Source organism: Mesoplodon mirus (assembly GCF_964341445.2).
Source record: "Mesoplodon mirus genome assembly, chromosome: 7".
In the NCBI taxonomy this organism is placed as follows: Eukaryota; Metazoa; Chordata; class Mammalia; order Artiodactyla; family Ziphiidae; genus Mesoplodon; species Mesoplodon mirus.
This window is the reverse complement of record NC_138983.1, coordinates 100,120,631-100,242,081: the sequence shown is the minus strand read 5'-3', so window position 1 is coordinate 100,242,081 and position 121,451 is coordinate 100,120,631. Positions and strand designations below refer to the sequence as shown.

General features: G+C 45.6%; 1 protein-coding gene across 1 annotated transcript; it reads right to left on the bottom strand.

Moving 5' to 3' along the window:
- Positions 1–13,890: 13,890 nt before the first annotated feature.
- Positions 13,891–111,815, bottom strand: LOC309808907 (forkhead-associated domain-containing protein 1-like; the record flags this gene model as incomplete). The annotated part of the gene is made up of 18 exons (XM_082629477.1): positions 13,891–14,007; positions 22,123–22,288; positions 22,829–23,049; positions 23,474–23,569; positions 26,487–26,603; positions 37,830–38,030; positions 38,883–39,035; positions 40,068–40,151; positions 42,889–42,996; positions 46,728–46,832; positions 47,847–47,936; positions 50,188–50,318; positions 53,982–54,105; positions 66,231–66,467; positions 69,566–69,675; positions 78,511–78,781; positions 94,644–94,850; positions 111,723–111,815. The coding sequence occupies 18 exons, from the start codon at positions 111,813–111,815 to the stop codon at positions 13,891–13,893; spliced, it is 2,631 nt and encodes an 876-aa protein (XP_082485603.1).
- Positions 111,816–121,451: the final 9,636 nt, after the last annotated feature.

The window sequence follows — 121,451 nt, the reverse complement described above, 5'->3', positions numbered from 1 at the left end:
AGAGATTATCATGGCTGTAGATGAAAATTGGTAAATCATCATGGTATTTAAAGTCTCTAGATTTACAGATGAAATCACTTTATAAGTAGGCATAGGCAGAGAATACATGATGTTGAAGGACTGAGCCAGGAGACACTCCATCCTCTAGAGGATTCGGCAAAGGATATAAGAAGTGAGCAGGGAGATAAGACGAACTGTCTCATGAGCCAAGTGGTAGGTGTTAGAAGGAAGAGGGAGTTATTATTAATCCTACTGGTAGATTAAGATGAGAACTGATCACTTAATCTAGGACTTGGCAACATATAATAGATATCACTAATAACCTTAAGAAGAGTAGTTTCTGTGTAGTGGAGAGGACAAAAATAGGTAAGTGGGAGATAAGGAAATGAAACGTTAAGTAGAGCTGTGTTGTTTGAGTCGTTTTGCTCTAAAGAGGAGCAGAGCAATGGGGCAATGGTTAGAATTGGACATGGGAAGAGAGGAAGACTTTTTCCCTTTAAGAGGAGAGGTATTAGACCTTTGCATGCTAATGAAAGCATCTGGTAGAGAGCAAATAATGGAAGATACAGGGAAGAGGAGACACAGTAGAAGAGAAATCCCTGATTCGGCCAGAAGGGAGGTATCCAGTGCAGAGTAGAGGGTTCGGCCTTAGAACAGAGGACAAACATTTCTTCTGCCAAAGGAAGAAGGAAGGCAGCACACGTGGTTTCAGATAGATCCAGGTAGGATGGTAGACTTGGTGTTTGGAGTTCACGGATATTCTATTTTGATCCCTCCTGTATTCTCAGTGAATTAGGAAGCAGCTGAGAATTTAGAGGAAGACATGTTATAGACGTAAAGAAAGAGGAGTTATGAAATTGTTCTCTAGGACAGAAGAAAAGAGAATTGATTCAGCAATCAGTTTTCTAGTAAGTACTAAGAGTTCACATGGGGTAAAATGATTATGAATTTAAATGAGGCAACTTAGAAAGGTTGCTCATTTTTTTCTCCAGCCATGTTTAGTTGTTTGGCCCAGACGCTGAATTGGCATAAGTTCAATTTCACTAGGGCTGGCATTTTGCACTGCCAATATGACTAAGAGTGAGGGCCAAGGGACTTCACAGTGTCTCTGCAAAAGAGTGATTCTAATGACAGACCATGGGCTCTAATCAGGGTAAGCAGAGAACTGAGGAATTACGCCTTGAGCGCTACACTTGATTTTAACTGCAGGTTGGAACACAAAACTGAAAATCTTGACTGATAATGGTATGGTAAGGGCAAACACAGCTAGAACCTCCACATTTCACTCTGTTACACAGGAATTCTCCATGTTTCTTTCAGCTGAATTCCTGTCTCTCATTTCTTGATCCTTAATTCAGTGACATTATCTGAGGGGAGGTATGCATTTTTGATAAAGTCTTTCAGAAATGCATTTTACAAGACTACTTTTAATTTTAAAGTTGTTAGACTAGAAATAAGTTTAACAGAACTTGCAATGTTTTCAAGTGCTTTTCTTTTCTCTAAAGAGACATTTGTTTGACTATTACACCGAGCACCATCCTTCAGGTGTTCTTCCTCTGGCATTGAAAATAGGAGTAAAATGTAACAATTAAACAAACATCTTATCTTCAAACAGATATGGATCACTGTTTTCTTTCTAATATGGGCCAAATCTTGCTATTGATACCATGTCCATTTTTTCCCCAGTGTAACTAGTTTTCCCTTCATTGTGTGTATGAGACATGTTTGCCCCCTCATGGATGAATCTGGAACTGTCACCGTGAACTTTTTCTTGTTTTTATAGGGAAAAATAGACTGAAAGTATAGATATTGTGGTCAATGGGAATTATTTTTGAAGGAAATGTTGAGGCTGACCAAAAGAGGTTGAAATCACTAGATGTTTAACCTTCAATTAGTTTCAGAACTTGGGATTATGTTAAGAACCACACTTTAAGTGAATCTGGAAGAAGATGATAGACAAAAAAGTTTAAATTTTGACATCCTTTAAAAATATGAGAACACAGAATTGTGAAGAAAGCTAGTCTCACTCTTATTTAAATATTAAAATGCTTAATGTTTGTAACTTAACTCAGAAGGATGAGATGGCTTTTCTTCAATTAGTTTAAGATTATATAAATATAAATGAAGGAAAACCTGCCATTGATTAATCTTCACTTGCTACATATAGAATTATACAAGTTATGAGAAAGTCCATTCTTAGGACTGTGGGAACAACAATGAATCTGACTTTCCCTTAAGTGTTTTCCCTAACATTCTAGAAAAAGTAACTTCAATGTGCTGATTTAGACATTTATGACTTATTTGCTTGTCACTGTTTTCGTTTCTAGGAATAAGACCCAGTTTCTTTCCTCAAAAGAGTTGCAAGTTGATATAGAGCCAAAAATTGCAATAAAGTGTAATCAATTCCACTGCAGAAGTTTGTACTTGATATAAATTAATAGAAGTGCAAGCAATGTATTTGAAGTTCATTCTAGAGGAGGAGTTCAGAATAGCTTCATAGAGGAGAAGACCTGAGCTATCTTGGGAGATGTTTAGACAGATGAGGAGTGGAGCCGGAGTTGGGAAGGCAAAGGCAGTGTAGCCTTAGAATGCAAATGTTCACAGACATGATCTTGTGGCTTATTCACCATTCTTACCGACCTAAGAAGGGCACCTGCTGGTAGCTTCATCATCATCATCATCACCATCATGTTAATAAAGAATGGATATTTTTGTCAGGTAGTCAAACAAGCTCTTTACATGTAGCACCTAGATGTTTTCTACGATCCACCTTATAAGTTCAATCATTGTAATTATTCTCATTTTTCACATACAAAAATGAAGACTTAGAGAGATTAAGTAATTTGTTCAAATCTTGGTGTGTGCCCTTTCAACTCCATGCTCTGTACCTCTGTGCTTAACAGGCTAGGATGATTTGCCCATATTAAGGGCTCAGATATTGGTTGATAAGTATAATAATCTCATAAAAGGTAAAGTGAAGTAATCTGCTTTGATGTTTATGATGCAGTTTGGTGAATGCACTTAAGTGCCAATAGATGAATAATAAAAGTTAGAAACACACAAAACATAGAGAATAAAAATTCATATATGTATGTCTGTTGGGAACAAAAAATCCTCTTGAATGTCTAACTTCTTAGTAAATATCAGGATATCACATACACATCATTAGGCAGCATCAATGGAGTATCCTCTGTACCCTGCAAGAGGGCACTGTTACAGATGCACAGAAAGAAAATTCATATTTCCTGCACATTATAAATAAGGACATACTATGATCACTCTTTAAGAATGAAGTAATTTGAATTTTTAACTTTTCCTTATCAATTGGTGTATATGAATCATGTTAGGTGAAGAATTATTGGTTGACTGGACATTTTATGTTTTAATTCTTTTCAGAAAACAGTAAACAAATCCCTTTAGGATCAAAATATCACATTCAGCAAATGAGCTATTATACTGAAGAAAGTGATGAATTCAGTAAAGTGTCTGCAATCTAAAATATTGTTATAGAAGAAGTAATTGAAGGAACTGGGATTGGATGACATGAAGCAAGACCAGGAGAGAAGTAGGTGGTCGCTCTAAACTATTTTAGGAGTTGTCCTATGAAAAAGGGTTTAGACTGTCCCACACTGGAGATTTTAGACCAAGTAGACAGGTTTAGGTTGATAAAAGGATGAACATTTTGACAAGTAGAACCTTTCAACTCTAAAATGGACCGACTGCATTTTAAACTCAAGAACTCCCTGTTACTGAAGTGCTTTAACAGAGGTTGAAGTTAAGCAGTTGGAAAAGGAAGAGCCTTTACAGTGAGAAAATTCTATGATTCTATGGTTTTCAACTCATAAATTTGTGTAGTTCATCCATTTTATTCATTGTATACACTTAAGTATATTGTTCCTTGAAATGGCCATTCAAAGTTGTTTCCTGTGCCACACACTATGAATGCTAGGGTTGGTCCTGTGTAAATCTTACCCCCATTGAATTAGTATTAACCCTAAACAAGCAGCTTTCTTCCATAAGGAAACAAGAAAAGAGGTTCAGAAATGTCCAAACTAAGTTTCTATAAAACGGTGTTATCAAATCTTATTTATCAAAAAACTTCAAACAGGGGCTTCCCTGGTGGCGCAGTGGTTGAAAGTCCACCTGCCGATGCAGGGGACACGGGTTCGTGCCCTGGTCCGGGAAGATCCCACATGCCGCGTAGCGGCTAGGCCCGTGAGCCATGGCCGCTGAGCCTGCACGTCCGGAGCTTGTGCTCCACAACGGAAGAGGCCACAACAGTGAGAGGCCCGCGTACCGCAAAAAAAAAAAAAAAAAAAAAAAGGTAAGATGCAGACCTGTATGCTTCAGGATTTTCTCACCAAAACCCCACACAATTTCTTTACTATTCCAGCCAAGTATGGCCTAGCCCTACCCTCATCCCTGTTTTTCTTGGTTTAGTAATAAAGAAAGAGATGGAAATAAAGAAGAGATATTAGGTAGAAAGATATAAAATAGTGGGGAAAATAATATAAGTGAAGTCATGTACCACCACCATTTACTAGAAGTGAACTTTCAGCACCAACATTAATATTTTTTCCTGTTATATCTGTAAATGATAATAACTAATATGTGCATAACAATTTTCAATTTAATCAAATCTTATTTTTATAACTAACTACTTCGCAACAAGTAACACGCTAAGGCAACATCAATAGATGAAAAAAGGTAGTCCCTGGCCCCAAGGAATGTTGCCCAGGAGAACACAGATATATGTAAAAAATACAATCACAATACAGTGTAGCGAGTGCAACAACCAGGAATGCAGAAGTGCAAGGGTAGCAAAAAGGAGCGTGTGATCACAACACTCAAAAGAAGACTGCACAAAAGACATAATATGTAAACTGAGGTTTGAAAAATGAAGTGGGTTGCCCAGGTACCCCATAGGGAGAAAGGAATTCTTGGAGGAGGGAAAAGCATAAATGAAGACAGTGAATTGTTCATATAATCCAGAAGTGAAGTAGGCAATGGCGGGAGAAATGATTGGACACAGGCGTCATGAATACTTGCAGGTCTGCATTTTAGCAAGTCCATTCTAAAGGAAACTTTGAGGACCAACTCGGGGGTGGGGGGCCGCGGTGGGGACAGAGCTAGTCATTCCTGAAAGAAACACTGGAACCAGTTTCTACCAACCCACCAATAGAACGACTTCAAAGGCAACATGGTATCACAGAAAGGGTTTGTTTTTTTGTTTGTTTGTTTTTAGTTCATTAGGCCTCACTTAAAATTCTGATTCCACAATGCGTTTGCTTTGGGATCTTGAACAACACTCATAACCTCTGCAAGTCTCAGTGTAGTAAGTTTATGTGATTACCTTCATCTGTAATATCTCTGCGATGCAATTTTAATGGAAACTCAAGTTCAGGTCAAAGACAAGTTTCTCTGTAACTTCTCCTCCGAATTGATTCAAAAGCCGTCTCTCCCGTCCTCATTTGGCTTCTCTTATGGAATCTCATAAAAACTTCTATGACCTCTTTCGGGGTTTTTTTGTTGTTGTTGTCTGTTTGTTTGTTTTTTAATTTAAGTATAGTTGATTTACAATGTTGTGTTACTTTCAGGTGTACAGCACAGTGATTCCTTTTTCACATTCTTTTCCCTTATAAGTTATCACAAAATATTGAGTAGAGTTCCCTGTGCCATAGAGGAGATCCTTGTTTTATCTATTCTACGCCTTCTTTGAATGACCGTAGCACTTGTTGTCTGTATCAGTTTTATGTCTCTGGTTGCTTTGTGACTGAAAATGAAAAAGTTCTATTTGTTCATGTCCTGGCCCTTCCTTAAAAATCTGTTCATTTATGTATTTCATATTTATTGACTACATCTTAGACACCGTGTTAACTGCTGGTTCTAGATGTTAGTAAAATATAGACCTTCCTGCTCAAAAGGTCACAGTATTTGTGGGAAAACAAAAAAATGAACAACCTATGTCTCAAAGAGCTTTGTACTTCCCAAAGAGAACACACCTAGTAGGTACAATAAATACACGTATCATACATAAATGTATAAATAGTTAATGGGATTGAAAACTAGAGATAACTGCTTTTCGATTCTGAGGAAATGATGATTATATTTCACCAGGAGCTCAACACCACTCTGAGAATGAGGGCTTAACCCCCGTCCTGACTCACTGCATCGCTTTTCTGTATAAAAACACACAAGTCTGTACGTACGCTCTAGAAAAAGGCTTATCTGGCATGAATTTCAGATAGCAAGAAGAAAACTTCAAGAGGTTCAGAGAAGCATCCGGAAGCTCACGTGATTATCTGGCACTAATACAACTTGCTTGACAGGAAAATAGAGCTGTAAATCTCACAAAATTAGATGATCTTTGAAGAATTTCAAAACCTCCTGCTATTAATTGGAAATCCTAGAAGAACCGCTTCTTTTAAAGCATACTGATAATATGCTTTACAGCTTAATATTCAGAAGCCTATGTTTTGGCTAAGTGAGCTTCAGGAAAGAAGGAAACTTGAGGTTCAGTTCCATCTACTCTGGAACTTCTGGTCAAGACATCTACTTCTGTGCTCAGCCATCTTATCACCTGTAAAATGGAGGCAACTCTAAGAACACATAGTTACACAGATGCTGCACAGTTTCACGTGTCATTGTCCTCATTTGTTTCAGAAAAACCAGTAACATCTAAGCTACGACTGCAAAGAGTGCAGTGTTCCTTGGGGTCATCTAGTGCAGCTCCGTCAAAGGAAAGAAAAGGAAAGGGGCCTAGAATAACTATAATTTTCCCAAGAGGACACTATTATTTTATGGTAAATCTGAGTCAAGAACCCTGATCTCTTTGATGACATTCCATCGTTCTTTCATTGGGTTGTGAACAATCCAGAGAAAGAAAGAGAAATAAAACTCATATGTGCTGTGTCACTGGTACAGGACGTGACAAGATTGGAATTGGAGAACTGTATATTAACAGGTATTTGGGAAATTCTTCAAACTAATTAAGATATATACCAGGTCCATAAAAAACAGTATGTTTTCTCAAGATGATTCTGTAGAATGAACAGAACTGGTAACTGAAGGTGTCTGTGTGCTGCAGTTCCAAACAGGATGGGTGAATGCTTGTTTTCTGGCACCTTGAAGACTCCACCTCAACATACACATTAAAATAAAATTAACATTTCAACTGGGTCATATTTAATTCTGCATGTTCTTGTAAGTCAGCAAAATATTTCATATATCATTTAAGTTGTCACTCAGTTTTTTTTTTTGTGGTACGTGGGCCTCTCAGTGTTGTGGCCTCTCCCGCTGTGGAGCGCAGGCTCCGGACATGCAGGCTTAGCGGCCATGGCTCACTGGCCTAGCCGCTCCGTGGCATGTGGGATCTTCCCGGACCGGGGCACGAACCCGTGTCCCCTGCATCGGCAGGCAGACTCTCAACCACTGCGCCACCAGGGAAGCCCCTAGCCATTCATCTCTTGATGACACTTAGGTTGCTTCCATATCTGGGTAATTGTAAATAATGACGCTCTGAACATTGGGGTGCATGTATCTTTTCAAATACATGTTTTTGAAAACACGTGTTTTTGTTTTTTTCGGATTTATACCCAGGAGTTGAGTTTCGAGGTCATATGGTAGTTCTATTTTTAGTTTTCTGAGAACCCTCCATACTGTTTTCCACAGTGGCTGTGCCAGTTTACATTCCTACCAACACTGTACCAGGGTTCCATTTTCTCTAAAAATTGTAAATTTTCTTCCTAGGTGTAATTGAGATGGTAGTTCAATAATAACATAAGATCAGGTGATGTCTAAAGAAATTTTAGAAAACCTGGATAAAGTAAGAAAACATCTGTTCGCTGGCATCTGAATGTTAGAGAGACACCAAGACATGTGGGCCAAGTTCTGGAGAGAAGGGAAACACAGACGCAAGCTTGACATTTGGTGCAGCTTTTCTCCTTGGGGCATTTGCAGATTCAAATCTTACAGCCTAGGAGCTGAAAAGCCAAGGAGTTCAAAAGACTCTAACCACAGAAGCTGCTGGCATCCCTTGACTTGTAGGTGCAGCACTCTAGTCCTGCCTCTGTGGTCACTGCCTCCGCCTCTTCTTTGTATATAATCTCCTCCTGTCTCTCACTTATAAGTACACTTACAGATGGCACTTAGGGCAAGGATAGTCTCAACTCAAAATCCTTATATCCGCAAAACTTTACCTTGTAAGGTAACATTCTCAGGTCCCAGGGATTAGAGCCTGAGATCTTTGGGGCCACCAGTCAGCCCACTGTAAGCCCTAAACGTCTTCTCTCCTGAGGAAGGTCTAGGCTGGGCAGTAACCCCGACAGACATCTACCACAGGCCAGATTGAGAGCCCTTTTAGAAGGTCATTTCTCAGCTCATTTGGAACCTTGCTATTGCCCTTTTTTTTTTTTCTTTTCTTTTCGGTACGTGGGTCTCTCACTGTTGCGGCCTCTACCGCTGCGGAGCACAGGCTCTGGACGCACAGGCTCAGCAGCCATGGCTCACGGGCCCAGCCGCTCGGTGGCATGTGGGATCCTCCCGGACTGGAGCACGAACCCGTGTCCCCTGCACTGGCAGGCGGACTCTCAACCACTGCGCCACCAAGGAAGCCCTGCCCTTTCTTTTTTCCTCCTGTTTGTCCTCAACAGGGGGAAGCATTAAGAGTAAATGAGGGGCTTCCCTGGTGGTGCAGTGGTTAAGAATCCGCCTGCCAATGCAGGGGACACAGGCTCGAGCCCTGGTCCAGGAAGATCCCACATGCCGCGGAGCAACTAAGCCCGTGCGCCACAACTACTGAGCCTGCGTTCTTGAGCCTGCGAGCCACAACTACTGAAGCCTCCATGCCTAGAGCCTGTGCTCCGCAACAAGAGAAGGCCATGGAATGAGAAGCCCGCGCAACGCAACAAACAGTAGCCCCTGCTCGACACAACTAGAGAAAGCCCGGGCGCAGCAACGAAGACCCAATGCAGCCATAAATTTAAAAAATAATAATAATAATAATAAAATAAATGCATTAGCAGATTTTGGGTTTCCTCTCATCGTTACTGTATTGCTTTCATTCCTAAGACGCTAAAAAATTGGAAACCACTCCACTTACCAGGAACACACTTTGCAACACGGATCCAGGGGAAGCTGTTTTCTTCCGTAGACACTTCATGACCCCGGTTTCCACAACAGCAGGCACTGCTGGCTCTGCCAAGTTGCTGGAGAAGGGCACCTTATCTGCAAAGTCACGAATCCAAATGGGCCCCCATTGGCAAGGGTGGAAGGAAGTTGTTTGGCTTAGCTTCTTGGGGGATCAGAAGATTGGGAGTTCTGGTGGGGGGACTGCAGGTACCTTGCTGTCCCTTGGTACAACGTCAGGGGAAAGAAAGGTCGCTGGTAGCTTCTCAGAGCTACCAGTTGGGGCTGTGCAGAGCGTCTTAGTAAATGCCATTTTGGTTGCAAATAACAGAAACTCAAACCGGCTGAAGCAAAAAAGGGGACATCTACGGGGAAGAAAAGATGGCTCCTGCCTGTCCAGACTCCTCAGCTTTGCTTGCCCGTTGATTCTCTAACCTTCCGCATTTCCTTTCAGTAAACTCCTTTTCTGTTTAAGTTAGCCACAGGAGATTTCTGTTGGTTGCAACCAGAGAATCTTGAGTGATACAAAAAGTCCTAGAGGAACCCAAGGGCAGGCATTAGAATGGGCCTTTCCAAGGAAAGAAACCAAGAACCAGAAAGTCATCAGGAATCAGGGCAACTTTCTGCATCAGTTGGAATGCCTTCAGCTTTTTTTTTTTTTTTTCCTTCATGGAGCTCATAATCCATTCATTTATTCAATAAGCAATTATTGAGTGTCTATCCTGTGCCAGGCACCCTGCTAGGTCTTAGAGTTCCATACAGGTGTAAAATATGCCAAGACCCCTGCCCTCAAGTAGCTCACATTCTAGTGAAGATAAGACATGTGAGCACATAGAGTATATTCACAACACAGAATAAGAAGAGCTATGCCATGGACACATATACACCAGCAAACCTAAAATAGATAGCTAGTGGGAAGCAGCCGCACAGCACAGGGAGATCAGCTCGGCGCCCCGCGACCACCTAGAGGTTTGGGACAGGGAGGGCGGGAGGGAGGGAGACGCAAGAGGGAAGAGACATGGGAACACATGCACATGCATAACTGATTCACCCTGCCACAAAGCAGAAACCGACACACCATTGTAAAGCAACTACACTCCAACAAAGATGCAAAAAAAAAAAAAAAAAAACAAGAGCTATGCCAGAGGGATGAAGCATGACTGTCTTCATAGACCTAGAAAGCACAGATGCAATTATCCTGGTAGAGAGGGCCTGGGCAGAGAATCGCAGGTAGGTGAACCTGTGTGCACAGAGAACATGGTGTGTATGAGAAGCTGCAAGTTTGCAACATCCGTGGAGCAAAAGAGTTCTTGCAAAAGTAGTGGGAGACATGGCTGAAGAAATTGGTTGAGGATGAAGCATAAAAAACCCACTGAAGTGTGATCTTTTTTTCCTGAGGAGGCATGGGGGAGCCATGGAAGACTTTTAAGCTGTTTGAGGACATGGTCAATTCTCTGGGTTTCAGAAAAGTCCCTCTGGAGTCTGGAATGTGGTGAAAGCTGGGCTGGACCTTTCACCAGCGGGCATGCTCAGTCGCTCAGGAAAGGTTTTTGCTCTGCCTTGGGAAATTTTTCACGCCGCTCTGGCAGCGGAGCTCGCCCCGCCCACGGCTTCTCCTCACTGGATTGGTTGAACTCAGGGAGGCTACCAGGAGGCCCAGTTGACCTCCCAACTCCACACCCCGGCCCCCGCCCGTTAACGCTCTGGGCGCGCGCTGCCTCCAGCTTTAAATAACAGAAACCTGGATGTGGGTAGATGGTAAAAATTTGGAGCCCCTCCCAAATGAACTCTAGCCATGTGGCTTGCTTTGTCTGATGAGATGTTGGCAAACACATGGCAGGTGGAGACTTGAAAAGTGTGCTTTGGGGCTTTCTCTCTCTTGCTCTTGGAAACCTGTACCCACCACACGTGGCCTGGTCTGGCCTGCTGGGTGATGAGGGACCACACCAGGCAGAATCAGACATCCCAGCTGAGGCCTTTCTAGACCAGGGTTTCTCATTCTCGGTACTATTGACATATTGGATCAAATAAGTCTTGGTTGTGGGCAGCTGTTCTGTGCACTGCAGGATGTTTAGCAGCATCCCTGGCCTCTACCCCGAGATGATAGTATCACCCCCACCCCAGTTTAACAACCAAAGTGTGTCCAGACATTGCCAAATGCCTTCTGGGAGGCAAAATGCCCCCAGTTGAGAACCACTGTCCTAACCCAGCTTGCCTGGCAATGACCAGGCAGGCATGTACGAAACCACCCTAAACTAGCCCCAGCCAAACCCACCAGACCAGTACAAGTGGCCAGCTTGACGCCTGGAATCATGAGAACTAATAGTCGCCATTTTAAGTCACTAACTTTTGAGTGATTTGCTCCACAGCACAAACAGGTACATCTGACTACAGTGGCTGAAACTGATAGGATTGATTTATTTCTACAACAGGATGTACAGAGGTAGGCAGTTCAGGTACAGTGCAGAGCACAGTGATGCCACTAGGCTCCCACCCAGGCTTTTCATGTCTTTCCACTCCACTGTCCTTTGAGGTGGGCTTTGGTCTCTGGCTTGTTACCTGGTGATCCCCAACATGGCTGCTCCAGCTCCAAGTCCGAGCTCCAGGAGAGGAAAAGGAGACAAGGCAAAGGGACAAAGAGAAAAACTTTCTCCTAGCAAAGCCTTGCCTTTAATTCCAGAAGGGAAGCCCTGCCCAGGGCCTTCACCTGCATGTCACTGGCCAGAACTGAACAACACAGCCAGGTCTAGCTGCAAGGGAGGCTGGGAAATGAGGGCATTTCGCGTGCTGCTTATACAGTAGAGGGAGGCAATGACTAAGGGGCTTGTAGTGTCTGCTGCACTGTCTCACTGGGGGTCGTCTTGGTTTCTTCTTCTTTTTTTTTTTTTTTGCCACACGGTGTGGCTTATGGGATCCTAGCTCCCTGACCAGGGATTGAGTCCGGGCTCTTGGCAGTGAAAGCGCAGGGTGGACGGCCAGGGAATTCCCTGGGTCTTGGTTTCTTGTCTCTACCTGTTGCTTATCTATCCTGGCCATCTCTTTCTAAGACTGGCTTTGTTTCTCCAAACACAGTGGGAGAAATGGCCACCCCAGCTGGGAACTGCATCAAGACTTTCAGCTCCGGGCCATTAATGACCTGTGTGGTAACTCCATGTCCCACTTCCAAATATCAAGGGCACAGGTGCTGATTGGCCCAGCTTGGGTTAGAAGAGAAACCTGATTGGTCTGGCTTGGGTAGACTATCTACTGATCAGCCAGTCAGGTGTGGCCAAGAGAGCAGCAGTAGGTAGGGTAAACCTGGTTGGGGAATGTGCATTCTCAGAGAAAGGGGTGTGTGGCTGAGGAGACACCTAAAGAACCATCTAGTTCAAGGAGTGAAGAAAGGACATTGCCATTGTGGGTTGCAATGTTGATATGATAAAGATTAACACGTCCTTTGAAAGACCTCAAATACAGTGGAGCCACATAGGCATTACATTTAACTTATGCAAATTCAAATATTTGTATTCAACCAAAGTATTTTTTTCCCACACAATTTGGCTTCCAAACATGAGCCAGCTACTTAACTACTGCCTGACCAAGTGATCTTTTCTGGTGCTGGAGATTGCTGTTTTGGATTTTGGGGATATGGTACAGTATAAGTAATATGTTCTTTATGGAAAACTGCTGGGATTTTCAAGATTATTTTTAAGGTCAGGTGATGCTCCCCCTTCTCACTGTGTAAGAAGTACCTTTAGTGGAAGATCATGCCAATCATTTTTCCCATTTCCTTCTAGTTTTAATCAGTATAAAGAATGCATTTGGTTTTAAAATATCAAAATACTTTTATTGTGCCTTTTTAAAAATAAAAAATAAATGATATTCATGGCTTCTGGCTCTTCCTCCTGTTTTGTTTGGTGGTCTCTGGCCATACAAGAAAGGCAGGGAGAGAACAGATGGCTGGAGAGAAGGCAAAAATGAGGGTCTCTTCAAACACCATGGGAAAGGGGTGTGTCCACCTGGGCAGTGTGTGTTCTTTGATGACTAGGTACTTGGTCTGTCCTGATGGCCTGGGACTTGACCTACTGGGCTGTCTTGGTGCGGCAGAATGGGCAGCATGAGATGGAGTTAGAAACCTGGGTTCCAGACCCAATTCTTGAATTTACTAGCTGTGTGACTTTAGACGGGCCATTTAACTTCTCTGGGCCTCAGCTTCCTCCTTTGTAAAATGGGGAACATAATGCTATTTACCTCCCAGGGCTTGAGAGAGGATTAGACGAGAAGTGTTTTGAACACCGCAGAGCGCCATATAAACATGACTCACTGTTATGGAAGCGATAAAACTGGTTGCTGTTCACATTTATTATAATCAATTCAGATATAAATGCACTATACCATGGCCCCAACAGCCCTGAGGTTACCATTCTGTCCTGTGGCCCCAGTACACGCCCTGGGTTTTCTCCACTGCGGGCTTCTCAGAGCTCCTTGGAGGTATGACATTTGGGTTTGTCACTACCCAAACACATAATTGCATCTACCAGGCCTAGGAGTCTGAATTTCAAACTTATTCTTCATATGCCTGTGTATGTTTACATTCATAATATCTGTGAAAAGAACCCCTCTCCTCACACACTCCAAAATACAGTATTGTGCAAAATACCAGTCTAGGAAGCAACACACTAGGGTAGCAACCTTTAATGTCCTAAAAAAGCATCTTAGTAGTTGGACGCAGAAGAGTTACACTGACTCACGGAGGATCACGCGAGGCCCAGCGGGACGACGTTTCTAGTTCCTTCCACCAGGTTTAGAAAACAGAAGGCTCTGGCTGGATTTGCTGGACATTTCTCTCTTCAGCATCTCCCTTCCTTGGTCCATCTTTGGGGTGCCTTTTCTGGCTCCAACCTACAACAAGCAAGAGCAACAAATGCCCAAACTCTATAATTGTAGGGAGATCCCCAAATATTTCTCAAATGGCATTTTTTTTTTTTACTGAAAATAAAATCTTTGTTGTAAAAAATATTTATATATACACATAGACGTGAGCAAAACGAAGGTAAAATGATCCACCATTATCACACTACCCACAGGTAACCTTATTCACATTTTGGTGTACACTCTTCCAGATACACAGATAACGTTTTCTTCTGACATTTGCATCTTTTTTTGAACCAGCAGTTTCTGATTATAGGCAATTTCATTGGGATGGACTTTCTCTCGAAAAGCTGTTACTGAACTGAATGCCTTATGTCTCTGATGTCTTAGGAGGGTAAAATGCAGCATACTCTAGGGGGTCTGTCTAACCCTTTTCTGAGCACTACTCCTGGATCCAGGCAGCCATGTGTGTGACTCTGTCCCTGGTCATAGCTGATCGGGCACTTAGCACGGGCTGGGCTTTTAAGATGGTCACTCCCAGGATTTGGGTTATGGGTTCTAAGATGCTACTTGCTTCCTGGGCTGGTCCTTTGAACTGGGGGACCATGAGGTCATTCCTTCCTGTCACATGACTGGAGAGAGCAGAGATCAGGGGAGCCACACAGAGACACAGAGAGGAGATACGGCCTATGTGTGCGTGTGCGCATGCTTGTGTGTGTGTAAAAGAGATGATGCCTGAGATCTGATGGCTTACCAGTTCTATTTCGAGGCCAGTCTCTCTTTCAGCTCCCAGTTTTTATGAGGCACTCACCCCTATATCCTTAAAAAAGCCCCCTCCACCCCCCTTTTTTTTTGCGGTACACGGGCCTCTCAGTGTTGTGGCCTCTCCCGTTGCGGAGCACAGGCTCCGGACGCGCAGGCTCAGCGGCCATGGCTCACAGGCCCAGCCGCTCCGCGGCATGTGGGATCTTCCCGGACCGGGGCATGAACCCGTGTCCCCTGCATCGGCAGGCGGACTCTCAAACACTGCGCCACCAGGGAAGCCCAAGGCCCACTCTTGGGGATGGAGTCGCCCAAGGTACACTTGGCAAGGAACCTGGAGGAAACCTTTCTGTACTGAGGAGATCCTAGACACCAAACTTCTAAGCTCAGGCTGGAGGGCAGGGAGAATGGGAAGCTGGCTCTTTGCTCTTAGCCGAAGCACCATCTGCCCCGCTTCTGTTAAAGCCAGAGGCAGAGCGAAGTTCCAGGGCGTCTCACATCTCAGAGAAGCACAATGTTCCCACAACATCCGGGGCCCATCCCAATATCTCCTCTGCCATTTCACATCCGCAGGTGGTCCTCAGACAAAACCTAGATGTAGGGCAGTTTCTGCCTCCTCCCAGCTCAGTCATATATGTGAGTGAATAAGTAACAAACTTCCAGTCGTTTCCACTTTGCAGGGTGGCAAACGTCTCAGATCAAGTGGGGCCCTCAGGATGCTCTCTATCCTCTTAACATCCTGCTCTGGGGAGTAACCACCTTCTGGTCTTAGCACAAGGATGCTGGTTGAGAAGCTTCTATTTTTCAAATATATCCCTCACCTAGAATATCTTCGTTTCTTCCCATGATAATTTGGTTGCCTCAGCATGACTGTGGCCTTTTATCAAACTTGAATGTCTCCTCTCTCATATTCAACCAAAATGTGTTTGGCTTTCTAGCTTCCTGAGAGCTCGCCTCTACTGTCTGCAAAGTGGGAACGTGGACTGGCTTAATTCCAGTTCCAGGGCTGATTTGTCAATGGCAATGTTTCAACATGTTCAAGATTTCATAGTCTTAATTCTCAACTTTGAAGAGAATTCTAGAGGATGCTTCCTTGAAATTTAAGAGAAATACCACTGGAAATGTATCAGGTTTATTACCTGGAGGTTTCTAACCTAAAGGAGGAAAAGCTAGCACTCACCTGGGTGTCAGATCTGCACTGATTCCCAGCTCTCCTACTGAGCTGTGTGGCTCTGGACAAAGAAAGTCTCTGAGCCTCAGACACCTCATCTGTAAATTGGGTATAATAACAACACCCACCCCATAGGGTTGTTGTGAAGCTTAAAAGAGATACTGCACGTCGAGTGTTTGGCTCTGTGCCCGGCACATGCCAAATGCTCAATACATAATAGATGTGGGATAACTGTCCACTGGGCTTCCTGCTGACGTTCTAGGGTTTTCTCTCTTCTCTCTTCTGGCTCACCTGGAAATGTGAGTTCTGCATCTTTGAGTTCTTCATCAGCTCTCCAAACATTCGTCTCTTTAACACAGAAAGAATATTGACAAAATTTAGCGTATGTTCTTCTTTGCCTTTTGCATCAGAGAAAAATGGATTTTTCTCAACTTTCAGATGCTACCCATTTGGATGGAATGTTGAGCCTTCCTAGGTGAGGAGGTGAGGATAGAGGTCTGCAGAAGGGGGTGTGGCTTTGGGGCAACGCTACACTGTCCTGCTGCACCTTTTAGGGAATCTCTGTTCCAGATTCCAGCAGAGAAGGAGGTGGCCAACCAAGAAGGCTATGAAGGATACTGTATTCTTCTTGGAGGACAGATCTGCTTTAGCTGGAAGCAGAGCCTCCTAGATCAGTGGAAGAGGCTGTAGATGTCCAGTGGCTTTCCACCCAGTGGAAATGTTGAAAGCCCCAGTGGCTAACCTCCCTGGCAGGGACTACAGGGGCCTGTTGGGAAGCCAGCATCACTGAAAACCTGGAGCTTGCCGCTCCCCTGGGGTTTGATTACTATTGCTGACCCTGATCTGCTCAAGACCCTGCACCTCAGGGGCAGCTCATCAAAGAAAGAGCATCCCCTAGGCACTGGAGACACAAAAGTGAGAGGGAACTGGGGTCTCCCTTGCAGACTGACACTCCGCAGGTGAATGTGCAGTGGTGTCAGGAAGGAGACGTTCTCCTAGAGCCCTGAGCATCCACTGGGGTCGCCAACCTGATTCCTACAGCGGCCAGGAAAGGAAAAGAAGTGGGTGAAGTGAGCTGGGGTGGTGGTGGACAGCAGCAAACACACGAGCCCAGGGCCTTTCTAAGGGGCCTGGAAGATGGAGGCTTGTGATGGTGGCTTGTGGGTCTGTGGGCCTAGGGTCGCCAGATCTTCCAAGTTTCCCAGAGAAGCTGGAAATCCAGAGTATTCCAGGAAACTGCCCTATTTTGAAATGTAACTTAAAAAAAAATCCCATGAGCCAAATGGAATATATCTGTGGGCTGCCATCTTGCGACACCTGCTTCAGAACCTCCCTGCTTGGTGTCTAGTTGGTGCTCAGTAAATGTTGGAGGGGTTGCCAGATAAAATACAGGATGCCCAGTTAAATCTGAATTTCAGAATGAAGCCAACAAATTTGTGAGTGTGAATATGCCCCGTGTAATAGTTAGGACATTTATACTGAATAGCTTTTGTTGTTTATCTGAAATTAAAATTTAACTGGGCATCGTGTTTTTGGTTTGTTTGTTTTCCCCTAAATCTGGCAACCCTACCGGGTAGTCACAAAACTCAGGGAGGAAATAAGGCTGTCTTTTGGGACAGGGCATAGGTGCTTACAAGACTCTTCCATTCTCCCAGAAGGATGCTAACTCTACCCTCAGAGGACTGTCTGTGAAGGCTGATGGGCCCGTATTGAACTGACAGTTGCCCTCCAGGCATTTTCCGTGGAGAAGGCCTCGAGCCTGCAGCCACTCAGTATTTATCACAAACTCAGTTGAGACAATCACTATCCAAATTCCCAGATATTATAAAGCAGGGGTTAGTTTTAAACCAACAGCCTTCTTCTCTCCCACCCCATCCCCCGCCTTTTTTTTGGCAGAACCGTATATCCAAGCAAAATCCCATGAGGAACTTGGGGTATAAGATAATGGAGAGCTTCTCTGGCGGGAGAAAGGTGTGTGTGCTTTGAGAGTCACACCTTTCCATGGCACCCAAAGGCTCCAGGGAACCCCAGTTTGAACATTGCTGCAAAATTCCTTCCTGGATTAAGTTCCGTCAGTGGGCAACTGGGCACTGAAGGGCAGAGCCTGGCCCCTGTGCACCTGCTTTTCCTGAACTTTACTGAACACACTGGGATGTGATGAAGGGGGTGCGGGAGGGTCTTTTTCTTTAGCCTTCTTCTATCCGTATGCTGCATAGGCCTGGCCACATGGTTCTACTTCATCATTGTGGGCGGAAGAGCACCACCCCAAGCCCCTCCCATCCCACGCTCCTCCTACACAACATCTACCAATTGTGGGGCTTCCCTGGTGGCGCAGAGGTTGAGAGTCCGCCTGCCGACGCAGGGCACACGGGTTCGTGTCCCGGTCAAGGAGGATCCCACATGCCGCGGAGCGGCTGGGCCCGTGAGCCATGGCCGCGGAGCCTGCGCGTCTGGAGCCTGTGCTCCACAACGGGAGAGGCCACAACAGTGAGAGGCCTGCGTACCGCAAAAACAAACAAACAAACAAACAAAACACACAAGTGGCACGGAGGAAGCCAGAATCTTGAGAATACCTGGGCCCAAGGAAATCTTGGAAGATAGTGAGTTAAAGAGAATAGTGAGGGTAATGACGATGGTAGGAGAGGGTGAATGCTTTGTGGTCCTATGTGCTAAGGCTTTTGTATACAAGCTCCCATTGGGAAGGCTACGAGCTAGGTGCCATTTTTATTCTCATCTTAAAGAAGAGGGATCTGAGCTAATTAAGCAGAGGGAAGGTTAGGGGGTTTTCCTGGCTGAGACCACAAGGCAAAGTGGTGGTCACGCCCCCTAGCCAGGACTTGATTGGCTGGAGATTTGATTGGCAGGAGAGCTGAGCGGCTTCTCCTGCGAGAAGCAGCCGGTGCCCTTCAGCCTTTCTTACACTTCAAGCCCTAAGAAAGGGCTTGCGTGCTTCCCAAGTGGCAACTTCTGTGCATTTAAAAATTTCCTCTTGAAAATCCCAGCCTTAGCCCTTTCACAAAAGGTATCTGGGTCCTTTCTTGGCCGTGGCCTAGTCGTATTCACCAAAGAGAAGAGCGCGTCCCATAAGAGCTGGCAGCTTTGGGAGGACCGGGGAAGGCGTCAGCTGGCAGGAAGCTCCCTGAAAGAAATAGAGGAATCCCCACCCATCCATGAGCTGCCTATTCTTCCCCCTTAGAAACGGGGCTTGTGATGTTCCAGGCACTGCAGGCATTTTGCCATTTAACCCTCCTGCTGCCCCACGGAGTAGGCCCCTTGCTAACAGTTTTGGTTGCTTTTGTTGAGGAACCTGGGATACAGAGGTCAAGCCACTTACTCAGGGTCATTCGGGGCAGCGGTGGGGCTTGACCCCTATTTGTTTGACTCCAAATCTGGCCTCTGAACTCTGAGAGACACTGCCGGCTTCTCGAGTGATGTGGGAAGTGGATTCGAGTGAGCACGGCCTGGGCCGCGGTTCCCGTCCCTCTGCCACATGGACAGAGCCACAGACCCAGTTCGCTGTGAAGGCCCAGCATCTTATACCAAGTCTCATTTTCACAGCCAGAGATATTAGTGTGGAAATAGGACTTTTGATATTTGAAAGGTCTGCTTGGTGAAGAGATGGTCAAAAATTAAAACTACAAACTCCATTTTTTTTGGGGGGTGGGCAATTCTGAGGCTAAAGATGTGTAATTTCATCTCAGTGCTTCAACACTGCCACCTCTGTGAACGGGTGAAGAGTTTCAAAGTTTCATACAGGAGGCTAAAAAACTAAGGCTCCTTGTGAAAATACTACGTGTAAAACTTAGAAAAGAGGAATTCTACTTTCTGTTAATTTCTGCTTAAAGACAACGAAGATATACTCCCTGGAAGGAACGGATGCCAAGACAGATATATACAAGTGCCCTTTAGGATCCAGCAAAACTTTAAAATGTATTATTGTTTTCTTCCTGACAAACAGGCTGGCCTGTCCCTTGCACTGTGTATGAATGAGGCAGCCCATGAATAATGCATGTGAAGCCTGATTATGTAAATCCTCAGGTTTTCAGTACATGACAATGGCTTTTTTTGGGCCCTTCTCTGTCCCATTCTGTGGTCTGGTGTCTCTGCTTTGGGGCCTAGTCTGCCAAGCCCTGGGGGCGGGGGCGGGGTGGGGAGGGGTGAGCTCTCCAGAGGGCACATCAAAGGGAAAGTCACAACTCTGTCACTGGCCCAGCTCTCCCTGGCATTGCTTGGTGTGAAAGGAAACTGTCCTCTGCCTGAGGCAGCTCGATGACACATGCAGACTAAGGCCTGTGATGTTTAATTCACAGCAGTGAGCACTGGAAACACCGCATCCAGGCTCCCTCAGAGCAGGACAGCCACTTTTCATTTCTGGGGCTCTAAGCCAGAGAGCCTGCTGTCTGGAAACCTATTGCCTAGAAGGTTCTCAGAATGGAGGGCAGGCTTCTGCAAGGAACTATCTGACCATCACCTCCTGGTTGAGGAGAAGGGCACCCTTCTATGACCTTGGCCTCCTTAGAGCTCATGCAGGCAACAAACACGCACATGCAAATACACACACATGCAAACACACAGCACGTACTCACATGTACACAGATACACGCAAGCATGCGTGTACAAATACACAGCCCCAAGTCAGAAAGACTGGAGTACTATTCTGGCTACTCAGAATAGCAAACCCAAATCTTTATTCTCAGAGAGCTTATTCCTCGGTGTATCCCTGGCACCTGGCAGAACAATGAAAATCACAAGCGCCGCCTTTAAAAACACTCGGGCTGTTCACTCAACTGATTGTGGTCATCATTTCAGGAGGCAGGGAAGTCAGATCATGATGCTGGACACCCTTAAGCTCAGTACAGTGCTGTGTGTCAATTATGTCTCAATAAAACTGGTAGAAAAAAGAGTTATCTGGATAGAAAAAACAAGATAAAATACACGAATTATCAAAAGTTAAAAAAATACAGACGAGCTAGACTATGAGTCTCAGAAAGCACTGTTCACAACAGCCAGGACATGGAAGCAGCCTAAATGTCGATGGAGGAGTGGATAAAGAAGATGTGGTACAAATATACAGTGGAATACTACTCAGCCATAAAAAAGAATGAAGTAATGCCATTTGCAGCAACATGGATGGACCTAGAGACTATCATACTATGTGAAGTAAGTCAGACAAAGACAAATATCATATTATATCACTTATATGTGGAATCTAAAAAAAATGATACAAATGAGCTTAGTTACAAAACAGAAAGAGACTCACAGACTTTGAAAACAAACTTATGGTTACCAAAGTGGAAATGTGGTGGGGAGGGATAAATTAAGAGTTTGGGATTAACATATACACACTATTATATATAAAATATATAATCAACAAGGACCTACTGTATAGCACAGGGAACTCTACTCAATATTCTGTAATAACTTATATGGGAAAAGAATCTGAAAAAGAATAGATATATGTGTATGTATAACTGAATCACTTTGCTATATACCTGAAACTAACACAACTCTGTAAATCAACTATACTCCAATATAAAATAAAAATTAAATTAAAAAAAAAAGAAAGTTAAAAAAAATAGAGGCAAGCTAGACTGAGTCTCAGAGAGGTTAAGCTAACACATATATATGGAATCTAAAAAAAAAAAAAAAAAGAAGGTTCTGATGAACCTAGGGGCAGCCCGGAATAAAGACACAGATGTAGAGAATGGACTTGAGGAAATGGGGAGGGGGAAGGGTAAGCTGTGATGAAGTGAGAGAGTGGCATGGACATATATACACTACCAAATGTAAAATAGAAAGCTAGTGGGAAGCAGCTGCATAGCACAGGGAGATCAGCTCATTGCTTTGCGACCACCTAGAGGGGTGGGATAAGGAGGGTGGGAGGGAGACGCAAGAGGGAGGGATCTGAGGATATACATATGCATATAGCTGATTCACTTTGTTACACAGCAGAAATGAACACAACACTGTAAAGCAATTATACTCCAATAAAGATGTTAAAAAAAAAAAAAGCTGCCTGAAGTCACACAGTAAATGGCAGAACAAGAGTCTAAACCTAAGTCTGCCTAATGCTAAAGCTATTCTGCCACCTTCCTTTGCAATGAGCGAATGCATTCTGTGCTGCCTGGATCCCACTGGGACCTCAGTTGGCTGTTTCTAAAGGGAGCTGAGGGGCAGCCTCAGAGGCTCTGCTCCGAGCAGGGACCTCTCACCTTCTGCTGCCTGATAGCCCTGGTGACCCTCTTCTCCTGGTGCAGCCGCTCTTCCATGTGTGCCAGGGCCTCCTTCAGCAGCGCCTTTTCTTTGGCCTCTTTGGAGATGTCGTCCTTCAGCTTTGCCACCTGTGACTGGTACATCTGAACCGACACTTTGCTCTGCCTGAGCACACAGGAGAGACAAAGTCTCTTTTCTCCTCAGCTTTCTCACTCACCACCAATGCTCCCGACCTGGGAGATCCTCAGAACACTTCCATATATGCCTGGCTTCGCGGTTTCCTTACAAGTGGGGGGAAGGCTGAAGATGTGGGGACTAGAGGGCAGAATAAATAGCCCATTGGCTGTGGACGTGCAGCATGAAGGGGGCACAGGTTATGCTACCAGCCCCTCCCAATTTCCCAGAGAGGGTGGGGGAACGGATACCACTGAAAATAGGATGGAATTACGAAAAGCACACACATGGTGAAACATCAGACACATTTATAAAAAAAGGTGCACCTTATTCCTTAACAGTAGGGTACTTTAACTGCTGCTTTCTTGCCCAGAGACTTGGGTCCATCAGGCCCTGAGTCACCATCCCGCCTGCCCCCCTCCACACCCAGGCCTCTGTCCTCTTGTCCTGGTCCCTACGGGTCTGCAGCTGCACCGAGGTTTAGCCTGGAGAATGGAGGCCTGGGCCTTTTGCCGGAGACATGAGCCATATTTGAGCTGTTCAATGTCTTTCTCGTATCGTCTCAAAAGCTCCTCTTTTCTCTGCAGCTGGTTCTTGAGTAGGGTGATCTTATCAAACACCAGGTACAGGTCTCTTTGTCGAAGCTGGTAGACTCTCTCCCTCTCTTTTGGGGAGAGGTGTTTCATGGACACGTGACCTGACATACCTTTGATGTTCATCAAAGTCCCGAGGGTTTTGCTCATGTCCATGTACTACGAGAAAGCGTTTCACAGGTAAGAGGCCTGGCCCAAGACCGCTGGTGGCCACTTTGAGGAGGCAAACGTTTAATTCTGTTTCATTCATTTTCTGCAGTTGCAGAGAAGAAACACATGCTTTGCAAATGAGTGCATTTGGGGTTTTTAGTACGACTTTCATTTTCCCCCGCATCCATTTACACTATGCCTTTTTGAGAATTGGGGGGAAGTGGGGAGGGGGAATGACAACAGACATAAACATTCATTCTTACTACCCAGTCTTGCAAGGAATTGGGCTCTGCAATTTCCAGCCCATGCTGGGATAGGAGATGGGTCTCGTGGAGCTACTGTAACAACTAAACATGTATGTGGAGTTGATGTTTAAACTACCTGCAGGGCACGCAGGTTTGGACAGGAGGGGACTGATGCTGGGTATACCTACCAGCTTTTCACTAAGATCTAAAGCGTCAGCCACATCCATTTTCCTTAACTTCTCAGAGACCATGATGGACCCTGGGCTGGAAAGGCCATTTTGAGGCTGAAATTAAAAAAAAGAAGAAAAACTCTCTTGGCATTCCATTATGATTTTCTACATCCAGAAGAATAACCCAAAGAATAATGGAAGAACTGGAAAGATACTAAAGAATAATTTGAGAGAGTTAATTTTTTTAACATCTTTATTGGAGTATAATTGCTTTACAATGGTGTGTTAGTTTCTGCTGTATCAAAAAGTGAATCAGCTATATGTATCCATATATCCCCATATCCCCTGCCTCTTGCGTCTCCCTCCCACCCTCCCTATCCCACCCCTCTAGGTAGACACACAGCACTGACCTGCTCTCCCTGTGCGATGCAGCTGCTTCCCACGAGCTATCTATTTTACCTTTGGTAGCGTGTGTGTGTATATATGTCCATGCCAAGAAAGTTGGTTTTAAATCCAGTCTGACTCTGTGAACTGCTTTCTATATGACTGTGTTCCTACCACTTCAGAGCACGACTGCCTTTGAAATGATGCATCACTTATGCCATTCTTTGGCCACCGTCTCGTCTGTCTTCCCTTTAGGCCAGTGGTTCTCAACCGGGGGTGACTCTGTCCACCCTACCCCCTCCAGGACATTTAGCAATGCCTGGACACATTTGTGGTTGTCATAATTGCTGCTGGCGTCTAGTGGGTAGAGGACAAGGATGCTGCTAAACACCCCACGATGCATAGGGCAGTCTCCCAAACAAAGAGTTACCTGGCTCAAAAAATCAGTACCGCTGATGTTGAGAGGACAAGCTCCAGAAAAATGGGGACCATGCGGCTTTTGCTCACTATCTCCCTCCTTGTGCCCAGCATGGCACCTGGCACCGAGTGGTGCATAGTGGGCATGTTTGTGGAATGAACGAATGAAGGTTAAGTGGAAAATAGCCTCCCTCCTTTTTATTAAAGGAATCTCATTTCTGTGCAGCAGAAACCATACCCTCACAAAATTTGGCCCAACCTTCTCCTAGTTCTGGAACCTGGTGGGTGAGCATCACTTCAGACCCTTTCCAGAGACAATGCAGATAGTGTTTGCAGCTGCATCTCCCTAAGACCCCAACCAGCCAGCTGGCTGCTGGAAGCCCAAATGACTGCATGGAATGGCCACCAGTCTGAGTAGGTTACCTGATCTGAACGACTACAAATAACCATAATAAGCCTCCTTAAAAAATAAATTGGCTTTTAATGCTTGCCATGAGCATCTCTTAGCCCTAGCATTTGTTGGCACTACCCTGAAAACCTCTGAGATTAAAAACAAAACAACTAAAAAACTATAATGGCCCCCAAAATGACTGTGATAGATAAGAGTGGACATATTTGTCTATGTATCTATGGAGATGAGAATAAAAGAGGGTATCTGAAGATGACAATAAACCGGGCAGATCTGCTGCAAAAAGAACCTGAGATGCTGCTCAGTGTCTTCAGCTACCCTGAGCTGCATCCTCTGTACCTCTCCAGACGCCCCCTCTTTTCCTGAGGGGAGGGTCACGAAGGAAGAGCCTGGGCTACAGGATCCAAGCACACAGTCCCCACCCGGTCTCTGCAGGCTAGCAGACACACCACCAGGGACACACCCCTGGTGTGTCTTCAATCATTATTCTGTGACCTTGGGTGAGGTACTTGACCTCCTGAAGCCTTAATTTTTCTTATCTGTTAAATGGGGACAATAATAGTAACTATGACACAAGGCTGCTACGATCGTTCAATGACATAAGGCATGGAGCCGGCTGAGCTCAACGCCTGGCACACAGTAAGCAGTTCATAGATGTCAGCTATTCTTCCTCCTGCTCTTTCATTTAATTACTGCCAACCTTGGAGGATTGAGAGTTAGGAGGTTTCCTGCTCTGTGGTGTCAGTGGTGGGATGAGGGCTTGTTGCCAAGGAGAAGGTCTTGGAAGCAGGACCATCAGGACATGAGATCCAGCTGAGCTCCCCACCTGGAGACGGTCCCTCTACTCCCAACCTCAGAGAAGGAAGGTTCGATTTTATCAGGAAGACCAACACGTTTCTGAAGACTCACATCTCTAGACGTGTGAGCAAATGTCTAGAAAAATTGTAGGAGAAAATGCTGGTACAGAGAGGATGGCTTTATTATGTTTTCCAAAAGCTGGTTTAGACCAGCTGCCACAGCAAGCCACGCTGACCTGAGCTGTCCATTGTCATGTGTCAGTCAAACACCCGATCAAACATCCATTTAGGATACAGGGCACCTTCAACCTAACAATCAAATTACTTCTGAAAATCCTGGAAAACACAAACTATGCTCCCTAAGAAAGGAAGGTTTTCTTGGATAATACTCTTTAAATACTGTTTGACAATAATAACTATCATCTATTAAAGTGCTCTCTATGAGCTAGGCACTGGGATAAGCACTTTACATAATGATCTCCTTTAATTTTTCCATCATCATTTTACAGCTGGGAAATTGAAGTCCCAGAAAGGTTAGGAGGCTGCCCAAGGTCACAGAGCTTGCAGAGCTGGGATTAGGACACAGGTCTCTGATTCTAGAACTTGTGTCTTCTTAATCATCATGGCTCCCTTCTGCTGCCCTTTATGTGTTCATGTTTTTCAGTTTATAGCAAAAAGCAAATGTTAGGCAAGCTCATGACATACTGTTGTACATTAGCTTGTTGGATATTTTCTGCAGAATATAACATGTGATGTGAAAAGGAGGGCCCAGAGATTGACCTGGCCAGCATCAGTGCAATGCTATATCATGCTGTACATGATGGCAAGCCGCCTTTCTATTCAAACATTGGATCGCTGGTACGGCCAGGCACTGATCAGTCCATACAGTTGCCAGCCCATCAGGGAGGACCTGGCCTCGAATCAATGATGTATACAGTGGTGCCAGGGCACACGGCTAGTGTCTGTCCTCATGCCCACCCTCCCCACGTGTCAGTCAATGCAGAGACAAAGTTTCTTTGGTTACCGTTCCGATCTCTACTCTTGAAAAAGTTGGCAAGTCAGGTTTTGCATCCAATATTTTCTGAACATTTTTTTCCATCCCGAGGGTCTTTAAGTCTAGAAATGATCCATCCATGTGGTCCTTGTGATCTATAAAAGAAATAACTTACACTCAAAAGAAAGGCTCAGGAAGAAGTTACTGCATGTAAAAGTCACAGCTGCTATTTACTGGACACTTACCACAGGCCAGTACTAATTAGCTCACAATCCTCCCTTGGCAGGTGAGGCATTGAGGCCCAGAGAGGTGAAATGACTTGTCCAAGGCCACACAGCTCATATGAGGCTGCAGCCTCCCAGGGCGGGGGCACTGAGGGGGAACCTTCGGCCACAGGTGTGAGGATGGACTTGAACCCAGGCTTCTGTGTCCTAGCCCAGGGCTCCACCCAGCAGCAAGCTTGGCTTCTTGAAAGCCCTATTCCCTCTAAACAGGGTATTTATCCTGGGAAGTTCCCCAAGGTTGGTCCTTGCACAGCATCCGTCTATGAAAAAGTCCCAGGGGAGGCGCCATCATTCACCTGGTGTGATCACTGCTTGGCTGAGGCCCCACTGGGCGTGGGCACGCATGGGTATGCAGAGTTGGAGGGGATGGCGTGTCAGAATGGAAGAGGTGGTTGGGTGAATGATGCCTCCCCCCCAAAGATGTCTGGGTCCTAATCCTTAGAGCCTATGAACATTACCTGACAGGGCAGAAGGACCTTTGCAGATGTGATGAAGGTAAGGATCTTGAGATGCGGGCTTATCCTGGATTAGCTGGGGGGACCCAATATAGGTGCATGGGTTCTTACAAGAAGCAGACACAGGGAGTCTGACTACAGACAGACAGAGACGGTGATGTGACAGAAGCAGAGAGTTGAAGGTGCTCCTCTGCCGTGAGCCAAGGAAAGCGGGGAATTTTTATTTCCTCGCCTTTTCCAGTCTAGAGACTAGAAAAGGCAAGGAAACGGATTCTTTCCTAGAGCCTCCAGAAGGAACCAGCCCCTTGCCTTTACCTTAGCGAAACTGATTTTGGACCTTTGGCCTCCAGAACTGTAAAAGAATAAATATGAGTTGTGTTAAGCCCCTAAGTTTGTGGTAATTTGTTAGAACAGCCATAGGAAACTAATATGGGGGGTGAAGGCAGGAGGTAGGATGAGAGGTGGGGAAATGCAGTGCATGTTCTGGAAGAGCTTAATTGGGTTAGAGCAGATGATGGGGGAGGGGAGGAGTAGAGGGAAGAGTCGGGATGGAAAGATGAGCTCAGTTTGTGGCCAGCCTAGAACAGTAGCCTAAAGAGTATAAACTTGATTTAAACATCACTGAAATGTCACGAGTGTGACCTGTGTGCCCGGCCCTCTGCCAAGCAATCAACGCATCACCCCACTGTATTGTCCCGCCATCGCCTCCTTTTACACATGAGGCGGTCGGGCTCTGAGACCTGTGGCTGCTGGACGCCACACAGCTGGCAAATGGCTGAGCCAGGGCTTGGGATCACAGTGGTGTGACTCCAGGGTCTGAGTCACTGCTATTTCAGCTTCTGATGGAGCAGTGAGTTGGCTTAATGAAGGGTGATTTTTTTTTTCAGAAAAATAACCGGGATGTATCAGAGACGAAGGAGCCAGCAGCATTTATCAGCTGCAGCATCTCGACGTGTTGGGCTGGACAGTCCTCGTCGTGGGAGCCGTCCTGGGCACCGTAGGACGTTTAGCAGCATCCCTGGCCTCCACCTACTGGCTGCCAGGAGCATCACCCACCCAAGCTGTAATTATCAAAGATGAGAGGGTTTCAAGAAAGCAAACCGAGAGGGTTGGGTAGGCCAGAGAGAACATGGCGGGGGGAGGAAGCTGGGGCTTCAGTGCGGGGGGGCCACGTCAGTTGCCAAAGAGGCAAAGACAATGTGGGAAGTTGGTGGTGAGCACACAGGGTGTAATGCACTTCAAGGTCTTAGTGGGACAGGAGTACAAGCAGTAGAAAACGAGCTAAAGAAGCAGTGGTCCCAGTGAAGATGCACCAGCTTGAAGTGCATGTTTGATGACGAAGGAGAAAGATAGAGCGGGAGGCTGTAGACGCTGAAGAAGGAGGTCGTGATTCAGGAGCTTGTGCACAAGGTGGTCTGAGAGGGAGAGAGAAGGGGAGACTCAGGGAGGGAAGAGCTGCATTTGGAAAGAGAACGTAGTGAGGGAAGATGGAGGGAAAGGAGGAAAGGTGGGTGCGGAGAGAGACAGGAGGGGAGCTGAATAGGCTCGTGCCTGGGCCCTTGACCTCTGACAATGCCACTTGCTGAGAATTTCCAGCTTGGAAGAGTGAGAATAATAATATTATAATAATAGCTATTCAGTATTAACCACTTGCCATGTTCCAGGCACCATGCCAGAAGTTTACCACGTGATATTTTCTGATCATTACAAACAGCCTAGCAAGGAAATGTGTTTGCATTTATAGGTGAGACACAGACGCCCAGCAAGGTTAAGCTATGGAGCTGGTAAGCAGTAGGATCAGAATTCAGACCTAGGTCTGTCATTCTCTTTTCAGAGAGACTAGAGGCTGGAGACTGAAGCGCTGGGCTGGCTTATGTGAAGGGTGCGTGAGGAGAGGGGCACTGGGTGGATCCCGAGATGGCAGAGATGGGTGATGCAGACTTGGGCTGTTGGAAAGAGGGATTTTCTTCTCTGGGAGAAGCAGCAATTCTTGATTATAGTTCTGGTTACAAAATTTACACATGCCTGTTACACAAATCCAAACAGGGCAGAAACCCATAAAGTGGAAAGTGTCCCCCCGCTGTATCCTCAGGGGCCGGCACACAGTAGGGCTGCAATAAATAGCTGTTGAACGACTGAGGGAAAGTCAAGGCTCACGCAGTCTTATCATGCTGGGATAATACTCTCAACACTTTTATGTCTTTTCCTCCAGATTTCTCCTGTGGTTGGATATTGGCATTTGAAAAAAAAAAAAAGAAAAAAAAGGGGAGAACACTGTGCATATTGTATTACAACTTTCTTTTTTTTCACATAAAAATACTGCGTATCTTGGATATCTGAGAAAGAGCGATTTTCTATGTATGCAGGGAATCCTTTTATTTGCAACAAAGTCTTGCAGAAATAGACACAATCAACTGAGCTTGCAAAGATCAATGTAAAAAGTCCTTTCTTTCCCTTATCAAAAGAAGCTGAGAAACCAGGCAGGAGGAGAGGGGAGCTGACTTTTAAGGTCCTCCTTAGATGTTTCCTGTCTTCCAGTGGGACCACACAGTAATCCTTCACCAATTAGATTTTTTTTTTTTAGGTCACAGCTTTTTTATTTTTTAATTGAGATATAGTCAATGTAAAATATTGTATGTTTCAGGTGTACAACATAGTGATTCACAATTTTTAAAGGTTATATTCCATTTATAGTTATTATAAAATATTGGCTATGGGCTTCCCTGGTGGCACAGTGGTTGAGAGTCTGCCTGCTAATGCAGGGGACACGGGTTCGGGCCCTGGTCTGGGAGGATCCCAAATGCCGCGGAGCGACTAGGCCTGTGAGCCACAACTACTGAGCCTGCGCGTCTGGAGCCTGTGTTCCGCAATGAGAGAGGCCGCGATAGTGAGTGGCCCCCGCTTGCCACAACTAGAGAAAGCCCTCGCACAGAAACGAAGACCCAAGACAGCCAAAAAAATAAATAAATGAACAAATGTGGGGTTTAAAAAAAAAAGAAAAAAAATTAGGAAAAAGTGAAATTAAAAAAAATATATTGGCTATATTCCCTGTGCTGTAAAATATATCATTGTAGCTTATTTATTTTATACATAGTAGTTTGTACCTCTTTTTTTTAAAATTGGAGTATAGCTGCTTTACGATGTTGTGTTAGTTTCAACTGTACAGCAACGTGAATCAGCTCTATGTATTCATATAGCCCCTCTTTTTTGAATTTCCTTCCCATTCTGGTCACAAAAGGATGGAACGCTTCATGAATTTCCGTGTCATCCTTGCACAGGGGCCATGTTAATCTTCTCTGTATTGTTCCGATTTTAGTATATGTGCTGCTGAAGTGAGCATGGTAGTTTGTTCCTCTTATTTCCCTACCTCTAACTTGTCCCTCCCCCTTTCCCGCTCCCCACTGGTAACCACTAGTTTGTTTTCTATATCTGTGAGTCTATTTCTTTTTTTCTTATATTCACTAGTTTTATTTTTTAGATTCCACATAAAAGTCATATCATACAGTATTTGTCTTTCTCTGTCTGACTTATTTCACTAAGCATAGTACCCTCCAAGTCCATCCATGTTGCTGCAAATGGCAAAATTGCATTCTTTTTTATGGCTGTGTAGTATTCCACTGCATATATAGATATAGATATAGATATAGATATAGATATAGATATAGATATATCACATCTATTTTTGGGGGGTGGCCACACCATGCAGCTTGTGGGATCTTAGTTCCCCAACCAGGGACTGAACCTGGGCCGTAGCAGTGAAAGCGTCAACTCCTATCCACTGGACCGCCAGGGAATTCCCTACTGCATCTTCTTTATCCACTCATCTGTTGATGGGCACTTAGGTTGCTTTCATGTCTTGGCTATCGTAAATAATGCTGCTATGAACATTGGGGTGCATGTATCTTTTTGAATTAGTGTTTTCCATTTTAGGGGAATAAATACCCAGGAGTGGAATTGCTGGATCATGTGGTAGTTCTATTTTTAGTGTTTTGAGAAACCTTCAAACTGTTTTCCGTAGCGGCCACACCAATTTACATTTCCACCAACAGTGTACAAGGGTTCCCTTTTCTCCATATCCTCACAAATAACAGTTGTTATTTGCGTTCTTTTTGGTGACGGCCATTGTGACAGGTGTTAGGTGATATCTTAACCAATCAGATCTTTAGTAGTGACCCCAATCTCCTGGGCTGCTCATGACATGATCCAACAATAGTTACTCAACCTGGATTTCCCTGAGGGATTTATTTCAGGATTTTACAGACCTAGCTCGTTACGTGCGTTTTATCCCTTAGGACAATATTTTAAAAGGCAGGTAGTATGGTGGTTCAGAGCAGGGGCTTTGAGGTCAGAGGGACCTGGATGGAGTCCCAGCTTTACCACTCGGCAGCTAGGAAATGCAGCCCATTGTCAAGAGCCGAGGAAGAAGGCCTGGGAAGAGAACTGAGTGCTCACGGCTAAGAAAATCTGACTAGCTGTCAAATAGAGATGCGGCAGGGGTCACAGGTAAAGGCACCTCGGCGTGAGTAAATCAAGCTGCCCTACCTGTGTGCATACCCATCTGCTTGCCATCCACATTTAGTTCACATTCAATCAACAAGTATTCAAGGCTGATGCGGATGGCAGCTACCGTTTCCTAAGGCTTATGTGTGACCCTATGATTTGGGTACCACGTCGTTTAATCCTCACAACTACCTGGTGAGATCTTAACCCCATTTTATAACCAAGTAAACAGAGGCACACAGAAGTGGAGACCTGCTCACACAATGAATAAGCGCACACTTGAGAGTCACACCTTAGCAGCTGGTCTCCAAAGCCTGAACTCAGACTTATTCGCTCTAATGCAAATGGGGCTTTGCTGGGGCGAGGCCCGCGGCGCGCATCAGACACCCTTCACTCCAGGGAATGAAACTCTCAGGTTTGTCTCTGTTCAAGTTAACGACAGAACCTGTCCTCTAGGAACTGGGCATGTACCTGGTACCCCTCTGGATCTTCGGAGGGCGTGTGGGGTCACAGAAAAAGCACAAGTGCCAGGATCACAACGACCTCAGTTTGAGTCCTGACCCTACCATGTACCAGCTGTGTGACTTTGAGCAAGTTTCTTAATGTTATTGATACTCAGTTTCCTTACTTGCAAAATAAAGACGACAATAGTACCTGGCTCATTGGGCTGTTGGAAGACGAAAGTACACAGTACATGTAAAACAACTAACACAGTGACAAGTACCGAGGAGGAGTTAAACAAACCATGGTTCCTACCCTCCTCTTAGGAACTGTGAACACACAAGGCTCTTAGGACTGCTTGCGTATGGTGATGAGTGACTCGGGGATCCCGTGCTGGCCTCAGTAATGGGAAGTACCTTGAATCACTTATCATGGTGGACTAACACATAAAGAGTTTTTGAGCCAGCTTCTTTTTTTTTTTTTTTTTTTAGTGGTACGTGGGCCTCTCACTGTTGTGGCCTCTCCCATTGCGGAGCACAGGCTCCGGACGCGCAGGCTCAGCGGCCATGGCTCACGGGCAGAGCCGCTCCGCGGCATGTGGGATCTTCCCGGACCGGGGCACGAACCCGTGTCCCCTGCATCGGCAGGCGGACTCTCAACCACTGTGCCACCAGGGAAGCCCCTGATGGCTTAATTTCGCAACCCATGTTTCTTTACGGGAATGTAAGACTAGATTTAGAGACAGAGGCTTCAGTGACTCCTGAAGCCTGGGGAGGGGACAGTGCACACATTGCTTGGCCCCGCTATTACTAGGATAGAGATCATGGTCTTTCCTTGTTTTAGTTCTGATTTTGAAGAACAGCTAGAACCGTGGGCCACATCTCTCTTGGTTTCACGCACACTCAGACTCTGCCATGATTACAACGACAGTAATACAGGGGTTGGGGAGGGGCTGGGTTGCCGGGAGCAATGCAGCGCCCCTGTTCTCTATGCTCTCGGTGAGGGGCAGGCACTTACAGAAAAGTTCATCTGGATTTTGCCTCTCTTTTTTTTCTTAAACCCCACATTTGTTTATTTATTTATTTTTTTGGCTGTCTTGGGTCTTCGTTTCTGTGAGAGGGCTTTCTCTAGTTGCGACAAGCAGGGGCCACTCTTCATCCCGGTGCGCGGGCCTCTCACTATCGCGGCCTCTCGTTGCGGAGCACAGGCTGCAGACGCGCTGGCTCAGTAGTTGTGGCTCACGGGCCTAGCTGCTCCGCGGCATGTGGGATCCTCCCAGACCAGGGCTCGAACCCGTGTCCCCTGCATTAGCAGGCAGACTCCCAACCACTGTGCCACCAGGGAAGCCTTGCCTTTCTTTTTAAACACGTTTAAAAGAAATTCACACCACCTTCTGGATTACCTTAGACATATCCTGGCTGGGGTTGCTTAATCACCAGAGTTGAAAATCACTCCTCTATTGTCATTCATTATTGTAAGAATGTCAAATTTGCGCAGCCTCTCTGGAGAGCGCTTTGGCAAGTAGTATCAAGGATAAATGTTGGAGTTTCCCAGGTGTGGCCCTGGGCTCTCCCTTCTCATTCAATACTTTCTTCCTAGTGATACCATTCACACGTATGGCTTTAATCACCATCCATCCATCCACCCGTCCATCCATCCCATCTGACTAAGCACCCGCTATGTGGCACATGTTCTTCTGGGTTCCGGGGCCACATCACTGATACGGTTGGATATCCAGGGTGACAGCTGCGTCCTTGGCACCTCACTTTGGATGTCTACAGGCACCTCACACTCATCTTCCCTCTCAAACCTGGTCCTCCTGTGGCATTCTTTACTCTGGATTTTAGTGAAGGAACCACATCTGTACTTTTAACACAAGCCAGAAACCTGGAGACCTGTAGCCCCCTTTCTCTCCATCACTTCCCTTCTAGCCATATCTAACTCCATCACTGAGGCCTGTTGATTCATCTCTTAAATGCCCCTGGAATCTTCTCTCTTGCTCCGTCCCCTCCATTGCCACAGTGAGGGCCACCATCGTGTCTTGTGACAGCCTCCTAACTGCTCTCCCGGGGTTCTGTGCTGGCCACCTTCCTGTACATTTTCCACTCGTGGCCAAGATGACTGTCTCCAAATGCAAGCCTGTTCCATCAGTTCCTTACTTAAAACCTTTCGTGGGCTTCTCTCTGCTCTCAGGTTAAAGCAGAGCTTCTTACCAGTGCTCTGCAAGCCCCCGGCCACACCATGATACAGCCCCTGTGGACCTCCTTCACCAGTCCCTGCCCTCCGCCTCCATTTCTTTTAGTCCCGTGAGTTTTCCATGCTTCCTGCGATCCCACCACGCTGCTCCCTGCACCCAGAATGCCCTCCCCTCCCCTCTTTGGCAAATAACTCCTATGCACCCTGCAGGTGCCCTGCCGTCCCTGACCAGGTCAGAGCCCTGCACTTCTCCTTCAAAGCAACTGTCATGATTAAAGTTTTACATGTGAGTGATTTTTCAGTTAATGCCCCACCCCTATTCCTCCCTGAGACCCTAAGATCTACAAGCGCAGGGAGAGTGCCTGTTAGTTCCCCAATATTTTATTATGAAAGATTTCAAATGTACAGTGAAGAGGGAGGAATTTTACAGCCAACATCCATATACCCCATAACCTGAATTCTACCTGTTTCTGACCCCATTATATTTCCAACCTGCACTGTGCCTGGTATCTAGGAGGCCTGCGATAAATCTTTGTTGAATGAAAGTGGTTCATATCCTTCCACATCTAGGATGATAAAGATAAGATGAACAGGTATGTGTGAATAATATTTATGTCAGCCTCATCTATTAAGTGTGAAAAACTGGAAGCAACTTAAATGCCCATTATAGAGGACTGGCTAAATAAATTACGGTACACCCTTCAGAATGGGGTTCCTTGCCATCAGTGACAGCGATGATGTAGATCTGTGTGTATTGACATGGAAGGGTGCTCCAGATGTACTGTTAGGAATGAAACTAAAGGAAATTGGGTATAATATGACATTATTCTTTTGTAAAGTTAAAAAATCAATACACGTGGATAGGTAGTGCCTATTTTATGCCAGGTACTATTTTAAGTACTTTACATGTATCAATGCATTTTAATCCTCACAAAAATCCTAAGGGGTGAGTATTCCCTATTATCCCCATTTTACAGGTAAAGAAACAGGCACAGAGAGGGGAAGTAACTTGCCTAGAATCACACAGCTCTTTCCATGGGAAAATGCCCTGGAAGTTCCACACAAAATATGATCGTAGTGACGATACCAAACGCTAGCGAGGATGTGAAGCAACAGGAACTCTCATTCATTGTTGGCGGGAACGCAAAACAGCCACTTTGGAAAAGAGTTTTGTGGTTTTCTTAAAAACTAAACGTACTCTACGGACTTCCCTGGTGGCCTAGTGGTTAAGAATCCGCCTGCCAATGCAAGGGACACAGGTTCAAGCCCTGGTCTGGGAAGATCCCACATGCCACGGAGCAACTAAGCCTGTGTGCCACAACTACTGAGCCTGTGCTCTAGAGCCCGTGAGCCACAACTACTGAGCCCGCGTGCCACAACTACTGAAGCCTGCGCACCTAGAGCCCATGCAACGCAACAAGAGAAGCCACTGCAATGAGAAGCCCGTGCACCACAAGGAAGAGTAGCCCCCGCTTGCGGCAACTAGAGAAAGCCCGTGCGCAGCAATGAAGACCCAATGCAGCCAAAAATAAATAAAATAAAATAAATTAATTAAAAAAAAAACTTAAATGTACTCTAACCACACGATTCAGCAACCGCGCCCTTGGTATTTACTCAAAGAAGTTGAAAACATGTCCACACAAAACCCTGCATGTGGACGTTTATGGCAGCTTTATTCATAACTGCCAAAACTTGGAAGCCACCAGGATGTCCTTCAGTAGGTGAATGGATAATGGAATATTATTGGGCACTTAAAAAGAAAAAAAGAGCTATCAAGCCATGAAAAGACTTGGAGGAAACGAAAATGCATATTACTAAATAAAAAAAACTAATCTGAAAAGTTGTATGATTCCAACTACATGATATCCTGGAAAAGGCAAAAACTATGGCGACGGTAAAAAGATCTGTGGTTGCCAGGGGCTGCGGGGGGGCTGGGAGGGAGCACAGAGGATTTTCAGGGCAGTGAAACTATTCTTTTTTTTGGGGGGGATAGGTTCTTTTATTTGGAATAAAAATGTCCAGTTTTGAAAAGAAAAGACGTTATCTTAAAAACTTAAGTCCTCAAACCACAGGTTTCCCCATGACGAGTTGAATTCCTGAACACTGCAGAGGGATTACTGGAGATGTTGATTACTTAAGGCACTAATAGGAAGGCACTGAAGAACAGCAGGGCCAGGCTTCAATCAGACAAACATGCGCTGCCATGGAGGAATTGCATAGGCTGGCTCTGAAGTTGGCTTCTCCTTTGCTTCTTTTTATTTTGTTAAACTTGTAGCTTTACTTTCCTCAGTTTCTAGAATATCAGTTTCTAGATATTTGGGTTTATGGGTTATCATCATTTTGCTTTATTACCACGTCCCTGATCTGTAACTTCACCCACCCCACTTCCCCTCTATGGACTCCACAGGTGGCTTTTAATGAATTCTGCGTACTTTCTGTTACTGTGTAGTTACAGAGTGACCTGAGAAGTGAAACTCATAAATCGAGTTGACCTAATACCAGGGCTTTGTGCACAGAATCCACCAATCTGCTCAAAGATGGCCTGATCTGAACCACATCCCCCGCCGTGCTCCCTGGCTTCTGCTTAGGGCAGTAGATTTGGGATCAAAAGCACCTTCAGGACTGGACCATCTTCCCGGTGGAGCACTGTGATTTACAGGGCCTCTGGGTCCTCCCCGGGGTGGGCCTCATTATTGGTGGACCTGCTGGTCTCAGGACTTAATGAAGCTCAGGTTGTTGATGTCTCATCGCAGAAAGAATTCAGTGAGAGACAAAGTGGTAGGTAAGACGTGGACTTATTTAGAGAGAAACACACTCCACAGACAGAGCGTGGGCCATCTCAGAAGGCGAGAAAGGCCAGGGCAGGGAAACGATTCTGTATGATATTATAATGGTGGATACATGTCATCACACATTTGTCCAAGTCCAAACCCATAGGATGTACAACACCAAGAGTGACCCCTACACAGCACTGTAAATCAACTACACTCCAATAAAATTAAAATGAAAAAGAGTGAACCCTAATATAAACCATGGACTTTGGGTGATTAGGACGTGTCAATGTAGGTTCATCAGTCCTGACAACTGTACCTCTCTGGTGCTGATGCTGATAAATGGGGGAGGCTGTGTATGAGTGGGGACAGGGGGTACCTGGGAAATCTCTGTATCATCCTCTCAATTTTGCCATGAACATAAAACTGCTCTAAAAAACGTCTCTACTCTATATATGTATATATATGGTTACTTCTGAGAGAGAAGATTTAGCATAATTTCGATTTTTCCTTTTGCCACTGTCACGTCTCATTTTTCTCCAGTAATCACGTCTCACTTGTGTACTTTTTTCCAGGAACACTGCTTCTCAAGTGGTGAAGCAAAGTGAAGTCTGGAGAAGGGAACACTTGGCCACATACCTAAGAAGCCTCCCTCAATAGATGTCCCATCGTGATCAGATTCAACGCAATATTTCAGTCATGTAACTATGTGAGAAAAGAGTTTCAATCACCTTTGTCGGAGCTGGAGAACTGGATCCCCACCTCGTGGAGGAGATGCTCCGTTTCCTCCAGCCAGGACAGTGACAGGCGCAAGATGTCCAGTGCCACCTTCTGGAGCCCTGAGACAGGTGGGCTCACCTGCAGGTGCTGTAGGTGGTCGACCTCCTTCTTCAGCTCATTGCTAGAGCAAGACATTGTCATGCACGCCTGGAAAGAGATGAGGTCGTGAGGAGCCCGGGCACCATCGCCAGAAATACCACCTGACGGTTGTGACCCACACAGAGCAGTGTTCTTGACGGGCCCGTGAAGCAGGCAGAGCCGTATGTTGGCCGCCCTGTGACGGCCCAGTTTTACTTCCCTTTTTCGGGGGGCGGAAGGAAGGAGGCAGCTTTTATTTCACGTGCACTCTAACTGGGACTCTGGATGGACAAATAGACCCTTTGTTTAGGTATAGGCAATTCCAAAGCCAAATTGCCAAGGACGATTTGGCTGAAAGGAGAAGCAAATTTGGTTACAGAATTCCTGCTGAGATCAACACACAAGCTGGTCATAAAGTGCGGTTTCCTGATTTGAAAGAGTGCTGACAAGCCAACATTTGCCCAGACTCCCCAAATAGTAGCTGCATATTTCCAGAGAAAGCAGAAGCAGCTGCCTGATGTGATAAGCTGGATCCCTGCGTGGGGGCCATGAAGTGGGGGCTCTGCCAGACCCTCTGGTCCAATAAGGGTAAGAGCAGCCTTCCACTGCTGGGACAGAAAAGAAAACTGCAAATAAAGAGCAGAAGGTTTCTTTGGTTTCTCTGGAAATAACACGGGGCTGTTTTTTTTCCCCCGGGGTCTGGGGCCTCCCAAAGGCAGCACTTGGAGTGTGTCGGGCAGCTTCTCCTTGGCCACACCAAGTTCACCTGGGAGGCATTTCTGGAGGTCCTTTGTTTTCTGATCTCAAACAGATTTCTCCAACAAGAGAAAAGGTGGACTAAAAGCAGAGCTGGACAATTTCCTGAACAAGGAGCACAAAAATGAGACACAGGGGACATTTGAGGAATGGAGAAGGGGGCACCTGGCAACTGTCTAAGGATGTCTTCAGCTTCTTGATGTTCTGGGTGATTTCCTCCTCTTTGCAGCTGCTGAGCTGGGTCTCCTTCTGCAGGGTCCGCTTTTGCTGCCAAACGTTGCTATTGTCCTCTGTGACCCTGCTGCTCTTTTCTGGTAACTGGTGAGAAAAAGAAAAAAAAAAGATTTAAAATGCAGGGTGGGGCTTCCCTGGTGGCGCGGTGGTTGGGAGTCTGCCTGCCGATGCAGGGGATGCGGGTTCAAGCCCTGGTCTGGGAAGATCCCACATGCCGCGGAGCAACTGGGCCTGTGAGCCACAACTACTGAGCCTGCGCGTCTGGAGCCTGTGCTCCGCAACAAGAGAGGCCGCGATAGTGAGAGGCCCGCGCACAGCGATGAAGGGTGGCCCCTGCTCGCCGCAACTGGAGAAAGCCCTCGCACAGAAACGAAGACCCAACCCAGCAAAAATTAATTAATTAATTAATTAAAATGCAGGGTGGCTCTGGGGGGAGGGGACCTGGAGGGCTTCAGCTTAAGCTCGGAGGAGGGAGGTCCTGGCGTGTTTTCGGGTTGGCTCTGGAGCGTGGATATTGGCTCTGTCACCGGGGCATGTTTCCCAGGATCAGAGATGGTGTTTTAAGAGCCAAAGGCCTGTCATGTGGCCACGAGTGTGTTCTAGATTCTTCTGCATTCTGGGAGGGATTCATCACGCTGAGCCTGATGCTGTGGGCTCCTAAAAAGGAGGTCGTCCGAGAGAAGCCCGTGGTATGATCTTGTGACCCGCGCGCTGACACCCAGGATTGGAGAGGATAAACGGAAGGATAATAAGGCATCGTTACAGCCAGAGGCCCACCCTCACTGCCATCTGCCACTTCAGGAGGAACGAGCGAGCGAGGACGCACCGTCCATGCTGAGGCCGCCCCTTTCCTCGCGGGGCTAACGGAGGTTCACCGTGCGGGTCTGCCGACCAGACACAGCCCTGGGTGGTTTAATTTGATTTTCACAGAAACACTGCAAGGGAGTTTAACTGGCTTTTACTTGAAAAGCCAGGAAATCCCAGAAAATCAAAACAAATCTTTATGGTGTAGCAACAGTGTGAAAATTATGTGCCACCAACAAAAAACAGGAACATATGCTCCCAGTGTCTGGAGCCCCGGGTCCCTGAAGGAGAAAGTGGGGAAGAGAGACGAGCCTGCTGATTGGAGACGGGTTTGTCCTGGAACGGTTTCACGCGTCCGCAGGTGGCCTTGAGGGCCTGACCTCTGAAGAGCTCCAGCTGCAGCACAAAGAAAGGGACGGGGATGAGGTGAGGGGCGCAGCTGCAGCGGCACGGCTGGGGGAGGCGCCTCCGTCGCTGGGTCTGGGAGAAATCGGTGAGAAGGCTCTGCACGCCTTCAGTGGTCATTATGGGTAATTAACACCTTCACCTCCCACCGGAAGGGGCAGTGCCCACACAAGAGAGGGGGACAGCAGGTTTTAATGACTTTTCAGGTGTGCCCGCCTAACCTAGCCGACGCACACGGTCGGCACACACACGTCTCGGGCTCTCGGAAGAGCCACTTGCTGCCAATTATCCAGTGGGAAGTCCAGGGCCGGGAGCGCTCTTCCGTAATTGCTACGTTGGCACCAGGCTGTGAGATAAACATTGAGGCTGTCAGCCCGGGTAACTCGTGTCATCAGCAAGGGCGCCTGGGGAGAGAAGGAGGAGCTGCCTGCTGCCGTTTTGTGCCTTAGACCTTGTGTCCTGAAGACGACGTCTCCTGTACTCCTCTCCAGGTCCCCGGAGCCTGGTGCAGCGCCTGGCACACAGCAGGCACTCAATAAACGTTCATCGAATGCTTAGAACAGAAACACCTGTCAAGTCAGATGTTCAAAGTCCTCTCCTTCAGTTCAGCCAGTTTTTACTGAGTGCCTCCCTGATGCTGGTGTCTTCATATTACGGATGATGAAACAACGCAGTTAAATTAAGTCAGGGCTTCTAGAATGACGAGTTCAAGATGCCCCAGGCTCATGAGACTTGAACGGCAAAGAAGCCCAAGTTTCTCTGGAAATTTCCCAACGTGATGGCCCTTGGCCTGGGTTTTTGGCTCACTGGCAAAATGTGGTCATGAAAGGCTCTAAAACAGAGCCCTGAAGGACCACAAGGGCCACAGAATCAATGAGAACGTGAACAGGTCCTAAGACACAGGAGTCTGCTGCACACCAGGGAGCTCTGGGAAGCCAAGTAGAGGAATTGTGACTCTCCTAAGGACACCTCTGCAGTCATCCTGCCAGAAGCCAGCTGGGTGATTGGAGGGAGTCTGGGTCGTCTGCTGGTTTCATGGCCAAGGGAGGGTCCTAGGTCGCCCGAGGAAGAGGTTATGCAGAGGGCCCTGTGGGCAATGGCCCGTGTTATCACCAGAGGCGCCCTACAGGACTGCTTGGTGGGGGGTGGGGGTGGGGAGGGACAGGTCCTGCTGGATGGTGGGCTGAGTCCTGTGGTCACTGGCCTGGGGAAGGGCAGGACCTCAGGCCGGGAGCGGGCTGTGGAGACAAGGGGGTGAAGCAGGAAGGCCCAGGCAGCGCAGAGAAGCCTTGTTCGTCCTTTCTCTCTCGAGTCTAGACCTGGAGGAATCTCAGTGTCTCTGAGGGTCTTCCTGGATGACCCCTGGCCAGAGCCATGACCAGGCGCTCGGCAAGTGGCGCAGATCATGCCCTCAAGGCGGGTGTTCGCCGTGGGTGCAGAGTGCCAGCAAGGTGAGGGGTAGCCCAGGTGCACGGAGGGAAGCCCAGGCTGGCGGGCTCTCTGCCTTGCTAAGGGGTCGGCACCCTGCAGGAGAAAGGACACCGGGGGTGATGGTGTGGAAGTTGGTTGAAGAGGCTTTCAAACCTGCCTGAGGGTCAGCATCATCATTTAACTTGTGGGTGCCTCTGAAGTTCAGCGCGTGGGACAAATTCCGGTCACACTGATGGTTCAGGCTTGGATGCTACCAAACTCAAGGGCTTTGGGAGCTGGGCTGGGTGGGACGGAGGGCTCCTTTAAGGATCGTGGTTCTTAACCTTTTTTGGTGGTTTACAAATCCTTCTGAGCATCCAGTGAGTGACGAGGTGGACTCACTCTCCCAGAAAAAGAAAAGCACAAACACATACACGCAAAACGTTCTTGGTCCCCCTGGAGCCGTGGCTGCCAGGAGAGGATGCCTTGTGGAGGGGCCCAAGATGGGCTGCCCTCGGTGGGCTGTGTTCTGGAGGGCCAGTGCCCCGTCTTGGGTTCTCGTTTGCTCTCCCTTAGCCTTTGGTGAAGGCTCGTTTGCATGTTCTGGCCCTCATGTCTGTGCCACGTGTCAGAGGAAGGGCCACTGGGCCATCTTGGGTCAGAGCCCTGGGAAATGGCCCTCTCCCCACCCTGCCCACCTCCACCTGGCATAAGCTGTGGTATTCTGGGTTTTACTTTATTAAGAAAAGTGGCAGGACTTCCCTGGCGCTCCAGTGGTTAAGACTCCATGCAGCCACTGCAGGGGGCACGGGTTCCATCCCTGGTCGGGGAACTAAAATCCTGCAAGCCACGCGGTTCGGCCAAACAAAACAAACAAACAAACAAACAGAAATGTGGCAATTCCCTGGGGACACTGACTGTAGCATCTCTTTGGGGGCCCAGAGGAAGAAAGATCGCTCTAAATGTCAGGACAAAAAATGTGAAGAAGAAAGTGCTAGAAACACCACCGAGGTCAAGAGCTCAAACCCTTCCCAAGAGGGAACCGCACAGCTGGTTCACTGGGGTGGGCCTTGAGCTGGGACTGGCTGCTTGGTCAGGGTCTCAGGCAACAGCAAACACTGGAGTGGGCAGCTTCCCAGAAGGAAAAGCCTCTTTAGTGAAATCCACGGGGACGCGGAAGCCGCACAAAGCCCTGCCCCTGAGATAAGCGGGTGAACTAAGGCAAGCCGTCTTCCTCCTCATTCATCCCTGCTGGCCGCTTGGGTGCGGGATTCCGTGGAGAGCACGGGCCCGTGAAGGGGCTCTGCAGCACACCTACCTGACCTACTGCCCTTTCCAAATTGGCTTTAATGAGGTTTTCTCTGTTCCTCATTTCTTTCAGCTGAAGCAATTTCCTTCTGGAATCCTCCCGAAGCTTCTCTTCCACCTGAAAGGATGATGAAAGCGTGGGCTTGCTGCTAATGTGATCATCATGCCCTCTGGGGAAACTCTTCTGGGGGGGCTAATGGCAGTGGGGGAGTCCCTGAGGGGTAGGGACAGCTGCAGCCCAGCAGCAGGGGTCACAGGCATGCACAGGGTGGAGGCAAACTCACAGGGAGTTGCCCCCTACGGGAAAGGGCCGAGCTCTGCACCCGGGGCTCAACTATGTTCTACCGCACACTCCCATCCCAGCTCGGTCCCTAACCAGCCGTACGACACTCGGAAAGTTACTTCACTGCTCCGTGACTCAGTGTCCTCATCTGTCAAATGGGGATGATGATACTAGTATCACTGCATAGAGTTATTGTGGGGATTCGATGTTTGGAATAGTGCTTAAGGGCTCTGTGAGAGTGTTAAGTACTGTTGTAACCTATGAAAGGTGGACGGGAATGTCCGCCGTACAGTCTCGTTCTAATAACTCGTGATGGGTACTTGGAAATGTTATGATTGGGTTTATTATCATAACTGTTTGTCGTTACCACTTTGAGCACACTCACTGGTGGTAACCTCTCTGGAGGCTTGCCAAAGCAATGTCTATTAAGAACTGCAGCCTGCAAAGGAAGGCGTTTAAAGTGGAGAAGCTTGCCTACTTTTCCCCCCTTGCTTGGGTAACAGTCAACGCACGGTAAGCTTGGGAGTGCTCCACGCTACCCTTGGCTGGCCAGTGTAGGCCTCGCAGCTGCTCAATTCTTGGATGCGCCTGCTGAGCCCTGGGCCCTGGCACTAACAGGAAATGAGGCAAACACTCGTAAATAAATGGAAAGTTTTTGTGCTGAAACAAATTCACAGGCTGTGTTTTTAGGGATCTGAAGAGGGGGATCACAGGGATGTAATAAAAGACCCAGAAAAGCCCTTAAGAGCTTTCTTCTGAGTAGTGTGGCCCAGTGGAAGAGCCTCTACCCAGCTCCGTTACCTTGGAAAAGTCATCTAAGCTCTCTGGGCCTTAGTTTTCTCCCAGGTCTAAACATGCTCTGACTTCTATTTCAGCAGCCTGTTTCATATGCTGCAAAAGCCAAGTCCAGCCTTGGACTCTGCCCCTGTTTGTGTTCTGCATGAACAGCCCCCGTTCCTGTCCCCAAGCCTCAGAGTCACCTTCAGCAGCCACCCTGCTCCCTCTCTCACACTCGGGGGTCTCACGCCTGTCCTCCAACCCCTCTCAAATGCAAGCTGGACTGTGACAACTGGCCTCCTCGCCTCAAGTTTAGTTTCTTCCAGTGCAATCTTAACGGTACTGTGAGAGTTACCCTGCTATAAGGCAGCTCTGTCCACCAGAACTTTCTGCAACGGTACAGGTACTCTGAGCGAGGCTGTGTTGTCTAATACGGCAGCCACCAGCCACATCTGGGGATCGAGCACTCGAAATGGGGCTGGTGTGGCGGAGGAACTGAATTAAAATTTTATTTAATTTTCATTAATTTCAGTGTAAACAGTAGCATGTGGCTGTTTGCTATGCCAGGGTAACTGAAGTCAGACAAACCTGGAGTCAGACAAAACCGACTGTGCCATTGGGCTAGTTACTTTACTAGTAACTAGTAGCCTTGACTTTCTCATCTGTAAAATGGAGAGGATGATTTCTAGATCACAGCGCTGTTGTAAAGATTAAGAGGTGAAAAGTTCAGGGTAATGCCTAGTACATGAGAAATTGTAACTCTCATTTTTACCCTAATTACTGTCCACGAATGTCATTGCATCAGTCACTTGTTCAGGAAGCTTAGTAGCTCCCCACTGCCTGTGTGGTACAGAGCCCAAGCGCCTGAACTAAGGCAAAACACCAAGCCAGAGATTCAAGAAGCCCCTACGAACTCTGTACGAGGTAAATAAAACTGGATCCACACCTAGATAAACCATAATAAAACTGCTGGAAATCAAGGGAAAAGACAATCTTAAAAGCAACCGGAGAAAAAGACAGATTATGCAAAGGTACAACAGTTAGGCTTACAGATGACTTCTAAATAGAAATAATAGGAGCCACAAGACAATAGTGACATATCTAATGCTGTATCTAATGTGCTGAAAGAAAAGAGTTGCCATTGTAGAATTCAATACGCAGTCAAATGTGTTTTAAGAATGAAGGTTAAATATACATCTCCAGACAGACACACAGGCACATTTGAGAATTTGTCATCAGCAGAGCCACAATGAGGGAAAACATTAAAGGGTATTCTTCAGACACAAGAAAAATGAACCCAGGTGGGTGATCAGAGATGCAGAAAAGACAAGCAACAGTAAGGGTAATGTGTGGATATGATACTGACTATAGAAAAACACTAATAATGTCTTGTGGGGTTTTAACTATCAAGAGGAGTTTAGAAAATGACAGTAATGGCTTATAAATCTGGAGGGGGTAAGTGAAGTTAAGGTGTTTGAAACTCATTGCACTGTCAAGGAGAAGGGCATAATTATCAACTACTATTGCCTCTTGGTAAGTTAAGAATGCAGGGCTTCCCTGGTGGCGCAGCGGTTGAGAGTCTGCCTGCCGATGCAGGGGACATGGGTTCGTGTCCTGGTCCAGGAGGATCCCACATGCCGCAGAGCGGCTGGGCCTGTGAGCCATGGCCACTGAGCCTGTGCGTCCAGAGCCTGTGCTCCACAACGGAAGAGGCCATAACAGTGAGAGGCCCGCGTACCGAAAAAAAAAAAAAAGAATGCACTTTATAGTCTTCAGGATGACTACTAAGAGAATAGTAGAAGAGTGAAAAAATTAATGTGTGATTTTGGTGAGTCAAGGATGAATGCTATTGTCTTACTATGACTAAAAGAATAGTAAAAAAGTGAAATATTTCCAAGCTAATAGAGGGGGAAAGTGGAATAAGAGAAAACCATCCACTCAGAAGGAGGCAAGAAAGGAGAGAAAAAGGAACATACCACAGATGGTACATCTGGTATTGAGCAAGAAGGTAGACTTAAACCCCAGTACACGAGTAATTACATAATATAAATGGACTAAAAGTCAAAGATGGTCAAACTGTATTTTGTAAAAATGATACGCTATTTGAAGGCATATGTCTAAAACTTAAGACAAAAATTGACAGAGAACGTATGAAAAAGATAAGGTATGAAAACTCTAACCAACAGAAAGCCAGTGATGAAGCTAAATGACAAAGGAGACGTTAAGGGAGAAACACTAGTAGAGATGAAAAGGGACATTTCATGATGATCTAAAGTTTTGCTCTACAGGAAGTATTAGGATCCTAAATTTATATGCACCTAGTAACACAGCCTCAAAATATATAAAGCAAACATCGTTCATATTAAAATAAGAAACACACAAATTACAAACATGTTGAGATTTTTAAAAACATTCTCAATGATGGAACAAAAAAACAAAAAAAATCAATATGAGAATTTAAGTTGGAACAACATCATTGGCAAACTTGATTTAATGGATCAATTCTTTCTTAGATAATTTCACAATTAAGATTTGAAGGCAGTCTAGGGTAGTGGTTACACACAGGAGCTTTGGAGTCAGGCAGACCTGGATTCAAGTTCTGCCACAACTACTTTATGCAAGTGAACTTGGATAACTTCCTTCACCTCTGTGAGCCTCAGTTTTCCCGACTGTAAAGTGGGGATAATACCAGTATAGACCGCATGGGGTCATTGTGAGGATGAACAGAGATGATGCAGGTGGAGTGCTGGCCCCAGAGTGGTTCCCAGGCCGACCTGTCCCTGCCATACCTTGCTCTTTTCCCACAGCGTCATAGAGATCAGGCTCTGCTCGGTACTGCTCCTTTTCAGCTCCACCCTGAGCTTCCTCATTTCTTTTTCCATGTCATGGATTTGCTGAAAGAGTTCCAACAACAGGGAAGTCAACTTCACAACTCATTTCATCCGGTTCATTAAGGCAGAAACCTAGTCTGGGATTCGCTTCATTCCTTCCCTTGGGGGACAATTCCACATCTTTGAGGCAAAGTAGACTTTCTTTCAACGGATGCAATGAAAGGGCTGGGTGAGGGAAAATTTGAGTTTCTTTTGAAGATCAGCATGGATCCTGGATTAAACAGTACAAGATACCTATCCACTCATTAGAATCTCTTTCCTTGGGGTATATTTTTGAGTTCAATCTAAATAAGGGCTGTTTGGAAGACACAATGGGCACAGTTTGGAAGAAAAGAACAATGACATTTTTCTTTTTTCTCATTTGAGGCAGAGAAGTGTGCTCCTGACAGAGAGAAGAACACACGTCTCCTCCCCCTGTCCCAGGCACCGGGCTTCCCAACGGATGGAAAACGTATGCCTGGTGATGTGCACGAGGGTTCGGGCCGGTACAGGGGGTGAACATTTACATTGAGTGGCCATCTTTTCATTGTATTCATTTTTATGTTCACCTTCCATACAAGGCCAGTGATACATTTGCTTTTTATTTTGTTTTTATGAATTGTTGTAAAATTGAATGTATTTAAGTAAAAATACTTCAAGAAGAGTTGTGTTAATAACAGTGCTCAGGGCTGTGATAAAACTTGTGACAGTGGATCATGAAAGTCTGGGCATCACAAGTCCAGGGGTAGGGACCACGGTGAATTTCTAGCAGCATACGGTGGCCACCTCCCGTCCCTTTCCCCAGGGGAAACCTGATGAGGGGCCTTGAGCCAACTGCCCAGAAAATCTGGGGAGAGTGTGTTTTCCATGGTCTTTTCACCCATCTCTTTGAGGCTAGCAAATCAAAGCATTAACAGACAAACACCCAGAAAGCCCCAGAGCTTGTGCTAGCTAATGGGCCAAGGAACCCCTCCAAAACCCTCAAGGCCCCAATCTAGGCTTTCAGTGGACACCTAGGGGTCAGGAGGTTCAACGCACGGTTTTGCAGAGTTTTAACTCTTTCTCTTGGGCTTCCCACTTCTCCTTCTGGGCATCTTCCTTCTGTAACTCTTCTTTCAGCACTGAGCACTGTGGAGAAAAAGGACAAGGCCACGGGGGCTTGGCTGGGGGTCCCAAGTACCTGTGTTCACGCCCAGGAGTGTTTCCTGCTGTATAACCCAATCACACCTCTGAATTCTGAGAGGCGAGACCATTTGTGTGATGGGAGCACGGGATCCTGCAGTCGTTCCCAGTTCACCCCTCTCATGAGTTCTGAGGAATAGAGCGTCTAAATTCCTCTTCAAAAGCCAGCAAACTTCACTGCAGGGGAAATCCAGCTTTGTAGAGTCTGGGGACTTAGGGTGCAGGAATTGGGATGTTTTCACGCTGTGAACGGTGAGGGTGGAGGGGGCCGAGGCAGTGAGCTGGGGTCCATCTTAGGGCTCTTGTGCACGTTGCATCTCAAAGACACAACTGCCCCGACTGGTGTGGAGGGGTAAACGGAGCTGTCTTGCCCGAGGGCGGCTTGGCAACAGGCATTAAGGGCGTAAGCATGGATGTGCCTTCTTTTGACCCAGCAATTCCCACTTTAGGAATGTACCTTAAGGACAATGACTGGAGAAATAAGTAAATCTGTAGTTTCAAGGATGCTCTTCACAGAATTGTCAGTAACAGTGGAAGAAAAAAAAAAAAAGAGGAAACAACCCAAGTGTTGTTTATAACAGCAGACCACTTTATAACACTGGATACATCCAGGAGAAAGTATGTAGCTTTTAAGACGAATGATAAGAGCGTTGATTTATTAGCACGGGAAAATAGTAAGCATTTAAAAATTTAAAAAATGTGCATAGTATAAATTCACTATAAAATGATTGATTGATTGATTTCTAGGCAATATATAGAAACAAGACTGGAAGAACATACATGAAAATATTAACACTGATTTCTCAAGGTAGCATTTCCTCTCCTCTCTTTTTATTTTTTCTTCTCAATGTCATCTACTTATTTTTCTACAATTAACACACATGATATATGTCATTAAAAAAAAGGCATCTCAAATGTTCACAAGAGCAGTATCCTTGGTGGTGACGAGCCCTTGTGCTATTGGCCAGCACAGTCTAGAGGAGAAGGGACCTCATTCCAAGGTCAACGAGGAAGGGGAAATGGGGACATAAATCATCCAAATGCACTTCAGGAGGTAGAAGAGCCAAGCAGGTGCTGTCTTTGCAGATTCCTTCTACTTAGCACCAGCTCTGCATCCCCTTCCCGTCCCCAACACACACACACACACACACACACACACACACACACCCCACATTAAACAGCTATAGCACATGCCTGGGAAGACACCCTGCTTGGGAGAAACGAATGCAGAGGGCTTGGCCAGGCAGCCGACCTCGGGCAGAGGCAGAAGAGCACAACGAAAACCAGCCTCCCACTTCTCAGAAGACGACTTTGTCATCCCCATTTCACACATGGGGAAATGGAGGCCAAATAAGTTACAATAAAAGAAAGCTCTGGGATGGGACCCTGGTCTGTCTGATCCCAAAGCTCATGCAGTGCCTTTCACCAGCTCCAAACTGGGTATGGTACTACGTACCAGGTATTACTTACTGTGCCTTTTCCTTGGAACCTCAAGATCTGTTCTCACCCCAGCCCCATGCAGACCTAGCTATCGGGTAGCCTCTGGGAATCTCTGAGTTGCCACCTGAGATGAAAGCTTTGAGGTTTTACCTTGACTCACAGAAACAGGCACATCATGCAAATACTGAGAAATCTTATCCTATAGGGGCAGGATTCTAAAGTTAGCATTGAAGGCAAGATTTGCAAATAGTCAGTTACATGTAAAAAGCTCTTTGCTTGCCTACCACGTTCATCTTCCATAGAGACATTCTACACACTAGAGTCTAAGGAAGAAATGAGCGTCTGCGTGTTTGCATCTGGATCTTCAGACGTTCTGCTGTGAAGACAGTTATGAGAACCAGCGGTGCTGGGACCACGATGCAGCCGTGTGGTCATCCGTGCTCACAGAGAGATCGTATTCTGTTTAATATTAAACTTTGCAATGGCAGTATATGCTCATAGGTGGGTTTGTTGCTGGGATTAAACAAACTAATTTATAATAGGGGTTAGAAAATGTTTGCTGGATGTGAAAATCTATTATGCTTCTTCTGAGCCACATACACGCTGTCCTTTGAAAGGCTTCAGAGAAGTTGGCCACCTGCCCAGCAGCTACCCTCCCTGTGTCCTTGGGCACTGGCCTCATCTCACCACCGTGTGTCATGTAACTCCACTGTGTCTGCTTTTTGCAGCTACAATTTGCTGATGACCCGACACTCACTCTGGAGCTGAGGGCTTCAAGCTGGTGATCCTTTTCTTTGTTCTCACTTTTCAGTTGATTCACCTCTTGTTGTAATTGTTGAACTTGACCATCCTTTACTAACGCGTCTCTTTGCAAAGATGACACCATCTCTGTAAAAGAACCAAACCAAACCAAAACAAAAGACTCATGGAGGTCAAAGAGGCAGGAAGGATTATTGGCAACACCATGGCTGTCAGCCAATGTTCGGAAAAGACCTTCCAAGCCCAGGCCACCACCGCTGCCCGCCTACAATTGGGGAGGCTTTTTCCAAGGGTCCCAGAGCAGGAATGGGAATGAGAGCGAAGTCCATGGAACAGGGTTTGAGGCTTCAGTGAGAATGAGGGGCAGTCAGCACCAGCGAGAGGAGAAGCCTTTGGGGGCCTCTTGTGGGCACAGGCCAGGCAAAGCCGGGAGGAGAGGCCACACCATGGGCCTGGGGAACAAAGGCCCAGCACAGGGAAGGTCCAGGAATTCTTCTCCAGAGGCCAGGAGACGGGCGTGTGGCAGAGGGCACTGCTGGACACTATTGATGGGGTGGGTGGTTGGTTTCTCAGTCCTCTGAGTTTGGACCCCTCTCTACCACTTATTAGCTTCGTGGTCTTGGACAAGCTATTTCACCTCCCACTGTCTGTCCCACACAGAGTTATTGTAAGGATCAAATGAGACGGTATGCCCCAAGAACACAAAGTGGCTAAATTATGTTTGTTACATGGCGCCTATGATTTTTCTCAGCAGCCAGCTTCCAAAATGGCCCCAATGATCCCTACCACCTAGAATTCATGCCCTGTGTAGCCCCTCCCACCCTGAATAGGGCTGCCATGGGTCACCAATATGATACTGTGGAAATGACGGACTGTTTCCTCTCAGGCTGGGTCATAAAAGACACTGTGGCCTCCTCTTTGCTCTCTCTCCAATCACTCACTCTGGGGGAAGCCAACTGCTGTGTCGTGACGACACTCAAGCAGCCCTAGAGAGAAGCATGTGTGCTGAGGGACTAAGGCCTCCAGCCAATAGCCACATGAGCAGCCATTCTGAAGGGGGATCCTCCGGCTCCCCCCGAGGCTTTAGATGACATGACTGATGCCCCAGCCGACATCTTGCCTGCAACTCATGAGAACTAAGTCACCCCCCGCTCAAATTCCTGAACTACAGAAACTGGAGGAGATAATAAATATTGGTTGGGGTTTTATCCATTACATTTTGGGGTAACTTGTTATGCAGCAATAGATAACTCCTCCATTACTGTAGTATCATTTTTTAAACATCTTTATTGGAGTATAATTGCTTTACAATGGTGTTTTAGTTTCTGCTTTATAACCAAGTGAATCAGTTATGCATATACATATCTCCCCATATCTCTTCCCTCTTGCATTGTAGTATCATTTTGAATAAAAGTGGGAAGAAGGGTGCATAAATGCAGTGGTATTGGGTTATCTCCTACGGTTCTTTTCTTGAAAGAACATCAGGCCCAGTTTTAGTGGTAGGTATCAATCAAGAATGTCTATGAAATAAAGCACAAAATGCTCCAGAATTTCATTTTAAAAATGAGCTTTGCCTCCAGGACAGAGTTCAGTTACTTGGAAATCCCTCTGGGGCTTGCCACACTTTGAGTGGGTCCAGCCCATCTCAAGCGTTATCCCAACCCAGGCCTGTCCGACTCCCTGATCGGAGAAGGTGGGATCTGAGACAGGCTTGATGCTTGGATGAGGTTTCACTGGCCGACATACGGGAGGAAGGTGAGGACCAGCGAGTTCATCCTTCCATTCCTGGTGCCCAGAACAGCACCTAGCCTGGGGGAGGTGCTCAGAAAATATCTGAGGACATCCCAAGTGAGGGAGGAGCATAAGCAGAGACCTGGGGGCAGCAGGGGGTGGTTGTGGGTGTGATTAAGTTGAAGAGTGAGGCAGAAGAAAAGCACAGATTCATACAGAGATGGGGATTCACGTGCGACTCAATGCTATGCCTGGCTTCTACAGCTGTGGGCATGTTTCCTGCTACGCACTGGCTGCTTTCAGAGTGATGTGCCCCTGCGAGGCTCACTGCCTCCTCCCTGTCACCTGCTTCTCTCTCTCCCCTCGTCTGTGAGTGGCCCCAACCTCTTCAGGTCTCTAGACATGTCAGTTTCTGCTTAAAAACCTCCACTGGATTCCCAACACCCTTGGAATAAAAACCCAGACCCCCCCGACCCTGCCCAGCCCCACAATCCCCTGTTCACTCCACGCAGGCTCGCTTGCCCTTGGCTTGTCCTTGCCCACCTGAAACAGGTCCTCTCTAAAAGAAGGACATAGCGGTGGAGGATACAACATGAACTGGTTAGAATCGGCTAGGTCCAAGGGGGCGTAAGATTCGACTTCCAGGGGAACTGGAGCCCCATTACAGGCTCATTGTAACACATGAGCGAAATGACACAGCCATCAGCACCAGGACTGTTCCGAGGCTGACCATAAAGGTCAAAAAGTGGGTGGTGGGGCTTCCCTGGTGGCGCGGTGGTTGAGAGTCCGCCTGCCGATGCAGGGGACACGGGTTCGTGCCCCGGTCCGGGAATATCCCACATGCCGCGTAGCAGCTGGGCCCGTGAGCCATGGCTGCTGAGCCTGCATGTCCGGAGCCTGTGCTCCGCAATGGGAGAGGCCACAACTGTGAGAGGCCCGCGTACAGGAAAAAAAAAAAAAAAGTGGGTGTTGGCCCAATTCCTGGAAATCCCCGCCCCTTCCCCAAAATATTAGAGTTGTCCCAATCCTCCCACTCATTAGCCTATAAAATTACCCAGCCCATAAAAACTAACTGCCCCATATTTGGGGGTCTCTAGCCTTCTGAAATGGCCCACACTCTGTCTGTGGAGTGTGTTTCTCTCTAAAGCAATCCACTTCTTACTTTGTCTCTCACTGAATTCTTTCTGCATGAGACATAAAGAACCTGAGCTTTATTAAGTCCCGAGACCAGATGCGTGATCTCGATTAAAAGATAGTGGGTTCTGAGTGGGTTCGAGTCCCAGCCCACGGGTTCAAGTCCCACCTGAGTTCCATGGTTGCACACCCACTAAGCTGGTCCCCCTTGGCCTCCCCCCTTGAAGCGCTGGCCACCACGACACACAGTTTATTTTCTCCACAGCACCACTGCTCTCTGAAGTGGGCTTGTTTATTCATCCCTTTACTTTTATTGTCTGTCACCCCCTCCCAAATCTGTGAGTACAGGAATCTGACTGTCTTTTTTGGCTCTCCCTCCCCGGAGCCTGGAACGGGGCCTGACACCTAGTAGGAGCTCAAGAAACATGTGGAAGCAATGAAGGAATCCAGGGAATCAAAGCTCAGCCACAGCTGTGTGTTGGCTGCCCCTCTCCCAACCCAAGCCCTTTATCAGGGAACCACCTCTGATCAAATTAGAAAATGGTTTCCCTTGGGCCCAGGTGCACTCGGCTGAAATGGGTGAGACCATGGGTGCCTTAAAGGAGTGACCCCAGTTTGTCCACGCTCTAGTTTGCACTCAGGCTGCTTTGTGGAACCACCCAAGCCACAAGGCGACCTGTGTTCTCCCTGGTGGGGCCAGTGCTCAGGAGACCTTGTAGCCAAGAGATACCATTCTCTCAAATATTTACCAGGCCCTGCCCTCGGAACTGGGTGGCAAGAAACCTACACTGAGGGAGAACTCTAATGCACCGACACGGGTGATCCCTGAGGCTGCACCCAGGTCACGGGCACAGGTGCGCTGGTTGACTGGTGATGTCTGCAGGGGGAGGGCAGAAGCTCTGGGGCCTGAATGCAGAAGGGCCTCACCTGACGTGATGGCGGTCTCCCTCCTTAAGTTCTCGGCCTCGTGCTTCAGGGAGGTGATTTCTAAGTTTCTCTCAGACAGGGTCTGGCACAGCACCTGGTTGTAGCCTTGCTGTAGGGCACTGATCTGTGGAAGGAGGCAACACACAGTCAGAGGGGGCCAGCCAGGCCTGCAGGACACGCCGGTACTTCTCCAACGTTGGGCAAAGAGTCGGGTTGATCTTGGATCGGGGTGTTGGGGAAACCAAGGTTTTCCGTTGTCACTAGTGGAAGGGGCAGGAGGGGGCCTGTTCCTTCAGTGACCACCATGTCATCGGTCCTCGAGACACGGACCTTATCTTTGTGGCCACCCAGGGGCTCGGGTGCTGCTGTCTTCCTATGACCTGTGGGTTTTCAGCCATAAATAGACCAGCTGTTGGTTCCAGATCATCCAGCACTGACTGGATGCACAGCAAAGTTCAAAAGCCAGGAGCAGGTTATGAAATGAATTCCCTCTAATGAGAATAGAGGGTAGTTTATACCTCACAGAACACTCCAGAGTTTACAAAGCCCGTTCACACATGCTACACTGATACTCGTCACAGCGTTGCTGAAGGCTGACGTTCCCATTAATGTGCCCATTTTGCAAGGGAGCCAGGTTGAGACTCAGAGAGGCGAGGCCCCCTGCTCGGGATCACGTGGCTGGTCAGACGTGGAGTCTGATTCAAACCCAGTCTTTAGTTGCCTGGTTCCTCCTTCCCAGGTGGCTCTAGGAATGAGCGTGAGAAGTTGGAGGCTGTAAAGCATGGCATGGACTCGGGAGCCGGACTGTGGCCTTCAAGTCCTGTCTCTGCCAGTTAACGGGCTTTGGGAACACAAGCAGGACACCATGTACTGTTTCCTTTTGTTCAGTCTGCACGCGGGGTGATGGTAGTCCCAGCCTGATAGGATTGTGAGAAGTATTTTAATAAGTTAACATGTGTACCAGTGCTCAGATCATGCCTGGCACATGGCACAGGGGGATGAGCTGTGACGGTCCTCTCCTCTACCTACTACGGGGTGTTTTTTTTTTTTTCTTTTTTTTTTTCTTTTTTTTTTTTTTTGCGGCACGCGGGCCTCTCACTGTTGTGGCCTCTCCCTTTGTGGAGCACAGGCTCCGGACGCGCAGGCTCAGGGGCCATGGCTCACGGGCCCAGCCGCTCCATGGCATGTGGGATCTTCCCAGACCGGGGCACGAACCCATGTCCCCTGCATCGGCAGGCGGACTCTCAACCACTGCGCCACCAGGTAAGCCCTCACGGGGTGTTTTAGCTTCAGCTTCCCTCGTGCGTCTCTGGGGAAGATAGTTGGTAATCTTTATGTGTGCATTTGTAAGCCTTGCCAGGCTCACTTAAACGCCAGTGTGGTTGTTATTAAGAGGAAATACAAAGGCTTCCTTGGTGGTGCAGTGGTTGAGAGTCTGCCTGCCGATGCAGGGGACACGTGTTCATGTCCCGGTCTGGGAAGATCCCACATGCCGCGGAGCGGCTGGGCCCGTAGCCATGGCCCCTGAGCCTGCGCGTCCGGAGCCTGTGCTCTGCACTGGGAGAGACCACAACAGTGAGAGGCATGCGTACCACAAAAAGAAAAAAAAAAAAAAAAAAGAGGAAATACAGGAATCGTGGGTGGGAGCACCACAGGCCGGCTCTATCTATGGCTGCTGTGAGCACCCTCTAAATCCATGGATCAGAGCCCCCTCAAGGGCCGGTCCCTCTCCAGGGGTCTAGGTCTACACGTGGGGTGCGGAAGGCTCTCCATCAAATGCAACGTTGGTAAGGGCCCGAAAGTAGCTGCCAGGCCTCGGCCTCCACAGAGCAGGTACCCGAGAGGCCGGGAAAGAGAGCTGGGCCCAGAACCCCCTCCCTCTCGGTCTGATGTGGCCAGACTGCTTGTTCTGAGTGGCCAGGACTTTCCCACCTCAAGGTGCACTGTGGGCCTTTGCCCTGTGATTTTTCAGATGTCAGGCCTCAGTACTCCCACAGGGACCCGTTTACTGGGGCATAAATGCCACGCAATCCGTAGACAGGACAAGAGCTAGCTTGTTTTGCTTTTCTTTTTTTTTTTTTTTGCTGTACGCGGGCCTCTCACTGTTGTGGCCTCTCCCGTTGTGGGGCACAGGCTCCGGACGCACAGGCTCAGCGGCCATGGCCCACGGGCCCAGCCGCTCTGCGGCATGTGGGATCTTCCCGAACCGGGGCACGAACCTGCGTCCCCTGCATCGGCAAGCGGACTCTCAACCACTGCACCACAAGGGAAGCCCCACTAGCTTATTCTGATAGATCAAAATGGAAGTGACAAGGAGAAGGGTGCAATTTCTTTTCTTTTTTTAAAAATAAATTTATTTATTTTTGGTTGCGTTGGGTCTTTGTTGCGGTGCACAGGCTTATTGCAGCGCCTTCTCTTGTTGCAGAGCCTGGGCTCTAAGCACACGGGCTTCAGTAGTTGTGGCACGAGGGACTCAGTAGTTGTGGCGCACGGGCTTAGATGCTCCGCGACATGTGGGATCTTCCCGGACCAGGGCTCGAGCCCGTGTCCCCTGCACTGGCAGGCGGATTCCTAACCACTGTCCCACCAGGGAAGTCCTGGGTGCAATTTCTTTGTTCTCCTAAGGTAAGGTTGCCAGATTTAGGGGAGGAAAAAAGGATGTTCACTTAAAATAGGATTTCAGATAATGAATAATATTTTAGTGCAAATGTGTCCCATGCAATATTTGGGACACACACTAAAACGAAATTCTAAAATTCAAATTTAACTGGGTGTCCTTACTTTATCTAGCAACCCCACCCGAAGAGAGTTCCTAAACTTCAGTCATTCATATACCACTTTCACTATTTTTCCCATGTCTCTTGGCTATCCCCACTATAATTTCTTAGCATTTTTCGTAGAAGCAGCTCCCTTTTTAAACTTAAAAACGTGCATTAAATTAAAATTAACTGTTATAAGAGTAAATAGAGATTCAGTATCTTAAATAAAAATAATCCCTCCAAAAGAAGAAATACAGGAATTTCCCTGTTTACCATCAGACCAGGTTGCGGGCATCACACTAAAAAAAAAAAAAAAAAAAAGATTGGGGGGAGGTGTTGGGCATGCCCAGGTAATGGAGTTCGGGCGTGCTGATATGGCCACCAGATGGCGCTCACAGCCTTTGGTCTTGGTTTGTGTCCTTGGAAATCTTGTCATTATTACTCTGGTAGAATTAACAGATACGTCAAGGTCTCACAAGTTTTCTGACTCGTTTCATGCACCATCATGGTTCAGAGTCTAGGACATTTGGGGCACTTACACTTACTTTTTCCCTGGGGCACCTGAGACATTATTGGGGGGGGTCTATGCTAGAAGTTGCGGGGACACAGGTCACTCTGACCCCCACTCTCCCCAAGGCTATACTTTTGCATGTTTGTGCTTTGGAAACTTTGAGTGAAAAAATTCTTTCACATCTTACTTTTCTCTGTTGGGGGGAACTACAACTTTTCCATAAAAGGTCCTTGGAACACTGAAAGTGTTTGTAAGCTCTTCTCAGCTTAATGCTTTTATTTGCATGATACCAGAGATAGAACACACAGAGACAAACTTCCAGAAGGGAAAACATACGTTCCCCTCTAAGACTCCAGTGGTTTTGACAGATTGAAAATATTTCAATCTGAGTGTCAGAGTTTTAGGATTTCGGATTGCTGGAAAACTCCAAAGAGTCTTCAAACCTCTTTGATACTTTTACTATCAAAGTAAATATCCATATTGTTTGTAATGGCATAAATTCCAAGATGTTTAATGTCTGTTAAGCTGTGTAATAAAATGGGCACTGAATCATAAGAAAGTTAAGAGTGCTAGGAGGAGTGATTGTTTCAGGATGATAATTTGGCTTCTAATTAGCACAGGCGTATAAGAGCACATGGAGGTAAGAATTTTCTAGTGATATTGTAGCGGATCGAAGATCTCTGAGAGCAAATCATTATGCACACACCTTCGGGGACCAGGGAAAACACATAAAGTAATCAGAACCATAAATCAACCTGCCATGTGGCTTACACTTCTGGTGGAATGCTCTGCAGGCAGTAGAATACTTAAGAAACTAAAATGTCAGTGGATGAAACTCGATTTGAGTTCAAACCAATGGAGCCTCTGGTTCATATATGCCTTGCTATAAAATATTCTTCTTCAGTTATAAGTGAAGCTCCAGGGGTAGGGGCGGCAACAGCATGATGCATCAGTGTAATTATTTCTAGATAATTTCTTTGTAAAAAAACATTTTTTCCCCCAGATATCGGCAGCCACTTTAAATAATACTCAAATTGGGACCGGCTGATATTCAAAGATATGTGGAAATTATATAATATTCTATGTCAAATATATTTCAATTATTTAAAAAAAGGTATGTGGGGAATTCCCTGGCAGTCCAGTGGTTAGGACTCTGTGCTTCCACTGCTGGAGGCCTGGGTTTGATCCCTGGTCAGGGAACTAAGATCCTGCAAGGTGCGTGATACGGCCAAAAAAAAAAAAAAAGGTATGTGGGAATAATTCAGCCTCGTCCATGTACCTGAAAAAGACATGTCATTTTCTCAGGAAACCTCTGAAATGGGAGAATAACTGAAAGGAATATTTCAGCAAAATTGGGTTCAGTTCAAGAAAAAGATGCTCATTAATGTGTCAGCTACATGTCAAGGTAGCTGTTTGCACTAATAATTCCTACAGAACCTGTTACTTTCATTGTTTTTTGAAAACCAGGTTTGAAGGAGAGTCATTAGTTCATTTAAATATTAGAGCATGTATTTGTTGACTTGTTTATTCTGTCTCCCTCACTAGAGCATAACAGGGGGAAGGATCATGTCTGTCTTGTTCTCTGCTGAATTCTCAGAGCCTGGAAGAGGGCATGGCACAGGATAGGCCCCCCAAAATATTTCTTTGGATTAATGGACGGATGGATGGATGGATGAATAAAGAACAAACAAACAGCCACAGTCCTAACAGAGTTCTAGAAGGTTACTGGGCCCAACCTTTGCCTTCATGGAGCTTACAGTTTCCTGCTAGAATCTCCTAGGTTCACCATACACAATCTGTGTCCTTTCTAGAGCACCATTTCTAGGACTGAAACTGTGTACCTAGAATCGGTTACAGAAGGGAAAGACAGTAAACAGAGCACAAGAGAACAAAGGCCCCCAAGCACTGACTACGGTTTTTTTTTTTCTCTCTCTCTTTTTTTTAAATGTTTATTTATTTATTTATACTTTTCTTATTAGTCACCCATTTTATACACATCAGTGTATACATGTAAATCCCAATCTCTGAATTCATCATACCACCATCCCCACCCCCTGCCGTTTTCCCCCCTTGGTGTCCATACGTTTGTTCTCTACACGTGTGTCTCCATTTCTGCTCTGCAAACTGGTTCATCTTTACCATTTTTCTAGGTTCCAAATATATGTGTTAATATATGATATTTGTTCTTCTCTTTCTGACTTCACTCTGTATGGCAGTCTCTAGATGCATCCATGTCTCTACAAATAACCCAATTTTGTTCCTTTTTATGGCTGAGTAATATTCCATTGTACATATGTACCATTTCCTCTTTAACCATTCGTCTGTTGATGGGCATTTAGGTTGCTTCCATGATCTGGCTATTGTAAATAGTACTGCAATGAACATTGGGGTGCATGTGGCTTTTTGAATTATGGTTTTCTCTGGGTATATGCCCAGTAGTGGGATTGCTGGGTCCTATGGTAATTCTATTTTTCGTTTTTTAAGGAACCTCCATACTGTTCTCCATAGTGGCTGTATCAATTTACATTCCCACCAACAGTGCAAGACGGTCCCCTTTTCTCCACACCGTCTCCAGCATTTGTTGTTTGTAGATTTTCTGATGATGCCCATTCTAACTGGTGTGAGGTGATACCTCATTGTAGTTTTGATTTGCATTTCTCTAATAATTAATGATGTTGAGCAGCTTTTCATGTGCTTCTTGGCCAGCGGTATATCTTCTTTGGAGAAATGTCTATTTAGGTTTTCTGCCCATTTTTGGATTGGGTTGTTTGTTTTTTTAATATTGAGCTGCATGAGCTGTTTATATATTTTGGAAATTAATCATTTGTCAGTTGCTTCCTTTGCAAATATTTTCTCCCATTCTGAGGGTTGTCTTTTCATCTTGTTTATGGTTTCCTTTGCTGTGCAAAAGCTTTGAAGTTTCATTAGGTCCCATTTGTTTATTTTGGTATTTATTTCCATTACTCTAGGAAGTGGATCAAAAAATATCTTGCTGTGATTTATGTCGAAGAGTGTTCTTCCTATGTTTTCCTCTAAGAATTTTATAGTGTCTGGTCTTACATTTAGGTCTCTAATCCATTTTGAGTTTATTTTTGTGTATGGCATTAGGGAGTGTTCTAATTTCATTCTTTTACATGTAGCTGTCCAGTTTTCCCATCACCACTTATTGAAGAGACTGTCTTTTCTCCACTGTATATCCTTGCCTCCTTTGTCATAGATTAGTTGACCATAGGTGCGTGGGTTTATCTCTGGGCTTTCTATCCAGTTCCATTGACCTATATTTCTGTTTTTGTGCCAGTACCATATTGTCTTGATTACTGTGGCTTTGTAGTATAGGCTGAATTTAGGGAGTCTGATTCCTCCATCTCCGTTTTTTCCCCTCAAGACTGATTTGGCTATTCAGGGTCTTTTGTGTCTCCACACAAATTTTAAGCTTTTTTGTTCCAGTTCTCTAAAAAATGCCATTGGTAATTTGATAGGGATTGCATTGAATCTGTAGATTGCTTTGGGTAGTATAGCCATTTTCACAATATTGATTCTTCCAATCCAAGAACGTGGTATATCTCTCCATCTGTTGCTATCATCTTTAATTTCTTTCATCAGTGTCTTACAGTTTTCTGCATACAGGTCTTTGCCTCCCTAGGTAGGTTTATTCCTAGCTATTGTATTTTTTGGTTGCAGTGGTACATGGGAGTGTTTCCTTAATTTCTCTTTCAGATTTTTCATCATTAGTGTATAGGAATGCAAGAGATTTCTGTGCATTCATTTTGTGTCCTGCAACTTGACCAAGTTCATTGATTAGCTCTAGCAGATTTCTGGTGCCATCTTTAGGATTCTCTCTGTAGAGTATCCTGTCATCTGCAAACAGTGACAGTTTTACTTCTTCTTTTTCAATTTGGATTCCTTTTATTGCTTTTTCTTCACTGATTGCTGTGGCTAGGACTTCCAAAACTATGTTGAAGAATAGTAGTGAGAGTGGACATCCTTGTCTTGTTCCTGATCTTAGAGGAAATGCTTTCAGTTTTTCACCATTGAGAATGATGTTTGCTGTGGCTTTGTCATATATGGCCTTTAGAATGTTGAAGTAGGCCCTCTATGCCCACTTTCTGGAGAGTTTTTATCATAAATCAGTGTTGAATTTTGTCAAAAGTGTTTTCTGCATCCATTGAGATGATCATATGGTTTTTCTTTTTCAATTTGTTAATATCGTGTATCACATTGATTGATTTGCATATATTGAAGAATCCTTGCCTCTCTGGGGTAAATCCCACTTGATGATGGTGTATGATCCTTTTAATGTGTTGTTGGATTCTGTTTGCTAGTATTTTGTTGAAGATTTTTGCATCTATATTCATCAGTCATATGGGTCTGTAATTTTCTTTTTTTGTAGTATCTTTGTCTGGTTTTGGTATCAGGGTGATGGTGGCCTCAGAGAATGAGTTTGGGAGTGTTCCTTCCTCTGCAATTTTTTGGAAGAGTTTGAGAAGGATGGGTGTTAGCTCGTCTCTAAATGTTTGATAGGATTCACCTGTGAAGCCTTCTGGTCCTGGACTTCTGTTTGTTGGAAGATTTTTAATCACAGTTTCAATTCCATTACTTGTGATTGGTCTGTTCATATTTTCTATTTCTTCCTGGTTCAGACTTGAAAGGTTATAACTTTCTAAGAATTTGTTCATGTCTTCCAGGTTGTCCATTTTATTGGCATAGAGTTGCTTGTAGTTGTCTCTTAGGATGCTTTGTATTTCTGCGGTGTCTGTTGTAACTTCTTTTTCCTTTCTAATTTTATTGATTTGAGTCCTCTCCCTCTTTTTCTTGATGAGTCTGGCTAATGGTTTATCAATTTTGTTTAACTTCTCAAAGAACCACCTTTTAGTTTTATTGATCTTTGCTATTGTTTTCTTTGTTTCTATTTCATTTATTTCTGCTCTGATCTTTATGATTTCTTTCCTTCTGCTCACTTTGGGTTTTGTTTGTTCTTCTTTCTCTAGTTCCTTTAGGTGTAACGTTAGATTGTTTATTTGAGATTTTTCTTGTTTCTTGAGGTGGGCTTCTATAGCTATAAACTTCCCTCTAAAACTATGGGATGCTTTTGCTGCATCCCATAGGTTTTGGATCGTCGTGTTTTCATTGTCATTTGTCTCAAGGTATTTTTTGATTTCCTCTTTGATTTCTTCAGTGATCTCTTGGTTATTTAGTAACGTACTGTTTAGCCTCCGTGTGTTTGTGTTTTTTACAGGTTTTTCCCTGTAATTCATTTCTAATCTCATAGCGTTGTGGTCAGAAAAGATGCTTGATATGATTTTAATTTTCTTAAATTTCCTGAGGCTTGATTTTTGACCCAAGACGTGATCTATCCTGGAAAATGTTCCATGCGCACTTGAGAAGAAAGTGCAATCCGCTGTTTTTGGACGGAATGTCCTACAAATATCAATTAAATCTATCTGGTCTATTGTGTCATTTAAAGCTTGTGTTTCCTTATTAATTTTCTCTTTGGATGATCTGTCCATTGGTGTAAGTGAGGTGTTCAAGTCCCCCACTATTATTGTGTTACTGTTGATTTCCTCTTTTAGAGCTGTTAGCAGTTGCCTTATGTATTGAGGTGCTCCTATGCTGGGTGCATATATATTTATAATTGTTATATCTTCTTCTTGGATTGATCCCTTGATCATTACGTAGTGTCCTTCCTTGTCTCTTGTAACATTCTTTATTTTAAAGTCTAATTTATCTGATATGAGTATTGCTACTCCAGCTTTCCTTTGATTTCCATTTGCATGGAATATCTTTTTCCATCCCCTCACTTTCAGTCTGTATGTGTCCCTAGGTCTGAAGTGGGTCTCCTGTAGACAGCATATAGATGGTTCTTGTTTTTGTATCCTTTCAGCAACCCTGTGTCTTTTGGTTGGAGCATTTAATCCATTCGCGTTTAAGGTAATTATCGATATGTATGTTCCTATGACCATTTTCTTAATTGTTTTGGGTTTGTTTTTGTAGGTCCTTTTCTTCTCTTGTGTTTCCCACTTACAGAAGTTCCTTTAACATTTGTTGTAGAGCTGGTTTGGTGGTGCTCAATTCTCTTATCTTTTGCTTGTCTGTCAAGCTTTTGATTTCTCCATCGAATCTGAATGAGATCCTTGCTGGGTAGAGTAATCTTGGTTGTAGGTTCTTCCCTTTCATCACTTTAAGTATATCATGCCACTCCCTTCTGGCTTGTAGACTTTCTGCTGAGAAATCAGCTGGTAACCTTCTGGGAGTTCCCTTGTATGTTATTTGTCATTTTTCCCTTGCTGCTGTCAATAATTTTTCTTTAATTTTTGCCAAGTTGATTACTATGTGTCTCGGTGTGTTTCTCCTTGGGTTTCTCCTGTATGGGACTCTCTGTGCTTCCTGGACTTGGGTGGCTATTTCCTTTCCGATGTTAGGGAAGTTTTTGACTATAATCTCTTCAATATCTTCTCGGGTCCTGTCTCTCTCTCTTCTCCTTCTGGGACCCGTATAATGTGAACGTTGTTGTGTTTAATGTTGTCCCCGAGGTCTCTTAAGCTGTCTTCATTTCTTTTCATTCTTTTATCTTTATTCTGTTCCGCAGCAGTGAATTCCACCATTCTGTATTCCAGGTCACTTATCCGTTCTTTTGCCCCAGTTATTCTATTGATTCCTTCTAGTGTATTTTTTTTTCAGTTATTGTACTCTTCATCTCTGTTTGTTTGTTCTTGAATTCTTCTAGATCTTTGTTAAACGTTTCTTGCATCTTCTGGATCTTTGCCTCCATTCTTTTTCTGAGGTCCAGGATCATCTTCACTATCATTATTCTGAATTCTTTTTCTGGAAGATTGCCTCTCTCCATTTCATTTAGTTGTTTTTCTGGGGTTTTATCTTGTTCCTTCATCTGTTACATAGCCCTCTGCCTTTTCATCTTCGCTGTCTTTCTGTGGATATGGTTTTTGTTCCACAGGCTGCAGGATTGTAGTTCTTCTTGCTGCTGCTGTCTGCCCTCTGGTGGATGAGGCTATCTAAGAGGCTTGTGGAAGTTTCCTGATGGGAGGGACTGGTGCTGGGTAGAGCTGGCTCTTGCAATGGTGGGCAGAGCTCAGTAAAACTTTAATCTGCTTGTCTGCTGATGGGTGGGTTGGTTTCCCTCCCTGTTAGTTGTTTGGCCTGAGGTGACCCAACACTGGAGCCTACCCGGGCTCTTTGGTGGGGTTAATGGCATACTCTGGGAGGGCTCATGCCAAGGAATACTTCCCAGAACTTCTGCTGCCAGTGTCCTTGTCCCTTGGTGAGCCACAGCTGCCCCCCGCCTCTGCAGGAGACCCTCCAACACTAGCAGGTAGGTCTGGTTCAGTCTCCTATGGGGGTCACTGCTCCTTCCCCTGGGTCCCAATGCACACACTACTTTGTGTGTGCCCTCCAAGAGTGGAATCTCTCTTTCCCCCAGTCCTGCCAAAGTCCTGCAATCAAATCCCACTAGCCTTCAAAGTCTGAGTCTCTAGGAATTCCTCCTCCCATTGCCAGACCCCCAGGTTGGGAAGCCCGATGTTGAGCTCAGAACCTTCACTCCAGTGGGTGGACTTCTGTGGTATAAGTGTTCTGCAGTTTGTGAGTCACCCACCCAGCAGTGATGGGATTTGATTTCATTGGGATTGCGCCCCTCCTACTGTCTCTTTGCGCCTTCTCCTTTGTCTTTGCATGTGGGGTATCTTTTTGGTGAGCTCCAGTGTCTTCCTGTCGATGATTGTTCAGCAGTTAGTTGTGATTCCAGTGTTCTCGAAAGAGGGAGTGAGAACATGTCCTTCTACTCCACCATGTTGAACCAAATCTGACTACGGTTTTAAGCAGAATTATGCACTGAGGCCAAAATTCATCAATGACCAATTGCTTTTTTATCAACTTTGTTGAGATATAATTTATGAACAAGATCAGTGGCCAATTTTAAAGTAGTTCTTTAAAACTTAAATTTTTTTTTTTTTGGATTTAGTTTCAGGAGGAAGGAAGTTGACTGGTAAATCCAAACATTCTGGGTGGAGAATTTTTGGTGAAATTCCCTATAAATGAACCAGCAGCTGCCTTCAGGGTTTGATAAAGGCCTCAGTGTTTGGAACACTGTGGGGTTCCTTCTCCCCATCTCCAGCTCTTTCTGGCTGGGTCCGGGTGGGTGTGAGAAGTGGTCACTGAAGCGACAGGAGTTGGGTGGAAATGCAAAGTGGGTGTGAAAGCATGAGGTGTACAAGGTGGCAGAGCTGAGCCCAAATCACATCACTGCCTCTCACTTGCTGTGCAAGCTGTAACAAGCTCCTGGGCATCTCTGAGCGTGCCTCAGTCTCCTCATCTGTAGAATGGCATCTGCCAGAAGACTGAGGTTTAAATAGCTAATGAGGGGACTTCCCTCATGGTGCAGTGGTTAAGAATCTGCCTGCCAATGCAGGGGACACGAGTTCGAGCCCTGGTCCAGGAAGATCCCACATGCTGTGGAGAAACTATGCCCGTGGGCCACAACTACTGAGCCTGCACTCTAGAGTCCGTGAGCCACAGCTACTGAAGCCCTCATGCTGCAACTACTGAAGCCCACGTGCCTAGAGCCCATGCTCTGCAGCAAGAGAAGCCACTGAAATGAGAAGCCCACGTACCGCAGTGAAGAGTAGCCCCTACTCACTGCAACTAGAGAAAGCCCGTGCACAGCAACGAAGACCCAATGCAGCCATAAATAAATACATTAAATAAGTAAATAAATAAATAAATAAGCTAATGCACCCAAAGCACCTGCACCGGGGCCTGAACATGGTAGGCACTTAATCAAATCTAATATTGTTCTTACAAGGCTAGAAACTTGCCAACCCTCCACTCCCTGGATCTGCACTCTTCACCATGCTGTGCTGACTGCCCATTTCTAACTACCCGGGTGGCTCCCCCCAGGCTCTACCTGAGAGCTGTCACCCTGTGTTGTGACCCCAAGGCCCCGACCCACTTGTCTCTGAGCCCTACCTGGTTTTTCAAGCTCTGGATCTCTCTCTGTTGGGCATCATCCTCTTCATGCAGAACCTGAAACTTGGGCGGGATCACCCTCTCCTTCTGCCTGGAGGTGGCTGTTTCCAACAGCTTCTGCCTCAGGTTGGCCACTTGGTTCTGCAGGCTTGCTATCACGGTGTCTTTGTATTTAGATTCAAGTTCAAAATCGGAGAGACGGCTGACTTCTTTTCCCAGCAGCAGAATTATTTCATCCTGGGTGGAGGACAGATGGGAAATTTACTAGGTGTGGGTCTGGATGTAAGGCTGAGCCCATTTAAAGAAAGACAGGAAAAATATGGTATCATTCTTTGGGAAGGTGAGGGCAGGCAGGGAGGGAAAAAGCAGACTTTCAAGGCTATCTCTGTCACTTGGAAAATCTCATAGAGACAAGAATTGGGTTAAAATGATGTACTTGTATATAGACTCCTGTAATGGATGTCTGTACCTCACAGGTACGGAAACTTTCCTTTCCCCGAGAATTAGACTTTCATATTAAGAACAACCATCCCACTTGGGAACATTTGTTGCTAGGAAGTTTACTTAGAATGATTTCATTTATAATATACAGCCTAGCACACTGGGGACCTAGGAAAGGTACTTAGGAAAACAACATTCTGTTTGACCACTTTCTGCCTATAATGAGGGTTATTTGTTTTAGCTTAAAACATTGTGAACTATTTGTTTTCCCTTTCCTCTCTTCTAATATTTCCTGCCTCTTTTGGCTATTCATGTATGAATTTTTTCCAGGTAACTCAATCTGGAAAGTAAATGAGACAGGAATACTGATTTATTTGCATGGGCTCATGTAAACTTTCGGCTGGAAAAACAAAATTGCTGGTAGACTTTACCCACAGGTATAATTCACCCTGTCCTCCATCTCTCCAGTGAAAAAGCTCTGCAGCCAAAGAATTGGTTAGGTTTTCCAAAAAAGGAAAAAAAAATTCCCCCAAACTTCTCACCAGACGTTATCAATAAAATGTCAGAAAAACTGAAGAAGAAGAAGAAGAAGAAAAAATTCCCCAGAGGCCTTTTCCAAAGCAGTCACAGGAGGAGGTAAACGGGCAATTTCTGGGCCAGCTCATTCCCAGGAGAGCCGTCCAGTCAGCCTCACGACCTGCTAGCTCCGTGACCTGGGGAAGGACAGGGTCTCGCTCATGAGAAAGCCTGTCTGACATTGCCAGCTGCTGCCAGGGGCCTTCCTTTGGGTCCTTGTGAAAGTTGGTGGCAAAACTTCAAGAGAGAGCATCAGACATATTCCCTACTCCTGGGCAGTTTCCCCTGTTTCACCCTGTTATGATCAGCCAGGTGCTTATTCATTTTTCATGCAACAAACATTCATAGGGCAGCAACTAAGTGCCAGGCCCCGTGACAGTGCTGGAATATAAGAAGTTTGCAGAGGGCAGTGGACAGCTGTGGGTTCTGCTTTCCTGCTGAGGGTCCCTTTTCCCTTCTGGAGGGAGCGTTCCTCCTTCCATGGGGTCTGGGTAGGATTGTCAGTCATGTGCCCTGCTCCTTCCTGTCCCACCTCCCCATGTGCATGTGGCCCAAGCTGGTCAATCAGAGATTTCACACATCGATTACAGAGGGAGAGGATCTTGCCTTCTTTTGGATCATAAACTTTAAATATGTAGGCTTGTTTGCCTGAGTTTGTCTTTTCTGACACACAAAGCCAGCCTTATGTAGAAAGCCAGACTCTGAGGGAAACAGAGGGGAGAGGTTGGTAGTGGGGAGGTGTTCTGATGACATTATTCAAGCTCCTGGATCTAGCCATACCTGAAGCTAGTGGCCCTTTAAATTTTCCAATAAGTTGAGCTAATCGATGCTCCCCCTCAAGCTAATTTGTTTATTGTCACTTGAAGGAGTCCTGGCAAGTCAGGGTATAAACGACTTATAAAGAGAAAGAATTCTTTCTATTATAAATAGAAAAAATGATAAATGGCTTATAAACATTTTCTATAAATAGAAAAAATTATAGTGGTTGCACTATATTTCCGAGTTAAAATTGAGGCAGGTTGAAAAATGGCAACAAATACTTTGCAGTTTTGCCATCCAGTCTATTTCCCCACCCTCTAGTCTGGGCTGGCCCCGTGACTTGCTTTAACCAATGGAATGGAGTGGAAGTGATGCTGCATGATCTCCAGGCAAGTTCTTACAGGCTGTGCAGCTTCTGCTCTGGCCCTCTGGGAACCCCGAGACCACCGTGCTGTGATGAAAAACCACATGCACAAAGGGGCGCACCCGTCCAGGCATCCTGGCTGAGGCCCTAGATGTGGGAAGGAGGCCAATGGAGACCGACCACCAAACTGGCCAAGCCAGCGGCTGACTGAGGCCGCATGAGTGAGGCCAGGGGACGCGAGCAAAGGAACCTTCCAGGTCAACCCATAGATTCTGGGGAATAATGAATTGCTGTTTGAAGCCGCTAAGTTTTGGGATGGCTTGTTACACAGTGATAAATACAGAATCTGAGTGTGGCTTCTCGCCTTTCTGCAACATTTTTCAGAGTCTGGTCCCAGGATGCCTGGTTGGAACCCCCTGCCTCCTGAAGGTTTGGATTTCCATGTCTGACAAGAACCCCAGGTAGGTCTGCTCCTCACAGACTCTGAGAATTGATGCAGGAGCAGGCCCTGGCCCTGAAGGAAAGCGAGATATTATAGACTGCTTCTTTTAGAGTAACTTTCGAGTCGTGTCTAAGTGGGGAGAAATTGACCTGGGCCCTTCCCAGGATGGCTTGAATCCACCTGTTCTGCTCGCATCCCTGCTTTAAACCTCTCTGGTTCTTTAACGAGTCTCTTGGCCCAGGCCTCCCTGACTTCAGGGCTCAATTCCTCCTGCTAGGAACGTGTTTTTGCGTCACTGTTCCATCACTGAAGGTTGACCAAGTGATTACTGTGTGGGAGTTAGAAGTACCCGCTGAGAAGCTAACCAGACCTCGCTTTGAATCCTAACACTGCTCCTTGCATTGGGCAGCCGTGAACACATCACTGAACCTCTCTGAGCTTCAGTTTCCTCATCTGCAAAGTGAGGCTGATAAAATCTAGTTTGAAGATGGTGAAGATTAACGAGCTAATAAATGTCAAGTGCACAGGACATGGCCCAGCACACAGTAGGTGCTCAGTACCTTGTAGTTGTAGATGTTATTTGGGATAAAATGAGCAGTGGCCAAACCTGGCTGAATGTCTTGGGAGGAAGAGGTGGTTTCTTGGAAGTAGGAAAAAGGGACAGTCCTTGAGACACAGAGAACAAGAGGCAGTGGCAATCTCTCCATGGTCCCTCTTGCTGCTGTAGCTCTGTGCTTCCCCGAGACCCCTCACCTTATCGTACTGGGCCAGGTCCTGGTCCACAAAAATTTCTCTGTAGGGCTCTGCCCCAGGAATTTCCTCGGCCACTGATTGTTCCGACAGTTCCGCCGCGTTGGTCCACACTAACACACAAGATCAACAGAGAATGCAGAGGAGACTGTGAGTTTCCCCAAAGTCTTAAAAAATATTTTCAGATTAACCTTCACATTCATGAGACTTATGCACTGAAAGCATTACAGGAGGACAGGAAAGGGTAAGAGCTGCCTCATTTCTCTTCCCCAGCATTAACTGCACTGATGCACTGTGGTGTGTCTCTTTCCAGACTTTTTTCTATGCTGCATAAGAGCTGATGACCTTGGGCAAGTCATTTGCTCTTTCTAAGCCTTAGTTTCCACATACATAATTTAGGATCACTGATAGTCTCTGCTATAAAGGGCTATCTGGAGATTAAATAGAATAATGATATAGAGCAGGGGTTGGCAAACTATGGCCCTGCGGCCAAATCTGGCCTTCTGCCTATTTTTGTAAATAAAGTTTTATTGCAACACAGCCACAGTGATTGATTTACATATTATTTATGGCTGCTTCCCAGCTACAAAGGCAGAGCTGACTAGTTGCAGCACAGACCATGTGACCCACAAATCCTAAAGTATTTACTATCTGGCTCTTTACAGGAAAAGTTTGCTGACCCCTCAAGTAGAGCATTTAGCACTAAACATTAGCTATATATTTTTTATTGCAGTCATATCTTTTCAAAAAACAAAAATGCATTTACATGTCAGAGATTCTTATCCAGCTTACTTTTCAGCTAACAATATGAAAAACATCTTCCCATGTCAGTATTTGAGGCTGTACTGGGTTCTTTTCAAGGGTAGCATTGTGGTCCATTGTCCAAGTGTGCCAAACGTGTTTAAGTAGAATCCACTTGATAGACATTTAAGCTTTCCTAATTTTTTTCTTATTTACCCCAATATTACAAGGCCTGTTTATATGACTTTCGGGGAGTATGGCATTGTGTTTGGGGGCCCCACTCTGTATCACATCAGACATCTCGCAATTCACTCACATCAACACTGAATGGTGTAGAAACCATTTTCTTGGTGTAGAAACGTTTGTAAAGATTTCTATAATTCTACTTGTGAAACCACTTGGGCCCAAGCAGCGTATTTTAAATTTCTAAGTGACTATGGTTTCTGGACAGTCACTGCACATTCTTATCTTCCTGTGAAGTGAGAAGCTGAACAAATTGTTTTCAGTGGTGATGAAACTTTAATGAGTATTAACATTAATGATGAATGAAGCACGCACTATCATGTTTGTGGACATTCATCATTTATTCATTTTGCTTCTGCCTTTTTTATTTATGCATTTTAGAATCAAAGATTCCTGCCCCCCAGCCAGGTCTCAAACCTGTTTGTGGACCCCAGAACCTCTAGTGGACATAGCTGATGGCCTGTGGTGCCCGGAGAATGCACAGCCTTGCGTGTTGAATGAGCAGCCCTGGCCACAGTGTTTCCTGGGGCACGAGGAACAGAAGGGCCTGGAACTTCAGCAGCTGCCCATTTTCTCTCCCTCCACCTCCCCAACTAGGTCCATGATTAGAAAACTTTTATTTGAAGCTCACTGCCCCCATCTGACTCTCTTGGATCCTGAGCAGCTAAGTCCTAACTGACTATAGCAGCAGTGCCTGATAGAGAAATCATGGGAGCTACAGAATGCAATTTTCAATTTTCTAGTAGTCGCATTAAAAAGGTAAAAAGGAGAGATGAATTTTTTAATGATCAATTTGATTTAACCCAATACATTAAAAAAACATCATTTCAACACGTAATCGACAAAAAATATGGAGATATTTTATATTCTTTTTCTTCGAGGCATGAAGCCTTTGAAATCTGGGGTTTATTTTACACTGATTGTGTATCTCAATTTGGAAACTGAATTTTCAGGAGGAAGACTTGATCTGTTTTCAGATTCCTCAAGAAATCGGCTCCCACTGGAGGAAGGTACTGCCTGGCCTGTGTCCCCAGGGAGGGCCACGGGGTCTGACCCTAAATGGGCCCCTGTCCAGTCTCAGCTTAGAGTTCTGGCATCTGATGCCATCTCTAGGGGTGACTCCGGCTGCCTCTGCAGCCCTGTCGTGGCTGTCTTGAGGGACCCTTCCCCGCAAGATGATGGCCGGAGGGGGGACTTCATAAAACTTACAGAACAGGCTGATCGATGGGGTCCCTTTATTAGGGAAGGTGTGTTTACCGAAAGTCTTTGTGGGGCTAGAATTTGCTCTGAGACTCGCTTTCCTTACACCCAGGCAGGGAGGTGCTGGAGCAGTTACCCCTCACCTGCCCCAAACTTCTTTACCGGCTACTGTTATTTATCAGAAAGAACCTAAGGGCCATGTATGACCAAACCGGCTTAACTCTATCTGCCGGATCCTTCGGAGGTCCCAGTGGGGAGAAGCCCCAGGGAGGGTCGGGAGGGCTGGGGCGGTGGGAAGGCGGATATAGGGACGCAGGCACTTTAAGAATTTTCGGGCATGAGCTGTTGGCCAAAGGGCAGGGAAGTTACTTTAATATTTTAACAACCCCCAGCTGTCCTGGTGCGCTCCAATAATCACCAGTCTGCAGCAGGGTCAGTATGTGTGCACCTTAACTGTGTCTTTCAGACATTGTAAGTTGTAAATAAAAGTTAAATAACAATCATGGTTAGGTAATAACTTAATTTTTAAATTTTAATATTTAAAATTTAAATATTAAAATTATTAAAATATTAAAATTTAAATATTAAAATATTAAATATTTTAATATTAACTGAATGTTCGCTATGCACCTGGCGCTGTGCTCAGCACTTACACGCAGGATACGATTTCGTCTTCATAACAACCCAGTGAGATAGGCATTATTATTCCCATCTCCATTTTATACGTGAGAGGTATGAGGCACAGAGACGTCAAGTCATCTGCTCAAGGACACACAGCTGGTAAGTGGTAGAGTCAAGGGATGAACCTAAGTTTGTTGGATTCAGAGCCTATGCTTTTAACCACTATGCAGTCAATGTATTGAAGTGGGAAGATGTTTATGATATATTATTGAATTTTAAAAATCAGGTAGGGAATTCCTTGGCAGTCCAGTGATTAGGATTCTGTGCTTCCACTGCAGGGGGCACAGGTTCCATCCCTGGCTGGGGAACAAAGATCCTGCAAGCTGAGCGGCACGGCCAAAAAAAGAAAAAAAAAGGTTACCTATGTTAGGTTCATATGATCCCATTATTGGGAAAAAAAAATATATATATATATGAATCAAGATGCTATTTTAATAAGTCACTCCACATATTTTCTTTTCTCAGTAATTCTTCCCCACCTCCCATGAGCTCTTGCCATTAAGATTTGGCCTTGGAGCTGACGTTTTATTGCCTTGTGGTACAGGAAGGATGAGTATTAACTAGAACAGGGTGAGTTTTCCCCCAGGCAAAATGACGTTTTGACTTTTGACAACGTCTGGAGACATTTTTGAGAACCACAGTTGGGGGGGTGGTGGTGGTGTTGCTACTGGTATCTCTGGTGGGTAGGGGTCAGGGATGCTGCTAAACACTCTACAGTGGACAGGACAGATCCTTCAACAAGGAGTTATGCGACCCACATGTCACTGTGCCAAGATTGAGAAACCCTGACCTGATCTGCAGTAAATAAATCCTTGGCTTTGGGTTTTCAAATAGAATTTTTCAAGTCTAAAGCAAGGTGACAGTCTAACAGTAAACCAATTTAATTGGAAGAGCCCAGCTTTGCTAAGAGAGGAAAGAGCTTTCTCGGAACCCTTAAAAAGAGGTGTTTTCTGTCAAGAGACAGCATGGAGGACTGGAGCACAGAGTTTTCTCTAAAGCGTGGAGTAGAGAGGCCCAGACACAAAGGAACTCCCCATGACACGGGAAGATGAAAGTCCTTTTCTGAGGATGGCGAGAGTGTCAGGGGAACGAGGGCAAACGTTTGGAAACATGAGACCTGGCTGAGAGGCTGAGGAGATAGAGCCCAGGTAGATGTGAGGGACTCTAAGCCATACGACTCATCCTTCATTTCTCCAGGGGGAATGCAAGTCCTTTAGAGAAGCCCCAAGTTCAACATGGCACTGGAGAAACCGGTGATTACAGTGGAAAAATTTAAATGGCGGAGTGAAAAAAAGAAAAGAAACAGCCCATGTGCCATGTGTCCAAAGGACGCATTAAAAAAAAAACCCCAAAAACCCTGTATATATGTTCATAAAACAGAACATGATCCATACAACAAAATGAATGAATCTCAGAAATACTATGCTGAGTGAAAAAAGCCTTCCACAAAGGAACATGTACTACATGGTTCTGTGTACTTGAGATTCTAGAACAGGAATATCTAATCCATGGCTGGAAAAGAATTCAGAAGAGTGGGTGCCTCTGGGGCCTGGGGCTGGGAATTGACTGGGGAGGGACATGAGGGAACTTTCTGGGGTGATGGTAATGTTCTATATCTTGATAGGAATTTGGGTTACATAGGTGTGCACGACTGGCAAAACTCAGTGAGCACATTCAAGATCTACACCTTTCAGGGTGTGGTAGGCAGTCTCCAAGATGGCCCCACTGATTCTTGTCTCTTGGTATTCAGACCCCTGCATCATCCTCTGCAATACTGGATGGACTTTATGTTAGTTAGCTTGGGCTGCCATAACAAAACACCACAGGAGGTCTTAACAAAAGAAATTCATTTTCTCACAGTTCTGGAGGCTGGAAGTCCAAGATCAAGGTGTGGGCAGGGTTAGGCCTCTCTCCTTGGCTTGCAGACGGCCACCTTCCTGCTGTGTCCTCACATGCCCTTTTCTCTGTGCACGTGCATCCCTGGCGTCTCTCTCTCTCTTCTTACAAGGACACCAGCCCTTGGATTAGGGCCCACCCAATCATCTCATTTGAACTTACTCATCTATTTCAATACACTATCTCCAAATATGGTCACATTCTGCGATATTGGGATTGAGGCCTCAGCATATGAATTTTGGGGGAATGCAATTCAGTCCGTAACAAAGCTTCTCTATGTAACCAAGGATATTGCAGAAATGACACAGTTTGATTCCTGAGGTTAGATCATAAAAGGCATTGCAGCTTCTTCCTCACTCTCTAGGACCACTTGTCTGGAGGAGCTGGCAGCTTGAGGATGCTCAAGCAACGTATGGAGAGGTGCACTTAGTGAAGAACTGAGGCCTCTTACCAAAAGCCATGTGAGTGAACCATTCTAGAGGTGGGTCCTCCAGCCCCAGACAAGCCTCCAGAGGACCACAGCCCCAGCCAACACCATTACTGCAACTTCATGAAAAATCCTGAGCAAGAATCCCCCAGCTAAGCCATTCCCAACTTCCTGACTCAGAGAAACTAGGAGATAATAAATGTTTACTGTTGTTTTAGGCCATTACATCCTGCAGTAATTTGTTATGCAACAATAAGTAGCAAATACAGGTTTGGGCACCAGGAGTGGTGGAAAATTTAACAAAAACCCTACAGTGTGGAGTGGTTTGGGATGGAACAGTGGCCAGAAGCTGGAGGACTTTGGCCAAGAGTCTTTGAGAAAGCCTGAATAGTCTTAGTAGAAGCCCGATGGCCTTTGAGGAGGCAGTGAGGGAAGGTTCCAGGAAAGTGAGGAAAATGTTACTGGGGTTAAGGGATCCTTGTCAGGTGGTGGCAGAAGGGTTCCTAACACGTTGCCTGTGGTCATGAGGAAGGTAGAAAATGTTTGTGATGAGGCTGAATGGTCTAGCTAGAGAGAGTCCCAGACAGAGTCTTGGAAGGTGCTGCCTGGTTACTTCTTGCTACTTATAGTGAAATGTGAGGGGGAGAGACAGTTAAAGGAAGGGCTGTTAAACCAGGGCAATGCTCTGGGCTTGAAAATTCCCTGCCTCTCCAGGTGGCAAATGAAATGTAAGAAACAGGTTCTGGGCAAAGATCAAATCAAGGGCACTCTCAAGAAAACACAGTCCAGAGAAGAAGCTGAGGGTGTGGTTGTAAAATCCTTTGTTAAGAATACAGATCCAGGGCAGTGTCCAGAAGAACCCTTCGGTCAAAAAACTGGGCTTCTAAGAAGCTTCTGTCCTTTGTCAGTCTTTGCAGAAGTCCATGGTGGAAGGGCTTGGGTCCAAAAAAGTCTGTGGGCGTGGTTTTTGCCTAATAGGATGAACCCCAATAAGAAGCACTGCCAACTCAGACTGACAGAGACCCACAAAAGTCAAAGAAGCGTCTGGACAACCAAGCTTCTACAGGCAGGAAGCAGGCTATAAAACTATGCAGCCACATCCATGGGACACCTTTCATAGGAAAGGGAGGACGACTCAGAAGGCGGAACTCAGGGACCAGCGGGCAGACCCAAGAGCCCTGGAAAGTCATTTCTGGACAAGAGTTGGACTGAAGCCCAATCAAGGAACTGCCGATATTTTCCCAGCTGGACTTCAGAACTGCTTTGGGCCAGGGACTCCTGTGTGTTTCCTGTTTTTCTTCTTTTGGAACAAGAGGAGTGTATGTAGCAGTTATGCTATGTCTGTCCCACCAATATATGCTGGGTGTATGACGGACAGACCCTTTGTTCAGAGGTCTTCAGATTTCTGGAAGTAGTACTTGATGAGCTGAATGTAAGGTACTACACCCATGAGCCCCATCTGTACCTGGACTTGATTTAGACGAGATTCTGGAATTTGAGCCGATGCTGTTACTGGGGTGAGATTTTGGGGGGCCTCGGGAGAGAGGAGGAGGAGTGTGAATCATTGAGGACCCGAGGGCAGGCTGTGGTAGCCGGCCTCCAAGATGACTGCTGATAATCCCCACCTCCTGGTCTTCAGGCCCATGTGTAGTCTTCTCCCACACTGGAGGGTGACGCCCTGTGTAACCAGCAGGATATTGCAGCAATGACAGAGCATGACTTCTGAGGCTTAGTCACAAGAGATGTTGCCACTTCCATCTTGTCCTCCAGGATCACTTGCTCAGGAGGAGCAGCTGCCGTGTCATGGGAATGCTCGAGCCACTCTCTGGGGAGGCCCATGTGGTGAGGAGCTGGGGCCTCCTGCTGACAGCCATGTGAGCACGCCATCTTGGAAGTGGATCCTGCGGCCCAGGTCAAGCCTTCAGATGACTGCAGCCTTACGAGGGACCCTGAGCCACAGCTGTCCTGCTAAGCTGCTGCCAAATTCCTGACCCACAGAAACCGTATAGATGATAACACATGTTTGATTTTTGCTTTAGGCTGCTACGTTTGGGGAGAATTTGTTATGCAATCATGATAACTAATACACATTGTGTGTTCATTTTACATGAAGGAGACAAAAATGTTGAATTCTAGTTAATGGTATATGTGCTAAAGCATTTAGGGGGAGGACTACAGATGTGTGCTATTTATTTTGAAATGCATCCAAAAAATAAGATGGATTAATGCAGGACAAGAAGGATGGGTAGACAGAAATGTAATAAAGAGTACAGCAAAGTGTTAGCGGTAGAATTAGGAGGAGAGCTGTCTCTGTAAAATTCTTTTTGCTTTGCTGTATGTTTGAAAGTTTTCACATTAAAATGCTGGGGGGAAATGGCTGAGTAATTTCTTAACTTGGGTCGTAGGTACATGAGCATTCCTTAGATGATGATGATGATTATGTAAACTGCAGAGATACCTTTCATTTGCCCCTTAGTCTGTATATTTCAGAATAATAACTATTATTTGAATGGCTGAGGGAAGTGACTAGGTGAGTGGTCCTGAGTGAGACCAGGGAAGGGTGTGGAGGCATCGAGAGACCTGGGGACTCAGAGGGGTCTGGGGCTGGGACGCAGAAAACAGAGAATGGGACCTTCACACCAGTGGCCACAGAAGAAACCTGCGAATCATGCCAGGGACTAAGTCGAGCCAGCTACTCTGCCAGTAAGGCTGGCAAGGCCGAGAGGATGGTGACAGACAGGAAGTCTCCTCCCCAAATGCCATGAGGCCTTCTCGGGGGGAGGGGGGAGAAGGAAACCCTGATGGCTGTGTGTTCCCAAAGTGACCAGGCTGTGAGTGACAGTCACTGAGATAACCAGCCTTAAATTTGACTGAAAAGCGTTAGATTAGATTAGATTGAATACATAACCTCCGGAGAAGTAATTTTCTCCATAAGCCTCAGTCTCCTCTTACCTGTAAAATGGTAATAAGATATTTAAAAACCTCTTAAGGCAAGAGGGATTTCAGTTACCAATATGTCTGTACATCTGAGTCGAAGTATATAAATTTAGATTCTGATACACATTCATATATATTCATATATATGTACAAACACACACACACACACACACACACTCACCACAGAGGTACTGATGTGTGCAGATGGGCAGAGCACAGTCTTGGAGGAGTTTGTACCAAAAAGTCAACAGGGAGAATTCTGGTGATAAGGGTGACAGCTTATCTTTTACTGTTTTCTAACTTTCTGCTTATCCCAATTTTTTCACATTTGATTATGTTCTACTTCAGAACCAGAGAACATAAGCAAAAGCCAGAGAAAGACAAATATCATACCATATTGCTTATATGTGGAATCTAAAAAAAGGTACAAATGAACTTATCTACAAAACAGAGATAGAGTTACAGATGTAGAAAATAAACTTACCGTTACCGGGAATAAGAGGGGGGAGGGATAAATTGGAAGAGAGGGATTGACATACACAATACTATAAATAAAGGAGATAACTAAGGACGACCTACTGGATAGCACAGGGAACTCTCCTCAATACTCTGTAATGGTCTATATGGGAAAAGAATCTAAAAAAGAGTGGATACATGTATATGTTGAACAGATTCAGTGTGCTGCATACCTGAAACTAACACAACACTGTAAATCAACTGCACCTCAATAAAAATTTTTAAAAAAAGGGGAAAGCAGAAACTGAGACCCATCCTCCTAGCAAAAGCCCCTCCCCTAAGCCACCAAAGAAGCGCCCATGAGTACCTTGCCTGATGATGGGAACGCTGTGGGCGGCTCTGTCCACCTCGAAGGAGAACATCTTCTTGCTGGCACTCATGGGCTGCCTGTGGGAGGCTGGTGGGACCATGGGGGGCTCGGGGGACCCCTGCGACCAGCTCCTCTGCACTGGCGCTGTCCAGATGCCCGGGTAAAAGGGGGTCTGTGTTGGTGAGGGTGACTGGTTCAGTTGCTGGGTGGCCCAAGGTGGCTGTGGCCTTGGCCAAGGTGCTGGGCCCCTCACCCATGGGAAGGAGACCTGCAGGGGCAGACAAGAGGGTCAGGGGAGGTTACGAGCAGCTGGGGTGGTCTTCACCTTTCTGTCCCGGCGACATAATTGCTGCCCTAGATTTCGGCGTATAAGTCACTTCTCCCAGGAAGCCCTCCCAGACTCCCCAAATTTGGGATGTTGGTCCCCACCATAGGTCACCTTGCACACTATCGCACCACCATTTATTGGGTGCAGCCTTCGTGCCAGGCACCCAGTCAAGAGATTCACATGCATTACCTCATTTAATACCCCTGATGCTCTGTGACGAGCCCGAGGCTGAGCAAGACCTAGTGACTTTCCCAGGATCACAGATTTGGCAGTGAGCGTCTGAGCTGGTACAACGCCACCTCTGAGCTCTGAGAGGCTGACAGCTTTTTGTCTACCTTGCTCAGCACCGTATCCTCAGCTCCTAGAATAAACCCTTGGCACATACACAGTAGGTCCTTAAATACTGGTTGAAAGAATGAATGAACACATCTCCGAGATTCAAGCCCAGCTCTCCAGGACACACACGTCCACACTGTGTGTCTCCCTGGCACTCCCATTCCACCTGTTCCCCGAAGCCGAGAGCTCTGGGGTGGCAGGCACCCCAACTGGCTCGCACCCCAACTGGCTCATTAACCTGTGATCCTCAACATCTGCCACATCTGATTCTTGCCAGACGCTCCATAAATATCTATCAAGGGAACCTCTTTTCATCTGATCCAGCGGAAGATGTCTGTAGCTACTTTCATTAGAGAGCACATCAAAATCCATCTATACCGGGAGAAGCAAATGCTGAGAGGTGCTGACACCTGGCTTTGTCTTGGTTAATGCTGTTGTGGCCATCCCTCCCCGAGCCTAGTGGTTAAACCGTGACATCGTGAATGCTACCATTTACTGTAATTACTCACCGATTTCTCGCGATAGCCCTGAAGGGGAGGAGCTCTCCTTATTCCTAGCTTACAAATGAGGCTTGGAGAGGTTAAGGACTTCACCAAGCTCAGGTGGTGGTGGAGAGGGTGGTGGGACTGGAGTTCTGGAAAGCTCTTTCCCTCTCTGTCTCTCTCTCCCTTCTCTGCCCCGCCCCCAGTCTCTTGGCAGAAAAAAACACACTTTTCAAGGAAGAAGCTAAGTTCAAAGGTTTGCCGCCTGTGGCGGTCACGTTTCTCTTTCTGCAGACTGCAGACACGTAATGAGAAACAGGACAGAATGCTTCCGAAATAGGAGCACTGGCAGACAGAACTTCCTATAGCTTCACCTGGATTGTATTCAAGAGGAAGGTTCTCCACTCACTCAGGTTCCCAAACCAGTCTTTTAGCTACAGTCTTTCCCAGCCAAGTCAAGAATCCGGTGAATTCCCCTGAAGACTTTTTTGGAGTCAGGGAGAACACTGTTCGGGAAAATCAAACTCCAATTGCCTGGTGACACCTGGCCCAGCATTTATGATGACACTGGCCCCGTTGAAACCTGTTTCAGGAACGGACTTGGCAGTGTTCCAGAACTCTGTTACCTTATATGAAGATCCGAATTTCTCTCCACTGTGGGCACCTCGGTCTCCACCTAAGCTTTCTTCCTTTCTCTCCTTTCAGAAGCTGAGGTGTCCTGCTCCTGCCTTGCACTCACTTCTCCATCCATCCGATCCCTTCCCGTCCTCTCCTCTGGGGCTGTCTTGCCTCAATCATTCCTACAACCTTTCCTCATCGATTTAATAAAGATTTATCGAATGAAAGGGCTGAAGGTGGGAAGGGGGAAATTTGAATATGTTTTACCCCCGCCTGATAGAAAACAAATCGAGAGACCACGGGTAGTGTGGAGGAATTCCCTTTTGTGCTGGGATGCTCAGGTAGATGTGCCTCACTGCCCACTAACTGCCAGGGTGCTAAAAGGAGTGGTCATATCTCATGCCTCAAGTGGTTCACTGCCGTAGTGGACAGGCCGCAACCCACCTGGCTCTTCTGGAAATTCCAGGAATCTCCCTCCCAATCTGTCGGCCCATTGCTGTGGGTGGGGCTAAGCAATCAACCAATCACACTCCCTGGACATACTGATTGGTTCAGTGGTGGGGCAAGTGATCCAATCAGAGCCAAGGAGACCCAAGAAGACTTGGCTGGACACCAGGATCTGGAGTGACCTGGTGGGACTTCACAATGCAGCCAGCATGAGGGAGTGGAGCCCAGACATGGAGAGAGGGAAGCTGTTTATTTATTTTTCAGATTGTGGTAAATAACCTGCAACATAAAATTTATCATCTTAGCCATTTTAAAGTAAATAGTTCAGTGGTGTTAAGTATTTTCACATTTCTGTGAGATGGATCTCCAGAACTTTTTCGTCTTGCAAAACGTAAACTGTATTAACCATTAGACAACAACTCCCCATTCCCTCCGCCACCCAGCCCGTGGTGATCAACATTCTGTCTCTATGAATTGGACTACTCTAAGTACCAAGTACCTCAAATAAGTGAAATCACATGGTACTTGTCTTCTTGTGACTGGCGTATTTCACTTAGCATAATGTCCTCAAGGATCATCCATGTCAGAATTTCCTTCATTTTTAAGGCTAAACAATATTCCATCATACAGTTTAGAGTGTATTTTGTTTATCCATTAAGCGTCACGGACATTTGGATGGTTTCTACCTCTTGGCTATTGTAACTATGCTGCTGTGAACATGGTGGGGAAAATAAGGAAGCTGGTTTTGAGCCTTGGCTGGGGTGCTACCCTGAAGTGCTCCATCCCTGAGGCCGGCTAGAGCTGGTTTCTGTCGCTTGCAGCACACAGAGCCCGAACGATAGGGCCCCTATGGGGAAGGAGCCAAAGATGTGTAAATGCAGCAGACTCCAAGCTCTTCGGGTTTAAAAATTAAAAAATAAAGTGGTTTTTTTTTCTCTGAAGCGTGCTGGTTGAGGGTAGCTTTAGTTGGATGGTTAAAGTGGGTTTTCTCTAGTTTGCCGGCTTGCTCTATCACAGGGAAGGTCAAGGTTTTCTCAGAAATTGCTGATGGTAACTACAATGAAACAGGCAGGGAGAAAAGCAAACATAAGAAAAAGACTCACATTTAAAAGCCAGCTCTGGGCTGTACAGGAAGCATGGGGTCAATGTCAGTTATCAACAAGTCTGTTTTTATTATTTTTTTATTTTAGATTTAATTTTATTTATTTTTGGCGGTGTTGGGTTTTCGTTGCTATGTGCAGGCTTTCTTTAGTTGCAGCGAGCAGGGGCTACTCCTCGTTGTGGTGCATGGGCTTCTCCTTGCGGTGGCTTCTCTTGTTTCTGAGTGTGGGCTCTAGGCACATGGGCTGCAGTAGCTGGGGCACATGGGCTCAGTAGTTGTGGCTCGTGGGCTCTAGAGCGCAGGCTCAGTAGTTGTGGTGCACGGGCTGTTACTCTGCAACATGTGGGATCTTCCCGGACCAGGGCTCGAACCTGTGTCCCCTGCACTGGCAGGTGGATTCTTATCCACTGTGTCACCAGGGAAGTCTTCAAGTCGGTTTTTAGAAACTTTAGTTTAAAAATACACACTAATGCCTTTTCTCTTTCTTTGTGTCTGTTCTCTGACCATATGGTATGTTGCCATGGTTGGGTTTTTTGTTTTGTTTTTGAGGTAGCATATGTGATACTCCTGATTTCTTTTCCATACTACCTTTAAAATAGCAGGTTGGGGCTTCCCTGGTGGTGCAGTGGTTGAGAGTCCGCCTGCCGATGTAGGGAACACGGGTTCGTGCCCCGGTCCAGGAAGATCCCACATGCCACAGAGCGGCTAGGCCCGTGAGACATGGCCACTGAACCTGCGCGTCTGGAGCCTGTGCTCCGCAACGGGAGAGGCCACAACAGTGAGTGGACCGTATACCAAAAAAAAAAAAAAAAGCAGGTTGTCAACCACCTGGATTAACCATGACCACATCCACGGCTGAATTTATATTAGCTTTAATAAACACAGGTCAATGATTTACTCAAGAAATCACTATCCATTTTTTTTCAAATTATCTATTTGTTCTTTGTGTTATCTCCCCAATATCTGCTTCTAACCCTGAAAAGAGTGTAAGTTGAACGGGAGACCCTAAAAAAACTTCGAAGTAGTTTGCACATCGAGTGCCTACAGTACACATGAATTCTGCCAGGAAGCCCTGGAGCCTGCAGAGAAGGTGGAAACTTAGACCTTGCCCTTGGAGAGCTTGTTATGTGCTCTGCCATTTGTAAGTAATTGTGGACAATACAACGGCTATGAGCCACTGTGTAGAGAAGCCTCAGATGTGCCACAGACTGTGCTGGGCACTTAATGCATGTGGTCTCATCTGATCTCCAGAATAATCTTGCAGGAGGCATTTTACCCCTCAGTGTGTGGATTAAGAAACTGAAGCTCAGAGAGGTTAAATGACTTGCCCAACGTCTCACACCCAGGAAGTGGTGACACTATAGGACTCCAATACCTGTGCTCTTAGGACTTCTAGGTTACTCGAAGTCATGATTTATTACCTGCTTTCCATACTCACAAACGGATCTTAGACGATTGGTTAGTGAATGATAGGATATTTTCCAAGTTAAAAAAAGGAAATGAACATTAGATGGTGTGAAAAAATACAAGACATCGCATGGGCTACTTAGAAATGGGATTTTCTAGGAACACTGACAACTGTCTTATGGAAGTGTTATTCATCTGGTACATGCCACGCCCTGGAAGCAGCTCAGAGGACCCCAGCCTCCATCCGGGAAGACCTGTGGTATGTTCACTGCTGTACCAGAGGAGTGCTGGGGCCAGCTGGTACCCGCCCACGAGAACCGATTGTTAAATGTCCAGGAATTTTGCCAACTGCTTGATGAACACAGCCATTAATAAGAATTAACTTCATAAATTTACCATTAAATTATATCAGAAAAAAAGGTGATACAAACTTAAAACTCACCTCTTCTTAATTATTTTACTCTATTTTATTATTACCTATGCTCTTGAGTTTATTTCACTCTACTATATGTTTCTGTTGGAAATGCTACATAGTAATGTGTTACCACACCTCTCTTTCCTTCTCTGTATTCAGGGATGTGTGATTGGGAGTTTGAAATTGACCGTGGAGGGCGTATTACAACATAGAAATCAGGAAATGTTATAAATGAGGGCTTGATTTTTAAAAACTTTTATAAATAGGTTTAATAATGGTGGTTCATGTAGAGCTTGATTTTGTTTGTTTGTTTGTTTTGTTGATTGCCTAGACTTAAGACAGTAATGGAGAAAATGTTAACAATGCAGCTTATACAAAAGCATGTTGTGTCTTAGCCATTATGTTATGAATAGAGCAAAAAATTGGGGAAACGTTCTTCCAGTATTTGAAAATTATTATCTGATGCAGCAACAAACTCACTCATGTCACTGATGAACATGTGGAGTTCTAACGTCTTTCTTTTTTCACTTGTATTATTCATAAATCCAAAATATCCAAAAATACCCACGAGTGCTCAGGTTGGGAACTCTCTCATTCGTCAACTGCAATGAGAAATTGGCTATGGATACAAGAGTTCAGCTAAAGTCAATGAAAGCATTCTGTGAGACTTAGCTGGCTATATAGAATTTACAAGAAAGAGTACTGTATTTCTTGTTACATGGATAGACTGTGCTACACATTCTTTATATCAGTAAACCTTATGCTATGCATCCATGTACTTTACTTTTTCCAGAGAGCTGGTCATTAAATATTTACCAGCCAATTGCTGGCTGTGCTGGCACCCAGCAGAGTGCCTGCTATGGTAGGTGTTCGCTGACTGAGCTGAACGGTTGGCAAACGGAGTGTAAATAAAAAGCACTTTGATTCTGGGGCTGGGATGGGGAAAATACATGCTAAGCCTGGCGCATCTTGTAACAGCAGAGAGTAAGGAAGTGCCCAAAATGAAAAGGTGGGGAGATGCTCAAGGACACAGTAAGCAATCTGAAAGAGCTCCCAGTGGCCAAGGCTGGAAGAATTTGAGCGAAGAAATACTTAATGAGTATTGGATTATAAACTCAAACTGTAAAATCAGTATGCATGAGTCCATACTGACCTAGATACATTAGTGAGTAAATACATAAAGGAGGGAGAAGAGATCGTCTTCCTTACAGAAGAATTTAACATACATAGATGTGGAGCTTAATTCCCACAGTCTGGAAGGGCCTGGGGGGTAGGGGTGATGGTGGCGAGGAAGCACACTGACCCCAGCATGGAGGAGCCATGGACCTGGAAAGACAGAATGGAGACTAGAAAACATGGCCAGTAGATCTCAGAAGCCAGGAGAGGGGGCTTCTTGGTGCCAGGACAAATGGCCTTTATCTCAACAGCTCCCGGGGTGTCACCGTAACTCAGAGACGGGTAATAATTCTATGTCCCCAAGAAAAGGGTAAATTATGTACGGGGTTTCAGTGTGAGAAATCAGGATTATACATTTAGAACACAGAACCGCCAAGTTATACATTATTTTTAGGTTTTGGAACTTAAAAGAATTAAGTCCCTTTGAGCTGTTCAGAAAAGCCATTCGTTTGGGTTTTTCCCAGCTGTGTTAAAGGAGATCTGGCCCATCTAATTTTCCCATTTTCTTGTAAATCTTCAACCTTACGGTTTTTCCTTTCCTTTCAAGTTCTAATCAGCTTCCTGGTCAGTCCATAAAATGGGAAATAGAATCTAATGAGAAAACAGCCGGATTTTTGCAAATAGCTTTTGCTACCCCTAGACTTGGCCTGCTTCAATTCGGTCTTGCCAGATTGAGAGATGGAATGAATGAATGAATGAATGAATGATCATCAACTAAGTTCAGAGAAGGAGCAACGTGGTTCTGGTTTGGTAACAAAGGGTGTGGTCTGCCAGAGGAAGCAGGAAGCGGCCAGGTTCCTGGCCGGGTCCGGGTTCTGTCTCAGCAGGATGCTAAGGGTTCAGCCCACGCTCCCGTCTCCACCTCCCCCGATGTCATCTGCATTGCCTGTAGACATCTGGTGACAACACAGCGTCACGGGTCCTTGTGTGTGAGTTTTTGCTGCGGAGGCCTAGTCTGAGGCTGTCTGCTGCCCCGTGCCCTCCACTTCACTGATCTTGGGAAATCGCCTTTGATATAAAACACCCAGCCTCAGGATTTCTCATCACATCAGTAGGTCCCCACGGGACCTGTAAAAGCACAAGGTAGAGGAAATCCTACGAGGTCAGGTAGATGACAAAGCTTGACCAGAAAGAGGCTTTGTTCTGAAGGGCCCCATGCTCTCAGGTCATTCACTCAGTTGCCGGCTTCTCAACTCCCGGTACAGTAAAGCCACATCCTCCTCAACAACGGGCCCTATTCAGAGGTCCCAGGAACGTGGAAACGCCACCCTTCTTGGGGATGGACAACTAAGGCCCCGACTCTGAGCTTCTCATCACACCTGTTCACCACAGGAGAGAAATGAGCAACTCTGCTTCCTTGGAGACTGGCCTGGGAATTTTCCAATGGAAAAGTGGATTATTCGTCATTTCCCTCCCCCCACATCCCTAGTGGCAAATCCCGTTCGGAAGGCTCCACTTAGGCAATAGGAATGCTTCCTAATGTCATGGACATCTTCTTTGTTTTTGTCTCCGCCGCATCCATTTCTTCCATCTTCTGGATGGGCACTTTAATTTTTTTGCAGGGAAGACACCCTTTCCCTGACAATCCTGAGTCCATAGAACTCTGACCCTTCCACCCCAGGGGTGAGACCATAACCCAGGTCTGGCCAATCAGAGCATTCCTTGCCCCTGGCCTCAGGGATTGGTTCAGAGGAAGCCACGTGATCCAAGCCACTGCCAATGAAGATGCTGGCTCTTTCCCTGGAACTGCTACTTTGTAGGGTGCTGGGGCTGCTGCTGGCCACTTTCCTACAGGTGAGGCAAGAGTCTGTCTGAGATTGGGAAGCTAACAGGGAAGAAAGAGTCAGATTCCTGACCATGATTTGGGCGCCTGGATCCAGCTGGGCCTAAGCTGCAGCTTTTGGCCTTTTCAGTTCCATGAGCTTTTTTTTTTTTTTTTTTTTTTTTTTTGCCTAGGCTAGTTTTAGTTGGTTTTCTGACACTTGCAAACAATCAAATTTCCTGGACAGTATGCTTATTGAGACTTTAGCATAAGCATCACTATGTACTCAGAGTGAAAGTTGTTTTAAAGGTTATGACATGCTCAAATAAAACCCACCAGACTGTCATCATGCACCAAATTTACCTTTCAACTTATAAAAGTAAAGCAGCATCTCCAGAGAAGAATGATTTAAGACCAAGGAACCAATCATAAGACAAGTAGTAAAACGCTGCTTAGAGAAACTCTGATAGATAAATAGTTCTCTAGCTACAGCAGGCTTCAGACTACAAACCCCAAATTTCTGCTTCAAAAGTGACTCAGGGAAGACATTCCATAGTTTCATTTATTTCGTTTTTTGGCCTCGCCGTGCACTTGTGGGATCTTAGTTACCTGACCAGGAATTGAACCCACGCCCTCAGCAGTGAGAGCACTGAGTCCTAACCACTGGACCACCAGGGAATTCCCAACAGTCCACAGTTTTAAAAGAAAACTTTCCAGTTGAAGAAACAGGCAAAATTTGTAATATGCATCCGTTGTATATATAATATGTTAATGTCTAGTATATTTATCAGATCCATGTCAATGTAATTATATTATTACTATATTTGCAAATGCATATATATGTGTATGTATATTTAGAACCACATATTTCCAGCTCTTTTTTAAAGAGGTATTGAAAAGACTGTTCAAAGTTTATTTTTCCAGCTTGTCTGTTTTTTCTTATTCCTCAGTAAACTTAAGCAATTAACCAGCACATTTCCTGGCACACAGTAAGGCTCAATCTGAGTGAGTTCTTTCTCCCCAGCTCACCCCTCTATTTTAAGTTCTTCTTTCAGAAACCAAGTCAAATGAAAGAGGCAGTACTGCATAATGTTCCAAGCAGAGGCTGGTCAACGTTTTCTGTAGAGCCAGACAGTAAGCATTTCCAGCCCTGTGGGCCATAGGATCTGCCCAGCTTACTCTGCCCTTGTAGCCGACAACACAGGCAATACTGAAATGAATGGGATGGCTGTGTTCCCAGGAAACTTTACAAAGACAGGGGATGGCCCGCAATTGGCCCTGGGCCATAACGTGCCGACCTCGGGTTAAGACCTTGGGATCCGGCGTCACACAGACTCTGGTCCGGCTCCCGGCTCTGCTCCTCCTCTGGGACCCTGACGAGTGTGTCATTTCTGTGCCTTGTCTGTAAGACACAGGGATACTAACAGCCATTTCTTAGTCTGTGAGAAGTGGGTGAGATAGTGCACGTGAAATGCTGGGAACACTTCCTGGTCCATAATAAATGAGCATAAAACATTAGCCATCAGGTGTGATCACCATCGTCAAAAAAGAAGAAGAAAGGGGGCAACTGAATTTGTCCAGGAACGGCAGCAATATCCCTGGTAAACAGTTAGTGGGTGGACTTCCCTGGGCGCACAGTGGTTAAGAATCCACCTGCCAATGCAGGGGACAGGGATTCGAGCCCTGGTCCAGGAAGATCCCACATGCCGCGGAGCAACTAAGCCCATGGGCCACAACTACTGAGCCTGTGCTCTAGAGCCCGCGAGCCACAACAACTGAGCCCGCATGCCACAACTACTGAAGCGCATGCACCTAGAGCCCATGCTCCGCAACAAGAGAGGCCTCCGCAATGAGAAACCCGCGCACTGCAACGAAGGTTAGCCCCCGCTCGCCGCAACTAAAGAAAGCCCGCGCGCATCAACGAAGACCCAACGCAGCCAAAAATAAATAAATAAAATAAATAAAATAATTAAAGAAAAAAAGTTAGTGGGGCCAGGGACTTCCCTGGCCCTCCAGTGGTTAAGACTCCACGCTTCCAAAGCAGGGGGTGCAGGTTTGATCCCCGGTTAAGGAACTAAGATCCTGCATTGGTGAAGCCAAAAAATAAGTGAGTGGAGCCAAACAAGCAAGGAAGCCAGATAACTGAAAATGCATTTTCTTCTATTATCAGTGGCTTTCGTTTTTACCCACATAATGAATCATCCCCTGTCAGCGTGTGAAACTGCAGGTTGGACTGGGAATTGCAAGACCTTCCTTAACCGCTGGGCAGTGAAGGACCTGCCTGGGCTCTCACGGCCCCACGATGCTTCGTGCTATTAGGAAAAGCCTCCAAGGGACTCAGGAGAGCTGGCTTTTAATCCTGTCTCTGGATCTATATGACTGATGCCTAACCTTGGGGAAGTCACTGAAACTCTCTGAGCCTCAGTTTATGCCATGATAGGGGTGGTCCCAGGGACCTCTATAAAAAACAACTGAAGGGGGAAAGGGGACCTGGGATTAATGAGTAGCTCCTTGGCAGAAATTGGAAATTGAAGCTCAGAAAGGTAAAGTCAGTTGCAGCTGGCATTTCAACTTGGGTCCATCCAACTCCAAAGGCCTTGCTTTCTCGATTGTGTTCTGCAGAGCTTCCCCATTAAAGCAGCAAGGAATATTGGCCGACAGAGGGCGCGCTTCTCGCAAGACAGGACGTCATGACATTGCAGGGACAGAAGACAGTATCCAGGAGCCACGGGGGAGAGTCTGGCTGGACTGGGAACAGGGCAGAGCAGGCTACAGGGAAGGCCAGACACAGGCAGTCATGGGGATGGGGGCTGCCGATAAGGAGTTGTCAACCCCCTCATGGAACAACTCGGCACGTCATTTGTGGCGCCTGGCTTCCTTTTTCATTCTGGCCATTTCCATCCGTTTTGCCGTATTTCAGAACAGAGAAAGACATGATGGATACATACGGGTGACGTGGGTTTCCTTACTCAGCTGCCTTGTAAGAACGGCGCCACTGTGACTAGCACAGCTTGTTTCCACACCTCCTTTCCCAGAGCTCAGAAAGCACGAGTAAAGGCAACAACCAACAAAACCCACAACACGGCAGCACACCTGACTCTGGGACCTCAATTTCCCACGCCTGGTGCCAAGACTCTATGGGATTAATCAACGGTTGCTTCAGGGCATTGCACATGGCCCTGCGGGTTATGTCCTGCACAGCTTCAGTGGGCGCCATCCACGTGGACTACGTTGTGAATGGTGAACCTGGAGTTGTGCAATATGGCAGCCCTAGGTAATACTTTGATGAGAGAGCTATAATTTACAAAGTATGGTCCTGGGGGCTTCACTGGTGGCGCAGTGGTTGAGAGTCCACCTGCCGATGCAGGGGACACGGGTTTGTGCCCCGGTCCGGGAGGATCCCACATGCTGCGGAGCGGCTGGGCCAGTGAGCCATGGCCGCTGAGCCTGCACGTCCGGAGCCTGTGCTCTGCAACGGGAGAGGCCACAACAGTGAGAGGCACGCGACCGCAAAAAAAAAAAAAAAAAAAAAAAAAAAAAAAAAAAAAAAAAGGATGGTCCTGGGCACAACCTGGCTGCCAATGCACTTTGTCAAACAAGAGTTTTTCTTTATATTTTTCCATCTTGTATGTTATTCTATGGGTAATTTATCTGCAAATATATTTATCTGCAAGCGGGGGCAGGTCTTGGGAGGCTTCCCTGTCCAAAAGGACATTTACAAAGGAGGCATCTTGGCTGCTCCATGCTGGTTTGCTTGACTCTAAAGCTGAGGGTTATCATGTGCTTATTAGGTGCCAGACGCTGGACTAAGCAATTTACGCACTTTGCCCACTTAATACCACAGTCACTCAAGGTGGTAGGAACTATTGTTACAGGAGTGGGGACCGAGGCCCTGAGAGGTAGATGATTTGTGCACGTCCAGTATAAAAGCCGGTCAAGAGCAGGGCTGGGACGGCGCTGGAGTCAGCCTGACCTCAGGGCACGTGCTCTAACCACTGTGACATCTGCACACACATCTGGATTCCTAAGCGCCCCGCACCTCACCCCCCTCCCCCAGTAAAATGCTGTCACACCCTCCTCTATTGGTTAGGGTCACCACAAAACCTGAACTAAATGCTTTCATTTGGGAACTCTTTGTCGGGAGAAGAACAGTTCTCATCATACTTAATCTGTATGATATCAGGGCAGTCCTCCGTGGAAACTCCATCCAAGGAGGAAACACAGCGCCCTCACCAGGGACCCCAAAATCAATTGGAAACAAGAATAGGCCGGAAGCAAGAGGGCCACGAATTTTTTAGAAAAACTGGGCTTCAAAATATTTGATGAGAGATGCTCTTCAATACCTCTCCCTTTTCCCCTCTTCCTTTCTCTTCTTTTAAATAGCCAGCAGGTTGGGGTCATCAGGAAGTGGAATTTGTAGGAAGGTGTCAGTCAGTCCACAGGCTGCCCTCACACGGACGCTGCAAAGGACCCCTCCATGAATATGAGCATCATGGATGGAAGCTTCTCAAGCTGGGGACGCCCCGGCAGAGAGCACTTTTGAGAAGATGGGGCTGTGGAGAGTCCTGCAAAGTGCCCTGGGCACAGGCCGGGGGAACACTTGTGCAGCTGCCTGTAGTCAACCGAGGAATGAAGCAAGGTGCAAGTGCGTGTAGGAATAAGAATTGAAAAAATCCGTGCATATTCGAGTGACCGTGAGAGTATGCTTTCCTCGGTGTGAAAACCAGTCAAGGCTACTGCTCCAGCTAGCATCAGACTAAATGGTTTTCTCCCCTCCTTTTTCCACAAGTGGGGATAGTGTTTAATTTGCACTGACAAGCTGTGTGGCCCTGGGGAAATTACTTAACCTCTCTGAGTTTCGGATTCCTTGTCTGTAAAATGGGGATCATGGGAGAACCCATCTCATAGGTTGCTGTGAGCGTGAAATAAGGGAGAGCAGGTGCATTGCTTAGCACAGTGCTGTTCACGTCAGTGATTCCTCCTGCTGCTCTCCTCGTTTCTCTTCTTACAAAGCATCTTCTTCCGTCTTATCTACTCAAGGTTAGAGGTCGTCATCACTTTTCCCCACAATTATATAAGAAGCACCTTGTAAAATAAAGTCCCCATTCCATAGCTGTACACCCGTGTTCATAACAAACTTACTCAAAATGGCCAAAAGGTGGAAGCAACCCAAGTGGCCATGGATGGATGAACAGGTAAACAAAATGTGGTGAATCCATACAATGAAATATTCAACTGGAATGAACCATGAGGATATCATACTAAGTGAAATAAGATGGTCACAAAAGGACAAACAATGTAAGATTCCATTTATATGAGGAACCTAGAATAGTCCAATTCACAGACACAGAAAGCATGGTGGGAGGGGAGGAAGGAAGCAGGGGGTTTGATGTGATGGGCATAGAGTTTCAGTTTGGGAAGATGAACAAAGTTCTGAAGATGGATGGGGGTGATGGCTGCACAACAGTGTGAATAGATTTAATGCCACTGTGAACTGTGCACTTAAACATGGTTAAGATGGTAAATTTTATGTGTATTTTACCATAATTTTGAAAATTAAAAGTTAAAAACAAACCCCAAAATGAAATACCTCCAAGGTTTCTCCGAGGTTTGGGGTGATAGAAATGGAGGAAAATGTTCTGAGAGCAGGTTGTGGTGATGGCTGCACAACTCCATCAATATATTCAAATTGATTGAATTGGACACTTCAAATGGGTGAAGTTTCTGTTATGTAAATTGTACTTCAGTGAAGCTGTTAAGAGCAAGCAAGCAAACAAACACATGCTGTGATCCGGAGGAAACTTTGGAGGATGAAGGAGCTGTTCACTGTCTTGATTGTGGCTATGGTTTCACAGGTGTACCCATATGTCAAAGCCCATCCACTTACAGACTTTAAACATGTGACGTTTATGGCATGTCAATTATATCTCAAGAAAGCTGTATTTTACAAAGGCAGAAGAGTATTCCATATATAAACGAACTCCTTATAGTATATTAAACTCCTTATAATATATTAAACAATATAATATATTAAACAATGCCCCCTTTGGATGGAAATAGTTTTCAAATTTTATGCCCCTATAAATAATATTTCAATAAATATCTTTGTAGGAAAAAAGAAGAAAAAAATGCAGATATTGTTTGCTGCTCCCCCTCTTCTTCTCCCCACGGGCAAGCCACAGAGTCAGAATTTCCCAGGGAGGGGGCCTGAGAACCTGTAATTTTACTGAACATTCCTGAAAAATTCTTGGAATCAGACATGTTGGGGCACATTGAATCAAACTTCATGAACTTGGATTTTCAGGCTTGGGAGTGTGAAATCCCCTTTTCTTTGATCCCTAAAAAATTCTGTAAGTGTTCCATACAAAGGATTCTAAATTTCGGTTTCCCTCCTATTGGTGGTGCATCAGAATCATCAGGGAGCTTGTGAGAATGCATATTCCCAGGCCCTGCTCCCAGGGAGGATGTGTATGGTTGCCAGATTTCGCATAAAGAAAGAAATGAATAAATCAATATATAATAAACTATAGGGTGTCCGTTAAATCTGAATTTCAGATAAACACCAAATAATTATTTTAGCATAAGTGGTTCCTTGCAATAGTTGGGCCACACCTGCACATAACAATGATTTGTTGCTTCTCTGAAATTCAGATTTAACTGCGTGTCCTGTATTTCATCTGGGAATCCTAAGTATGAGTCCTCAGGCCTGGGGTGAAGCCCACATCTGCACTGTGGGTCTGCTCCCCACGTGCTTCTGACGAGGGGGATCCTTAGAACCCATGTTGAGAACCCCTGATCAGGTCAACACCTTCTGGGTCAGGAGCCCCTCCTCAGGGCGGCCAGTGGATCCCAGTGCATCCCACAAGTGAGCACACTTTAATGTTGGTCCAAGGAGGAAAAGGGGGCTGAGAAGCAGCAGGAGAAAACTGCCCCAGATTTTCAAAGCCAAACGTGGTGGATGCGGTGTCACGGGCCCTGCAGCCTGAGGGACGGTGCTCATCTTCTCTGAGTGAGTATTTAAGGCTGCCTAGTGGACCCACACCCCAGGATTCTGTCTAGATTCTCTAAACTTTATTTATTTATACCCAGCCTCGTCCCAGAAAGGACTTTAAGCCTCGGAGGTCTCAGTCCATGCAGGGTTCTTGGTGCTGGGGAGTGAGGTTAACACGCCGTCTCTCTGGGACACACACGACAGGTATTAATTGTGTGCTCACCACGAATGGGCATTATTCTGGGAGTTTTACAATTAGAACCATCTCATTTAGCCCTCGAGATAAGCCTGCAAGGTCATTGCTGTCGTTGGCCCCATTTTGTAGATGAGGAAACCGAGGTTCCGAGGGGTCCAATGGTTTGTGCAAGAGCGCACCGAGTAGGCCAGTGGCAGAGCTGGGGTTCTGACCCAGGACTGTGTTGCTAACCAGCCCCCATCCTGCCTCCCTACTGAACCAGATACTTCTGGTGACTGAGCGAATTTTGGGTTACGTTCCGCTTAACCTGGGGCCATACTTTAGGTCCTGATCCCGGGAACATTTCTGATCCGGTGTGATAACAGCTGGCAGGCCTTGAGTGTCTACTCCGGCCAGAGACTTTGACTTTTTATACATAGATACTCTCTCAACGCCCTGCACCGCTGAGAAGACCCAGACCCAGGCACGCAGAGAACCCTGGCCGAGGTCGCAAAGCTAGGAAGTTGCAGAGCACTGATCTGCCTAAAAAGGAAGCATCCATCTCTGCATCTTCAAAAGCACACACCTGCTTTCCACCTCCCCTCGCCAAGCTTCACTTTTCAGGAAAATGCTCTCGCTCTGGGCTGGTCCCTAGGCAACTCTTGCATGTAATTCCACGAAATGCCCAGAAGAGGGCGCGAGGACTCGCTCTCCCCGGGCACCCACGCGATGGGGCTGAACTTCGCAGAATCGCGAAAGGAAGAGTGACGCGCTCCAGACGAACTCCACCTGTGGCCGTACCCGAGCCCTAGGCTGCACGGAAGGTGACACAACACGGCACCTCTGCACCCCACCCCACCCCACCCCACCCCCGCAGGGGCCTGGACTCACCGAGGCTGGGTTTTCGATGACCAGTTCGTAGGTCAGCCCTCTGGATCCAAACCTCAGGATGTCTCCGGGTAGGAGCTTCACAGCCACGTTCTGAATGTGGCACTCATTGACGAACGTGCCGTTGCAGGAATTGAAGTCGTGGAGAACAAAGCTGCTTTCGGCCTCATTATATTCAATGAGTGCGTGATGGTTGTCGACGTCTGCAGACTGAAATGCAGAAGGGGGACAGTCAGAGCCAGGAATAACAGGAATAACAAGGAATAACTAGTGCCGCTGACACTGGGGGCCCCAATGTGCTAACCACTTCATCTGGCTGGACAGTCACTGCAATCCTCATTTTAAGAGGAGGATGCTGAGGGTCAGAGAGGTTAAGTGACTTGCCTAAGGCCACACAGCTAGTGAGTGGAGGGTCACCAGAGCCTGACAGCAGACCGAGACTAGATGCCCAGTTTTGGGGTAGGGCGTCAGGCAACACAGAGGCAAGAGGGAACTCGGGGGGAATTGGCCAGGAATTGGCCACTTGATAGTTCTCTGATCCCATGCAAGTATCCTTTCGGTTGTCCCGAGTGGCAAGACAGCAGAAATGGCCCAACACAAACCAGAAAGGTCAGTTGGCAAGTGACAACTGTCCATTTACTGCAAGTGTTAAAGTTCAGGGGAGGTTTTGTAATAATTGTTGTTTGTTCTATTCATTTTTAAAATAACATGTTTTTTGTAATAATGCAGAAAATGAGGACTAGAGAAAAACACAAAGAAGACATTAAAATCACTTAGACTCCCGTCCCCCAGAGGCAGGCACCGAGAACACGGTGGTTCACATCCTTCCAGTCTTTTCTCTATGCTTACAATCTTTTTAAAAAGTTTAAACACAACTGAGCTCACACCACAAAACATAGTTTTATAACTACCTTTTAAAAGCCTTGGTGTACAATGAAGGTTTTTCCCATGTGCTTAATTATTACTGTTGCTTCTTAAAAGCTAATCAGAATTTATCTAACCAAAGATGATCTATTTTTCAATAGGGGCCCTGGTGTGACTACATTTCCCTCAAAAGAGAGAGACCCCAGACAGTGATTTGTCAGTGGCGTCAGAAACCTCCTGTGTAACCACTTTAATAAGAAGAATGAGCAAAACTCGGCACCAAGGAAGAAATATCACATCCCCCCTGGCCCCGGCGCCCTGGACTATGGGCTGCAGGGCACGTGCGAAGTCCTCTGTCTTCTCAGGACACTGCCTATGAGCCATCCACTCCAGCCTGAGACTTTGCAAATATTTTCTAAGTCACTCTTCTCAGAGTGCCTCATCCAACTTTCATAGAGAGTACTTGGACTTAGAAATCTATACTAATGTCCCACAATATAATTATAACCAATAGCTTATATTAATAATAGCTTATAGTATATGAATAGATAATAATATAACTGCATATATTAGTAGAATATATTAATGACACATTATGTGTAATTACACAAATGCCAGGAAATTTGCTAAGTGCTTTACTGCATTATCCCGTTTCATCTTCACAATAATTCAAAGGGATACTTCCTCATTTCAAAAAAATTTAATTTTTTATTGAAGTCTAGTTGATTTACAATGTTGTGTTAGTTTCAGGTGTACAGCAAAGTGATTCAGTTATACATATATATAATATCTATTCTTTTTCAGGTTCTTTTCTATCACAGGTTACTGCAAGATATTGAATATAGTTCCCTGTGCTGTACAGTAGGTCCGATAGTTACTCATTTCTTAGATGAGGAAACTGAGGCATAGAACGATTAAGTGTGCCCACAGTCAGCCACTTTGACTCGCTTGGCTTGTTCCCAGGTTTGCCTGATTCAAATGACTGTGCCTTTACCCACTTTTCAAATTCCTACCAAACACTTTGGCACTTAAAATACTGAAACACAAGAAGAAAGCAGGAGTAGCTCTATTAATTTCAAGCAGAGCCAACTTCAGAGGAAGGAAAGTTATCAGGGATAAAGAGAGGCGATACATAGTGATAAAGGGGTTGATTCTCCAAGCAGACATAACAGTCCTTCATTGTATGTACCCAACAATAGAGCATAAAAGTATGGAAGGCAAAAACTGATAGGACTGCAAGGAGAAGCAGATGAATCCATCATGGTAGCTGGAGACCTCAACAGCCCTCTGTCAGTGACGGGCAGACCCACCAGCCAGAAAATTAGTAAGAATGAAGTTGAACTGAATAGAACTACCATCATCTGGATCTAACTGGCAACCACACAGCTTCATCCCACAGCAACAAAACACACATCCTTCTCAAGCTCCCATTGAACATTCACCAAGCAGACCACATTCCAGGCCACGAAATATACCTCAACAAATGTAAAAGAATAGAAATTATGCAAAGTACGTTTTCAGAACACAATGGAATTAGGCTAGAAACCAATACCAGAAAGACAGCTGGAAAATACCCAAATATTTTCAGATTAAACAACACACCTCTAAATAACAGATGGGTAAAGGAGGGAGTCTCATGGGAAATAAAAATTCATCTTGAGCTAAATGAAAATGAAAATACAACCTATGAAAATTTGCAAGATGCAGTGAAAGCAGTGCTTGGAGGGAAGTTTATGGCATTGAAGGCATACATTTGAAAAGATCTAAGCTTCCACCTTATGAAACTAGAGAAAGAAGAGCAATATAAGCCTACCACAAGCACAAGACAAGAAGCAATGAATGAAATAAAAAGCAGGAAAACAAGAGAGAAAAGTCAGCAAAATAAAGAGCTGTTTGGTTTTTTTTTTTTTGTAAAGATCAATAAAATTGACAAACCTCTAGCAGGATAACCAAGAAAAAAAGAGAGAAGATACAAATTACTCAAATCAGAAATGAAAGCGATGGCATCACTACTGATCTCATGGACACTGAAGGGATAATAAAGGAATATTATGAATAATTCTATGCCCACAGATTTTATAACTTAATGAAGTGGACCATTTCCTTGAAAGACACAATCTACTGAAACTCACACAAGGAGAAATAAATACTCTGAATAGACTCATATCTAGTAAAGAATTTGAATCAATAATGAATAACCTTCCAAAATGGAAAGCACCAGGCCTGGATGGGTTCACTGGTCAATTCTATCAAACATTAAGGAAAGAATGATACCAGTTCTCAATAATCTCTTCCAGAAAATAGAAGAAGAGAGAACACTTCCCAGCTCATTCTGTGAGGCCAAGCTTATTCTAATAGCAAAACCAGATAAAGATATTGCAAAACAGGAAAATTTCAGACCAATACTGGTCATGAACATAGATGCAAAATCCTCAACAAAATATTAGCAAATTGAATCCAGTGATGTATAAAAAGAGTTCTACACCACAGTCAAGTGGGATTTATTCCAGGTATGCAAGGCTGGTTCAACATTTGGAAATCAATTAATGTAATCCATCACATCAACAGCGTAGAGAAGAGAAATCGCATTATCATAACAGTAGATGCAAAAAGAGCATTTGACAAAATTAAACACCATCCATGATAAACTAACAAACCACCAAACCACCACAACAACTCTTGGCAAATTAAGGATGGAGGGGAACTTCCTCAACCTGATAAAGTACATCTATAAAAACCCTAAAGCTAACGTCATATTTAATGGTGAGAAACTAGAAACTTTCCAATTAAGATCAGGAATAAGGTGAAGATGTCCCCTTTCACCACGCATTTTCAACATTGTACTGTATCTCCTAGCTAATGCAACAAGGCAAGAAAAGAGAATAAAAGATAGATTGGGAAGGAAAAAGAAATCTTCTTTGGTGAGGTGTTTGTTCAGATCTTTTGCCCATTTTGCAGATGGCATGATTGTCTATGCAGAAAATCCCAAAGAACCGACAGAAAGCCCTCCTGGAACTAATGAGCAATTGTACCCAGGTTGCAGAATCCATGATTAATATACAAAAGTCAATTGCTTTCCTATATACCAACAATGAACAAGTGGAATATGAAATTAAAAACACAACACCATTTACATTAGCACCAAAAAAAAAAAAAATGAAGTACTTAGGAATAAATCTAACAAAATACTTAGCTATATGAAGAGGTATATGAAGAAAACTACAAAATGTTGATGAAAGAAATCAAAGTAGTCTAAATAAATGAAGAGATATTTCATGTTTATTTGAAATTCCTTAATGATATATGATGTTTAACATCTTTTCATATGCTTATTTGACATCTGTAGATTTTCTTTGGTGAGGTGTCTGTTGAGCTCTTTTGCCCATTTTTAAGTTGGGTTGTTTGGTTTCTTATTGTTGATTTTTAAGACTCATTTATATTGTTTATTTATTTATTTTATTGAAATGTAGTCGATTTACAATGTTGTATTAATTTCTGCTGTACAGCAAAGTGATTCAGTTATACATTATATACATTCTTTTTAAAATATTCTTTTCCATTATGGTTTATCACAGGATATTGAATATAGTTCCCTGTGCTCTACAGTAGGACCTTGTTGTTTCTCCATCCTGGATGTAACAGCTCACATCTGCTAACCTTAACCCCCCACTCCATCTCTCCCTCAACCCCCTCCCACTTGGCAACCACAGTCTGTTCTCTATATCCATGAAGACTCATTGATTTTGGATACATGCTTACAGCATCTTTATTCATAACTGCCAAAAACTGGAAGCAACCAAGATGTCCTTTAAAAGGTAAATGGATGGACAAATTGTGGTACATCCATACAATGAAATACTAGTGATAAAAATAAATGAGTTATCAAATAACAAAAAAGACATGGAGGAATCTTAAATGCATATTGCTTCGTGAAAGAACCTAGTCTGAAAATGTTACATACCGTATGATTCCAACTGTATTAAATTCTGGAAAAAGTAAAACTATAAGGAGAGTAAAAGATCAGTGCTTGCCAGGGGCACAGGGGCTCTGGAGCTCAGAATGAAGAGGAGGGGCACAGGGGATTTCAGGGCAGTGAAAATATTTTTTATGATACTGTAATGGTGGATACTTGTCACTATACATTTGTCAAAAGGAAAGAACGTACAACGCAAAGAGTGAACCCTAATGTAAACTATGGACTTAGTTAATAATAGCATATCAATATTGGTTCATCAGTTGTAACAAATGTACCGCACTAATGCATGATGTTAATAATAGGGGAAACTGTGTGTATTGGAGGGGTGGATATATGGGAACTCTCTGTATTCTCTGCTCAATTTCCTGTAAACCTAAAACTGTTCAAAAAATAAAGTATTTAAAAAAATGAAAACACATTAGTTCTTTGGAAAATGTCACCCACATCATCTTCATCACCATTGCCATTGATCTTTGTGTCCTTTGAACCTTTGATAACCCATGAATGAGAGAAATTCTGTGTGTTACATTTTGTTTGTCTCTTCCCAGGCTTCACTGCTTTCAGTTCCTCAAAAACTGTCAAGCCATTATTAAGAAATCAAAGCAAGCAGGAAGTTTTAAATGACTCCACAAATTTGGGTGAGCCTCTACCACATGTTAGGCCAGGAGACAGCTTCCTAGTTTGGCCCTATAATATCACTCGCTCCCTTTACTTGGAAAATTGCTAAATGCTGCTACTGGACAGACGCCCTGCTGCTAATACAGACTGACTCTATAAGCCCCAGCCTACTGAGCTGTCCAACTATGAGATGAACTGTTATTTATTTATTATTATTTTTATTATTATCCTTATCATCCTCTAACATATTTTGAGGGCTTCCTGTGAACTGGGCCCTGCTGAAGCATTTTGTCTGCATTTTTATCATTTAATCTGCATGACAGCCCTAAACAGGGTCTCTATTATTATCTCCATCTTAGAGATAAAGAAGCTGAGACTCAAAAGGTGAAGTGAGAGGACAGCATTACCTTGATACCAAACCCAGACAAAGACACTACAAGAAAACTACAGACCAGTATCTCTTATGAACACTGATACCACAATCCTCAACAAAATAGGAGGAAACCGAATTCAACAGCACATTAAAAGGATCATACACTATGACCAAGTGGGATTTATTCTTGGAATGCAGACTTGATGGTTCAACATATGAAAATTAATCCACGTAATACATCACATTAACAGAAAGAAGGAAAAAAATGATCATCTCGATTGATGTACAAAAAGCATTTGACAAAATGCAACACTCTTTCATGATAAAAGCACTCAACAAACAGGGAATACAGGGAAATTACCTCAACATAATAAAGGTCAAATATGAAAGGCCCACAGGTAGCATCATACTCAAAGGTGAAAGACGGAAAGCTTTTCCTCTAATTTCAAGAATAAGATAAGGATACCTGCTTTTGCCACTTCTATTCAACAAAGTACTGGAAGTCCTAGCCAGAGAAATTAGGCAAGAAAAAGAAATAAAGGCATCCAAATTCGAAAGGAAGAAGTAAAATTATCTCTGTTCACAGGCAACATGATCTTACATGTACAAAATCCTAAAGAGTCCATGAAAAACCACAACCCTCTTAGAACTAAAAAATTACATTCACTAGCAAAATCGTAGGACACAAAATCAACACACAAACATCAGTTGTGTTTCTATATGCTCACAATGAACAACCTGAAAAGGAAGTTAAGAAAATAATTTCATTTACAATAGCATCAAAATGAATAACATATTTTGGGATAAATTTAACCAAGGTGGTAAAAGATGTGTACACTGAAAACTACAAAGTGCTGCTGAAAGAAATTAAAGACACAAATAAATGGAAAGACACCCTGTATTCGTGGGTTGGAAGACTTAAGATTGTTAAGATGTCATTACTACACAGAAGGATCTACAGATTCAAAATCCCAACAGCAGTTTTTGCAGAAATAGAAAAATTCATCCTAAAATTCATATGGAATCTCAGTGGACCCCAAATAGCCAAAATACTATTGAGAAAGAAAAGCAAAGTTGGAGGTCTCACACTTCCTGATTTCAAAACTTACTGCATACAAAGGTACAGTAATCAAAACAGTGTGATACTGACATAAGGTCAGGCACATAGGCCAATAGAATAGAATAGAGAGCACAGAAATAAAACTTTGCATATATGGTCCAATGATTTTTGACAAGGGTGCCAAGATTATTCAATGGGGAAAGAACAGTATTTTCAACAAATGATGCTGGGAAAGACTGCAAAAGAATTAAGTTGAACTCTTACCTTACACCATGTATAAAAATTAACTCAAAGTGGATCAAAGACTTAAACAGAGTCTAAAACTATAAAACTTTTAGAGGAAAGCACAGGAGGAAAGCTTTATGACATTGGATTTGGCAATGCATTATTGGATATGATACCAAAAGCATAGGCAGCAAAAGTAAAAATAGATAAATTCAACTATATCAAAAATTAAAACTTCAGTGAATCAAAGGACACAATAAACAGGGTGAAAGGCCATCTAGAGAATGGGAGAAAATAGTTGCAAAACACAAATCTGAAAAACGGTTAATATGAAGAATATATAGAGAACTATAACTCAACAACAACAACAAAAAAGAACCCCCAAATAACCTGATCAAATATGGGCAAAGAACTGGAATAGACATTTCTCCAAAGAAGATATATAAATGTCCAACAAGCATATAAAAAGATGCTCAACATTACTAGTCATTAGGGAAATTCAAATCAAAACCACAGTGAGATACCACCTCATACCCATTAGGATGGCTACTATCAAAAACAAACAAACAGCAACAGAAAATAACAAGTGTTGGCAAGGATGTAGAGTAGGGGAACACTTATGCACTGCTGAGAATGTAAAATGGTGCAGCTGATATGGAAAACAGTAGAGCGGCTTCTCAAACAATTTAGAATAAAATTATCATATGATCCAGCAAGTCCACTTCTGGGTATATACCCCAAAGAATTGAAAGCAGGAACTTAAAGAGTTATTTGTACACTCATGTTTATAGTAGCATTATTCACAATTGCCAAAAGGTGGAAGCCACCCAAGTGCCCACTGACTGATGATTGGATAAGCAAAATGTGGTCCATCCATACAGTGGAATATTATTCAGTGTAGGAGGAAGGAAATTCGGACACATGCGACAACATGGATGAACCGTGAGGACATGATGTGAAATAAGTGTCACAAAAAAGCAAATTTAGTATGATTCCACTGTGTGAGGTACATAAAGTAGTCAAGCTCATAGAAACAAAATAGAACGGGGGTTGCCAGGAGCTGGGGAAGGGGAAACGGGGAATTGTTCTTTAATGGGTACAGTTTCAGTTTTGCAAGATGAAAAATTCTGAGGCTGGTTGCACAACAATGTGAATAACTTACAACTACTGATCTGTACACTTAAAAGTGGTTAAGACGGTAAACTTTATAGGTATTTTACCACGATTTAAAAAATGGCTAAGATGAAGGGACTCACTGAACCTGAGGATGCTGGCCCAGGGCAATGTCAGGGTTTGAACCCAAGTCTAATTCCAAAACTTGTACCTTTGATTTGTACCCTGTGATTTTCAGAGTAGAGAGTGATTTAATAATGAGAGAGGAGACAGGCAGGACCTAATATACAAAACAAGTGCATTTTTTAAGGCTCCTGCATTGAAAGTGTCTTTAAAAAGTATATAGTGAGTCCATAAAATATTGAGACGTTTAAACTTCTATTAACAATGACCATCTGCTCTGATGACCCCTGTGCTTTAAGGAAGCCTCCTCGGGAAGCTGACTTAGTTATGACATTGCCCTGAGGTTCACTGACACTGTCGCTGAGGTTCGACGTGTACCTGGAACCGTCCTTTGGAGCTAGGTTTCAACCTTGCATCACCTGGCACTGGGAAGCCCCATCTCAGACCATAACCTCCCACTCCCGGCCTTCCTTATCCTCTGTCTCGTCCTCTCCTTGAGTCACGTAGCCTTTGCTCCCTGTTTGCTCCCTATGGGTAATGCCCTATGCTCACCCAGCCTGGGCCCTGCTCAAGCTCACCAGCTCCTTCAAGTCCATCCCGGCCCCCAAACCCTCCTGCCACCCTCACACTTCTGTCCTGAGGCTGGCCCAGTGCCCTTTGGGCCCCCCAGCCATCAGGTCCCTGCTCTCAGGCTTTTCATTCTACTTTGACAACAGCCTCCTAGGTCTTCACCTCCTGCACCTGCCTGCATCCTCCGTCTGCTTCTCCCGACCCTCCTCCATCCCTTTACACGGCGCCCTCTGCCCAGCAGGCCCACCTGTGCAGCTACATCCATGGGCTGATGGGCTCCTTGTCTCTGGTTTCTTGTTGGGTTTGGCCAATGGGGGGTTAGAGATCAGAGCAGGGAGGAGAGAGCTTGGGGTACTTACTCCCCTGGCTTCCATTCTCTGGGGCCACACAGCTTCCCTCAGAGGACTCTACCCAGCCCTCGGGGTCTCCGGGTCCCAGGAAATGCCCCTGCCCCTCACCCCTCAGCTCTGGGGGTGGGAACAGTCCTCACTCATACTAGCTCTGGGCCCTGCACTATCCTTTGTGGTTTCTCTGAGCCCTGCCCACTCCCTATGGAGTCCCTTCAGGAAACTCCCCTCCATCACTCCACACCCCTGTGAATGTGCCTTCAGCTCCCTGCCAGGACCTGGACTTCCCAGGCATGGAGAAGCTCCTAGATGGGACCTTCAAGGCTTCTCCTAGCTGCCAAGGGCCTCTGGGTGGTCCTGCCTTCATCCCACCCTGGTCTGGTCCCTCTCCTCAACCATCTCCTCTTCTGCATCCTCACCTTGACAGTGTAACTTCCGTCTAACCTGTGAACATGCTCACCACCCCCTCGGCCTGGAAACACCGCCTCTTCCCCCTTCCTTTCCTTTATTGTCAAATGGCTTCAAGAGGTTCCTCTCCCGCTGGGTCCTCAACCCACTGCCATTGCCCTCGGGGGCCTCCTCGGGCTCTCGGCCTCTCTGTGACATGTGACACAGTTGTCAGAGAGAGGCACGTGGCCTGGTGGTTCAGGGGTTGGGGGAGCAGGGCAACGTGGTGGTTATTAGACTGGGCTCGAGTCCAGCTCTCCTACTTCCTAGCAGGGTGACCTTGGGCAAGTGATACCTCAGCTTCCTCATCTGTAAGGTAACAAAAGGACACTCTTATAAGCTACTGGTGACGTATAAATGATATAATACATACTAAAGCACTTACAAGAGAACATAGGGCAAATGGGAAATGTTCTCTATTATGAGCAAGAGGATGGGCTCTGGAGTTAGAAAGCCTTGAGTTCAAGTCCCACCTCTGCTACCTTCCAGCTGTGCAGCCTGGGGCACGGTTCTTTGCTTCTCTTTGGTTGCTCCCTGAGCAGCAAAAATGAGTTTGATAAGCTGGGCTTCGTAGGATTGACAAAAGGTACTGCTTGGTGACATGTTCAAAGGAGTGGGATAACATTTTTGAAATTAACTTGTGTGTGTGTGTTTGTGTGTGTGTGTGTGTGTGTTTTATCTATTTCTTTTAACTTTTTGGTTCTAGGCTATCCCATCCCCCAGCCCCATCCCCCCACTGCCCCCAGAAAGGGATGTAGTGCAGAAATAGTAAAAAAAAAAAATGGGGTTTTCAAAAGAATAAGGATATGAGGAAACGGCCAGGCGCTGGTGAGACGACGGGTCTGGGATTGGAAGGAAAGAAGAAGCTTCTCTGCTTCCCCGTCAGCTGGATCCTTCCTCCCCGGTCTCCCCAGGAGAGCCCTGTGGACCGGCAAGGCCTCAGGAGAGGCTGGTCCTGAAATCAGACTGCCCGAGTGTGGTGCCCAGTGCCCCAGCCTCCCTCTGTGACCTCAGGCAGGATACTCAGCCTATCTGTGCCTCAACGCCCTCATCTGTAAAGTGGGGCAAACAACACTAACCTCCTAAGGATGAAATGAGTTAATACACTCGAAAGTGCCAAGAACAGTACCTGGCACAAAGCAAGCTGTCTCTGTGATGAATACCCTCAGCCTGGCAACAGCTCTCTGGCTCCCTCACCTCTCTGACTGCTTCCAGGTCTCCACGCCGGGCTCCTCTCCCCTCAGATGTCCGTTTCCTCCGCACTCTGTCCATGGGCTGGGGCCACTGTGCCACCCCCTCGATTCGCAGGTGTGTATTTCCAACCCCTGGTTCATCTCCAGGCCCCAAACTGCCTGGCTGCTTCCGGGATGTTGATGCAAATAATAGGAGAATCCCAGCAGCCTTGTTTAATAATAATAAACAAGACTATGGTGTAGGCTCTGGTTCTTTTCTGAGAGGCAGCCCAGAACTGGAAGGGGCCAGGAAAAGGGACGAGAGTCATCCAGCTGGATGGGATCTGGGGTGTGTGTATGAGATCAGTCTGGCTTCACGACCCTCAGATCCCACGCGAGAAGGGCTGACACAGGCTGGAGAGATGGCTAAACCCATGAGAAAGGAGATGCCTGGCAGGACACTGACCACCGAGGGTGAGGTGTGGACACCAGCATTTCATCCCCCTGTCATGTCTGTTCTTTCTTTTTCTCTTCCATCTCCACCCTCGTAGCTGCAGCCCTGTGCTGACTTGGGCTGTCCTAGAGCTCAGTCTTCTAGGGATCCTGGGACTTCCCCAGGGTGGGACTGAGGGAGTCCCTGGGGAGGGGGAGGGTCAGTCAGCCCTTCATTGTTTACCCTTCGCTTCTCTTTTCCTCAAAACAAAGTTTATTGAAAGAATACACACGCACACACACACACACAAGCAGGAGTTCTGCTGATCAAGAACGGAGAGGGAGGGAGCACTGATGGTGGGGTTCTCAAAGTGTGGTCCTGGAGCCAACTCCAGGGGACTCCATTCCCCCCACCTGAACCTGGGGAGCATATAAATGTGAAGATTCCTGGGCCTTACCCCAAACCCACTGGGTCAGAATGCCTAGGAGTTCATGTTGAACAACCACTCTTAAACATACGGAAAATCCAACAACCACTGGCTTTGGTGTTTCTTCATTCTGGAAGAACTGAGTCCCTTTCTCAGCAGAGTTTAAATAACAGCCACATCCAACTCTAAAGATTACAGTTTACAAGGCACATCAAATCATATAAATTATAACTTGCAAGGTTTAGCTGTGAAATGAGCAAGGCTGAGGCTTTTGAGCCATGTAAAATGGGAGAGGGGAGATTGTGAATAGAGCTCCTGATGGCTCGCCTGCACACAGCAGCTGGGATGTTCACTGGCAGGTCTCCCCCTTGTTTACAATCCTTCAAGCCTTCTTCCCACTGCTTTTCAGATAAAGATCCAAACCCTTACGGTGACATGAAGGAGGCCGACTTGTCCCTTAGCCCTCCTCCTTCCCACTCTGACTTCTGGACGCCCTGGTTTTCTCTCAGTCCCTTGGGTTCACAATATGCTCTTCCACCCCAGGGCCCTTGCACATGCCATTCCCTTCTCCTTTTGTCTAGTTAAGTCCTCCTTGTCTTCCATATTCCTTTCCTTTACAGCCCCAATGTTGGAATGGAATTAGTCACACCTTTGTGGGATCATTTGACTTATTTCTCTCTCTCCTGGCAGCTTCCTGATGGCAGGGACCATGTCCAGTTCTGCCATCACTGTACCCCTAGACTTGGCTCGGTGCTGAGGCTCTGGGTAAATACTGTGCAATGAATGAGTGATAGCAACAGTTATCACTGTTGACTATAAACACTTCTCACTAGCCTGGCTATAAACAGGCTTCCTATTGCCTTAGGGAACCAAACTCCTTACAGGATATAGAAAAAAGTCTGGAAGGTAAAACCCTGCAAATATCAATATTGATTTTTCCCTGAGCCAAATGATTACAAGTGACTTTTATTTTCTTCCTTATATTTTCCTTTCTCCCAATTTTTAAAAACAAGAAGCATGTAACTACCTTCCATTATCGGAAAGAGTAAATGATGTCGAAATACTATGATACCAATAGTCAAAACAACATGTCAGCCTTGCTGATGAGTAGAAATCTTTAGAAGCATGACTGCCTATTCTTTAGGATTGATCCAAGCAAATAAACAACCTTTTTTATTTGCTAGATGTAACCTCTGGGTAAATGCAATGATGACTTTTTAGTAATATAAATCCCTGAATTTTTTTTTTTTTTTTATTTTTCGGTACGCGGGCCTCTCACTGTTGTGGCCTCTCCCATTGCAGAGCTCAGGCTCCGGACACGCTGGCTCAGCGGCCATGGCTCACGGGCCCAGCCGCTCCGCGGCATGTGGGATATTGCCGGACCGGGCACGAACCCGTGTCCCTTGCATCGGCAGGCGGACTCTCAACCACTTCGCCACCAGGGAAGCCTAGTGACGTATTTCATAAGCTAAGTCCGAGGAGCAGTAAGCAGTCAATTATTTATATACAATGAATGCAACTCAATTTCTGTCTAGTTAATAACTGTCCTCATTAGTTCCCTTTTCCAAATGGCTTATTAATGTCAGTGGATCCTCATCTCAACCCTCTGCACCTCTGAGGATTCTTCTCAGTCTCTGTTTTAGGAGACCATAATAATGATCATTGTGACATTCAGTGAGCACCACATGCCAGGCTCTTTCTATGCATTTCTCACTTAATCCTCAGAATAACCCTGTGAGGTAAGAGGTTTACAGACAGGGAAAAGGAGCTCAGAGTGATTAAGTAATTTGGTTGAAGTCACTCAGCCACAAAGTAGCCTAATGAGATTCAAACCCAGCTCTGTCTATCTCCAAAGCCTGTGCTTTTAAAAATTACTACAGTTTTCTAATATCATAGGCCGGTTCAAAACAGAGATCTCTGTCTCTACTTTAGCCAGACAGGAAATAAAACTACCCCAAATCTATGCCTTGTTAGCATAAAGAAGAAACTACAGTTCTTCTTCTTCTTCTTTTTCCTCCCACTTTGCACACTGAACAGATGTTCTGTGTCCTTGAAGGGAGACCATATCATGGAGGAGAATCTCACGGGGACGTTCATGGAGTTATCTTTAAATCTGTTGCGTTTACAATAAACATTCTCAGAAAACTAGGAATAAAGGGGGAAATTTCTCACTTGGTAAGAACATGTATAAATACCCTACAGCTAACCTCGTACTTAACGGTTAAAGACTGACTTTTTTCCCCTAAGGTCAGGAACAAGTGAATATAAGGATTTATACACTGCTCTTGTTCAGCAGAGTCCTGGAAGTCTTAACCAGGGAAATAAAGCAAGGAAAAGAAGATTCAAGGCATTCACATCTCCTTTTCTGAAAGGAGAAATAAAATTGTTCTTATTTGCAGATGACATGATTGTTTATGTATAAAATCCCAAGAAATCTACAAAAGCCCTTATATAAGAAAGTGCAGTTAAGGTTCCAAGATACCAAGAAGCATACAAAAATCAACTGTATTTCTATATACTGTCAATGAACATGTGGACACCAAAATTAAAAATATAATACCATTTACAATCACTCAAAAAAAAAAAGAGAGAGATATACTTAAGTGTAAATCTAACAAAACATGTTCAGGACTCGTATGCTGAAAACTACAAAACACTCATGAGAGACACTGAATAAATGGAGAAATATACCATGATCATGAATTGGAAGACAATGTAGGAGTATATCAATTATTCTCACATTGTTATATAGGATTAAACACAATTCCAATCAAAATTACAGCATGATATTTTGTATATACAGACAGGCTTACACTAAAATGTAAATGGAAAGGCAAAGGAACTAGAATAGGTTAAAAATTTTTTTTAAAGAAAAGTGGGAGGAATCACTCTACCTAATTTAAGACTTACATAGCGACAGTAATCAAGGCTATCTCATAATGGTAGATCCATTATGACAAATAGATCCATGAAACATAATAGGGAATTAAGAAGTAGCCCCCATAGAAAGTATGGCCAGATTATTTTTGACAAACTTGCAAAAGCAATTCAATGGAGAAAGGATAGTCTTTTCAACAAATGCTTCTGGAACAACTAAATATCCACATGCAAGAAAAATGAACTTTGACCTAAATCTCACATCATTAACGACAGTGAACCCAAAATGGTTCATAGATTTAAACATAAAACTATAAAACACTTAGAAGAAAACATAAGAGAAAATCCTCAGGGTCAGGGACCTTGTGGCATGTTCTTAGACATGACACTAAAAGCATGATCTATAAAAGAAAAAATAACTACCTGGACTTCATCAAAAGTTAAAGCTTTTGCTCTGTGAAATACTCTGCTAAGAGAATGAAAAGACAAGCTACGGATGGGAGAAAATATTTGCAAACCATCTATCTGACAAGGGACTCATATCTAAAATACATAAAGAATTCTCAAAACTCAATGGTAAAAAAATTAACAATTCGATTAGAGACACTTAAAAGATATGAAGAGATATTTCACTGAAGAGGATATGCAGAAGGCAAACACGTACATGAAAAGACATTTAACATCACTATCGATTTGGGAAATGCAAGTTAAGACTATGATGAGATACCACTACACACTTACTAAAACAGCTAAAATGAAAAACCGTGTTTATGCTAATTGCTGGTGAGGATGTGTCTCATACATTGCTGGTGGAAATGAAAAATGGTACAGCCATGCTGGATAAGTCTGGCAGTTTCTTTACAAACCGAATCTATATAGACACATATGTTAATCCATGCAATCATACTCCTGAGCATTTATCACAGAGAAATAAAAACTTATGTTCACACAAAAACCTGTACACAAATGTTTATAGTACATTTATTTGTAATAGCCCCAAATGGAAACAAAATGTCCTTCAAAAAGTGAATGGTTAAACATAGGTGATACGTCCATACCGTGGACTATTACTCAGCAATAAAAGAACAAGCTAAGGGCTTCCCTGGTGGCGCAGTGGTTGAGAATCTGCCTGCTAATGCAGGGGACACGGGTTCGAGCCCTGGTCTGGGAAGATCCCACATGCCGCGGAACAACTGGGCCTGTGAGCCACAGCTACTGAGCCTGCGCAACAAAAGAGGCCGCGATAGTGAGAGGCCCGCGCACCGCGATGAAGAGTGACCCCCCGCTTGCCACAACTAGAGAAAGCCCTCGCACAGAAGTGAAGAACCAACATAGCCAAAAATAAATAAATAAACAAATGTGGGTTTAAAAAAATAAAAACTGGAAATAATAACAGTCCTTTATAAAAAAAAAACAAAACAAAAAAAACAACAAGCTAATAACCTAAATGGATGTCAAGGGCATTACAATGACTAAAAAAAAAAAAAAATCAATTGCAAAGGTCATAGATAAATGATGAAAATTATAGAGACGGAGAACAGATTAGTGCTTTTCGGAGCGTGGGGACGATGGTGGGAGGAGGAATTGTGACTATAAAAGGAGCATCACAAGGGACATCTCTGATGATGGAATACTCCTATATCCTGAGGGCCACACCCAAATCCACACGTGGTAAAATGGCACAGGACTCCACACATGCTTCGTGCCATTCTCTCTACCATTTGTGCATCTATAATTATTTCAAAATAAAGTTTAAAAAACTCTGTTGAGTGAAGTCTGACAGTGGTCTGCCTTTCACAGTCCTAAAGGGATTCCATTGCATTTCTCTTTCTGCTTCAATATTTTAATCCCTTTCAAAATTTTAAAAGGCTCAAAGCCACTGTTTTTATAATTCCTTACTTACAATTTCTTCCAACTTCCTTGGCTGTCAATGAGCTGGGACTGTGGACCAAGCCACAGCTAATTCAGAGAATGGAATGAAATGAAGTGAGAGAGCGCTGAGGCCACGCCCAGGGCTTACCCTGATTTACTACTTGGAGGTACGGGGGCGGGGGAGGCCTCTGAGGGGCCCAGAGTCTCCAGAAGCTCTGGAAAGGGCGAGAGGCCATTGCTCAAGCTGGGCCCTTCAGGTGGCCGTGGCTGCCAGACGCGGAGCAGGTGAAGGTCAAGCATCAGCTCTACGCCCACCTTCCAAACCGCGCCATCAGGGTGGGACACTGCACACACAGTCAGCAAAGGACACAGGGCCCATCGCACTTTGCACTGTGCTCATTCTTACCACATGTGCCAGGGAGACCCAGCACATGCCGGGATTGGTTATTGGTGGCACACCGAGGAAGGCTGGGACTGTTAGCCAGAGGCTGTGCTTTACAAGAGACTGGAGTCCACAGAACAGTAAGGACTTTTGGTGGTGTGAGGGGTAGGGAGGGTCGGGGACTGGCTAGGAAGAGGTCTTACCTCTAAAACAAGGTCTGAATTTTCATGCCTTCCAATCGTAGTGCTTTTATTCAGGACAAAATAGCCTTCTGCACTCTTTAGATAGGCTTTCATATTCTCTGCTTTCCCTATAAAACGTTTTCAGAAAACAATTTTGTTAGAAAAATACAGTCCTCTAATTATTCAATGTCATATTTAGAATGAATGGAATACACCATAATGTCCACAGGAGAAGTCAGCAGATGTAGGAGTGGATAGCTGGATTTAACAATGATCACAATGATAATTCCACACATTTTTAAGACTGTCCTTTTAACAGTGATAGCCGGCATAGATGAGCTTGCTTCTGATCACAAGAGGACATCCTTTATGTAATTCAGAGCACAAACAAGCAATAGCAAAAAAAAACCAAATCTGAATTCCACTGATAACCGCTCTCCACCTCCCATTAAGCTTAGTTTGGGGTTAGTTATCTGACAGAATCAAATACTCAGTGTTACTAACCCACCACTTACTAGCTCTGTGACTCTGGGTGATTTACTTATTCTCTCTCTATGCCTCTGTTTCCTCATCTGTAAAATGGGGCTAATAATACTCTGTATCCCAAAAAGTTTTGTGAGGATTAAATGTGAAGCATCTAGAATGGTGATTGCTACACTAAACACCCATTTGTCCTACTGTGATTGTGACTGTTATTAATCTTGGGCTTCTGAACTTTGACTCAAGAAACCCCAACTTCTACAGAGCTTCTTAAAGTGTGGAAGAGTCAGTCATCAAGGAAATGGGCATTAGAAGATACTTTCTAAGTCACCGCATTCCTTCATATATTTAGGTTGAAAAAAAATGATTTCCAAAGACAAAATATCAAGATTATAGCTTGGCTGTACGGTCAAGACTCTGTACGTATCTTTTCCTGGCATTTTATTAGGAAAATGTCAAACACACAGAAAAGTTGAAAGAAGTGGATGGTGAACTTCTATAGAACCACCACCCAGATTCTACAATCAACATTTTGCTCTATTTGCTTTATCACATATCTACCCATCTATACATTTTATATTTTAATGCATTTCAAAGTAAATCCTATACATGGTTTTAAAATTTATTTATTAATTTTTGGCTGTGTTGGGTCTTCGTTTCTGCGCGAGGGCTTTCCCTAGTTGTGGCAAGCGGGGGCCACTCTTCATCGCGGTGCGCGGGCCTCTCACTATCGCGGCCTCTCTTGTTGTGGAGCACAAGCTCAGTAATTGTGGCTCGCGGGCCTAGTTGCTCCGCGGCACGTGGGATCTTCCCAGACCAGGGCTCGAACCCATGTGCCCTGTATTAGCAGGCAGATTCTCAACCACTGCGCCACCAGGGAAGCCCTATACATGTTATTTATTTATTTATTTATTTATTTATTTATTTATTTATTTATTTAAATTTTTTTTTTTTTTTTTTGCGGTACGCGGGCCTCTCACTGTTGTGGCCTCTCCCGTTGCGGAGCACAGGCTCCGGACGCACAGGCTCAGAGGCCATGGCTCACGGGCCCAGCCGCTCCGCAGCATGTGGGATCCTCCAAGACCGGGGCACGAACCCGTGTCCCCTGCATCGGCAGGCGGACTCTCAACCACTGTGCCACCACGGAAGCCCATATATACATGTTTTTTAAAACATAAAAATTTCAGTGACTTCAGCTGGTTCCAAGATGTTGATGATAATTCACATGATATTTGAATTCTGATCCATCTCAGTGCCATGTCAAAGATAGCCTCTTCTTTTTTTTCCTTTTTTTTTTTTTTGGCTCTGTTGGGTCTTCGTTGCTGCATGCGGGCTTTCTCTAGTTGCGGCGAGCGGAGGCTACTCTTCCTCACAGTGCGTAGGCTTCTCACTGCGGTGGCTTCTCCTGTTGTGGAGCATGGGCTCCTGGTGTGCAGGCTTCAGTAGTTGAAGCACGTGGGCTCAGTAGTTGCGGCACTAGGGCCCTAGTTGTGGCTCGCTGGCTCTAGAGTGCAGGCTCAGTAGTTGTGGTGCACTGGCTTAGTTGCTCCGAGGCATGTGGGATCTTCCTGCACCAGGGCTCGAACCCGTGTCCCCTGCATTGGCAGGCAGATTCTTAACTGCTGAGCCACCAGGAAAGTCCCCAAAGTCTCTTTTCAACTGAAAGGTCACTGAAGTGTGAAGTTGTTAAACTGTGGATAAAAACAAAAATCTCTAGGTCTGACCGTAGAGGGTCTCCTGTCTGGCTCTGCTTTCCATCAACATCTCCATCATCATTCCATCACTGAATCCCTACTAAGTGCCAGGCACTGGGCTATCCTTTTACACACATGGCCTCTTTTCACCCTCAGAACCACCCTGCGAGGCAGGTGTCAGTACTGTCCCGCTTTACAAATGAGGAAACTGAGACTCAGAGAAGTTAAGGTCACACAGTAGTAAGTGTGTGACAACTCTGAGCCTTTGCATGTAACCAGTGTACAAACCTCCATTGCTGCTGGTGGGGCAGAGTAGGGGTGGGGGAATTGCACTGTCTGCTGACACTTGGCACATGTAATAAAAGAAAGTCCTTGAAACCAGCATTCTATCCTCTGAAAGGAAGACGAGACCCTACCTGGGGGTAAGAGAAATAAAAATAAGCAGCATAGTTTATATTTGTAAACTTTGAGGCCTGTGGATGTCCCACAAATATTGATGCTTTCAGATAATGAGAAATACATTCGATTAAGTTCGCTGTCATGTATACAGGGGAAAAGACATTTCCTCTTCCCAAAGAACCATGCTCTGCTGCCTTCAGTTATTAATCTTCAATTGCAGAGGACCATGTTAGCACGCAACACATTCAAGTCTAATTAAGCTAAAATGGAAACTTCCAAGAAATGTCTCTTCTGCAGGAAAACCACAGGAAAAGCCACTAATCTAAAACTTAAACTTGGATTATGCACATATTTGTTTTTTAGCTCTCACCCAGACGTCCCCAAGGCTGGGGTCTTCTCTCTGCTCAGACGTCCCCACTCGGGGCAACCACCTGACCACTCTGGCTAAAGGCACCCTCAGTCATGTTATTCCCCTGCTAGTTTTCCCCTGCTGTGTTTCCTTCCTTGTACTTATCATTCTCTGACATGTTCTTGTTCCTTTCTTTAGTTATGCTTGCTGTTGGTTTCTCTTTCACTAACATATATGTTCCTGGAAAACCAGAACTGTGTTCATTTTGTTCAGAAGCAATTCTTCATGGGTATGTTGTGTTTGTACCCATCTTCAGAGCAAAGGCATTGAAAGATTTTGTCCTGCACTCACTTTCCGAGGATGCTTGTATGGCAAACAGCTTGGGAGGATACAGGTAATGTTTCTAATAAAGATAACGGCTCCTTCTGGGGCAAAAGTTGGGCAGGTTTGCTAGCAGCCCCTTTCAAAGATTGCAGTTTCCTGAGTTTGGAGTTCCTTACCTGGGACACAGACCCACTGTGCGCACAGCATCCACACTGGCTGCTCTGCACCAGCCCGAGGGACTTTCAGGGCAACAGGAACCAATGTGCATATGCAGCTCTGCTGCCTGTTATGTCGGCTGTGCTGTGAGTAATCAAGTTCTTTGTTTCTGGCCCAGGAGTCTCTTGTCTTCTGCCAGGAACTATAAGCTGGGCAGGCTAACTTACTAACTTTCAAACAGGGTCAAATGTCAGACCCTTTGCAGTTCCTGCCAGTTCTGTGCATTACCCCTTCTCCAGGGTAGGGGGCGGCGGGGGGGGCAGAACCTGGCACATAGTAGGTGCTTGGGAAACACTTGCTGAGTGAATGAAAATACAAAGGGCACCTCAAAGCAAGTCAGTACAGCCAGCTGGCTAGGAAGCTTTGATAGTAACTACCTTTCATTTTTCCTGTCAGTATCTAGCTTAGATGACTCCTTGGAAAACCTAAATTCTATCTCTTTAGCTTTTGGATTGGACAATATTTCTCCACCTTCATTTTGCCCTGTGCATCACTTCCTTGCGTGAAAACACTGTCAAAGTAATTTGAATGTGTGGAGCTCTGTGAATTCGTTCTTACTCAGTGCCATGGAGCACCAGCCACAGGAAAGAGCAAAAGGGCTTCAGTCATCTGCGTTCCCCCGACCACTTTGGATGGCTCAGAATTGGGCTATAGGAACAAACTTTCTTTTGAGGTTTACAGTGGCCTCAAAGTTCCTTAAAGAAGGGGAGTTCAGGTAAGGGGCGGGTGTGTGTGTGTGTGTGTCTCTGACCATTGGGTGGGTGTTGTCCATAAATCAGGGGAAACAGGGGTTCCTCTCTTAATCCCAGCTATACCCACAGGACATCCAAGAGCTGGTGCCCAGGAGAGGCTTAAAGCTCCCGTGCCGCCTCCCTTGGGGGGCGAGGTAGGGGCTGCACTTAGGAAGGAACGGCTGGTGTTGGGGCACCTTTTCTGGGGTGCTCCTGGAGACCCGAGCCTGGATCAGAGAGTTCGGACTCGGCTGGCGCCGGGTCCCCTGCCTACCCCAACGCCCTTGACCTCGCAGGGCTGGCCTCCTCCGGCCCAGGTTTCCGCCCGCCGCCTCCTCGCGCGCCGCTCTCACCTGGCCTGAGGAAGAAGCCCACGCCTCGTCCTCTGCCAAGAAGCCCTGACCTCCGCCCTGCCGCCCTCCCGCGGAGTCTCCAGGCGACAGCCCGCAGCCCGTGCGCCCGCCCGTCCTTTGTACGAACGTCGCCACGGCAACGCCATTCTGACGGCCGAGCTGGGGAGGGGCGTGGCGTGCGCGGCGCCCGAGGATGAGGGGGAGGTGCGCTGGCAGCACCCGGCCAATTACAGCCCGCTGCAGCGCTGCGAGCCCTCCCGGACCTGCCCCGTAGAGGTCCCCAGCCCCGTTTCCAGGATGGGGAAACAGGCTCAGTGTTCACAGAAGTAGCTCCAAGTCTTACAGCGGGGAAGGAGCAGACTCGAGAATCCTTCCTACTGACCTTAGCTCTAGGCTCGGTGCGTTGAGGAGGGGGTGGTCAGGCGTGGGAGGGTAATGGAGCTGAACCACGAGAAGCCTGGAGGTTGGTCCCCCCCGTCCCACCCGAATCTCTAGTTCTCTCTGTTGTGGAGGAGAAAACAGAGTAAGCTGGGGGACCATCACTTCTGGGGATGGGGGTGGAGATGGGAGATGGGTGCGGTGGAGGGAACGCTTCTGAAAGAATGGAAGATTCTCCCACGTGCTAGGGAAGGGGTATTTACAAGCCCACAGCCTTACTGTTCCTGTCCTTCCCTGTCAAAACTCGCGTTTATTCATTCATGTGTTCTTTACTTCTACAAACATCACCTGAGTCCCTACAAGGTCAGACGGTGGCCCCAGTGTTGACCTGGATCAGATCCTTAAGAAATCCCCCCGCACCCCCCATGGGCACGGGGCTGGGGGGATGGAGCGTGTGGAGAAGACATGCAAATGCCAACTATCTCCCCTCACCCCATGTCACCTCTTTTCAGATCAGCCCCTTCTGTCTGGGAGCAGAACAGCCCCGCTGACTACCTACAGAATGCCTCATTTCCCTGCCAGGAAATGACGGACAAGGTGCCCCAAGACAAACTCAAAATATTCATCTGAGAAAGATGAAAGATGGCAGACTCCACTCTAGTCAATTAGAAGAAGATATAAGAGAGAAAAATCATGGAAATCGATATGGGATGGAATATATGGTAAAGATGCTCCCACATGCCTAGAGGCTCTTGGAAATGCACATTCCCTGGCACAGACCTCAGAGATTCTGATTAAGCAGCTCTGGAGCATGGTCCAGGAATGAATTTGTTGCATTCTTGCAAATTCCTTGTGCATTTGTTAAAAGCTTGGCAAAACCTCAGGACTTATTCAACCCTGCAGTTGAATCGCAGAGCCCTCCCAGAACTTTTCCCTAGAAATCTCTTCCAGACCCTCAGTCAGCCTGGAAGGTTCTGCCATTCGACCAGAAAGACCTTAGGAATGTATGAGGAGTGACCACAGAGACCGGGGCCCTGAGTGGTAACTTCAGAGGAACAGAGAGGGTCAGGCTCAACTCTCCAGGCACATTTCTGCCTCAGGGCCTTTGCAGTTACTGTTTCTTCTCCCTACCAGGCACTTCCCCCAGGGATCTCCTTCAGCTCCTTCAGATTTTTACTCAAGTATCACCCTATTTAAAAGGGTCTTGGAATTCCCTGGCGATCCAGTGTTTAGGACTCAGTGCTTTCACTGCCCGGTTCGATCCCTGGTCAATCCTGCAAGCCCCATGATGCCACCCAAAAAAACAAAACAAAACAAAAAACACCCCCCCAAAAACATGAATAACAAAACAAACATCTCACTCTATTGCTCTTCCCTTCATCTTACCACTCCTCTAACATGCTATTTATTTAGTTTTCTTCTCTTATTTGTTGTCAGTCTCCCCACTCCCAACTCCCCCCTGCCCCCAACTTAAGCTCCATGAGGGCAGGGATTTTTTTCTCTTTTGTTCACTGCTGTATCACCAGTACCTAGAACAGTGCCTGAATGAACGAATGAGTGAATGAACAGGGGCAGCCCTTGCCACCTGCCCACAGCCTTGCCTCCTACTCTTGAGCTGCTGAGCTGAACTGTCCTTACCCCAGGACCTAGGCTTCTGTAGCCTTGGCCCTCGCCAGCCCCACCCCCATCTCCATGCTTGTCTTCAATGTCATCAACATGAGCACAGAACAGCAACCCTGCTCACTGCCAGCCAGACCCTATGGAGCCCATTCAGGCCAGCCTGGAGCCGGAGCCGCTCATGGCCCCCTGATAGGCTTGGGAGAGCATATGTTGCCATTAGTCCATCTCTCGATGAGGAAATACTAAACGCAGAACAAAGCTGACATTCAGGCTCACTGGAGCAGAAATTGCCAAATCTTGATTGGATCCTGCCGCTCCCCACAGGATGCCACAGTCATGTCAAAGGGTGTGTGAAAGTCTAAAAACCCAGTTCCATGTCATCCACTTAAATTTCAAAAACAGAAACTAAAATACCCCAATAACTCATGGCTTTATCATAGCATGTCCTGGGCTGAGTGAGAGTTGTACTTTGCAATGATAGGGTGATCAAAATACTGCACCTGGGGAATTCCCTGGCGGTCCACTGGTTCGGACTTGGTGCTTTCACTGCCATGGCCCGGGTTCAATCCCTGGTGGGGAAATTAAGATCCCGCAAGCCACACGGCATGGCCAAAAAAAAAAAAAGAGGTTTCTAGCTTATATGGGCTCCTTGGTGATGCCTGTAATCAATCAATCTTATTGAGCTCTGGGTGGCTACCAAGGCTGTACTGTATCTCAATCAACATCAGGATGCTGGTGTCTGAAAGGCCTGGGTCCATGTCCCAGCTTTGTCATTCCCAGCTGTCCTCCTAATACTGGAGCGAGTGATGTTAACTCCGGGCTTTCCACCCGCAGGGCACTGTCCCAGTCCTTCCTGTGGATCATCTCATTTAATCCTCACCATAACCTGGGGCAGTAGGTGTGTATGAAACACCTGGAACAGGGAGCTCTGCAGAGAAATGCTCAAAAATGTCGTGATGGGTATTATTTCTATCACATCACTCCCACTTGAACAGGAAAATAAGGCTCAAGAGACATGGAGGTATGTGACCAAGGTGACACAGCCAGAAAAGGATTTGAATCTAGATGACTGTGATGGGAAGGTATTTTCCCCGGGGACCACAGGTGACAGGTGTCACAGCCACGAGACACCCATGCTCACCACCTGCTTTCCCTCAGCCCTGAACAATCTGGGCTTCTGGCTGTCCTGAAGTTTGGGCAGTGCCTGCAGCAAGAGGGGGAGGGAGCTGAGGCCAAGAGGGCGTAGCTGGGGCTTGCCAGGGACCTCTCCTGCCACCCACTGGGCTTCTTTCCTGCAGGACCTCTGCCCCATAAAATCTCATTGGGCCACAGTTACCTTCCCTGGGCTGTCCTTGACTGGGAGAGCCCATCCACTGTGCCCCCTCCTGAGATCTGCTTGTTGTCCCCTGCATTCCAACAAGAAATGAATGCTGGCCTCCTGCCTGGAAGAGGTAGGGAGCTTGCCCAGCCTTTAAGGGGTAAGAGAGCCAGGGAAAGAGCTGGAACAGGAGAAAGGGAGTGTAAAAGAGAGAGAGAGCTCTCGAAGATCAGGAAGTAGCTAAGCTGTTGAGTAGGTGTCAGATGGGAGAGCAAAGGGCCATTGGAGGCTCCACAGTCCATTCATAACCTGACGCTATGGGCTAAGGAAATGCAGGTTTTTATACACACACACACACACAGGTTCACAAAAATAAATTCAAACCACAAAATCACAGCTGGTCACTGAGGCCTTCTGCAGCCGTGCTCACCCCCTTCCCCTGTCAGAAAATGAGAAATCACCCAGGTGTTTTCTCAGATAGAGACAAGGCTGGTTGGGACATTCATCTCTTGCAAATCAGAGCTTTGCCAGGGGCTTCCCTGGTGGCGCAGTGGTTGAGAATCTGCCTGCCAATGCAGGGGACGTGGGTTCGAGCCCTTGTCCGGGAGGATCCCACATGCCGCGGAGCAACTAGGCCCGTAAGCCACAACTACTGAGCCTGCGCGTCTGGAGCTTGTGCTCTGCAACAAGAGAGGCCGCGATAGTGAGAGGCCTCTGCACCGTGATGAAGAGTGACCCCCGCTTGCCACAACTGGAGAAAGCCCTCGCACAGAAACGAAGACCCAACACAGCCAAAAATAAATAAATTAATTAATTTTAAAAAATTAAAACAAAAACAAAAAACTACTCTCTCAAAAAAAAAACAACAACACAGAAAAAAAGCTTTGCCAGGGAGGTCAGTCTGTATGTTCTGTTTGAAAACTGCAGATGAAGGGTGCTGATCCCACCTCTGATCGGCCTGGTTTCGTTTGTTTGTTTGTTTTATTCTGTCTGTACCTCACTTCTCTCACCTGTAAAATGGAGGTAATAACAGCATTGACTGTAAAGACCAAATGGGTTAATATGTGTGAAGTAGTAAACTGTGCCCGGTACCACACACTCCTTCTGTGAATGTCCGCGTTGCTGTCTGTCTCTTTGCTTGTTTTTGTTGCTTTCTTGATGATGTGGGAGGACAGCACCATCTCAACCCGATCACAGCCATCCTGGGGAGAGCTTTGATTTGCATCGTCTCAGTCCCAACCCAGAGCAAACTTGACCTCAGAGCACTCGCATATCATCTTGCTTGTTGCCCAGGGACCTTTCTGGGTGTGGGTGTCAGAGGCAGGCTGAGCTCCCCTGATCGCTGCTAGAGGGATTCTGAGAATCCAGCTGGTCTCTGTGGGGTGGCACCTGCAGGACAACTCCATAAATTCGACTTGCAGGCATCCAGGCAAATCAACCTCCACTACTTCTTTTTTTTTGAGATTAACAATGAACCATTATGAATGAGGTGAACCAAACTAGCTAATATTTATTGAGGCTTGTTAGGTACCAGCTGCTATGCCATGCACTGTTTTATTTAATTCTTAGCCCAACCCATTTTACAGAAGCGGGCTCAGAAAAGTCAAGTAACTTGAGCAGTTACAAATCTTGTAAGTGATAGGTCCAAGATTCGAACCCTGGCTGTTTGACTCCAGCATATTGTCATTTTTGTAAACTTTTGTTTTCAAAACATAATCTACATCTCGATAAGAGCACAACTGATAAGTGTACGCTTGAAGAATTTTCACAAAGTGTATGCACCCACCCTAACCAGAACCCAGAACAAGAAGCAGAACATTACCACCCACCCCCACCCCTCCGAGAAGATTCCCTGTGCTCACTTCTGGTTAGCCCCTCCCGCTTGTCT